The following is a 121,896-nucleotide window of genomic DNA, read 5'->3' on the forward strand; positions in this document are numbered from 1 at the left end:
AGTAAGCAACTTAGTGAGACCCTGTCTCAAAATAAAATATAAGGGCTGGGAATGTTCTCAGTGGTTAGTGTCCTTGGGCTCAATTCGTGGTACCAAAAATAAAAAATAAAAAAATGGAAAAGAAAGCGAAAGGTGCAAGGGACAGTGTGGACTGCCGCTAATCCCAGCTTTTCCAGAGGCTAAGGCAAAGAGGATCACAAGTTCCAGGCCAGCCTGGACAATTTAGCAAGCAAGATCTATATCAAAATAAAGCTTTAAAAAGGTCTGAGAGCCCAACACAAAGGTGTCTCCTGTAATCCCAGTGACTTGGGACGTGGAGGCAGGAGGATTGCAAGTTTGAGGCCAGCCTCAGCAATTTAGCAAGACCCTGTTGCTGAAAGCTCAGTCCCTGTCCCCGATACCAATCCAATAATGAGGACACAGTTTCAAGAAAAAGGAAAGTGAAGGTTTATTGCTTTGCTAGCAAAGGAGAGACAGAGGGGACTCCTGTCTCAGAGGCTGTGATTTTGCCCATCAGTAGGAAAAGGGGGCTTTTAAAGACTTGACTCAAAGGTCACATTCCATTGTGTTCTCTGTCTGGAGGTGTAATTCTCTTGTTAATTTGGGAGACAGTCATTTCTGAGATCTTCTGGTACCCTCCCCAAAGTCTGGATTACTTCATTCCTATGTTGGGTGTGTACTCAAGCAGAAAAATCTGCCTAGGATGGGGAAGAAACTAATCCTGTTTCCCCAGAGATTAGGGGGTGCAGAGAGAGGAAGAGAAAGAAACATGTCCATTTAAAAAATAAGCTGCAATGACAGAGCTGCAAGTGCTATATTCAAAGCACAAAGTAGAGCACTGTTGCAACCCTATCTCAAAATAACAAAATAATTTTTTAAAGGACTGGGAATGTAGCTCAGAGGTAAAGTGCCCCTGGGTAGTTTGATCCCCAGTACAGGAGAAGAAAACTTGTGAAAGGTAAAGATACACCATCTCAAAAGAGATAGCACCTTCTGGCTCTTCTTTTAAAGGAAACTTTCCCAGGGATGGGCATGGAAAGGTATGTGGGAATGACCTCAGCATGAACTCAGTTTGGTGTTTTTGTGTGTGCTATTTTGTATTTTTGTTTTTTTTTTTGTTTTTTTTTTTTTTTTTTTGTATTTTTGTTTTTTGATCACAAATTGTAACATTCTCTTGATGCTTTGACTACATGTTTTTCCCAATCTTCTTTTCCCTAACCTTCTCCCTGATCTTCATTTCCTTAACCTTCTTCTCCCTGATCTTCTTTTCCCTGATCTTCTCCTTCCTGATCTCTCCTCCTTAATCTCATTTTCTCTGAATCACCTCTTTAACTCCGCCCCCCTCCCACCTTCCCCATAATAGACAGAATCACAGCCTTTGGGACGGAAATCCCCTGTGTTTCTCCTTTGCTAGTGTAAGGAATTCCACAAAAACCACGCCGGACACAAGAAATCATATAAGGAAGTTTATTAAGCAAACAGAGTGTCTCCCTGCAGGGTAAGAGAGAAAATGAGAGGAAAAGAAAGGGAAAGAGGGGCTGGGGAGATAGCTCACTCGGTAGAGTGCTTGCCTTGTAAGCACAAGGCCCTGGGTTTGATTCCCCAGCACCAAAAAAAGAAAGAAAGGGAAAGAGAAGGGGCACAAGCAGGAAAGAGTGTGAAACGGGAGGAGGAGAAAGTAAGCAAGTGTGTAGGAGAGAAAAGCAAGAGAAAAGATGGCGGGTAGCTACCGTGAAGCAGTTGAATTCTGCCAGGCTAACAGGGAAGGATACTTGCAAACTGACTGATGAACCAATAGCTAGCTAGTACTAGCTATTAGGACTGACAGTAGTTGGGAGCTGGGGAAAATGGCTGCACCGGAAAGGGTGAGGGGAGCAGCTTTGTATATTACAGCTAGTAAAGCAATAAACCTTCTTTTTCCTTTTTCAAGACCTTGCCTTTGTTATTTGATTGGCATGGAGGACAAGGACTGGGTTTTTGATTACTGGATTACAAAACATCTGTGGGGGGTCTGGTCGACTTCTAGGTTCTTCAGGTTGACATTATCTCCTCTAGATATTGTTTGGAATGTATCCATATTAAACATTTCTTAAAGCTCATCTCCTTTGTTTTACCTTATCTAAAAATACACTGTGTAGGCAAACACTGCATATGAGCTTTAATCAAAATAAAGCAATTTTCATAAATGAGTGTTTTTACATTAACTCTAAGATTTGTAGATTTCTCAGAAATTTGAGAGTGACAGGCATGGAGGAAAAACAGTTCTGGGGAGTGAAAGCACCCGGAAACCACTCTGGACGTGGGAACTCATGCAAGAGAATTTATTAAGTGGACAGGCAGAGTGTCCCCCTGCAGGGTGAGAGAGAGAGAGAGGGAGAGAGAGAGAGAGAGAGAAAGAGAGAGAGAGAGAGAGAGAGAGAGAGAGAGAGAGAAAGCCAGGAGGAGAGAGAGAGAAAATGGCAGGGGAGCTACTAAGTAGTGGAAGCTCATGGGCTAATAACAACGGACCAATGGTTGGTGAGGAGGTTCACTGGCTAACAATCTGGGTTGTAAAGTGGTGTTGGGGAGGCAGAATAATGGCGGCTGCAAAATAGCAGATCTGATGCCAACAGGGAGTAAGTCTAATGGTGGGGCTTCTAGATTTACAGCTATAGTCTCTTTCCCTCCCTTTGTCTCCTTGAATACCTGTCTTCATTTATTCTATCCTACCTGTTACCAATCTCCTATCTTAGGCATTCCCAATTTGCCCGGTATCTGCTTTAAAGATGAAACAGTCAGTACATACTTGATCTCGGCATTTTCATCATTGAGCTAAGATTTCTTTCGTTCCCTTCTAGATTATAAACTCTTTCAGGGCATTGTTGTGTTCATTTTAGCACTTAATGGTACTTTACACAGAGTAGGTACTCAATTCATGTTATTTTAAGAAATATTTCCAGTGATTAATAATGAGAGAGAATCATTTAAAAATAAATTTGAAATGTTATTTTCCTTCCTCCTACAATCCTAAGATCCAACATCTTAAAGTATTGTTGATCTGTACAGCATTTTCTAGCTCAGTTAAATCCATATTAAGCATTAGTCATTCTTATCATCAAACACCAAGAATTCATCCATAACCCTGTAATGGCTTTTTTGATCTCCTGAGGGAAAATGCTGCTAAAATTAGATACCAACCATTTTTATTTTTTGTAAGGAGAAAGTAAGCAATTCAACATCCCTTATCCTAGGAATATTTTGGGGGGCAGGGGTGGGGGTACCAGGGTTTGAACTCAGGGTCACTCAACCACTGAGCCACATCCCCAGCCTTATTTTGTATTTTATTTAGAGACAGGATCTCACTGAGTTGCTTACTGCTTCGCTTTTGCTGAGGCTGGCTTTGAACTCATGATCCTCCTGCCTCAACCTCCCGAGCCACTGGGATTACAAGCAGGAGGCACATTTTTACTTCTGGCTTTTTCATTTCTGGTTTCTAACTTATTATAAAACACAAATGTTTGGCTACAATGTTCATTTAATATAAGTCATATATGCATAAGACAATCTCTGACTGTATTACAGGTGCAAACATGTTCATTATACTTTAATGCAGAAAGAGTAAATGGCTTGCTTGGATATTTACTCTGAAAATATAATAAGCATTGCATCAAGTCACTAGTAATATTTATTGCCTTACTTGTCTCTACAGGGCACTGGTACAGCTTGTTATATCAGTTGAAAAAATTACTCATAAACCCAAAACCTCAAAACAAGACTGCCCTTTATAAGACCTGCATTAAGGAAGGTAGGAGGAGCCAGAGGCTAGGTATCTCCACAATCTAGTTCCTTAGCAACTTGGAAGTGTACACTTTCTTTTATATCTAAGTATATACAGCGTATTCATTTGAATGTCCCTGAAAGCAGAACGCTTTTTTTTTTCTTCAATTCTGGGGATTGAACCCAGGGGTGCTTTACCACTGAGCTATATACCAAACTCTTATTTAATTTTTTTTTGTTTTGAGACAAGGCCTCGCTAAGTTGCTGAGGCTGGCTTCAAACTTGAGATCCTCCTGCCTTGCCTCCCAAGTAGCTGGAACTACAGGTATGTGCCACCATGCCTGGCCTTGGCTCCCACCTTTCAAAGTTTCCATTCACCTGGGCACATTTGGGGTTTTAGGTAATTCTTCAATTCTATCTCATCTTTCTTCCTCTCAATGATTCCATATAGTTTGGGGGTATAAAAAACTCATTTTCTTGTTTTCCACCAATTTTATAGATTTATTTATGGAGCTTTTGTTTTGGAATTTGGGTTTTGTGGGGGGGTTGCCTTTTTTAGGAACTGGACATAGGGAAGGGAACCTTTTTTGTATGCTTGGCCTACTATCAAAAACTGAACTGTTAAATTTTTACTAACCCTGTGATGGTGTACTAGATAAGTACTAAAATATTTTAAGCTCATTATAATTTCTGCTAATTCACTAGTGATGGAGTGGATCCCAGATACAGAAACCTGTTCAGAGCTTGCTTTTCTCCATCAAAACATTGAGAGTACTGATTGTCCTCTATAGGCATCTTCCCTTTCTTCTTGCTAATAGAATTCCTAAGTTTTAGATGAGCATGTGACCACCCAGCTAAAGACTACATATCCTAGCCTCCCTTGCAGCTAGGTATGGACATGGAGTAAATTCTAGCCAAAAAGATAATGGAAGCAATGGTGTGCTGGTAAATGTTTAACAACCAGCTCTCAGTTGTGGAGACATGACTTATAGCATTTCCCCTTTCTATAATGTAAATAATCCCCCACATCTGATTTCAGGCTACAATATCACTAAATGCAGACTTGGGAAAATATTTGCTGTAGCATACCCTTAAATAGTATTCCTACCATGCAGATAACATTGATGCAAATGAACTCAACGATATAGGAAATAGTAAAATAATAGAGAAAATATATTGTGAAGTTTGACCTTATTTTTAATAAAATTTGTGCAGTGATAAGTTTATAGAATTTAATTTTTTAACAATGACTGCATTTAACAACAAGCTTACAAAATTCTTGAAACTTTAGCAGACACCTCTTAAAGTCTGATATGAGCCTACTCTGGTACATCCTTGAATGGAACTGTTGTGTAAAATCTGTGTCACATACTCAAAAAGAAGCTTCTTTCCTTCCACTTTCTTTACCCTGTTTCTGTAGTCCAGAACACAAATAAAATATTGCTGAGCCACTTTTAACCAAACTCATGAGGACAACACTCTAGGGGATTGTAAAGCAACAAAACTGAAGAAAGCTGGATGACTTCTTTGAACAGAGCTTCCCAACTCCTCAGTCTACTTCCCAAGGTCAAACTTTTCTGTGAGGAAGAAATAAGTTGTCTACCTTTGTTAAAAGTACTGTTATGAGCTGGGCGTGGTGGCATGTGCCTGTAATCCCAGTGACTTGAGAAGCTGAGGCAGGAAGACCACAAGTTCAAGGCCAGGCTGGCAACTTAGCAAAAGCACCCCCGGGTTCAATCCCCAGTGTCAGGGGAAAGCACTGTTATGGGAAGGGAGAGTGGAAAAAATATATCCTATTGTTATCTATGCCCTGTTAACACAGCTGAACAGACTAACATTGAATTTACTCTCAGAAGTGAAATTGATTTAACAGAACCTGAAATATTTGCTTAACACTTGGGAAGCAGGCAGTGAGGAATCAGATAATGCAGACAGGATAGATAGTGACCCTTATTATGTCATATCAAACATTTGGTAAGCCTGTTGTCTGTGTATTTGAAGGGAAGTCATTTGCCTGCTGAGTCTGTAGGTAGCTCATAGGCCAGTGGTTCGAAAAGCCACTTTGTTGATGTACCTTGGCTTTCTTCAGCAAAGTACTGCAGTCAAATATTAAACAGAGGCAAGAATAAACCAGTTTGCAAACAAAGATGATAGGGATCAGGTATGGTGGCACATGCCTCTAATCACATCTACTTGGAAACTGAGGCAGGAGGATCACAAGTTCAAGACGAGACTTGACAACTTAGTGAGACCCTGTCTCAAAATAAAATAAAAACAGGGCTGGGGGATGTAGCTCAAAGGTAGAGAGCCTCTGGGCTAAATCCCAAGTACCACGAAAAAAACAAACAGAAAAGATGATAGGGAATACAGTTCTACTAAGGTTATTCTCAGCCTACAGTCTACAACTATGTTGATTAAGATTTTGATGGTGTAAGGGTTTCTGAAAAAGCAGTCTGGAAAAGCCAAATGCTTCCATACTCCCGACACTACAGAGTTAAGATAGTGTTTTCTAAACCCTTCTCAAGAGCATCTGACATAATTGTTCTTGGCCAGGTGATAGAAACCAGACCAGCAGGAAAGTTCAGGTTAAGGTTTTGCTTTTCCTCCCAAACTCACTGCTTCAGGTGCCTTTCAAGGCACCATTACACAGAAGAAGCAGAAAAAAAACAAGGTTTGAATACAGAAGTTAGTAAATAGAGTGTTGGCAAACCAAAGAACTGCTTGTCTTTAGTTACTTTTACACAGAACTAATTGAAAGCGAACGAACTAGAAGCTGATTAAATATTTTGGTGGAATTATGATGCCATAATCAAGTTAAACCTTAAAATGACCCTTAGTCCCTCAACTCTACTTTTTGTTAGAAATATCAAGGTGCTGCAAGAAATCAAACACGTGCTCAGAAATGGGTAGGAAAGGCAAACTTTACTTCTGTCAGAAGGGCACCTAGCAAGAGCACCTGGACAGGCAGTCCCCTGCTTTTATCCCTAATCCAGTGCTCCCCTTTGATAGGAGGAGTGTGGGGTTAAAATCTACGTGATTGGCTAATTTTAAAATTGGACAGACAAAGGGAAGGGCTATAGTTAAAATGGCTACAATTGGCTCTTACCAATTAAGGCTAAATACCACATTCTGAAAATGGACCACCCAACTTTCTATTTCTCACAGTTCCAGCATCCATTTCAAGTATGATCATGCAGAATAAGAGACAAGGATATTATTTCATGGTAGAACCTGGTTGGCACTCCACCATGAGCTTTTCACAGTTGCTATGCAGCAGAAATGAGTAACTGCAATGAACAAGAGTCATGTGTTTCCCAGGCTTCCATTTTCAGAATGGGAGCCTTAAATGTGGATATCCTACTCCTCCTTATTATGGGACATTAGATGGCAGGGAGGCCAATAATTTGTCTTTAAGTTTATAGATTGCAAGACTATGAGAAGCTATATCCAAAATTGTTGGTCTGACAGAACTATGTGTCACCAGAGATGCTGGATTTTGAGTTAGATAAGGAACTGCTGGGTTGTTTTCCTGAGGAAAATGGTACTCAAACAAAATTAAATGTCCAAAGGGTAGACTGTGACATGCACAGCTAAATGTCCCCAGTGTTCACTTTTTCTTCTTTTTAATACAAGAAACTTCCACTTTAAACTGGGTAGCTGTGGAGAGCAATGATTTGGATCATGGTCTCTCTCACTGCCTCATGGCTGCTTTTGCACTGGGAACATCCTGTGCAAAGATACAAGTCAAGTCAGCCCAGTTGCTATGGTGATGCCTGGCCTGAGGAGGCTCTGTGAAAAGGCACAGAGCAATATCAGTCTGGACCTTGAGTCCAGACAGCAACTGATGGGGCTAGAGAATTCTGAGCATAACAAGATAACTCTGATGTCTCACCAGTTCTGTGTTCTTCAGATTGCCTGTTTTCCTGAAACTTTCTCACAAATAAGCTTTTGATGATAAAACCTATATAATAAATGTGCTGAGCTAACGCTTGGTCACTGCTCCTCCATCAGAGGTTAGTGTCCTACCTAGTCTCAGCTTTCTCTCTTTCTGTGTGTTTGTCTTTTCTCAATCCCCCATCATCCCTTGCCAGTTTTTCTGAATTAATAGTCATGGCAGGTATCCAGCCAGCCTTTTAAGGACTACTTTTTCTAGACTCCTTACAGCTAGATGTGACCACAATGTACTGGTCCAAAGCAATGTGAGCCCAGTGTGGTGGCACATGTCTGTAATCCTAGCAACCAGGGAGGATGAGGCAGGTGAATCATAAGTTGAAGGTCAGCCTCAGCAACTTATCAAGACCCTGTCTCAAAATAAAAAAGGTAAAAAGAACTGAGGGTATAGCTCAGTGATAAAATAGGTACAATCCCTAGTAACAAAAACAAAACAAACAAAAAAAGCGATCTGAGCAGAAGTAATTTGTGTAACTCTTGGATCATGTTCCTAAAAGGAAGATGCCTACAGGGGCTGGATGTGTAGCTCAGTGGTAGAGCACTTGCCTAGCACGCAGAAGCCCTGTTACATTCCCAGCACCACCAAAGGGCAAAAAAGGAAGATGCCAAGACTCTACTTCTTTTTCCCATTTTCTCCCATGTGTTAAAACAAATGTGATGGTAATGAATCACTTTTCACTTAGAAGAAGAGGAAAATATCCTAGGGGTGATAAGAGTGACAAAAAGGAACTTGAATCCCTTAATGACTTTTTGGAACAGAGCATAATTATCCTTCTGGGCTATCAGCTTAGACTTTCATATGGAACCAGGCTAGATGCTCTTCAACAGATGAATGGATAAAGAAAATGTGATATATATACACAATGGAATATTACTTAGCCTTAAAGAAGAATGAAATTATGGCATTTGCAGGTAAATGGATGGAGCTGGAATGCTAAGTGAAATAACCTAATCCCAAAAAAGCAAAGGCTGAATGTTCTCTCTGATATATGGAAGAGAAATAAATCTTTATGTTAAAACCATTGTTTAGTCTCTGCTAGAACAGCTTGCCAATATACATAGGTTGCTTCCTTAGTCTCTAACTGGCACCACTGCCAGAAACCTCCTCCTATTTCAGAAGGAATTGATTATAAGCATTTTATGAACCTATACAGTTTTTCTATTGAAAGGCATGACCCCTATGTAACCTCATTTTTTTTCTTGAAATATGTTTTAACGGTTTGCTGAATATGGTTATGGTAAAATTACTATTTTATATGTTGCTGAAGGTTTGTAGACAGTATTCTTTCTCTGCATTTCACTTTGGAAAGTTTCAACTAACCTATTTTCTGTTTTGCTCATTCTTTCCTCAACCCAGTCCAGTTGAAAGGCATGCTTCCTTTTTGTTACAGTTTTGGTTTGCTAGCATTTCCTTTTTATTTTGTCTTAGAATTTCTACCTCTCTAGTTAAATTACCTACCAGTTCTCAAATGTTGTTTGTTTTATCTATTAGATCCTTTAATGCATTAATTGTAGTTTGTTTTTTCAGTACTGGGGATTGAACCCAGGGGTACTCTTCCACTGAGTTACATCTCCAGCCTTTTTAATTATTGTGAGACAGGGTCTCCCTAAATTGTTGTGGCTGGTCTCGAACTTCTGATCCTCCTGCCACGGCTTCCCAAGTAGCTGGGATTACAGGTGTGCACCACCACACCTAGCTAACTAGTTCTTTTAAATCCTCTGCCTGATAATTTTGACATCTGGTTCTGATGTTCTTTGTCTCTTTGTACTATGGTTTTTACTGCCTTTTAGAATGATTTGCAATTTTATTGAAAGCCGGACATAGTATATAATAGGAACACAGACCTCTAGTGTAAGGTTTCAATTTAATCTGACAAGAAGTTGGGCTGTGTATAGTGTTCACTCTAGCTGTAGAGGCCAAAGGTTTTGAATTCTTCTAGTGTCTTTATTTATTTTTGTATTTATTTGGGGTACTGGTGATCATACCTAGGATCTCATGCATGTTAGGCAAGTACTCTACCACCAAGCTGCACTCCCAGCCTTGAATGTCTTTATTTTCTCCCTTGTTGACTCAACAAGAGTTGTGCATCTTGCTACTCTTTCCATTGAAAACCATTGTCTCTATGCTAGATGTTGTTGTGGGGGTAGGTGTTGGAGAGGGGAAACATTTTACAAGCTTACAATGAAAGCTCTGTCTTCTAATGACCTGTGTCTTTGGCTTGTTTTATTGTTCTCCTCCTAAGTGAGAGAGAAGGCTGGAGGGGGAGCCAGGCATGATGGCACATGCCTGTAATCCCAGCAGCTCAGGAGGCTGAGACAGGAGGATTGCAGGTTCAAAGCCAGCCTTGGCAACTTAGTGAAACTGTAAGCAACTTTAGCAAGACTCTGTCTCAAAATAAAAAATAAAAAGGACTGGGGGTGTGGCTCAGTGGTTAAATGTCCCTGGGTTCAATCCGTGGTCCAAAAAAAGAAAAAAAGAAGAAGAAGAAGACTGCAGGGGGATGACTAGGAGAAAGGCCTTCCTCTATTCCGCTGGAGAGTAGGCTTTTGTCATGGAGAATACTCTGGTGTATTTCACAATGGTTACTCCTCCATTTCTTCTGCCAGATCCACCAAGGTATCTTTCTCAGCTCTTTACCATGAGTATGCAGTGAGGTTCCAGAAGGTAAATCCTGAGAAAGTACAAGTATCCACACAAGACTGCATCCCCAGGAGTTGGTACCTCTCATCCTAGCCTACACTCAGCCTCTAGTAATTCCTTAAAATTACCATTTAAGAGTTCCTACCACTTTATGACTCTAGTTGCTTCTTGATCTGAGTAAACAGACCTGAACTGTGACTCTATGGATTTACCCATGTTTCCAGATTTCAGGGTAGTGTTTTGTCCTGCATCTGGTAGATTAAAAAAAAAAAAAAAAATCATTGATTTACCTTTTCTTGTTGAGACCAGGGCAAAAGGACAGTTAGTGCAGATAATGAATGATGAGGTCAGGAAGATGGGGGCTGATTCAAAAGGAAATACAATGCCAATATCTCCAAACTCTTCCTCCTCCTCCCACTCGTTGCCAAGATCACCTGCCTCCAGGGCATTGTTCCTCCCAGAAAGGAGTTGTTAATGAGTGGCCCCTGGGTGGCTCCCTTCCTACCTTTCTGGACAGATATGGAAAATAAGGAGAGGTACTCCCTGGGCAGCTCCTTTCTGGCCCTTGGTCACTCCACCTTTTGATCATCTAGGCAAGATAAGAGGAGAAGGGGACATGAGAAGAAAGGAAATCTAAGATCTATAAAAGGGACAGGACACCCCAACTCCTTGGGGCATCAGCTCTGGACCCCCTCCTCTACCTCTCTCTCTCTCTCTGTTCTATCTTTTTTCTTTTTCTTTTTTTTTTTTTTTTTTTTTTTTTTTTTGTGGTGCTGGGGATTTGAACCCAGGGCCTTATGCTTGCAAGGCAAGCACTCTACCAACTGAGCTATACCCCCAGCCCTCTATTCTATCTTTTAAATAAAAATTTTCCCTCTTGCTTTGGCGTTTCTTGGGTGTTCAGTCTTTAGCACCAAGGGAATAGGACCCAATCCTGGTTTTCCAGATTAGTTTTGTTTTCATAAGGATGGAAATCACAAGTTCAAAGTTCTTTACATGTTGGAGCTAAAACTAGAAGTCCAAAAGCATGCTGTGTTAACTTTTGATATTATGTTTGCATGTTACTTTGAAATTGAATGGAATTCACAAGAGTTTTTTTTTTTTTTTTTTTTAATTGATACTTGGAGCCATCCAAAAGGAATTGTTACTCTAATAGTAGGATGTTTGGATTCTCTGGCAAGTTGTTCACGTAGACATCTGGGTGGTGGGCAGAGTCTACCATCTCATATTATGCTATATACATGGAAACCTGGGCCAGAGAACAGGGCTGACTCTAATACAACCGCCCTGCAGGTTATTGGTCTATTTCTATGGATGCCTGATGAATTCGAATCTTTATTGTTGAGAGTGGTGACCGAGGATGGGAAAGCAGTTACTGAGATCAGGGGTCTCTGATGCCTTCATAACTGTGGCATGCTGGATTCCTGGGAATGTTTCTGTGCAAGGGCACAGGATGCCTAGCTACTGTAGCGATGTCCTGCATGAAGAGGCTCTGTGCAAGAGCCCTTTAAGTTCCTAACCTTGATCTCAGGCACACAGCTCTCGGGAAGAAAGGAATTCTTATGCTAGACAACCACAATGTTTCACTAGTTCCACTTCTCCAGTTCCTGCCTACCTTAGAGTAACTTTAAACAATGGACTTTCTTGAAAGCCACACAAAGCTAACATTGCACTTTGCAACTATGGATTGCAACTGTGGAAAAGCTACATAGGATGTCCTAGTTTCTGTAACTTTCCTGAATATAAAGAATAATGGTTGCATAGTCTTTAACCTGATAATGATACATATATAAATAAAGATTGCTGGTGTAACTCTTTAGACTTGCATCTCCATCAGAGAGTAGGCTCCACCTGATCCCAGCTTAATCTTGAAGATCTGTGTCTGTGAATCTTTATTTTCCAATCCCCCTTCGCCCCTCACCAGCCCCGAGGGTTTGGTCACTCTGGTCACGACACTTTAGGGTAAGCAAATTTCTAGTGCTATCAGGGGAGATTCTGAGCCTCCTGAAAACTTGAATCTATTGGGAGGGGGAAAGAAACAGGAAACAGAATGGATGTCCAGAATTTGGGGTCATAAAAAACAGTAGAATTGAGGAAGAGTGTGTACCATGGAGACCACCCAGATGCCAAGAAGCTGACTAGCCAAGACTTCCACAGAAAGGATACTGATGGCCACGGGGTAATGTCATGGTTTCCAGAACAGTCTCAGACCCCAACAATGCCATCTGAGGTTGCAGCCTTAGCAATGTAACCTTTAGGTGGGAGAAATCTCACTCTAAGACATTTCAGTTCACTTAGGGCAAGCGGCCTGTGTATGACTTCAATCCACTGCTGACTTGTATTACTTCATTGCCTGGGACCCATTCGTTCAATATTCCCTCCACAGTCATATGTCATTAGCCCAGTTGGTTTCCCTCTCCATGTCTAGCAAATGATCCAAATCTATTTCCACCCACCTGTTCCCTCTTGTACTGTGAGAGTGGGATATTTCCACTAAAGGGAACCTGTCAGTGTTAATTAGGGAGGAAAGTCTATGTGGCAATGTGTAGGTTTCAAAGACTAGAAAATCTCCCATGGAGGTTCTGTGGAACACTCTGGCTACACTGACAAGTTAATAAAAACCTTGATTCAGTGACATTTTTTAATACCCTGACATGGGAAGTAGCACTGGAAATAAAGTGAATTTCAAGGGAAAAATTGTTTTATTAAACTGTGTAAAGAGCTATGATGGATCTTAAATCTCCTCTGTTCCGTGACTCCTGAAATGATACATCAAAGAACAACTGGTAAGGGAGTTGTGTTCCCTCTCAGGTCTCACGACTTGATAACAGCTTCTTTGTGGCATTCGGGAGCATCATTGTTGAGAAAGTCACTCATCCAGAGAAAACAGGCTGAGTGTTCTGTTTTCTCTCTTTTCCAGCCTTGTATTCATGTAGAACTAGCTCAGAGGAGGAGAAAGAAGAAAGAAGAGGGGAGAGAATGAGCCCCACTGACATAGATAGATATGTGTATGTTCTGAATGTGGACAATTACAGTCAGAATATTTGGTAGTCACAGCTTTGAGAATACCAGGCTTGATATTATTTATCTCAGATGTACAAAGGATCATTGGAATTACAAAATATTCTCTTCCCTCTCTTCTATCACTCTCATGAAAATAGTAGAAAGCTATTACTGTGTGCCTGAGCTTTAATAGTGTTCTAACAAGTTGCTTGATATATCAGGCATGGTATAACCAAGCAATTCAATGGTGAGTTTGTTCTTTACGGCATGGCTGGGGAACTGAGGGAAAAAAACTATAATTAAATAAGTGGCAGGAGTAGAATATGCATAGTAGCTACTAGGATTAGCAATTCAATCTGAAAAGAATTATATGGAATTCTAAGTGACATAAGTCCATCCATATTTATGACTACCATTCCTTGACAGTTCAAATCATCCAATCGAATTAATCCAAGAGAAGCCATTCAGTCATGCTCTAAGCATTTATACTTGTCTTCATGAAGTAGATATAGTCAGAATTCCCATGGTCATGAATTTCAATAATGACTTAAGTCTGGGGAGATAGCTCAGTTGGTAAAGTACTTGCCTCGCAAGCACAAGGCCCTGGGTTCAATCCCCAGCACTGCCAAAAAAAAAAAAAAAAAAAAAAGTAATGACTTAAGAAAATAAACAATGTGATAATTTGATAACAAAAATAGCTCCAATTCTTCCCCTTCTGTATCTACACACTATACTTCCTTCCCCTCTTTTATCTATTTGCACTGTGATATTTCAGCTTCTCTGAGATTTCTTCTGACTTTTGGATCTGGGCTAGCTTTATAACTTCTTTTGTCCAATACAATGCAGAAGAAATTATATTATTCCAATTCTGAGCCTAAGGACCAAGAAACCTTGCATGCTTCTGCTTTCTCTCTAGGATTAGTAGCAAAGTAAGTCCAGGCTAGCCTGCTGGAAGATGAGCTACCAGGAGGAGCAGAGTCTGGTCAACCCAGCTGAAGCTAGACAAGCCAGCCACCAGCTAACTAGCCAGCTGATCACAGATAAATGGTCAGCAGAGCTCAGGACAAATCAGCAAAACCAAGATTCCCCAGTCAACTAACAACTTTCTGACAAATTATAGATGGTTGTATTTTAATTTATAACATTTTGGATTTGTTTATTATGAAGTAAGAGTTAATATATCTGTGAATATTAACTTTCTCTTGGACTTGCTGTCTGAGTTTCTTTGGAGTCATCCTGATTTCTTTTTAGGGTTTAAGCATATGCAATAGGACTTGTTTTCATTACTGATATATCCATGGAAAAGGATATTGTTTTCTTTACTTAAGTCAACTTTTTTACTTTACTAAAACCCCAAGTCTCTTCATCATAGTAAAAAAATGTTAATATCCATATGGAAAATCCTTTCTAGTCCGATGTTTTCTGGAACTTCTCAACTCCAAAAAACTTCACCCCTGTGACTCCTCTTCAATAATTTCTTATTGCTCAAATGGCTTCATATCAGAATTAGTTACCTCTAATATCCCTTAGCTTCCTCTCATGTCTTACCACATCTGATTTTCAGATTTATGGAAAGTTTCTATCTTTGGTTCCTCTATTTTGTTTTTTTTATTTTTTTGCCATGTGTCAGCTCCCTCTTGGTCTCACACCTGACAGACACTGTGCATTGGCTCACTTAACTCCAGTATCAAACTCCTCTTCCTGGACCTTCCTAGCTGGAAAATTAAAGCTCTGAATCTGTTCTCCTTTGCAATCTGTTCTCCTTTGGTGGGAGTAGGGAAGTGGGGGGAGACCCAGTGGAAGATTTCCCTTCCCCAAGTAAAGCTTCATTAAAAGACTCCTTCCAGTTGGGCGCAGTGACGCATGCCTGTAATCCCAGCGGCTCAGGAGGCTGAGGCAGGAGGATGGAGAGTTCAAAGCCAGCCTCAACAATTTAGTGAGGCTCCAAGTAACTTAGTGAGACCCTGTCTCTAAATAAAATATCTAAAAAGAGCTGGGGATGTGACTCAGTGGTTTAGCATCCCTGGCACCAAAAAAAAAAAAAAAAAAAAAAAAAAAAAAAGTCCTTTGTCTACTTTGTCTAGGTCCTTCCTCTTCTTACCTGCCTGGAACTCAGATGGAAAGATACCCTTGTTAGCAGCTATATTGCAATAACAAAGGAAGTCATATAACAAGGAGGAGGAAGAGAAATGATATATTGATGCTACAGTTTGATACTGTGGAGTCACAGCATGCCCCTAGACCCCTTTTTCAGGATCTTTGCTATGTGAGAACAATCATCCTTTATTTAAACTTATATATGGCAAGGGTTTTTTGCACATGGCTATACTAATGCAGCTCTACTGATACAGCTCCCTTCTTTGTTTAGTTCTTTTGCATTCAATATCTCTTGCCTTCTATCACACTATCCTGAAATATTCCAAAATAGAACCCTTCCAACTGCCCACCTTTTCCAAGCCCTGAATTATAAAGCTCCTCTAGAGAAATCATACAAGCATATATTGTTATCACTCTAAAGTTATAATCCTCAATGTTAACTGTTTCTCAACGAGAGAACAAATCTACCCTCTCTTCACCTCATGGTAGCTCTTCTCACTCATTTCAATGTGACTTTATAGAGTCCTCTGATTAATATCACCTTATACTTTGTATAGAGGCCATAATATGGGAACTCCTTGTTTCACTTATCTTCTTCCTCTCCCCTTTTTCCTAGAAACATTTTTATTTATTCCCATCCAAAATACCTGGAAAGAATAACTTTGAGGAGGAAAATTTATTTTGACTCAGTTTCAGGGGTTCAGACGATGCTCAGTCAACTCCATTGCTCTGGGCCCACGGTGAGACAGAACATCATGGCAGAGGGGTGTGATGGAAGAGTGCTGCTCCATTCATGGTGGCCAGAAAGCAGGATGAGGGGGTCCACAGGGCAGAGGAACCCATCTAATGCACACACCAGTGGCTTGCTTCCTCCAGGCTTGACCCACCTCCCTATAATTACCACTCAGTCCATTCAAACTAGGATGGTCTGATTTGGTTACAACTCTCCAGCTCCTAACCCCATTTTGCCTCTGAACATTCCTGCATTAACACAGGAGCTTTTTAGTGACACCTCATACCCAAAGCATAACAGTAACTTAAAATGACAATCATTTATTATTTTAACACAAGTCTGTGGAGAGATGGGGGTTGGTTGATCTAGTCTGGGCTCAGCTGGGAGTGACATATCCTGCTGTGAGCAACTACCCAAGCTTGTCCTTTTAATGGCAGAGACACAAGAGTACAGGTCCCATTGTGCAAGATGCTTTTCCTCAAACCTCTGCTATTCCACATCTATTAATATTTCTTTGGCTAAAGCATGTCACATGATTGAGTCAAGAATCAGAGTGGAGCCTGGGGCTTACACCTGTAATCCCAGCAGCTTTGGAGACTGAGGCAGGAGGATCACAAGTTCAGAGCCAGCCTCAGAAACTTAGCAAGGCTGTACACAACATAGGAAGAACCTGTCTCTAAATAAAATATTTTTTTAAAATGGGCTGGGGATGTGGCTCAGGGGTTAAGTGCCCTGGGTTCAATCCCTGGTACCAAAAAACAACTCAACAAAAAAACATCAGAGTGGGAGGGCACTAAAAATGTCCATAATAATGGGAGTGGATATAGGAAGGGGTGAAAATTAGTCATGAATGCAGTTTACCTACTCTATTATCTTGTGTTTATGTGTGCCTGTATTATCACTTCCATAACTCTTCTGTGTCTCTTGTGGACTCTGCTACTGTCCATCTCTTGAATCTGAGTGTCTTCTAGTATTTCAATATCTGTGCTCTTTTTTTCTCTGCATCCTTCCCCTGGGCAATCTACCTGCCCCATATATATTGGGGATGCCCACATTTATATTTCCACATGTACACTTTATTTAGTCAAACTGAAGAATCTGTCATTTTGCACACACACTGTGCCTTTTTGTGCCTTGGCACGTGCTATTTGTTCTTCCTAGCACTTCCACCTTCTTTAGCTGCTACCCTTCCTCCAAGAATCAGTCCAGCTCAGCAACACTTTTGCTTCTTCTGCTTTGTCTCAAAGTTCAGGCCAGTGTTAGAACACAGCAGCCATCAACAAACATTTATTGAAATAGCTATTTAAAATTTAAAAATCACATATATTTAACTTTGTTCCAAAATTTTTAAAAAGTCATGGACAAAGACAAAACACTAAAGTTGTTTTAGCTACTGTTATGTATAACTAAAAGGAACAAATAAAAAATAATACATAAAATAAAATTTGTTTGAGGTTACATAGGTGAAAGGTGATACACAACCAGACTTTATGCTGCTTTTTCCTCTTAATCTTCAGTAAAGATCTACAATGTGTTAAGTACTAACTTGGAGTGAATGATTCATTTTATTGAGACCTGAAACATAACCTTTAAATGACAGTCCTTAAATAACTTTTTTTTAATCTTTAGTGGATGACATTGCTTTCTGGAGTTAACCTTTTGTACTTTCACTTTTATTTTATATGTAAATTGTTGAGTGCTTTTTTTTTAGGAAAAGCATTGTATGTTCAATCATGTCATTGGTATCTATTATGCAATACTTTGATAAATGTCATAGAATAGGTCAGCATAATTCTATCAAAACATTTTCATATCCAGCTTCCCCTTCCCAGGTTGAATCTTATCATTTAACTTTCTGATAAATAATTCACTGGGAAATTTATGAATTATTAGTCCCTTGGAAGCAGGGTGTTGTATGAATTCCACAAACTTTACAACCAGTTGAGGACGTAGACTTGGTGTTGAGTTAGAAATAAAGAAGCAGATGCAGATAAGTCATCTAATAGCATCACTGCTTTGTTGATCAAGTACTACTTATCAGGGCTGGGGATGGGCTCAGTGGTAGAGTACTTATCTAGCATGCAGAAGGCCCTGGGTTCAATCCCCAGCACTGCAAAAAATCAACTACTTCCCAGTATAGACTATCATAGAGGACCTGAAAATGACAAAACTATTGAAATTGAACTATAAAATATTCTGGGTTCATAACACCATGCTGCCTCACCACACACCCCTTTTGGCTCTCATTCTTTGATTTAAAAAAATTAACTGCATCAGACATTGATCTTTGCACCAGAAATACATTGATGAAAAGGATAGACCAGTTTTCTGCCTCTCATGAGATTTCACTTGAGAGATACCAGACAAACAGTGTGGCACTTACAATAAACCTTGAGAAAAGTGGATTAAAAACAAAGAAGAAAGAAGAAGGAAAAAGTCTTTCCATGGTCTGAATAAGAAGGAAGGGATAGATGTCAAAGAACCTATAGAGGAATTTCACTTCCATTATAAGAGAAGTGAAGAATAGCTAGGGATGTAAGTGTGTTGATACACTCAATGGGAAGAAGTTCAAGGAAACCTCATTTGATGGATTCAGTTTCTTGGTAAAGTGGAAGTTTATACACTGATAGTGACAGGAATGTTCTGGAGTCGGAGGGTTGGAGAGTGGAAGAATGTCTGAAATGGTCATGGTAGACCACAGCTGAGCAGAGCATGGAGTCATCATCACTTTTTCCTGCTGATTTGAGAATCCCATTGTGACTAGACACCAGTTACAGAAGTCCCAATTATTCACTGAGGGACTTTTTCTATAAGTAGAGGAAAAATGATAGCCTTATTCACTTCGTGATGATTCCAAAATCCAAATGCCAAAATGACTCCAAGAGATGCTCTTTGAGAAAAGTCCCCAGTGAGGGACTCCTTCCCATCTGAACACAAGCCCACTACATTGACCTGCTGTCCTTACTACAATGACTGGCAATTTCTGGGCTCCAAATCCTTTATCCCAGCAAACATTAACCAGGGATAATATAGAGGTGACACTATGTGAACAGAAAACTCTTCCCAAACACCTTGTATTATTCTCTAAGTTCTCATCTATGTCTGGAAGATCATTGGGACTTGGACATTTCAGAGTTGATTCCAAATTTTTGTACCTTGGAATGGTCCCTTAAGGAATGATAAATGTGATGTTAATCATATTGCTTCAGAGCAATGCTCAACATCTGTATCATCCATGTTTTTACCTAAGGAAGATGGAATATAACCATGCTTGTTACAAGGAAAAATCTATGCACAATCCCTTAATGTGGGCATAGGTTTATATTTGATTATGCATTTGAAACCAGGATTGCATCATGTGTTGAATAAACATACATGATTGGTGCTGGTGCTTAGTTAATGCTCTATTATATGGAAACCATGACATAAGTGCTCATTTTGTTCATATTCAGTGTTTTCTCTCCCTCTGGAAAAAAAAAGTCACTTTGTTTTAAAATTAACCACTTTATAAGTCCTCATCTGGCCTATGAATAAATGCTTAAAGTGTGCTTTGACTATGAAAAGGGTTATTAGCATATAGACTTAGACAATAAATGATTTCCTCTTATAAGGCTGCAGATTTTTGATGAGCAAAATGACTAAACTTAATGAAGCCATTTTATGCTTGTAAATACATTACTCTGGCTCTTCAAAAACACCAAGAAATGTCCTTCATGAGGCATGGTTAGAAGAATCACAGAAATTAAGAGCTGGGTGAGACTAAATGGGTCTCTTTGCACCTGTTCTTTCCCTGAAACAGTACAGAACTGATTCATGCAGTACATTTATTTTTCAACTAGTTTATAGTTCCCTTCAGGATAATAAAAAACTATCATAGTCAAACAGGGTCAGATTATATGCTCCAAATCAAAAGGTCAGCATTTCTTTCCACTAAAAGATACTAAATAAGAATTTTTTTTCTCTTCAAGGGAAGGAAATATTCCAAGACTTGATATTTGTTTAAAGTCTATAATGTGTAGATGAAGTATCCACATGGAGTACCCATAGCACAAGTAGAATTTTTTAGTTGAACAAGTGGCTCAAAATTTACACCCTTGGCTAGACATGGCAGAAACAGAATGGACCAACTAAAATGGAGCCCCAAATATTCTTACTTTTGTCATGCCATTATATTGTGTGAACAAGCAAAGCATGCCAAAGACATAAATGTAATTTTACCCTTTTCTACATGAATTAATACTAAATCATAATAAAAATTTATGGCAGAGACAAGGGCAGAAAAAAAAGAGGACAGGATAAAAAAATGTATTATAAAAAATCTCTGAGATTCTAGAAGACTGGGATCCACCTATATGAAAAAGTCATCTTCCCTTTTCTTCTCTGGTGCTGTGTACTTTCTCCTACCCAATATGCCAATCATGGTACTGAATTCTAGACATTTACTCAGCTGTCTCTATTCACTCGTACCAACCTATATACCAAAAAGCCATGGGAAAGCATCAAGTTAAAATCATAGAACCTGATAGAAACATTGTCCCCCAGCTGTGATACTGATACAAAACTTTTTGTCCTCTCCTGGCTACAATGCTCACAGTAAGATGTTAAAAAGAAACAGGAAGAGAGAATTCTTCTTGCTGCTTAGATTGTTGGCCTCAAAAGTATTTCATCTTCAATAATCTGTTTTCTGATCCTAAGTCTCTTTACTTCCATCTCCCTTCTTCTAGAACCTTCTTCTCAGTAATTCTCTGATTCCATTTGGGCCTTGAATCTGATGACCCTGTCATTTTTATGCTGTCCATCACTACTCACATAGCTTAGAATCCACGATATATCCACACAATCCCTCCCCGAAGAATGCTTTCAAAGTCTCATTGAACAATAAAGAAAAATTTTATTTAGTCAAAATCATGTGGAGAAATTCCAACCTTGGTTAATCCTACTTTTCTGCTTCCAAAAGCCAAGGGTAGCTAGAGTCTACAATCTTGATGAATGGTTTCAATTTAAAATTATGACCATAAAGCCCAATTGGGTTGCCTGAAATCTTACCATGTTTTCTTAATTTATTTCCTTCCCCACACTCAGAAAAAAATATTGTCCTTTCACTAATGGACATGGAGAATAAAAATTCCCAAAATAGTGAAAACTGGGGACAAGAAAAGGGAGTAAAAATGAAGGCCATGCATTGACAGCTTTCATCTCCCAAGACAATTGTTTTCCAGATGCTGGCTGCAGGCAAAGAAGATGTTTTAGCATCCTCAAAAGAAAGTAGTCTCTGGGAGGCATTATCTCCTCCAAAGCAAAATCCTTTTTGGCACTGTCCACAGACCTTGACCGAAAGGGCCCACATTCCTGACTGTCTAAACAAAACTGACATATGTTCACTAGATCACTCCTCAAAATAACCCATATAAACCCAGTCCATTTCTTTGTTCAGTGGCTTATTTTCTACCAGGAGAGTGGGTCCATGGGCACCATTTCATCACCCTGAATAAAGAGCTGAGATGATGCGTGAGGTTTGCATCCTGCCCAGTCTTTTTGTGCTAACATCCACCATCTGACTTCCACTCTCTATTCTAACTTCTAATTCTCATCTTATTTCTTTACATTATTCAAACGATTGCTATTATAGTTGGGATCTGGAATGTCCCCCAAAGGCTCATGTGAAAACTTGGTCCTCAGATGCTGGTGATGTTGGGAGATGATGGAGACTTTTGGAGGTGGGACCTAAGTGGAAATAAGTCCCTGTGGGTATGCTCCAGAAGGATATCTTTTGTCCCTGGCTGCTTCCCTGCCCTTTCCTGGATCTTTGCTCCACCACACCCACTATGATGTTCTGCCTGATCACAGAAATGGGGCCAAGCGAAGGTGGTGCAAAACCTCTGAACCTGTGAACCAAAAACAAAAAACAACAACAACAAAAATTTTCCTCCTTTAAGTTGTTTTTCTCAGATATTTTGTCACAGCAATGGAAAGCTGACTAATACAATTGCCTAAACATTTTCTTAGGGACACCTTCCCTCATTACAAAATAGCCTCACCCCAGCACTCTGTGTAGCCTTATTTTGCTTAAGTCATCTTTCTAACACTTATAACTACTTTGCATCATAACACTCATATAGATATATACATTCAGATGTGTATATACCACACACACATGTATAGATTATATATACATATATATAATTACTTTACTTTGTTTTTATGACACCCAGAGTGAGGGAGATTGCACCAACAGTTAGAAAACCTGCATGTTATAATCTGAAAACCTGATGCAGAATCTCAGAGAGTAGAATCTAGCATAGATATTTTTAAAAACCTCCTCTTGTGATTCTGATTTGCTGGCAGGGTTAAACCCTGTTCTTTTCAATACTCCAAAGACTAATTCCATGGCATAGCAATCTTCATCATTAGGACATTTCTCCTCCCACATCTACATTAGAGATCAGTGTTTTTGAAATGAAAGAAAGCGTATCTCAGCATACTAACTTCTATTCCCTGCCCCATTGTTGATCCATGTTCCTACTAAGTAAGGTAATTTAAAAATTAGTGTTCTAGTCTTGATAATTAGTTCTGGTAATTAGAAAAAATTGTATTACTTTGCAATTTTCTTTGTAATAATGGTTTGTGCTATGGGAAAAAAAAAAAAAAACCCTCATTCTGTCATACTGGGACCTGATATTACAAAGGCCTTGAAATAGTACTGTGTGAGTTTTGACTATAGTGGTTAGCATCTTAAAAAACAGAAGGATTATAGAAGCCAAGGCCTGGAACAAAACCTAGGGAAGCAAGGTTAGCATTATAAAATGAAGATGTCCATATATTTACCTAACATATGATGGTCTATTAGTGACCATATTACTAAATGTGATTTTAAGTATCTTGTTCAAATGTACAAAGTTTTGCATTCGCACCTTGTAACATGATAAATGAATTCTAGTTCTAAAGCAAAATAAATGCTTTCAAATTCTAGAAAGGGTTTCTTATGGGAGTATGCACTTCTCAAATAAATTAGCTGATTTAGTACCTTAGCCAGATAATCTACTTCACATAAAGTTTCATTGGTACTTCAAAAAGATGTGTATTCTTCAGTTGTTGTTTTGGGGTTTTATGTTGTTGTTGTTGTTGTTGTTGTTTTGTTTATTTTGGCAAGTGTGCTGAACCAGGGAGGGGGCAATTTATCGCTAAACTATATACTCAGCCTTTTTGATTTTGACACAGGGTCTGCCTAAGTTGCTGAGGCTGGCTTTGAACTTGCCATCCTCCTGCCTCAGCCCCCCAAGTCACTGGGATTTCAGGCATATGCCACCATGCCCAGCTTTTCAGTTGTTGTATTCAGATTTCTACACATATCATTGAGATAAAATGTGTTAGTCATGTTCTTCAAATCTATATCTTTTCTGGTAGCTTTTTTTTTTTATTGTTTACTGTGTCATCTACTGAGTGTCATTAAAATCTCTTATACAACTATAAATTTATATACTTCATTCTTTAATTTTATTTATTTTAATTTCTCATGTTTTGAAGTGAATTAAGTGCATAAAATTTGAGATTATTCTGTGTAGTGAATTGACTCTTTTATCATTATGAAATCTATCTCCTGTCCTCTAGTAATATCTTTTGCCTTAGTGCTTTGGATAAACTGTATGGTATATCTTTTTCCATCCATTTACTTTAAAATTTTCTGCATCCTTGACATTTTTGTGTCTTTTATAAGCAGCATATAGGTGATGTTTTAGTCAGCTTTTTTGCCACTGTGACCAAAAGGCTTGACAGTAACAATTTTAGAGGAGGAAAAGTTTATTTTGGGACTTACAGTTTCAGAGGTCTTTGTTCATAGATGGCCAACTCCATTCTTGGGGGCAAAAGGTGAGGCAAAACATGGCAGAAGAATGTGACAGAGGAAAGCAGCTCAGAACATGGCACCAGGAAGCAGAGAGAGAGAGAAAAAAAACAGACAGACAAAATATATACCCTAAAGGTATGCCCCAATAATCCACCTCCACCAGCCATACCCTACCTGCCTGTAGTTACTACCCAGTTAATCCATTCAAGTGGATTAATGCACTGATTTGGTTAAAGTTCTCATAACCCAATCATTTCACCCTTAAACTTTCTTGCATTGCCTCATACATGCACTATGGGAGTATACTTCATATCTAAACTATAACAGATGGGGAATATTTTGTTCTGACTATAGTCTTTTTAACTTTTTTATTTACTTTAATTATACATGACAGTATACAGTTATACATGACAGTAGAGTGCACTTTGATACATCATGTATAATGGAGTATAATTTCTCATTCTTCTGGTTGTACATGATGTAGAATTCCACTGGTCATATCGTTATATATGTACACAGGATAATAATGCTTGATTCATTCTACTATTCTTCCTATTCCCATACCCCCTCCCCTCCCCTCTACTTACTCTAAAGTAACTCTATTATTCCCTGGTCCCCGCCACCTTATTGTGAATTTGCATCCACATATCAGAGAAAATATTTGGCCTTTGGTTTTGGGGGATTGACTTATTTTGCTTAGCATGAAATTCTCCACCTCCATCCATTTATCAGCAAATGCCATAATTTCATTCTATTTTAAGGCTGAGTAATATTCCATCATATATATGTATATATATGTATATATATATGATATATGTATATCACATTTTTTTATACATTCTTCTGTTGAAGGGCACCTAGGTTGGTTCCATAGTTTAGCTATTGTGAGTTGAGCCGCTATATACAATAATGTGGCTGCATCACTGTAATATGGTGATTTTAAGTCCTTTGGATATAAACCGAGGAGTGAGATAGCTGGGTCAAATGGTAGTTCCATTCCAAGTTTTCCGAGGAATCTCCATACTGCTTTTCATAATGGTTGCACCAGTTTGCATTTCCATCAGCAATGTATAAGTATACCTTTTTCCCCACATCCTTGCCAACAGTTATTGTTGTTTTGTCATAGGGCGCAACTTAAGAACAGACAGATCACCACTGAGAAGTCCAAATTTGAGAGTCTTTATTAAGCTGGCCGGCTGACTGTCTCACATAATGCCCCAAAAAATGGCTATTGGGAGAACAACTCCGAACATAGGGTTGAAGGGGTTCTTATACCAAAAATCACATCAATCATAAGTGTCTGCTGCTATGATTCAAAATTACAAACTAACATCATGAGATCATCAACAGAGGGGGAAGTGGGTCAAAACAACCCTTACCTAGGTACAAACTAAAGAATGGGTACTAACGTCCACTCAATCACTGTTCACATGGTACATTGTTTAGGAGCAATAGGAATCAAAAGAGAGCAGTTTTTCTTTACATAGGAATTGTCATTTTATATTGTTAAACATGTCACACTAAGTAACTGATGATGGGTACAGAAGTGGGGTGTTCCCATGGGAGAAGTTTATTTCCTACATAACGTGGAGTCTCAGAGCAAAATGGAGTCTGTTTATTCATTTCCCTTAGAGTCTGGCCTATAATATTCTCATGGAGACAGATCTGTCAGCCCATCACAGTTTGTATTTTTGGTAATTGACATTCTGATTGGGGGGATATGAAACCTTAAAGTAGTTTTGATTTGCATTTCTCTAATTGTCAGATGATGAAGGTTTTTTTCATATAGTGATTGATTGTATTTCTCCTTCTGTGAAGTGTCTGTTCAGTTCTTTAGCCCATTTATTAATTGGATTATTTGGGGGTTTTTTGTTGTTCTTAAGTTTTTTGAGTTCTTCATATATCCTGGAGATTAATACTCTATCTGAGGTGTACGTGGTAAAGATTTTCTCCCATTCTATAGGCTCTCTCTTCACATTACTGATAGTTTCCTTTGCTGAGAAGAAGCTTTTTAGTTTGAATCCATCCCGTTTATTGATTCTTGATTTTACTTCTTCTACTTTAAGAGTCTTGTTAAGGGAGTCAGATCCTATGCTCACATGGTGAAGATTCTGACTAGAGTATTTTTTTTTTTTTTTTTTTTTGTAGCAGGGATTGAACCCAGGGGTGCTTGACCACTGAGCCTCATCCCCAGCCCATTTCTTCTATTTTATCTAGAGACAGAGTCTCACTGAGTTGTTTAGGGCCTCACTAAGTTGCTGAGTCTGGCTTTGAACTCACAATCCTTCTGTCTCAGTTTCCCCAGCTGTTGGGATTACAGGTGTGTGCCACCATACCTGACCCTGACTATAGTCTTTTAAATGGAATATATGATCTGTTTACATTTATTACAGTTATGGTAAATTTTGGTTTAAATCTATTATCTTAGTTTTACCTGTTCATCCCACCTATGCTATGTTCTTTTTCTCTTCTCCTTCAATTTGGTAATAGAGTATTTTTTAAATTCTGTTTTTTCCTACTCTGCTAGCTTGGAAGTTACACACTTAAATATATTTTCCTTTGATGCTTCTTCTATACAAAATGCATCTTTGACTTATCAAAGCATAATATTATTTTGTGTTTTTATCCACTTCTTGGACAATGAAAGAACCTTTGAACACTTTAACTCAATTTATCCTCCTCTCAATTTATATGTTATAGTTATCCTGTATTTTCATTTGACATATTTTGTAAACCCCATAATATGTTATTGCCATTGTTTCACAGAGATGATAATCATTCATTTACTCACAGATCTATCCCTTTAGTTAATCCTTATTTCTTCCTATATTTTTCCAAATTTCTCTCTAGGACTCTAGGATCCTTTGGTTCTTGCCAAAAGAATAGACGTTCCTTGAAGAGTACTTCTGCTGTTGACTGATTTTCTCCATTTCTATTTGCCCCAAATTTTCATTTTTGAAGAAAAATTTTTGGTAGGTACACATTCTAAGTTCACAGTCATTATTTTGAAGGTATCAAAATACATTGTCTTTGAGTTTTCACTGTTTATGTGGACAGTCAGATGTCAGTCATCTTGTTTCATTTTTGAAGGTAATTTGTCCTTGGGGGGGCGGGGGTGCTACGTTACAACTTTTTTGGGGTTCTAACCATTCTACTGTGATGTACTAAAATGGTTTTTTTTCCAAAATGTTTTTATTTTATTTTATTCATTCCACTTGTGGCTCATAGTGATTTTTGGATCTGTGGCTTATGGTTGCTTTTAGGTACACTCTGTTTGCCTCTCCATATCCACAGTCCACCCTGTTCTCTGCCTTGGGAAGTTGACTTACATGTTTTGATATTATCGTTGTTTGTTTTTGTTTAGTTTTGTTTTTTGTGGGACGGGGGATGGAACCCTGGGCCTCACACTTGCTAAGCAAGAGCTCTACCACTGAGCTACACCCACATCCTGACCTATATGGTTCCTGATGATTCCCATGCCCTGTAGTTTCCAGTTGAGTTCAGCCAATGAGGAATGTGGCTAAAAGATCAGAGGGAGGGAAAAGAGGTTAGGATAAATATTCCCCTGATTCCCTATTTGGGATGTCACCTTGGGCTTGGTATATTCCTTGACAAACAGTTACTGTTCCTTTCAAAATGGTCTTGTCTACATGATTGTTTAAATCTCCTTCCCTTCAAATTTCTATGCTTAACAGTCACAGCAGCTCCACTGTTGCAAAGGCCAGGTTCTTGTGCTATAACTTGCCACACTTCTTTGTAAAAGAGGACTCTTCAATTTATGCCAATTTGAGTATATCATATGCTTCTGTATGGCAACCTGACTGATATAGTAACTTGTACCAGAAGTAGCCTGTGCTGGTTAATTTTACATGTCAACATGACTGGGCCACAGTGCCCAGATAGTCAGTCAAATATTCTGGATGTTTCTGGGAAGATGTTTTTGGTTGAGATTTACATTTAAACTGATGGACTTTTAACAAAGCAGATTATTTGCCTTAATGTGAATGGGCCTCATCTAATCAGCTGAAGGCCTGAATAGAACAAAAGGGAATTCTCCATCAGACAGCCTTTGGACTTCATCTGCAAAACTGGTTCTTCCTGGTTCTAAAGTAGACTGCCTTTGGCTTCTAATTGCAATTCTTTCCTGAGTTACCCAGCTTTGCATACCCCATCAGATTTAGAACTTGCCAAGCCTTCACGATTATGTGAGCCAATTTCTTAAAATAAATCTCTTTACACACACACACACACACACAAACACACACAAGCATGCACACACATACATTCTATTCATCCTATTAGTTCTGTTTCTCTGGAGAACCCTGACTAATATAGGGTATTAGGAAGTAGATCTTTACAGTGAAATTCTGGGAATGGGTTGTACATATAATCAAGGAGCACATGGATAATTTTCTTGCTGAGAATGGGGCATAAGTGATTCATGGCATGATTACTCATCTCACCACCAGAGAAGGTGGAGGACAAGGCACTGCGCGTTGAGTGGCTGTAGCACTTATTCTCTATGGCAACAAGGTTTATAATAAAGATTGTGGAATCACCTGGTCCCTTATTATTACATTATAAAGTACATATGAGGAAAATATAAATTAATAGTTATGAATAAAAAATGAGGAACATGAGTCAAAGAATGAGATGGCCTCCACAGAAGGTTTGAAGGAGTCCCTCTTACCTTATATTGTCCCATTATATTGATGACATTAATTGAACCTGTGATCACAGGGTCCCTAGAAATGTAATAGACATGGAGCCTAAAATGTACTACTTGACATACAGAGGAGGCCCATCTTTTATTGAATTATTTAAATATGGGAATGAGTTGATCATACAACCACCCGGGGGAAAAAAAAAACATTAGCCATGACCAGTGTCCTTCATATAAGATGGCAAAATCAAAAGAAGGAGGATGTTAAGTACCAATGGAATAGCTGCTGTAGTCCCTGCCTCTGGAGCTGGGCAAGAGAATGGATGTTGAGGTGGGGAATGGTAAACTGTATAAGGTTCATGAACTATTTCTTATAAATCTCATATACCTATCATCCCAAAACATACCACTGTAAATAAACGCTTCCTGAATATTATATTTTGGGAGGTTTCCTCTTCCTCAGCTTCCCATAGAGATGATTAATGAAATTCTTTCATCAATTTTAGATCATCAATGATTATTTCACTAAATATTGCTTCTGTCCTATCTCTTTCATCTCTTTCTAGAGATCCAATTATATATGTTAAACTTTCTCATTGTATTCTTTTTGTCTCTGGACTTTCTTCTGCATTTTATATTCATTTATATCTCTCTGCTTCATTTTTAATATTTTATTCCACCCAATTTTTTAAACTTCACTAAGTAAATCTTCAGCTTTGTCTCAACTACTATAGAAACCTTCCTTTAAGGTTTTGTATTTTTTGTTGGTTTTGTTTTGTTGTTACTATTCTACTTTTTCCATCTAGAAATTCCACTTGGATATTTTTATAGTATACAGTTTTTGAATGAAATTCTCAATCTTGACGTTTACCTCCTTGAATCGAGTAAACATGGTTATTTCTCAAGTCCATTTCTGCTAGCTCTACAACCTGGATCCCCAGTTGGGTCTTCCCTGTTGTCTATTGGTTTGTGTCAATGTATTTTTGTCTCTGTATGTGCCTAGATGTTCATTTAATGTATCCAAAAAATTACTTATCACTGGGCGTGGTGGCCCATACTACAATCCCAGCACTCAGGAGGCTGAGGTGCGAGGATTGCAAGTTCAAGGTGAACCTCAGTAACTTAGCTAGACCCTCAGCAACTCAGGGAGACCCAGTCTCAAAATAAAAAAATAAAAGCTGGGGATGTGGCTCAATGACAAAGCATCCTTTGTTTAATCCCCAGTACCAAAACCAAAATTATGTATATATAATTTGAGTGCTAACATAATGTTTTCTTTCTCCAGAAAGAATTTATATTTGCTTCTGGAAGTTGGCCAGAGGCATTAGCAATTCCAGATCACCTTAATGCAATTTCAGGAATTGAGGTGATTTAAAACTGAGCTTCACTCCCTCCAAGATCAAGTTTTGGTGTTTTACTCTCAGGGCTTAACCCTTGAGGTTTCAACTCTAAGTATGATTGTTTACCAGAATTCCCATCCTTGGCGGGCCATGGAATCTGATCATCTCACCCTTTGGCCCATAAGCAAAAGACTTAACATCTTCTCACCCCCAAGTAAAAATTTGTCCCAAATGTCATGCTCAAGCTTCTTGCTTTCATTCTTCTAGGTCTCACTTCCATACTTCTTTCTCATCCTCTTAAAGCTACAATTCCCTTGAGCAATTATCTATTATATTTTGTCCAGTCTTTCTAACTGTCAGTGAAAAGAATGTTTTTTAATTACTTAGTCTACTATTAGAGAGAAACCTTTAAATAAAATTTGAATGGCTTCTAGACTATGTTTAAATGTTTATCAGTTACTTCTATGAGGAAGATTCCTCAACAAGATCTATTAAGATTTATGGGAAATAATTACTAAAAACCACAGAACAGGAATAGCTTATAGCTATTTAAAAATGCAAATTCAGATATAAATTTCTAAATTTATAAAAGCAAAACTGAAAGTCTCATTAAGACATTTGAAAATACTTTATTTGGAAGGTTTTGCAAATTTAATTTTTAGCACCTTTTCTATCTTACAGAACCAAATTCCATAAAGATGTCCACAAAGTTCCTCTAGTTTACCTGAAGGTACCATACAAATATTAACTTCTCTATGGGCCATGACATGAAAAAGGTTGGAAACGACTGACCTGCTAACCCTTTTTTCACATCCAAATTTTCTTCCTAGCAGAACTCAGTTTTCACTTAAGAAGATGAAAACACAAAACAATATGTTTTCTCAGATGTTTTGTCAAACAGGGAATCATATGGCTAAACTGTGGCCAATGGGACCTGAGAAGAAGATTCCTGGGGACCTAAAAGAAACATTTGTCCTCCTAAGAAAAATTGATCGACCCAAGGCAGCATTCATTTTTTTCATTGGTTGTGGTATCTTTATTTCTGTGGTACTAGAACCAATGCAGCCATGTGTGATCATGAGGTCAAATATTGCTGACATTCCATGGATAGTAGTATTGTTATGGTTTGGATGTGAGGTGTACCCCAAAAGCTCATGAGTGAGAATGCAAGAAGGTTTAGAGGAAAAATGATTGGGTTATGAAAGCCTTAACCCAATTGGTGAAGTAGTACCCTGATGGGGATTAACTGAGTGGTAACTGAACGTAGTGTGTGGCTGGAGGAGGTGGGTCATTGGGGGAGTGCCTTTGGGGTATATATTTTGTATTTGGGGACTGGAGTCTCTCTCTCTGTTTTCTGATCATCATGTGAGCTGTTTCCCTCCACCACACTTGTCTGCCAAGATGCTCAGCCTCACCTCAAGCCCTAAGGAATAGAGCTGCTTTTCTATGAACTGAGTCCTCTGATACTGTGAGCCCCCAAATAAACTTTTCCTTCTCTAAAATTGTTCTCATTAGGTCTTTAAGTCACAGCAGGGAAAAGGCTGATGAAAACAAGTATGGAAAGGTAGAAAACACAGAGGCTCCCAAAATTTTTTGAGCAAATAAATTAACCTGGAACATTTTTACTAATGTAATTCTGCATTATTTCCAGAAAATAAATGTCATTATTTCAGTTCTTCCTACTTGGGTCTTTTGTTATTTGCATTAAAGAATGCTACTAATAAACCTGTAGTGATTTTAAAGCACAGCCCCCAAATTATTTGGCACTTCTCCAATTGAAAAGGGGATTCTCTATGCACTCCCTTTGAGTCTGAGAGGGTTGTGACTGCTTCAATGGTTAGAACATGGTAGATATACCAAGACACATGCATCAGAGAGTGAAAGACCCCTTTGAAATCAGTATTACTAATAAAATGGAAAAATAAGTCATATCTTGCTTAAGATCTTTTACAAAAATGTTTTAAAAACTTAATTGTGAGGGCTGGGGTGTGGCTCAGTGATAGAGCACTTTCCTAGCATGTGAGAGGCACTGGGTTCAATTCTCAGCACCACATAAAAATAAATAAAAATAAAGGCTCATTCACAACTAAATGTGTGTGTGTGTGTGTGTGTGTGTGTGTGTGTGTGTGTAAACTTAATTGTGAAAAGTTAAAAAAACAGAATATGGAGGAAGTGACTGCTGTGTGGCTTATGGAACTAGTTCATAGAAGGTGATATAGGTAGGCATGGTGATGCACACCTATAGTCCCAGCTGCTCAGGAAGCTGATGCAGAATGATCACTTGAGCCCAGGAATTTGGAGCCAGCCTGGTTAACATAAAGTGGCCCTGTCTCTTTGGGAAAACAAAAAGGTTGGGGAGGGCATGCAGCTTCTGCCATGCTCAATGGAAACTCATGCTTGGAGTCTTGAGTCATCACATAAAATGTCTGACTACCTTAAAGCTTCCATGATGGTAGGAAGCCAAGTCACTTGATGAGATCATATCTTGGTGTTCCAGGTGGCAGTACCAACACTTGATTCATCCCAGCCCAGATGCCAGATAGGTGAATCAACAAATCTTCAGAGGATTCCGGCCCCCACCCTGCATCATCAAGTTCTCCACAGTCCCTGAGTCTTCTCAGTCCAGACTCCAGATATCATGGAACAGAGAGAAGTTGTATCTGCTGGGCCTTATTCCAATTTCTAACCAACAGAATCCATGAATACAATGCAATAAAATAAATAAATTTTATTGCTCAATTATGGGGTGGTTTATTAGAGATTGTAACTGGAACAACACTTCATCACCTTTTTTTTATATTTATCATGAATTACCACACAGCACAACTTGAGATGTGATAATATGGCTCTTAAAATTTTCAGACGAGCTAACTTCAGGGTTTGACCCATCTAGACATAGAAACAGGTCTTTAGGGAAGTAAATTTGGTGCTCACAAAGCCATCACTAAGACCTCTATTAATCAGAATGTTGACATTGCTCATAGAAAAATAACTTTGGTTTGCAAAAAGTTTTGAAAGAGGATATGATTCCTCTGTGAACTGCAATCACAACTTTTCTGCAGTAACTTTTCACAGCACACAATTTAGAAGAACTAGTAACAAACTGCACATTGTCAAGTAAACAGCCCTATTTGGTTCTGTCTAAGCTCATAAAAGGAGAGCAGGAAAATGGAAGGGCCTGAGATTCAGAAGCCCAGGGATCTAGTTAACATCTATGTGTGCTTTACAAATGACTTTATCTCTTAGCTCCTGGTTTACTTGTAAAATAAGAGAGTTGGACTAGAAGACTAATGAACCTTCCAAATTTAATATTGGAGAGCAAAATAGAAAAACATTTATAGTAGGATAGATGTTGCTTGCCGGCAAAAAAGATATGCACATCTGAATCCCCAGAACCTGTGAATGTGTCACCACACAGGGCAGAAAACAATTTACAGATGTGAATTAGAATCATACAGAGAAGAGAGATGCTTCTGGTTTTGAAGTTGGAGGAAGGAACCATGAGCCAAGGAATACAGGAAGTCTGTAGGAACTATCAACATCAAGGAAATGGGGTGTCCCTTGGAGCCTCCAGAAAGACCACAGCCCTATAGACTCATTTTAGACTTCTGACCTCCAGAACTATGAGATAGTAAGTTTGTACGGTTTGAAGCCACTAGATTTGTGGTCATTTGTCAGAGCAGCCATAGAAAGCTCATTCAGTGGTAAAGAACTTGGTCTGTGCTATCAGACTAAAGTACTTGAGTTTATGCCTCTCTTCTACCATTTGCTGGATACATGACCTTGGACGAGTTATTTAAATTCTCTGTACCTCAGGTTCATCTTGAAAAAAGTAATAACAGAAAAAAAAATCAAAACTTCGGGATTACTGAAGTTTTGAAGAAATCCTTAGGATCATCTGGAACTTAGAAAATCTTAAATAAATGTAGCCGTTGTGCATCTGCTAAGGCTTATAATTTAGGTTATTTGTTCCTTCTCTCTCATAAGTAATATATTTCTTTGTACATAGTCTTGGAGAAAAAAGGGTGTAGAAGCATCTACTTCAGGAGTTTCGCATGTAGCATCTCATTTGATACTTACAACCAGTGGCGAAATAGTTATGATTATGTTTTCATGTAAGAAAACTGAAGGGGGGGTAATTTTTCTAAGTAACAGAGCTAGGAAGTGACCCATCAAAGTTGCTCGGTCGTGATTACATTAACTACATTTACTTGCTGGATAACCGTGAATGAACAAATCATGTGCAAATAACCACAGCACTTGGCACTAAACCAATTGCGCGGGTCGAGACTGGAAGACACTAGGTCACCCATCTGCTCTACAGTGGCACCAATCCTAGCTCCTTTTAATATCCATCCCTTATTTTCAGAAAGGGCAGATGGAGGTAGCAAGGAATAGGTATTCACTGTCCAGGAGGCCCTCTCTCCCAGCCAGACGACTCGCGTCACCCGGAGCCCGCCTAGAGTTCCAGGCACCAGCACGGCACAAAGGCGGGGCCTGCGTGGATAAAGGCCCCAGGCCATAAACGGGGGCGGGGCCTCCCAGGAGGCCAGTGCGCGGCCGCGGAGTTAGACCCACGCGTCGCTCCACCCCCGGGGAGAGTCGGCGCCACCATGGAGGAGTACCACCGCCACTGCGATGAGGTACCGCCCCTCGGGCGCCTCCCTTGGTCCCGCCCGCCTGCATGCGGGGTCCCTGTCGGGTGGTCTTCCATCGCCCAGCGATCGGCAGAGTTAGGATGCAGTGTCCTCCGAACCCGAGCCCTCTCCGCGGGGCCGGGGACTTGCCTCGCCCTTCTCTGTCCCCTTCCCCCCGCCCCCGAGGTCCTGAGGGTGGACCGATTGTCTGGGTGGCGGAGGCGACCGGAAGCGCTAGGGTCAGGCGGCGGGGTCCGGGCGGGAATATAGGAAAGAGGCCTGCGGGGTGGTCATGGGTGGAGGGCGTCGCCCGTCTGCCGGGCGGGCCTTGGAAACCGGTCTTCCGGCTGCTTCCTCCACCCCTATGCGTCCCTAGGAGCAGGTGCTGCAGCCCCGCGGCTGAGGAGCCCTGGTGGTCCTGCAGCTCCGGCTCCTGGAGACTCGCCTGGGTGGGCTGGAAAGACGATGCTTTATGGATTATGAGCCCTTGCTTACTGATTCAGGCTTCCCTAAACCTCACCAGAGATCCCATGATGTCAGTTGTTATCTTCCTTTTGCTGATGGGAATCCTGACTTTTCATGACCACTAAGTGACATGCGGCAAATTAAAACTGCCGGGAATGGCATGGTCGATTTGAACCCAGGCCTCTGACTGTACAGCTCCAGTTCTCACTTCACTGTTAACACTAGGAAGATGAGGCCTGTTGGAGTGCAGCCTAGCTTGTGACAGCTTGCAAGGGCAGAACAGATGAAGACATTTTCTGTCCAGTGGTAGGGAACAGTGCAGGAAAACTCAGATGTTTTGGAAGGGGTTTCTCGTCCAATGGGACTAAGATAGGATATTTTAGGATATGGGCTGCTGCAGAAGTTAAAACCACATTTAAATGGATTACTTTTGTTCCAGGTAACATGCATAATTAGAGGTCAGTGGTAAAATATTCTAACTTTAGGAATAAGGACTTGAGGGCTGGGGATATAGGTCAGTGACAGAGTGCTTGCTCAGCATCCCCCTTGGTTGGGGGAGAGGACTGGGAGGATCTGGAGACACAAGAAAATGACATGGCTGGCATATCCCCCAACAAAGGCAAAGGGTTCTTTCCTGTAGTGCTTTCTAAATACATATATTTTAAAAGAAATAAAATTACATGGGTTGCCATGGTCACTCAGTACATCCAGATTATTATTATTAGGTAACTTTTCAAACTGAAGCAAAATTGGCATCCTTTGATTCATAGGCCAATTTTGACAGTAGATAAGAATGTGATTTTAAATTAAAATGGTCATTTTTAGTGGGGCCAAACTCTTTCAATAATACTCCTAAATGTATAGGGTATTTTATTCCTTTCTCTTTGGGGAATTCTGTAGGATAATGAGTTGAAAAAAATTAAATATATATTCAGTCAATTTCAGAATTTACTTGTTTGAAGTAACTTTAATTTGTATAATGGTTTTTACAAAAATGCTGATATGATAAAGCACCTAAAAAATGCCTCCATAGAAACAATTCTTGTATTACCTGAAGTATCTTGGTTTAGATTTCAGTCTTATCACATAACCTAGTTCTGTACTTGAGGACACTTGAATGTCACTGATCGTTGTCGTTAATTAAGGATTCTTACAAGCTGCTTCCCCCAAAAAGACTAAGTTGTCAGACTAACTTATAGTATTAAAGTGATTATAATTTTGAATGATCAAGTTTTGTTATAATTTTTTTAATTCAGGAAAGCCACATTTTGGCCTAGTGTAAGTTAAAAACAAAATTGAAAATAACCAGTTAAGCATTTTCTTCTCACGGACCACTTTATTCTTTCATCTAGCTGAAACCATTTCTTACATACTGATAACACATTTTTATTTGTGCATTATAGTTGTATATGATATACATTATAGTTGTATATGGTAGTGGGATTTGTTGTTACATGTTAGTGTACACACAAAATAACAATATAATTTGGCCAGTATCCCTCCCCAGCACTTCCCGCCTGCCTCTCCTCCTTCCACCCCCTGGTCCCTTCCCTCTAAGCTACTGGTCTCCTTTCAATTTTCATGTTTCAAATAGTTTTTCCTTTCTTTTTCTTTTTCCTCTCTGGCTTCCACATGAGAAAAAACATATGACCCTTGACCTTCTGGTTTGGCCTATACCGGGTAATATAATGGTCTCTAGTTCCATCCATTTTCCTGCAAATGACATAATTTCATTTTTCTTTATGACTGAATACAATGTCATTATAACACATGTATCTTTATAGCCACCACCTGCTTATTTCCTAAACTTTACAATACAATGATTCTCCACCTACAGTGGTCATTCAGAATTACTAGTACAAAGCACTTTTCAAAAAAATATAGTTGCCCAGGCTCTGCCCTGATCTAAGGACTCAGAATCTCTAGGGAGGAAAGTGGGGAGAACATTCGTATTTTTAAGTGCCATTTATCACTACAGTCTCCTGTCGCTAACCCCTGTCCAGGACAGCCAAGGGATTGTGTGTATTATCGTACCTACAAATAAAAGGAAACCTGTATTGAAAGCAGTATTATCTTGGGTTTTCCCTTTAGGTTGGTTTCAATGCTGATGAAGCCCACAATATCGTCAAAGAGGTGAGTTATACATGTTGTTTGTCTCAAGCCTTGCTGCATTGATGGGAATTTTTTAAATGTATGTTTTGAGGTTCAGTACAAAGTTAGAAACCTTAGTGTTAAACACAAGATTTTGAATTTTTCATCCAATTCTTTAAAGGGGTGCCTCTGTTTTCTCACATGCTGTTAGGCATCTTGGAGCTTCCTCAAAGAGATGCTTAAGAACTGTCTTAGTGCCAGATGTGCTGGTGCACACCTGTAATCCCAGTGGCTCAGGAGGCTGAGGCAGGAGGATCACAAGTTCACAATCAGGCTCAGCAACTTAGTGAGGTCCTAAGCAACTCAGCAAGACGCTGTCTCAAAAATTTTTTAAAAAGCAGGGGGAGGGGACTGGGGATGTTGCTCAGAGGTTAAGCATCCCTGGGTTCAGTCCCTGGTAAAAAAGATTTAAAAAAAAACTCTCTTAGTCTAGAAAAGTGGTTTGCTCTCTACTGAAATTTATACCCTGTCTTTTGAATAAAAGAACTTTTATTCCAGAAGACCAACCATTATTTTAGATGTTCATACTATAAAAATGCTATAAAATATGTGTATATATTTATAATGTAAAGTATATGTAAAATTTATATGTATGTTATATCAAATAGACAAAAAGAACCCTTGGAAATGTCTGCCTTTGACTGTTGTGTGCTTTTTAGCAATATGCTAGGGAAAATAATCACTTAGCATCTTTTAGACACTGATATGATAGTAAAGCAAAATCTTCAGAGAACTATTTGAAACATGAAATCTGGTCCTTTATTAAGCAAATAGAAAGGAAGTTCTCTTTGAGAATCAATTCTGGCAGAGGAACTTTAATTATTCTAGTGGTATCAAAACAGACTACATGGTAGGAAAGGTACTTATGAACACTTTAATCATCCTGAGTCATCTTTAACTCTGCCAAGGCGTACGGAAAAAAAAAAAAAAAAAGATGGCTCAGAAGGCAGGCTTGAATTGTGGGTAGGACTGTTGGAGCCTATTTTCCTAGCAGGCCCTGACTGAGTTAAGTCTGGGCTGGGTTGGCTTTGCCCTCTGGGAGCGCCCTCAGTACGTCCTCAGACAATGCCTTACCTGCCTGAGTGCTCTGGGTGCACCAGCTCCCCTAGAGCTCCTGCAGGTCTGTCCTTGTACAGCAAGGATCAACTCAAGGTCTGAGAGGGCTATACAGGCACCTGAAAATCCTACTATATGCAGTTCAGAATCATGTATTAGAACCATGCCACCCAGGAATGTTTAATCAATAAAAATTAAATGTAAATGTTTTCAGTACCTTGACAATAGAAAAAGAAATGAGAAAAAATTTGGAGGTGGAGATAATGAGGACAGGTGTGATAATAATCTCATTTATCAAAATGGAATGTCAGTTAGTCAATGGAACATGAAAGAAAGGATGTGGGGTCTTTGGCAGGGTCCCTTTAATTAGTGCCTTCTTCCATCCCTAAGTTCTGAACCAGATAAAAAGACAAAAGAGTCATTAGAAGAGAACACAACACCTTCATTATGGATTAAAAACAGGTTGATGATGGAGCTTGTTTATTAACTCTTACTCAGTTCAGACCTTGCTAGAGACATCCAAGGCAAAGTTTGAGTTGGTAGAGAGAAACACTTAAAAGCTGATGCCTTTCATTGGTCTGGGTGGACAGGAAGGAGAAGCAAAACCCCAAGTCCAACATGTTTGGAGGATTGGCTTTCCCAATTGAGAATGGTAGAACAATGGTCATCCCCCACCAAGCAGGTAACTCACTCCATTTCCCGGAGAAAGAATGACTGGTGGGATAAAAGGCCAGGAATGTTAAGAAAAAAAATCCTCTGTGTGCACGGAACTGTCAAGAGTAGAAAAGAAACTTATTCCTAACAGTATACATATATTGAATTATAATAGTAAATTCACTATCTTGAGAGAAGGGCATGGAAGGAAAATGCCAGGTGGTCTGGGGGAACTAAATTTTCACCTATCATGGCAGGGTTTATTGTCAGTAATTCATAAATGAAGAAATAGTGATATGTGCCATGGTACATTCCTGTGATCCTAGTGACTTGGGAGGCTAAGTCAGAAGGGTCACAAGTTTGAGGCCAGCCTCAGCAATTTAATGAGACCCTGTCAAATAAGTAAATAAAGACTGGGGATGTAACTCAGTGGTACAGTGCCCCTGGGTTAATCCCCAGTATCTCCCTGGCAAAGAGTGATACAAATGTTACTTGGAAATAACATAAGTTACTCTTAGAAGAAATAAACACAATTATACACTGAAGGTGTTTTCCCCTGGGGAATGGGAAAAGAGATTGGAAAGGCAAGGGTAGAGAAGACACTCTTTGTGTACGTGTTACTTTAATATTCTATTGAGTCAGAAGAACCATGCTGCTTAAACTGGGATATAGATACTTGGCTCTGGCTAGGTGATACTAGAGACCACTGGATGCATTTTATTTTATTTTTAAAATATTTTTAGTTGTAGATGGATTCAATACCCTTTATTTTGTTTATTAGGTTTTTTTATTGTAAACAAATGGGATACATGTTGTTTCTCTGTACATGGAGTCAAGGCATACCATTTGTGTAATCATAAATTTACATAGGGTAATGTTGTTTGATTCATTCTGTTATTTAGGTTTTTTTAATGTGGTGCTGGGGATCGAACTCAGTGCCTCATGCATGCTAGGCAAGCACTCAACTACTGAGCCACAACCCCAGCCCAACACTGGATGCATTTTAGAGCATGAATTTTACTTAAATACTTGCAAGAAGTTAAGCAATATAAGTAATATAACAAAGCAAGCTTCACTTGAATTTTTTTATATGAAAGATGAGACTTTGAAGAAATCTCAGGTTTACTACACATTCCTTGAAGCTATGTGTCTCCGCTCTTTCCTTATCCTTTCCTCCCATGAGCCAGCTTTCTCCTGCCATTGAAACAATTCCATTGAGGCACTGGAAGAGCATGAGAAGGGAGCACTGTATTAAAACATTTTAGTACTTCTTAGACAATTACGTAATTTCAGCAGTTATTTCTGTTTTCCTTATCTCTTGCGCATCTTATTTTTTCTTCAATTCCTTGCTCTGAGCCCCTATGCTAATATATTTTTTCCTACTGAACTCTAAAAGCCACTCATTTATTGGTAATATGCATACATTTTATTTATTGTTAGAATAGAATCCCCCCAAAAAAAATCCTCAAAGAAAAAGTGAGTTACAAATGAAAGTAAGTTGGAACTTAGTCTAAGGTATATTTGATTTAGAATGTCCAGAGAGTATATCAAAGCCAATATTGCTTCAACTGTTAAGGTGCTATTCCAATATCCCAGATGAAAACTCCAGGTCCCTTTGAATCTAAAAACAAAGGATTTATTCTGGCCAGGGCCAGGGAAGCAGAAACCAAACAGCTCTGCAGTCTCCAACATCTGCATTAAGGGGTCAACTCATTTAAAAGCTGGAAAACCACAAAGAAAGGGAGAGAGAGGGTGGCAGAACCACAAGTTGTATTTCATAAAGTGGAAAGAACATTCTCAGAAACTGTACCTTTTGTATAAACTCAAGAAGGCAAGCTTGTATTAGCTCCATAGTTCAAAGACATTGTGGTCAGGGTGCAAGTGGGTGAGGGTGGAGGTGTCAACGTCTATGTGAGTGGGCTCATGAGGAAAGGGGAGCCGATTTTACAGAGTGTGAGATGTCTGTACAAAATGGGGTCAGCTTGGCTTAATTTTCAAATTAGCCCATAACACAACAACAAACATTTATTGAGTACCTGCTATGTGCCCAAGATTGACCATGGGAATGCAGGTCTGTTTAAGGACCTCATTGTCTGGTGGGCCTCCTGGTAATTAATTAGGCTAAATATTAGTTAATAGTAATTAGCAGGGCTATTAACAATAGAACCCACATCCACATGGTGTTTTCTGTTGTTTAGAGCTAAAATTGGAGTGGTTCTATGAGATAACCCAAAAGAAAAATGAGTGTTCTTACTTTCCCATTAAGGAAAGGCCGTCTAAAGAAAGGAAAAAGTTTGCCCAAAGATCATCAGCTTTGGTCATGGTAAAACCAGAATTAAAACCCTGTCTGCTGACCCTAGGCTACTGTCCCTTCTACTCTGTCATGTGATTGAACTTTACAGGAGAATAATGGGGGCCACATTCCTTTTGTCAGCACCTTTAAATTATTTAATTTCCTTTTTTCCATCTTATTATTAGTAATAAGATTTTTATTGTTGTTGTCATTATTGTTTTTTGATAATGAGGATTGAATCCAGGGACGCTTAACCACTGAGCCACATCCACAGCCCTTTTTATTTTTTATTTTGAGACAGGGTCTCACTAAGTAGCTGAGGCTGACTTTGAACTCACAATCCTTCAAAGATTTTATATTGTACAGCCTAAGATTCTATATTAATTAGCATTCTGTATTAATTAGCAGTTGTAAATGAAGACACAAGCACATGTGTGCGGGTTAAGTTAGATTCTAAAAGTAAATGAATGATTTATGTTCCAGTCTCTTATACTTGAATATAAAACAATGGCAGTGGAGCTGGGCGTAGTAGGTACACGCTTGTAATCCCAGCAACTCTGAAGACTGAGGCAGGAGGATCGCAAGTTTAAAGCCAGCCTCAGCAATTTTGCAAGGCCCTAAGCAGCTTGGTGAGAGACCCTGTCTCAAAATAAAATATAAAAAAAGAATTAGGGATGGGTTCAGTGGTTAAGCACCCCTGGGTTCAATCCCCGATTCCAAAAAACAAAAACGATTACAACAATAATGATAATGATTATAGTAATTGTGATTTATGTGCGTACTCTGTGCCAGGCACTGTGTTTGAGCACTTAATGTTCATTGTCTCATTTCATCCTCTCAGCAACCTGATAAGATGATGCTGTTATCTCTTCTGCAAAGATTAGGAAAATAGGGATTTGGAGATGTCACTTGCTAAAAGTCACAAAATGGGTAGGTACAGAGCTGGCTTTAAAACCTAGAATTGTGATACTAAAGCCAGTGCTCTTAATCAGGTGTCAGAAGTGGATGCAAGTAAGCACTATGGGAAATTATTGGACTTCCTCTTTCTAGAGCACCTTTTATTTATTGTCATTGGCAGGTGTACTAGTGGCTTTATAGCTAAGCAATTAGATAGTATGAATGAGAATATAATTATTATACATGAGAATTATGTTTTTAAATTAGTCCCATCCTTTGTTTCTAGCATCTGGGTCCTAGTTAAGTCGCAGCTGTTTCAAAGCCACTCTTCAACCAATTAATATCACCTTCTTTTAATCCCCTCTCTACCCTGTAATCCTTTTATGACATAACGTATCTTCTATGATTAGTCTTTCTTGTGTTATAGATATTGGATTACTTTTATTAGTGTTTCTGCAAGATTAAATTCTTTACCACAGAGCCTTGGCATATTTATCTTTAATATGACCCATAGTATATCATAGAGTGAGATAATGGTTGTGGAAATGCTTTCAAAACCCTTAAGCAATTAAAGACAGTGCCTAATAAATATTTACAGTTGCATATTTTCTAAGATGCCTTATTGGGTCTTACCTGTATTTTATGCTTTGAATAAATTGTTGCAATTTGTGTGAAACATGTTGGTTTTGGCTAATTTAGCTGCTCTCTGTCCTTCTAGTGTGTGGATGGGGTCTTAGGAGGTGAGGACTATAATCAGAACAACATCAACCAGTGGACTGCAAGCATAGTGGAGCAATCCCTAACACATTTGGTTAAGCTGGGAAAGGCTTATAAATACATTGGTAAGTATTAGTGTCCTTCCTTGCTAGTTCACATACCTTTGTCCTTGGGAATTTCTGTGAATTTTGAGAATGTATAGGAGTGGCAGGCACTAAAGTTGGATGGCTACTAATACAGTATGAAGGGATTCTGACTTATTCCTTTAATGATAGTATATAATAATACCTAGGCAGGCATGGTGATGCACGCCTGTAATCCCATTGACTCAGGAGGCAGAGGTAAGAGGATCGCAAATTTCAGGCCAGCCTTAGCAACTCAGTGAGGTCCCAAGCTATTTAGCAAAACCCTGTCTCAAAATAAAAACTGAAAAGAGCTGGGGATTTAGCTCAGTGGCAAAGTGTGCCTGGGTTCAACCCCCGGTAAATCCCCCCACAATATATATATATATATATATATATATTTTTTTTTTTTTTTTTACACATGTGTGTGTGTGTGTGTGTGTGTGTGTGTGTGTATACCTAAAAGATGGAGCTCTTTAGGCAAAAGCATACTTGCCCTGGATAGCTACCCTTAATATTTGCATCAATTCTCTTTCCACCAAGGCTCCCAGAGTTCGACTGTCTTCCTTTCAGTAATCCCATTCCTCTGTGTAGGACTGTGAAGTTCCATGTATTCACTGCAAAGTGAAATATTTCCTGGGGTTTTTTTGTTTTTGCTTTTTTTTTTTTTTTTTTGGTCCTGGGGATTGAACCTGGAGGTGCTTAACCACTCAGCCACATCCCCAGCCTTTTTTAATATTTTTATTTAAAGACAGGATTTCACTGAGTTTCTTAGGGCCTTGCTAAGTTGCTGAGGCTGGCTTTGAACTCACAATCCTGCCTCAGCCTCCTAAGCTGCTGGGATTACAGGTGTGCACCACCGCACACTACTTCCTGTATTTCTGTGTCCAAATTCTGCCCATGATATAAAGCACACAACTTGACCCAGAATTTCTCTATCGTATAGTTGCTAATTGTTATAGCAATGACCCACAAACTGACTGATTCCAGTGGGGTTAAAATCATGAGAGTAGATAATCAGGATGAGAGACATTTTTTTTTCCAGACTACTGTCTGCATCATTTTCTGTTATTTTTTTTTTCAGTGTTTAGAGCTTTGAAGTCAATCCTTCAATCTTGATTCTTTCCCTTTGTCTGTAAGTGTCCTCATTTTGTGACTTTATTTGTAGTGACCTGTGCAGTGGTCCAGAGGAGTGCATACGGCTTTCACACGGCCAGCTCATGTTTTTGGGATACCACATCTGATGGTAAGAGATCTTAAGCTGATTCATATAGAATCAAAGTGCCAGCAAAGTCAAACAGGGTACTTTTTATCAAATGCTTATTTAGCTCTAATTAAATGCTGAAAAGACCTCATCAACAGAATGGTTTTGTGCCTACTCGCAAGTATGACTTCAGACCAGTATGAAATGTGAAGATATAACAGGTTGAAGGAAATAAATGATATTAAAGTCTATGAAATGTGTGTGCATGCATGCACGTGCGCATGCTCGTGTGTGTGTGTGTGTGTGTGTGTGTGTGTGTGTGTGTGTGTGTGTGTGTGTTCTCCTGCCCCCTGGTAATTTGGACATTTTACTGATATATCAAAGTCCTTTTCTTGTGTGTTTTCAGGAACCTGTACTGTAAGATGGGAGAACCGAACCATGAACTGCATTGTCAATGTTTTTGCCATTGCAATTGTCCTGTAACCAGCTAAAAATGTTGGGCTAAAGCCATTCACTTAAGAATTTGTCAGCCTATCCTTTCTAAACAAGAGTAATAGTTACTTATTCATGTGCTAGATGACAAGTGTGCAGTATGCTTTCAAGCTATCAACAAAAACTGAGTATTATAAGCAAGCAGTCTCATTGTAAGTTGGCAGATTATCTCATACTCCATACAGCATCATTGACATAGGAAAAATTGAATGTTAGCAAAAAGTAAATGCAGAAATATGGCATGACATCAAAAATATAATCTTATACTTACACCAGCTTTTCACTAACATTATTATGTATCTTTCAGCTAGAGTACTTAACAGGGATAAATATTTGAGCAAAAAAGCTACAAGGATGAATGTAGAAAATAAATGAATTAGCTAACACCTCTTAGTTTTTTATTTCTTCCCCTTGCTTAGTTGTACATAATATTTAATGGAAGATAGTTTGGCTCTTTTTTTTCCTATAAACTAATGTTATATTAGCAATTATGATTTACCTGTCTACTTTTTCTGAGAACTGGTGAATCCATTTTTTTAATTTCAATTTCCTGGATTTACACTAAAGGTTGAATTCAATCTGATAACCTGAATTTCCTAGTTAAGCAAAATTAGGAACAGCATATGAGGAACAGCATATGACTCAGACAGTTGCCTTACGATCTACTCTTTCCATGTAGAACAAGCATTTACTGCATGCCTGTTAGTAGCTTATTTCTCTACTGGGCATTACACTTACCAATGTGCTGTTCACATGCAAAGTTTTTTTGGCAGCTGTTCAGTGGGAAAAGTAGCATTTGTTTGGGGATGAAAAAAAAAAAGAGTTGTTTTAAAAGAGGAGAGAAAACCAACGTTGGTTACCCATGTGGAAGTAAGCAAAATGCAAAGCACTTATTGGTGACAGAATTATAGATGTAATTTTAAGAGTTGCTCCTAGCAAATTAAAAATGCTTAGAATATGCAACTCTTTGTTAAAGGCCTTATTAGTAGTCTTAACTATACAAGTAGTAAATTTTATCATTGCTTTAGTTACAAATATCTGTAAATAGTTTTAAATACTTATTATGTGGGATACGAATTGAGAGAAGTAAAGTACAAATTAAAATTATACAATCATTAGCAGGTTATCTAATATCTCAGGGCTTATGATGTATAGTTAAAATGAAAGAAGAATTAGGGTACACAGCTGGCCACCAAATGCGAAGTCAATCTGCTATTTAACCTTGAAAATAAACTCAATTTTCCATATTATCACTTACACTAATACATAGAGACTGGAGTCATGATTCAGTGACTTTTTAGGGAAAAGAAAAGTTTAGCATTAAGGTGGTATTCTTCTAGGAATACTAGGGCAATATTCTTCTGGGAATGCTTTGTGCATGGTTGATATTTTGCTGAATAACTGTTCAATGTTTTAGAAGAAGCTTAAGAAAATACAAAGATAGGGGCTAGGAGTACAGCTCAGTGGTAGAGCACTTACCTAGCATGTGCGAGAACCTGGGTTCCATCCCCAGCACCACAAAAAAGTACAAGGATAGAGTTTAATGCAGTAACCTGTGTTTTTGGCAATCAAAAATCCTCAGTCATTACCTTTGTGTTACATTATGCTGCTGGCTTTTGTGCCCCTGAAGATTATAATAGTGACCAAAATATCTGTGCACTTAAGGATTGTTTTTGATTGTTATTGTTGAAGCCTGGTTTCCAAAAAAAAAAATCAAATTATACCTCGTGATCTTGCTATCTGCTCTATTTCTAGTTAAAGTGTAATAAAGATTATCTTCCTGTGCTATACTTTTGTTTCCGATTGATTATTCAATAGTTAAAGAAATAACATTATGCTAACTCTAAGAAATTCTAAACAGAAGAAATGGGGAAGAAAAATGAATAAGGGGCCATGTAAAATTATTATGCCATTAAAATGGCAACCCAAGGGACTGGGTTGTGGCTCAGTGGTAGAGCACTTGCCTGGCACGTGTGAGGCCCTGGGTTCAATCCTCAGCACCACATAAAAACAAATAAAATAAAAAAGATCCATTGACTATATATATATATATATATATATGTAATATATATGTAATTTTAAAATTAAAAAAATTAAAAATGGCAACCCAAAGCCAATATTCACCATTATGACATCGCTAAGAGCTTCTATTTTATGCCTTTGCTATTTTAAGAAGTTATTGCAAAATTTATTCTGTAACTATTGATTAACTTTTAATGATTATTTTGGCCAAGAATTTTGTCCTATTTCTCAACTTGCAATTGAGTTGTTACTGTTTTTTTTTTTTTTGTTGTTGTTGTTGTCATTGTTGTTTTAATTAAGGACTTTAAGCATGTAAAATTAGGGTATTCAAATGTAAGTACAAACTGGGATTTTTGTAAACCTATAATTTTACATTTGTAAAGTACCAGTATACTGCCTAAATGATGGCAACATTTCATTACATTTTCTGTAGTAAAAAGTACTTTTCTGCTCTTTTCAAGTTGGGTGTAATCTAATTATGAGTCACTGAATATATTTTTACCACCTCCATTAATCATCATATTTCTAAAATCTTAGAATGTTTTAGATTGTATTTTCAAAGTTTGAGTAAAAATAGTTTTCTATTCTTGATAACAGTTATTTAAAAGTGCAAGAAAAACCTATGGCTTATGGTAAAGGAATTAGGTATTTTACTAGGGATTGAACCCAAGGGCACTTAGCCACTGAACCACATCCCCAGCCCTTCTTTTTTTTTTTTTATTGTAAACAAATGGGATACATGTTGTTTCTCTGTTTGTACATGGCGTAAAGGCATACCATTTGTGTAATCATAAATTTACATAGAGTAATGTTGTTTGATTCATTCTGTTATTTTTTCCCTTCCCCCCACCGCTCCCACCCCTCTTTACCCTCTATACAGTACTTCCTTCCTCCATACTTGCCCCCCTCCCTAACTCTAACCCTAACACTAACCCTTCCCTCCCCCCCATTATGTGTCATCCTCCACTTATTAGCGATATCATTCGTCCTTTGGCTTTTTGAGCTTGGCTTATCTCACTTAGCATGATATTCTCCAATTTCATCCATTTGCCTGCAAATGCCATAATTTTATCATTCTTTATGGCTGAGTAATATTCCATCGTATATATATACCACAGTTTCTTTATCCATTCATCAATTGGAGGGCATCTAGGTTGGTTCCACAGTCTGGCTATTGTGAATTGAGCAGCTATGAACATTGATGTGGCTGTATCTCTGTAGTATGCTGATTTTAAGTCCTTTGGGTATAGGCCAAGGAGTGGGATAGCTGGGTCAAATGGAGGGTCTATTCCAAGTTTTCTAAGGAATCTCCACACTGCTTTCCAGAGTGGTTGCACTAATTTGCAGCCCCACCAGCAATGTATGAGTGTACCTTTCTCCCCACATCCTGGCCAACACCTGTTGTTGCTCGTATTCTTGATAATCGCCATTCTAATTGGGGTGAGATGGAACCTTAGGGTGGTTTTGATTTGCATTTCTCTTATTACTAGAGATGTTGAACATTTTTCCATATGTTTGTTGATTGCTTGTAGATCTTCTTCTGTGAAGTGTCTATTCATTTCCTTAGCCCATTTGTCGACTGGATTATTTGAATTCTTGGAGTAGAGTTTTTTGAGTTCTTTATAGATTCTGGAGATTAGTGCTCTATCTGAAGTATGATTGGCAAAGATATTCTCCCACTCTGTAGGCTCTTTCTTCGCATTGCTGATAGTTTCCTTTGCTGAGAGAAAGCTTTTTAGTTTGAATCTATCCCAGGGGTTGATTCTAGCTTTTATTTCTTGTGCTATGGGAGTCCTGTTAAGGAAGTCTGATCCTAGACCAACAAGGTGAAGATTTGGACCTACTTTTTCTTCTATAATCTGCAGGGTCTCTGGTCTGATTCCGAGGTCCTTAATCCATTTGGAGTTTAGTTTCGTGCATGGTGAGAGATATGGGTTTAGTTTCATTCTGTTGCATATGGATTTCCAATTCTCCCAGCACCATTTGTTGAAGAGGCTATCTTTTCTCCATTGCATATTTTTGGCACCTTTGTCTAGTATGAGAAAATTGTATTGATTTGGGTTTGTGTCCGTGTCCTCTATTCTGTACCATTGATCTACCTTTCTATTTTGGTACCAATACCATGCCGTTTTTGTTACTATTGCTTTGTAGTAGAGTTGAAGATCTGGTATTGCAATACCCCCTGTTTCACTCTTCCTGCTAAGGATTCCTTTAGCTATTCTTGGTTTCTTATTCTTCCAGATGAATTTCATAATTGCTTGCTCTATTTCTGTAAGGTACGTCATTGGGATTTTAATTGGAATTGCATTGAATTTGTATAGCACTTTAGGTAGTATGGCCATTTTGACAATATTAATTCTTCCTATCCAAGAACATGGAAGATCTTTCCATCTTCTAAGGTGTTCTTTAATTTCTTTCTTTAGTGTTGTATAGTTCTCATTGTAGAGGTATTTCACCTCTTTTGTGAGATTGATTCCCAAGAATTTTATTTTTTTCGAGGCTATTGTGAATGGGGTAGTTTTCCTAATTTCTCTTTCTGAAGATTCATGACTTATGTATAAAAATGTGTTGGATTTATGGGCATTGATCTTGTAACCTGCTACTTTACTGAATTCACTTATGAGTTCTAAGAGTTTTCTGGTGGAATTTCCAGGTTCCTCTAAATATATAATCATGTCATCAGCGAAAAGGGATAGTTTGAGTTCTTCTTTTCCAATTCGTATCCCTTTAATTTCTTTGGTTTGTCTAATTGCTCTGGCCAGAGTCTCAAGAACCATGTTGAATAGAAGTGGTGAAAGAGGGCATCCCTGCCTTGTTCCAGTTTTTAGGGGGAATGCTTTCAGTTTTTTGCCATTTAGAATGATATTAGCCATGGGCTTAGCATAAATGGCCTTTACAATGTTAAGGAATGTTTCCACTATCCCTATTTTTTCTAGTGTTTTGAGCATGAAGGGGTGCTGTATTTTATCAAATGATTTTTCTGCATCTATTGAAATAATCATATGATTCTTGACTTTAAGTCTATTAATATGGTGAATTACGTTTATTGATTTCCTGATGTTGAACCAACCTTGCATCCCTGGGATGAAACCCACTTGATCATGGTGCACTATCTTTTTAATATGTTTTTGTATGCGATTTGCTAAAATTTTGTTGAGAATTTTTGCGTCAATGTTCATTAAGGATATTGGTCTGAAATTTTCTTTCCTTGATGAGTCTCTGTCTGGTTTAGGTATCAGTGTGATATTGGCTTCATAGAATGAGTTTGGGAGGGTTCCCTCCTCTTCTATTTTATGGAATACTTTGAGAAGTATTGGAATGAGCTCTTCTTTAAAGGTTTTGTAGAACTCAGCTAAGAACCCATCTGGTCCCGGACTTTTCTTTGTTGGTAGGCTTTTGATGACTTCTTCTATTTCAGTACTTGAAATTGGTCTATTTAAATTGTTTATGTCCTCCTCGTTCAGTTTAGGCAATTCATATGTCTCTAGAAACCTGTTGATGTCTTCGAAATTTTCTCTTTTGTTGGAGTATAGATTTTCAAAATAGCTTCTAATTATGTTTTGTATTTCAATCCTGTCTGTTGTGATATTTCCTTGTTCATTCCGAATTCTAGTGATTTGGGTTTTCTCTCGTCTTCTCTTTGTTAGTGTGGCTAAAGGTTTATCAATTTTGTTTATTTTTTTGAAGAACCAACTATTTATTTTGTCAATTTTTTGTGTTGTTTCTTTTGTTTCAATTTCATTGATTTCAGCTCTGATTTTTAACTATTTCCTGTCTTCTACTACTTTTGGTGCTGTTCTGTTCTTCTTTTTCTAGGGCTTTGAGCTGTAGTGTTAGGTCGTTTATTTGTTGAGTTTTACTTCTTTTATTAAATGTGCTCCATGAAATAAATTTCCCTCTAAGTACTGCTTTCATAGTGTCCCAGAGATTTTGATATGATGTTTCTTTGTTCTCATTTACCTCTAAGAATTTTTTTTTTTTTTTTTTTTTTTTTTGTGGTACTGGGGATCGAACTCAGGGCCTTGTGCTTGTGAGCCAAGCACTCTACCAGCTGAGCTATCTCCCCAGCCCCCTCTAAGAATTTTTTAATTTCCTTCCTAATATCTTCTGTTATCCATTCATCATATAATAGCATATTCTTTAATCTCCAGGTGTTGGAATAGTTTCTGTGTTTTACTCTTTCATTTATTTCTAACTTCAATCCATTATGATCTGATAGAATACATGGTAGTGTCTCTATCTTCTTGTATTTGCTAACATTAGCTTTGTGGCATAATATATGGTCTATTTTAGAGAAGGATCCATGTGCTGCTGAGAAGAAAGTGTATTCACTCTTGGTTGGATGGTATATTCTATAAATGTCCGTTAAGTCTAAATTATTGATTGTGTTATTGAGATCTATGGTTTCTTTGTTCAGTTTTTGTCTGGAAGATCTGTCCAGTGGTGAGAGAGGCGTGTTAAAATCACCTAGTATTATTGTGTTATGGTCTATTTGATTTCTGAAATTGAGAAGGATTTGTTTGACATACATGGATGAGCCACTGTTTGGGGCATAGATGTTTATGATTGTTATATCTTGCTGATTTATGCTTCCCTTAAGCAGTATGAAATGACCTTCTTTATCCCTTCTGACTAACTTTGGCTTGAAGTCCACATTATCGGAAATGAGGATGGATACTCCAGCTTTTTTGCTGATTCCATGTGCATGGTATGTTTTTCCCCATCCTTTCACCTTTAGTCTATGGGTATCTTTTTCTATGAGGTGAGTCTCTTGCAGGCAACAAATTGTTGGATCTTTCTTTTTAATCCAATCTGCCAGTCTATGTCTTTTGATTGATGAATTCAGGCCATTAACATTCAGGGTTATTATAGAGATATGATTTGGTTTCCCGGTCATTTGGTTCATTTTTTAAATTTTATTTATTTATTTGTTTGACACAACTTGTTTCCTCCTTTATTTGACAATTCCTTTAGAATAATTCCTCCCTTTGCTGATTTGCTTCTTTGTTTTTCATCTCTTCCTCATGGAATATTTTGCTGAGAATGTTCTGTAATGCTGGCTTTCTTTTTGTAAATTCTTTTAGCTTTTGTTTATCATGGAAGGATGTTATTTCATCGTCAAATTTGAAGGTAAGTTTTGCTGGGTATAAGATTCTTGGTTGGCATCCATTTTCTTTCAGGGCTTGAAAAATGTTATTCCAGGCCCTTCTAGCTTTTAGGGTCTGGATTGAAAAATCTGCTGATATCCGTATTGGTTTCCCCCTGAATGTAATTTGGTTCTTTTCTCTCACAGCCTTTAAAATTCTGTCTTTATTTTGTATGTTAGGTATTTTCATTATAATGTGCCTTGGTGTGGGTCTGTTGTAATTTTGTGTATTTGGAGTCCTATAAGCCTCTTGAACTTGATTTTCCATTTCATTCTTCAGATTTGGGAAATTTTCTGATATTATTTCATTGAATAAATTGTTCATTCCTTTGGCTTATTTCTCTAGGCCTTCCTCAATCCCAATAATTCTTAAATTTGGCCTTTTCATGATATCCCATAGTTCTTGTAGATTCTGTTCATGATTTCTTACCATCTTCTCTGTTTGGTCCACTTTGTTTTCAAGGTTAAATATTTTGTCTTCAATGTCTGAGGTTCTGTCTTCCAGGTGTTCTATCCTATTGGATATGCTTTCTATGGAGTTCTTAATTTGGTTTATTGTTTCCTTCATGTCAAGGATTTCTGTTTGGTTTTTTTTCAATATCTCTAACTCTTTATTGAAATGATCTTTTGCTTCCTGTATTTGCTCTTTTAACTGTCGATTGGTGTGATCATTCAATGCTTGCATTTGCTCTTTCATCTCATCATTCAGTGCATGCATTTGCTCTTTCATCTCATCGTTTGCTTCTCTGATCATTTTAATTATGTACATTCTGAACTCCTTTTCTGTCATTTCTTCTGCCATGCTGTCATTGGGTTTTATTGATGTAACATCTAGATTTGTTTGCAGCATTTTCTTTCCTTGTTTTCTCATATTGTTCAGGTATCAGTGGACCGCTGAGATATTGCAGATTTCCTCTATTGACTTACAATGTCCCTGAAGATTTCTATATATATCCCCCCTTAGCCTTCAGTAGGCTGAAGTCTTGGAGGAAGTTGATAATGCGGTGCTCCACAAGGAAGCTGCCTCTCTAGGAGTGGTGGCCTTCAGGTGGGGTATAATCCCTGCTAGTGGGCAGAGGTGCCTCCACTTGTTGACCAATGGTCATCCAACGGGGATCTAGGCTGCGGGCTGAGGCAAGGCCTGTTTGGGCCTGAGTCTCTGGTTTTACCGTCCTTGTGAGGAAACCTCACCCGGCAGGGAAGACTCACCCGGTGGGGAGGTCTCGCTGGTCAGTTCCCTCCTAGAGGTTCCCCTCAATTTACAGCTACCGCCTGGGCTGGGCTGCCTTCCTCTGCAAAGTTCCCAGGGGCCCGGCCCTACCTCCTGGGCCTGGGAGTCTCACCCTTCGCAGATGAATCTCATTAGGCTGCCCCTCCTCAGAGAATCTGCCCGCAGGCCTGGAACCTTCGCTCCGCCCTAAGCCTGTCTCTGTGTGGCTCTTCCACCAAGAAGCCTCCTAGATCCTGGGACCCTGCTCTGCACCTAATCGCCTGGCTATGCGGCCCCTCCTCTGAGCAGCCACCTGGGGCCCCGTACAATCGCTCTGAGTCCCAGAGACCCAGCACACGCCTCTTCCTCCAGACAGCCGCCCAGTATTCACTAGGAGTCCAAGAAACTCACTGCGTGCTTCCACCTCCCACCAACCACCCGTAGCCCTGGGCAATCAATCACTCTGAGTCTAAGTGACCCTCCCCGTTCCTCCTCCTTCTCCAGATAACCCCCCGGGTGTTCAGGAGCGGTCGCTCTGAGTGGCTCTGAATCCACGTGACCCGCTGCACGGGTCCTCTGGGCAACCGCCCGGAGCTCTGGTGCGGCCACTCAAGACCAAGCGGCCCACCACGCTTTTCCTCCACGCAGCCCCCCTGTGTTCAGGAGCTGTCACTTTAAGTCCAAACAACTCTCCACTCGCCTTCTCTTCTGAGCAGCCGCCTGGAGCTCCAATGCAGTCACTGCGAGTCCAAACGCCCCGCTGTGCTCCTCCTCCTCCTCCTCCTCCTACTCCTCCGGGCAGGCCCCGGTGTTCAGAAGTGGTCTGAGTCCAAACAGCTTGCCACGCAGCCCCTCCTCTGGCAACCGCCTGTAGCTCTGGTGCAGTCTCTCCGAATCCAAGCAGCCGCGCTCCTCTTCCTCCTCCTTGTCCTCAGGGCAGGCCCCGGTGTTCAGAAGCAGTCGTTCTGAGTCCAAACAGCTCGCCACGCAGCCCCTCCTCTGGCAACCGCCTGTAGCTCTGGTGCAGTCACTCCGAATCCAAGCGGCCACGCTCCTCCTCCTCCTCCTCAGGGCAGGCCCCGGTGTTCTGAGTCCACACAGCTCTCCTCGCCACTCCTCCCCTGGGCAGCCTCCGGAGCCCCAGTGGTTGCTCCGAGTCCCAGCGCTGTGCCGAGCGGCCTCCTTTACGGCGCTCCCAGTTGTCCGAGTTCACTGCTCCAGCGGGGGGAGGGGCGTCTCGCCGGCAGCTCTACTTCACAAAGTTTCCTGCGTTCCGGGACCACCGTCCCATCCAGGACGCCTTCCCAACGGGTGAGAGTCACCCGGCTGCTTTGAGTTGGTCCCAAGTGTCTCAATATCTCCTCTTTTGAATCCTGAGTCCTGGAGCAACATGAAATGCAGCCACCCTCTAGGCTGCCATCTTGAAACCTCCACCAGCCCTTCTTTTCATATTTTATTTTGAGACAGGGTCTCGCTAAGTCACTTAGGGTCTTGCTAAGTTGCCAAGGCTGGCTTTGAACTTGTGATCCTCCTGCCTCAGCCTCCTGAGCTGCTGGGATTACAGGTGAGTACCACCATGTCCAGTGGAATTAGGTCATTCTTTTGGTACATACCAAAGCCAAAGTTTGGGAGATTAATTGAAATATTTACCCCATGTGCTCAAAACTATCCAAGGTTAATTTGTTTAAGAAGGTAGAACTATATTTTTAACTGAAGAGGATTATAGGTCCAGTGTCAAGTAATTTTGTAAAGTTGGGTTTACACACTTAAGGAAATTTCTAAGCAAGGATCCTAAGCATTCATTCCTTAGAAGATTTAGATGGCCATCATCAATATGCATTAACCTCAATGATCCAGAAGATTCTAGGTCACCTTGTCCAGTATACACCTTAGTTCTCTCTGTGGTCCCATTTCAAGTCTCTCTGTCATCCGTGGATATGTACAGTATATCAACAATCTAGGCTTAGCTAGAAATGGCCCCTCATTGCTTCATGAAGAATGTCTCTTCCCAAAATCATTTCAAAGGGTTTCAGATAAAGCTGAGACTTTGTACAGACATTTGCAGTACCATAGGTATTGGATGTATGTTCCATGTATGAAGCAAAACATGGGCAACAACCCCAACTCTATGATTCTTAAAAGATCAGAGCATATGGAAAAATTCTTTCAAAGTTCCCCCTGTTCCTGTCAGGGAATTTGACAACTTGGTCAAATTTAGGTCACATACCCAGTAATGTCAATTTCATTATCTGGAAAATTCTATATATTGACTCTCTTAAATTTGAGCTCCTAAATGATTCATCCTAGCAAGGATAGAATTACAATTAGATCAGAGAAGGGTTAGTTTTCCTGAAGGTACATCAGACATATGAGAAGGTTGAATATTTCAACAAAAATCAGGGTACTTTTAATGAAAGGTGAGATGAGTATTGGGTGCTGGGTAAACAACGATGTCTACTACTCATCCACAAATAAATGCCCTCTCACATTATTGAAATATGTAGCCATCTTGATCTACCTTTTCTTCTTGTAATAGAGATATGGGTATAAGACTGTTTGACTTTCTTTGCTTTTGGATTAGTCTCCTTTGCTGTTTAAACTTGGAGCACACAAGTTTATTCGTTTACAGTTCTGGAGGTCTGAAGTCCAGAATGGTTTAGTGAACTAAAATCAAGGTGTGGACAGGGTCACATTCCTTCTGGAAGCTCTAAGAATCCTTTTTCCTGCCTTTTCTCACTTCTAGAAACTACTTGCATTCCTTGGTGGATCATTTGTTCCTACATCTTCAAAGCCAGCTCTATAGCATCTTCAGCTTTCTCTCTTCTCCAACTTCTGATTGCTTATGTGATTCTGTGCCTCCGGCCTCCATCTTTTCCTTATTACTAATCTTGTGATTACGTTGGCCACAACTCAGGGTTTTATTCCACCCCAAAGTCTTTAATACTTATGCAAAATTCCTTTTGAAATGAACATATTCACAGGTTCCAAGAATTAGAATGCAAATATCTTTGGGGAAGGGGATGTTACTCAGTATACTACAACACTCTCACCACATGTTGCTAAATGTCAGTGGACTTTCAGTGGAAGCATCAGAAAAACAAAAGGGAATAGCTAGGGCAGTGATGAGTTGGATAACATGTGCCCCTTCCAGAAGGGAAACTACATCTCAGCTCCAGCCATTATCACTAGTTAGAAACAAAGGCTCAGAGTTGCCCAATCTTCCAGTTTTTTTTTTTTAAAAAAAAAAAGATCAGAAATATTATGGCATGAAAAAAATCTCTCCATTTGGAAACTCAATATTTTTAAAATTATTTTCTGATATATCTTTTTAGTTGTTGATGGACTTTTATTTTTATTCATTTATTTATATGCGGTTCTGAGAATCGAACCCAGTGCCTCACACGTGCTAGGCAAGTGCTCCACGACTGAGCCACAACCCCAGCCCGTGGAATCTCAATCTATTTAAACACTGATGTTTAGGCTTAAGGAGGCCAAATAAATAGTATACTTGTTTCCTACTTTAGTAGGAAAACATAAGGAGAAAAATAGATTAATATTAAATATTACCTCTGTTCTAGAGTGAGACTTGACTTTCCTAAAGGCAACTGATCTTTCTCATTATAAACTCCAGAATTAGAATTTAAGTTGAAGGTAGGAACATGCTTTCTCTAAGGAGCCAGCTACAAAGAAGAAGGGAAGAAGAAGCCCTCTACCTCCCAGGAAAGGTATGAGTCAGAGAGTAAAGAAATACCAAGAATATTATATGAATTGATTATCCTGTACATGGAGAACTACATGAGGGAAAACATCATAAGTGGAGATTTAGCCCTGCTCCCTTAACACTTAGCACTGATTTCAATTTTTAAAACACTGTATACCTAGCATTATGTAGGCAAAAACAAACAAATAAAACCAAAACATGTCTGTGGGTTCCATATAGTCCTAGGGCCTTCAGTTTGTCTCGGTTTCAGTTTCTAAGTTTCTGCAGATCTAGGCTTCTTCCATCACCTCCCTCCCCGTCCCAACCTCCTCTATTGATGGGCTAATCTGGCCAAATGTTGTACTTGTTCCACCAATGGCCAGTAGGCAAGGGTAGGAGATGAAGTCAGCTATGGTCTGGTCTTCAGGCCAAGACAATGTGTCTGGGTGTGGCTGCTATTGTTGCACCCATGATAACCTAGACCAGAGAGTTAGCACAGAAATAATGTTCTATGAATCATTAGTACCTCTTTTGGAAGGCAATTTGGCAGCATCTGTCATTTTTAATTGCTTGTATCAAGTGACCACAGTTCTTTGGATCTATATCACAGAAATAATCACATGAGTGGAAAAAGGATAAAAGCAAACAAGAATTTTCCTTGCAATGTTGTTTGTAATAACAAAAAATGAAAACAACTAAAATATCCACCAAAAGTAGGGATAAATTATGGAGGAGAAAACAGAAGTATCACGTTTTACATTTTATGTCTTATATGGTTTGAAATAGTTAAGCAATTATATATTAATTAACATACAACTAATATATATTAATTAATATATAATTAATATTAATTTTTAAACAATTTAAATTACACAACACCTGAATACAGTTTTTCACGTCCTTTGTCCTCCCATCTTGTCTTCTCTTTGTCTTCCATCTCTCTACCCACTCTCATGAGGTAAAAACTGCTATCATTTTGATGTACATGATTCTAGGCTCTTGTTTTGCATTTATATAAGCATACAAATGTATTTTTATTGTTATATATAACATGATTCTAGATGCTCCTTTTATGCACCAATATTCCTTGGGAATTTTTTTCACATTACTATAAACAGTTATCTTGTTGAGTTCACTGCTCTCTTGTATCCTATGGAATGGATAGGCCATAGTTTATTCATTTTCCTTTAACATTTAGGTAGGTTTCCATGTTCTACTTTCACAAACAATGCCGCGATGAAAACCTTTGCACAAACCTTCTGGTGTCCATGTACCCGATGCTTCTCTAAAACACTTTAGAAGTGGAATTATTGGGTGATAGGATATATACCTTTTATATATTAACCCTGGTGCTCTTAACCACTGATCCATCCCCTGCAATTTTTTTTTCATTTTTAATTTTGAGACCAGGTCTCACTAAGTTGCTTAAGGCCTCTCTATGTTGCTGAGGCTGACTTTGAACTTGCATACTCCTACCTCAGCCTTCCAAGTCACTGGGATTGCAGGCATGTGCCACTGTACCCAGCAAGTTATGTTTTTTAAATAACCATTTCACCTTTCTAAACTGTACTTAATTACTAACCCTTTTTAATTTTAATGCTATGGCATAAAAAATCCAAACCAAGAACCTAACAGATATTTAGGGATCTGTTACAACATATCTAAATCAGCATATCTTTCATACTACAGATATTGATACTAAATTAAATCTTCACATCTGTCCAGGAGCTTCTTTGGTATGTGTTTCCTGATGGTATATGTTATAGGGCAAATGGAAAAATCCAGTGTTTAAGACTGGCACCAAATAAGGAAGCAGGTTCAAACAATAAGTTTGGCTCAAACTGGCCCTGGTCCTGAAATCCAGATTCAGAACAAAAGTAACCAGCAGCTTAGGCCAGAATCCTTTGCAACATTGGGACATATTCTTCTCCACATTAGTATACAGGATATACCTTATAAGAAAGCCAACCTCTGCATATGGCATTAGCAAATTTCCTGACTCTTTGCTTTCCAGAATTCAGGGCAGGGTCAAGAGCAGGACTTGAGAGTCCTCTTCTGTTATGCTGCCACTTTGACCAGTGCTTCCCAAGTGAGGCCCAGGGACCACCGACAGTGGGGAGACCTGTAGTACCAGCTAAATCAAAAATGCCCTAGTTCTGGGCATGGTGGCACACGCCTGTAATCCCAGCAGCTCAGGAGGCTAAGAAAGGAGAATCATGAGTTCAAAGCCAACCTCAGCAAAAGCGAGGCAGTAAGCAACTCAGTGAGACCCTGTCTCTAAATAAAATGTAAAATAGGGCTGGGGATGTGGCTAAGTGGTTGAGTGCCCCTGAGTTCAATCCCTAGTACCAAAAATAAATAAAAGAAAGAAAGAGAGAGAAGAAAAGAAGGAAGGAGAGGAGAGGAGAGGAAAGGAAAGAAAGAGAGAAAGAAAAAGAGAGAGAGAAAGAACGAGGAAGGAAGGAGGGAGGGAAGGAAGAAGGGAGGGAGGAAGGAAGGAAATGCCCAGACTTCATCCTTGACCCTAGTTGGTTGTCTCTGGAACTGTCATGGCAACCAACCTATCCAGAGAGATTTCACCTACAAGCCAATCCTATGTTAAGGTGCATTTTGGGATCAGTGACTAGACATAATTTACCTTAGTGTGCCTGAGCTACTAAATTTTTCTTCCAAAATACATTGAGAAACCTAAGACCATAAATCCTACGAGTCAGTAGACCCTGCCAGGAGTGAGCCCCATTGATCTTTCTTTCTTGAAGTATTGCTTATTGAGTTTCTCAGTTTCTACCTGTTTATTCTCAGGGTTAGTTCACCTGTTGATGTTCTACAAGTTACTTGATTATTCATTAAAGGCAATTCAAAGAAACCCTGTGACTCTGCTGTTACTGGTTCACATTTCACTGCTCATTACTAACTACTACCTAACAAACTGTGACCAGGACACAATTGAAGTGTAAGGTTTCCAGTTACAAATTGAGGAGTAAAAATAGGTGTTGTTAGGCAGAAGCAACAGTGCACAGAGAAGAATCAAGGAGGATGTGGATGTCTCCAGCAAGTGAAAGTCTGGAGGGGGAAAGTTAGGGATGCCAAGGCTTATAGAGTGGAATGAGAAAGGCTCCTCATAAACTGGTAGAAACTAGAGTTGAAAGGGACTTCCTGGTTTCCTACACCACCCTCCCAGACACAACAGAAGTCATTTCTACAAACACACTTGGTAGAGGGCTATGAGAACAGGTTGCCTGGAACCTGGACAAAAGGCTGTTTTACAGCCACACATACCTGCCAGGGTGACTTCCATTCAGCTGGTCCCATTTGATGTTCATCTCAGAAGATTAAAGAAGCATGGTCAGATTTCATGGAAATGAAGTCCTGGGAGTGCTAGGGATTGAACCCAGGGCCTTGTGCTTGCTAGGCAAGGACTCTACCAACTGAGCTATATCCCCAGCCCCCTTGATAGATCTTATCCCAAGAAAACACACACACATTGAACGTACTATGATGGTTGTGTTAGGTAGGAGTTCAGGGATGCCAAGATGGCAGAGGCAGGGCATAAGAAAGATGTCACTAGAGGACAAGACAAGAAGATGAGTCATGTCCCAGTTTATTATAAGTCCTGCCACCTAGCACTTATCACCATGACAACTCCCGCCACAGGTTTGGTATTTTAAATTGACCAATGGGGGTAAAATATTCTAATTTGGTTTTCTCAAGTAACCAATGGGGGCAAAATTGGATACTATTCCAATCAGAGATCATACGGTAACCAATGGGAGCAAATGGGGTAAGGTCTTCAATCAGGTCGGTATGAGGAAGAGCACACCTCTCACAGCTCAGCTTATAAGACTAATTTCCAGACATCCGGGCCTTGATCCTATCTCACTTGACCCACTCTACTCCACCTTACGGAGTGCTACCCTCATCTTCACTTTCAATAAATCTGTACTTTGCCTGTTACTTGTGTGTGTCTTGCTAAATTATTCGTTCAGTACAGTAAGGACCTGGACCCCAACTGGACACCCCAATGATAACAGTTAGAACAGACTTTGAAAGATATTACTTTGAACTTTGGGTTTTGCTTTCTCATCTTCACGGTATTTGTCTCCCCATGCAAGTTAGCTGTGCCACCACCAGGGGTCAGAATGGTGCCATCGATTGTGCACTGAAGAACCTGAAGTTTGTGCCGAGATTCAAAATGCTGGTTCTTTGCCCATTTTGTCCCCTTGCCCAAGAGGAATGCTCATAGATCTCCAGCTTTTCCTATAAAACCTATTCCTTCGTTAATGTGGTCAAAACATGTCAAACCTTAAACTCATCACACTGAAACCACATTTCCCAGGACTCATATAAGAACCAGCAGCAGTTTCTGGTTTGTAGAGATTCTTCTGCAGAGAAAACACCAGAATACTAATGCTTCCTGGTTTGTTTTTGGTTTTTTTTTTTTTTTTAGCCTCTCAGCTGGGTTTCAGTGTGTTCCTCAGTGGCCTTTTCCAAGGCTTCTGCTGCCTAAACTTCCAAGACCCATTCTCCTTCCCTGGTCTTTTTCCACATGCAACATAGAGTTAGGTCAGTAATTGATGCAATGTTATTTACTTCATGTTCACTGTGTGCCAGACACTATTCCAAGCTCTGGGGAAACAAACAAACAAAACTGTTCCCTCATCAAGCTTACATTCTGGTGGAGAATCAGACAATAAACATATGTCCAGATGGTAATGGATACCATACAGAAATAAGAAAAAGCACTGGGGAGGAGGACAGGCAGGGACTGAAGGACAGGATGGTGGCAGGGCTGCTATGTTAGATGGAATTGTCAGAGTTGATCTTTCCAGTAAAGATACTGTTTCAGCTGCAGGAGGTGAGGGAGCAAGCTGCACAGATACATGGGAAAAGAGCATTTCAGTCAGGGAGACCACAAACGTAAAGATCTTGAGATGGAACCAATATCAGTACATTTGAAGGACAGCATGGTGACCAGGATTACTGAAATTCAGAAAGGGAGACAGTGATGGGAAATAGGACCAGTTAGGTAATACAGGACCTGGTCATCTAGGACAATCTCTGTGAGATTATGCAGCACTGATGGCTTTGAGCAGAGTAGTGACATGGTAACGTGGCTACTGGAAGAAGTGGTCAGATTTCTGGCAGTGTTTCGAAAGTAGGGTTGACAGGATTAGATAATTTGCGTGTGGTGTGTGGAAGTCAAGGACATGTTAAGGTTTTGGCCTAAGCAAGTGGAGTTTCCACTTACTGGGACGGAAAAGATTGTAAGACAGGCAGTGAAATAAAAAGGAAACTAGAAGAGTACATGAGGAATCTGAAAGCAGAGTGAAGGAAGTTTTGCAAGAAATAGACAGTGATCAACTAGAACATACCCTAATTGAGGCAGATGATATCCCTTCTGGCCGTAGCTGTGACTACAAATGCCACCTGCCTCACAGTCTCCCTGTCATCAGTAGGCTTTTCTGACACTTGCTGGATTGGGAAAGCGTCCCCCCTCCCCCAAGTGTTAGAGATGCTCTCAAAATGAACTGGTTCTCTACATGCTGCCCCAGTTCCCAATTTCTTAGGGCTCCACCTAGAGGACAGACAACAGAACTATCACCTGCACCAGGAGACCGGAACAAATCACTCAGTGTTACATTCAAAAGGCTCCTCTCCACCACACCCTGTGCAGCTTCCGGAGCAAGTTTGTGAGGAGCCCAGCTTTCTGTAGTGGTTTCCTCCACCTGGAATGCTGCTTGGAGCTGAGCATCTCTCTCAGCTCTGCACAGAGCTCTAACACACCATATCTTAAAGAAAAAGCAGATTTCTCAAAATGTATTTTTTAATCCTCCTACAATTTGCTTTTTTCACTTAATTTTTTGTATTTATCCATGTCGATATTAATATATGTGTTAGAGCTCATTTACTTGTGTTTTTAGGTACAGGAATTGAACCCAGGGCTGCTTAATCACTGAGCCACATCCCCAGCCCTTTTTATTTTTTATTTTGAGACGAGTCTCACTATCCTAAGTTGCTTAGGGTCTTGCTAAGTTGCTTAGGACTTCCCTAAGTTGCCGAGGCTGGATTTGAACTTGTGATCCTCCTGCCTCAGCTTCTCGAACTGCTGGGATTACAGGTGTGCGTCACCACGCCAGGTAAGAGCTCATTTACTTTTTAACCAGGGCACACCATTGACTTGCAGAATACAGCACAATTTATTTATCCATTCTCTGGTTAATGTAGAAGAGATCTTCAAGTTTGGTTATTTTTATTTTGTCCAAGTTTTCAATATTAGGTATGCCTACAATCCCAGCAACTCGGGAGGCTGAGATAGGAGGATCACAAGTTCAAGGTCAGCCTCAGCAACTTAGCAAGTCCCTAAGCAACTTAGACCCTGTCTCAAAATAAAAATAAAGAAATATTGGAATACTTCAAATTTAAAACTCCATGGTTATGGACTGGGAGTGTTGCTCAGAGGTACAGTGCTTATATAGTATGTATGAGGCCCTGGCTTCAGTCCCAGCTCTGGCCCTTGTATACACTGGGGTTTTCAATCCAATCTATTTAGCCACCATGTAATCAAGGAATTTAAAGTCAGAACATCTCATTTCAAGTAGACCATTTAACAAAGCTGAGACCAAAATTTAAATAGGCATCTTCAGTTTCTTCATCTCAGAGGGCCACAGGGAAGTAGGCAACTGAGTTTCTTTGTCTCGAAATGTATTTTTAAATGTATCAAGTGGCAAGTAAAATTTGTTGATTAATTTCTCCAAAGAAAAAAACGCAAAAACTTCATTTTCTTAAAGGCTATCTTACCGCTTACTTCTTTGTGAGTTGGACATGGTCCAACATGCTGTTAACTTTGAAAGCAACAGGCACTTTGGCCCCAGCAGAATGGAGTGCCAGGTAATGAACGCAGTAGGTAGTTGACAACACAGATGTCTGAGTGTGATGGTTTAGCCATGGATGATGCAGAGCTCCCAACTGGAAAACAGGATGATCAGATAGCTCTGAAGACCTTCAATAGCTAGATCTGGATTAACTGCCACGTCAATAAAGTGCCCTTGTGGCTTTCAGCCAATACAAACACATTCACTACCACTGGGTGATCTTTAGACAGCTCGATTTTTTTTTCTCAGCCAACACAAGGGTATCTGAGATTTGCTGTAATATCTCTTGCCCTGACTTGTCTCCATCTGACCCCAAAGAGCAATGTTTAGCTTTTTCCATAAACATGGGTGGGTTAGTGATTTTATTGTTACTTAACTGGAAATTACATAACTAAAAAGAGGAAGCAACATTTAGCAATCAAGTAATCTAACATACTGGTAAACTTGGTGATTACTTACTATTCTAAGGTATTTTTAAGATTTATGAAGAACTTTTGAGCTTGAATTGTTTTTTTGTTTTTTTGTTTTGTTTTGTTTTTTGTATAAATCAAGTTTGCTACCTTCGGAGTGGTCTCCTCGGAAGGATGAAGTTTCTGAATATAATATTTTGGGCTTTTCCCAAAAGACAAATAAGCACAGTCTCCATGTTGTTACTTTTTAGAGTAAGATCCAGAAAATAAACCCAGAGTGACCTCTGCTCAAGGGCTGCCTTTCCTAGTATTTCCTTTTATCTACAAAATGGTGTATTGAGGGATTCAGTTTTTTCTTATATTTTAAAATTCATAATTCCTTGAAAATTGCTAACCTAGTAGCAATAATTATTAACTGGAATATCCAATTGCTTAGACTATTTCATTCCCCAAATACCATGACAAGATAATAAAGACTACAGTTTTAAATGAATCTCAGGCCATCTGGTGGATTATTTTCCCTCATTTTAGAAATCTCTAGTAGTCAGATTTCCTATCCTCTGTCAGCAATTTGTGTTTTGCCCAACACCATTTAGAGCTGAGAAATTCTGTCCTCATATGATTTGACTTCTACCGGATGCAATTTTATTTGTTCATTCTCTCTCTCTCTCTCTCTCTCTCTCTCTCACACACACACACACACACACACACACACACTGAACGATAACTGGCCATTCCCTGAAGGACAGAAATAGTTTACAAATAAAGTAAATATAGCAAGTAAACTTCAAGTGAGTCACTAGAATCTTCTTTTCTCCAAGCAAAATAATTATACTTTTTTGATAGATTGTACTTTATCTGAAGAGCCAAAATTAGTTTGAATCAGGTTATTCAGTGTTTCTAAATAAAATACCAAGACATTTGGTCAGTGCCACCACTGTTATTCAGTGCATAATTTGTACCTAGCACAATAACTTTGAGAATATTCTTGGTTACTTATACCTTGTCTAATCTGCTAGTGGTGTATAAAGAACATGGATGTTGCTGCTAGAAAAGCATGGATTTAATGCTGACAGAGTGACACACTAATCATGGGATCTTTGCTTATCTTTTTAAAAATTTTTTTAGTTGTCAGTGGACCTTTATTTAATTTATTTATTTATTTTATATGCTGTGCTGCGTATCAAACCCAGTACCTCACACATGTTAGGTAAGTGCTCTTCCACTGAGCTACAGCCACATCCCCTTTACTTGTCTTTGATCTCCACCCAGACTCAATTTTCTTATCAACAAAATTGTGACCAAATGGCTACCTGCAGGCATTGTGAGGGAACTGAAGTGTATGTAAAATGTCTAGCACAGTGGGAGGTGTTCACTAAACAATTGCTCTTTCTATTATTGCTATTTGTTTTAGGTAATGTCCTTTCCCTCCATGGCAACATCCACTGACTCCAACTGGAACCTATAGTCACAGGCCTATACATTTCCTAGATAGTGAGGATCATAAGTGGTTGACTTATTTAGAACAGAACCATGAGTTCATATGTCCACAGTTGGACTTGATGACATCCAATTGTAAAACTAGAACATGAAAGATCAGTGGAAATGGAAAAAAGAGGTCATACTGGGGCTTCTGTGTCTTCAAAATTCTATCCATGATGGGAAGCAGCACTCCCTCACACCAGTGCTATGGGGATCATTGGGACATTGACACATAACTTAGTCCTCAGTTTTCCCTTCCCAATCCATAACACGATGCAACGTGTGGTATGTCATCTACTGAAACAGAGAATCTCAACCCTACCCAGCAGAGAAAATCCCTGCTAGCTGCATTCACTCTTTAGTACCAAGATCAATAACACAAACACAGGGAGAGCTCATTATTTTTAATGGTTAACAACAGTTTTAATAGTTTGTCCTAGGAACTATCTCCCAGCTCCTCTCCCCCCAAAAATCTATTCACACGCAATGCCTGCAAGTATTCAAATTTCATAAACACAATATTGCAAAAGCAGGAGAACTAAGAAAAGCCTTCATAACCTTGAGATTAAAAGCAATGCTTCATCCTTCTCTCAGGATCTGTTACTTAATGCTAAATACTAAACACTAAATAAAGCTGTGCTGGCGAGCTTACAGCTGATGGCTGGGGGCTTGGCAGAAGAATAGGGAAGGAAGCTCTTATAATGGCAAGCACTTTTACATTCATTTTTCATTTCACAACCAGAATAACACAGGGCAGATCTATTTTGCTAACTGTGTTAGTGTCAAAGGTAGAAAACCCCAGAGAAGTATTCTCAGAGCAATAAATGGAGCTGGTTTGACCTATGACACCTAGGTTAGAAAGGACCAATATGAGCAGTGTCCTTAAAACTGAGGGTCCTCTTCCTGCTCACACTTTGATGTAAAGTACTGCAATTGTGCACAGAGTGCTGGAGCCATAGCAATAGCACAATAAATATGTGTTGAATGAATGAACTAATACCTAGATTGGATCTAACTTTCTCCAAGGGGAACCCCCCCCCCCCCCGTACATTTCTTGGAGGCAACATTCACTCATCCAGGAGGGCCTTATTTGTCACAACTCACCCTCTGTGCCCTGAAATCCTAGGGGACCAAAGGAACAACTTTCTTACTTCATTCCAGTCTCCTGAGTATGCCCACTTGGCATCAAAATTTGTGACCAGAATTTAAAAGATTCAACATCATATGTAATCAACATAAGATGAATCTATGTATGCCTTCTTCAATTATACTCTTTACATACAAAATTAAGAAATCTGGGGTAGCTGGTTATGGTGGCACAGGCCTGGGAGGCTAAGGAAGGTATGTCTCAAGTTTGTGTGTTTGTTTTTTGTGGTGCTGGGGATTGAACCCAGGGCCTTGTGCTTGTAAGGCAGGCACTCTACCAACTGAGCTATAGCCCCAGTCCCAGAATGTCTCAAGTTTGAGGCCAGCTTCAGCAACTTAGCAAAAGCCTGTCTCATAATAAAAAATAAAAAGAACTGGGAATGTAGCTTAGTGATAGAGCACCCCTGAGTTTAATCCCCAGTACCAAAAGAAAGAAAAGAAAAGAAATCTGGGATAAGAAGTGACCAATGTGAGATCCCCTGCCCCTTTTGGATTTTCTTGTTTGTTTTGGGGGTTTTATTTTTCTCTATCATTCTCCTGTTCTCTTCCTCACCATTAAAGAATTCTTCTTTCCCTTCCCCTGCTTTCTTCTCTTTCATCCTCATTACCAAAGCTAAGGAGTTCTAAATATCTGCAGTGCCAGGGAGTGGGGCAAATAAAGCAGTTTTTAGTTTCCAGAAATGGGAGCAGTTCTTTAAAAAGACTCAGGTGATTTAGATCATGGATATCCAAAACAGTCTAATGGGTGTGAATTCAATATCTACACAGTTAACTGGGGATTTTAGTTTCTAGGATGTACATTTCAGGAAGAAGGAGGAGGAGGAGAAGGAGAGGAAGAGGAAGAAGAGGAGGAAGAAGAGAAGAAAAAGAAGGAGAAGGAAGAAGAGGAGGAGGAGGAGGAAGAAGAGAAGAAAAAGGAGGAGGAAGAGGAGGAGGAGGAGGAAGAAGAAGAAGAAATAAAAATAAACCATTAGCCACACACATAAGATTCACTGGTGTGTGTGTGTGTGTGTGTGTGTGTGTGTGTGTGTGTGTGTGTGTATGTATAAGTAAAACAGGGGGCAGGCTGTATTTAAGATGGATGCACCTTATCAAAAGTACATATTTGTCACAAATTTCAAGTTCAAAATTCACAAAGGTTGACTAGAAGAGACAGTTTCTAGCAGTAAATCAGCGTGCCCTTCTTTCATAGGATAGGAATTGGTACTAGAGGAGCCAGCTTGAGTTAGGGCAAGAAGTCAGTTCTTTGCCTCCATTTCTCATTCCTTGCTTCAAATGAAAGCATAAGGAACTCTCCAGGCTATCCTACTGGTTAGTATCCTTAGCCTGTTCTCTACCCTCAGGAGAATCAGCATCCTTTGCTCCATGAGAGTAACAGAAGTTATTTTCATAGGTAATTCTGTTTAAGTCCTTAAATTAGTTCTACTCTGGCATTGTACAGTTCTAAATGTCTTTACATTTGTTCATTCATTCGACAAACTGTTCTTGAGTATTCACTCCCTGACAAGCACCATGGTAAATGCTAGATACTTTATTAATTTCAATCTCTGCAATATTCATTTGTAGGAAGAATCTCTGACACAATTAAGCTGCTGTGTTGGAAAGCTGTGGTACACCGAGATGTCAAAACTATCACAAGGAAGTGTTAAATCACTCTCAGCATATATTATCCCCTAACTGGAAAATCTTCAATATGTCAATAATGATTTTTTTAAAAGATTTTTTAAAAGGAAAAGGATTGATTTGCTGTTTCTTTGGTGGGGGGGGGGTATAAAAACTGATTTTGGAGGCAGCCTGGTGTTGTGGGAAAATTACCAAACCTGGAGCCAGATGGCCTAGATCTGGTCTCTGCAGATGGATACAGAGAACATACTATTGCCATATTCTCACTGGCTTCTCTGGTTCATAATTCTAAGGAACCTACTGAACACTTTCAAAGCCCCATTGTTTTAGACTAAAAATGAGTCAGGAATCCTTGCCCTACCTTCCTCTGACATTATGGAGGGAAAGAAATGAAATAATGTTTGTAAAAGTGCTCTGAAAACCATAAAGTGACATAAAAATGTAATTTCTCACTCCCAAACAATTATTGACATTCCTTTCATGGAATCCATTACATTATGGTTTCTTCCCCCCCCCCCCCCCTTTTTTTAAGAGGAGGAACTTACATCCAACCAACATTATTTGGGCATTTGATACAGCATAACCTAATTTGTTTCCTTATGGAAGACACCAGTTAGAAGTTTTCCTTGTTGAAAATGAAATGCACTCCCCGAGGGCCGGACTCGGAGTTGGAGATGCTCTGCCTGTTGAGGGTTTCAGCCAAGGCTTCAGGGCCACAGAGGAAGACGCCTATTCTGGTACTTTCAGGGAAGGAAAAAAAAAAAAAAAGACAGTTTCAGACTTTGGAATAAAATGGACTACAGTGCAGGTGGGGGATTTCCTATTGATTTGAGGCCCCAGGGCAGAATCTTCTCTGTTTCTTTGTCTTTTCTACAGATTACTCTGCAGGTCGGGCTCAGCCCTGATTGTGGGGACAGCTGGATCCTTCAAATGGCAGTTGACTTCCCTAGAGAATGAATTCTAAGAAGGGTTTCTGGAAACTTCTACCACAAAGAAAATGGTGGTTAATTTGTGAGTCTGTGAGCTACTTCCCTTCAGGGTTCTGTGCCCCCAAACTCTTTCAAACCTTGAAATCAATAGCAAACCCTCTTTAGGTACCCCAACTTTGACAACAGCTCAGTGTGGCTCCCTCCAAGAGTTTAAGGCCTTGCTCTTTAAGTGGTGGTTCCAGATCAATAGCCTGGCATTGGCTTTGGTTTTTTTTTTGGGGGGGGGGAGGTTAGTATTTTTTTTTTTTTGGTATCAGGGATTGAACCCAGGGGCACTTAACCACTGAGCCACATCCCCAGCCCCTTTTTATATACTTTATCTAGAGATAGGGTCTCGTTGAATTGCTTAGAGCCTCGCTAAGTTGCTGAGGCTGGCTTTAAACTCTTGATCCTCCTGTCTCAGTCCCTTGAGTCGCTGGGATTAAGGCATGTGCCACTGGGCCCTGCTCCATCATTGCCTTTTTAAGAATGCAGATTCTTGAGTCCCACCCTGGAACAAGTAAATCAGAACCTGCATTTAAAAAATACAACCGATTGATTTATATGCTCATTAAAGTATAAGAAGCAATGGTGGAACGTATATGGTGAGCTCTTGAGTTTTTCATGTGTTCAAGCAAGATAGGAGATCTCAAGGCCTCATGATGGATAAAGTTTTAGTGAGGGCAGAAAGAGCCTTGGACAGCTATCAACTTATAATTTTAGACTTAGAAGCTGGAACTAAATAGGGCACAGTAGCACGTGCCTGTAATCCCAGCATTTGGGGAGGCTAAGGCAGGAGGATTGCAAGTTAGAGGCCAGCCTCAGCAACTTAGTGAGGCTGTAAGCCACTTAGGGAGACCCCATCTCAAAAAATTAAAAGGGTTGAGGATATAGCACAGTGGTAGATGGCACCTAGTTCAATCCCCAGGACTAGAAAAAGAAGGAAGAGGAGGAGCAGCAGCACCTATAACTGAAAGTGAGGAGAGTGGTGTCTCCTTAAGTATAAATTATATTGAATATTTAAAAGAAGTGGATACCCTAGTGAAATTTAGGTTTCAAGCAAAACAAAACAAAACAAAACATGACCCTGCTTGGGATAGGCAATTGAGAAAATCCGAGGCAGGAGTCTGAGATTCTTCATTGCTCTTAAGTGGTGGTAACCCCCCTGGTAAGTTTTGCTGTGATTTAAAGTTTCCCTCCTAAAGTCACAGATATTAGGAATCTTCAGCTAGACATGAAATCAACCCCATATAGTAACATGGGTATGTTAGTTTCTAGAATACAGAAGTGTAGCCATGCTTGGGAGCTGCTGCTATAAGTAGAGGAAGAACCTTAAGAACACCCTAATGAGCTGGGTATGGTGGCACATGCCTGTATTCCCAGCTACTGGGGAGGCTGAGGCAGGAGGAACACAAGGTTGAGGCCGGCCTCAGCAGTTTAGCAAGACCCTGTCTCAAAATAAAAAAGAAATGGGGATGTAGGTCACTTGTAAAGCACCTCTGGTACAATCCCCAGTAGCAAAGGAGAAGGAAGGAAGGAAGGAAGGGAGTGAAATGCACACCCTGGTGGGGGACTCCTTACTTAGGATGCTGACTCGCAATTGCCTTGAACTCATTATCCCAGTTGGGTCGTCCATACAAAGTCTTTTGCTTCAGGCCTGTAATCACGTCTTTCTCCTCGTCATGGTGCACAGCAAAGTGATTGGCCTGCAGCAAAAAACATGGATTCAGGAAACAGAAGCATGCTGTAAGACACACACACAGGTACAGTTGCATACTACAAAGCACCATGCTGGAGACTAGAAAAGAAAAACAAAGATAAACAAACTGGATCGCTCTCTAGCAATTTCCTCTCCAGAAAGGGAGACCTTGAAGTATAAATGCAAGTAATATAATTGGTAGAATAGACTATGGTGAGCGCCATGAAGAGGCACAAGCATCCTCATGAGAACAAAGTAGGAAAGTAGAATGGGAGGCTAAGGGGAAGTTTAAGGTCATAGCATGCGAGCCAGGCACTGAAGTGTGGGTACCGTCTCACTGTCTTTCTCTCTGTCTCTGTCTTTTTTTTTTTCTGTGTGTGTGTACCAGGAATTGAACCCAGGGATGCTGAGGCTGGCCTCATACTTTCAATCCTCTTGCCTGAGCCTCCTGCATCACTGGGGTTATAGGCATATGCCACCCCACCCAGCTCACTGTTTTTCTCTCTCCTGTTTGAGTTTCTCTCCTCACCCTAATGTATTCCATGTTTGGGAGAATCACTAAGAACTGACATAATCACAGACTAAAATGTAGTACTATTTTTTGTAACTTAATGGGACATCAAATCAAATCTGAAGCTGTACATGTGTGGACACATGTGTTCTTTTCTTGCTACCATTCTAGCATTTGAACAAAAGGTATTTTCATAGAAGTGGCTAATTAAATGTGTTTTTTAAATAAATCCTATCTTAAATCCACTAGGCAGGGGATGGATGATGGAGATGGAGGGGATTAAGTAAGATAGTCACAGCCACATGTAGTGGTGCATACCCGTAATCCCATCTACTCCAGAAGCTGAGGCCAGAAGATCACAAATGCAAGGCCAGTCTGGAAAACTTAGTGAGACCCCCATCTCAAAATTTAAAAATGAAAAAGGGTTGATGATGTAGTTCATTGGAAGAGCACCCCTGGGTTCAATCCCTAGTACTGCAAAAATAAGCAAATAGTAAAATGGCACAAAAAACTTTTAAAAAGAAAAGATGGTCACTCTTTTCACAATGCTATGGGACCAGTTTTCCAAAGCTAAATAATAATTTTTTTCAACGCAAATAAGTGTCTGACTTTTTAAAATAGTAAAAGTGTTATAGCCAGGTATGGTGGCACATGCCTGTAATCCCAGCTACTCAGGAGGCTGAGGCAGGAGGATCACAAGTTATCTCAGTAAATTAGCAAGGCTCTAGGTAACTTAGCAAGACCCTGTCTCAAAAATAAAAAAACTTCAAAAAAAGGCTAGGGATGTGGCTCAGTGATAAAGCGCCTCTGAGTTCAATTCCTGATACCAAAATAAATAAATAAAATAAAATAGCAAAACTGTAAAGCAATTTATAAATTATAGATTTTCCCCTGGGTTTTATTTTTGTCAAAGGGGTTTTACTGTTTTGTTTTTAAATTGCAGAAGTGGTATCTTGAAACTGCTTTTTCTGAAGCAGCAGTTCTCATGGTCATGTGTCCCTGGATCTACATTTGCTGCAAGACTCTTCTAAGACTTGAAGAATCTATGGTAGACAATAATTTAAAAACCCAAATGAGCTGGACACGATGGTGCTCACCTATAATCCCAATGATTTGGGAGGCCGAGGCAGGAGGATCACATATTTGAAGCCAGCCTCAGCAACTTAGTGAGGCCCTAAGCAACTTAGTGAGACCTAAGTTTCAAAATTTAAAATAAATTTAAATTTATTTTAAATAAATTTAAATTTATTTTAAATAAATTTAAAATAAAAAGGTCTCAAAATTTAAAATAAAAAGGGCTGGGGATGTGGCTCAGTGGTGAAGCATCCCTGGGTTCAATCCCCGGTACCAAAACAAAACAAAACCCAAAGGAAATGCCAATTTTGACAGTGACAGAATTCAAGTGAAAGATGCCCAGGGTTGAGGAGCCAATGTCTAGCTATAGCCAGCTACTGTGCTTCAAATGTACCTCCTTCAAAATTTCAGGTGTTTCTAAACGTGATACCAATAAGAGGTGGGAACTCTAAGAGGTGATGGGGTCAAGAGGGTTCCTCCCTCGTGAATGGGATTAAGAACATTATAAGAGGCTTCATGTACTGTTTGGGGAGCTTGTCAATTGTAAGATATTTACATTGCCAAATGTCCCTGGTGGGGGAAGGGAGAGGGGCAAAATCACCCCGAGTTGAAAACAACTCACTTGTTTTATTATAGTGCCCTCTAAACGGTTTTGAAAGCATACTGTCATTTGAAATACACACACCCATACACATACACTACACACATATGTCTCACCTTCTTTATATATACAGTGATTTATTTACTAATAATAATCATAAACTACAGGTAGTCACTCAGACTGCAGGCTCTGGAACATTCTAACTGTGTGGGTTACTTGTTGGGTGCCTTTAGGCAAATGACCAACTCTATTTTGGGCTTTGGTTCTTCATAAGTAAAATGTGGATAATAATAGTAGTTCTCTCACAGGGTTGTTGAGAGCATAAAAATAGACAATCTGTGTAAACTTTAACAGCAATACCTGGCAAGTAGTTCAGTTCTCCCTCCGTGTCTGCAGGGGATTGGTTCTAAACCCCTCCCCCTTGAATACCCAAATCTATGGTGCTCAAATCTTTTATGTAAAATGGTGTAGTATTTGCATAGGTATTAGTGAATCAGGAGTTTGAGGCAGGAGGATGCAAGTTCAAGGCTAGTCTGGGTAACTTAGTGAGACCCTGTCTCAAAAGTAAATAAAATAGGTTGGGGATGTAACTCAACGGTAGAATGTTCCTGGGTTCAATCTCCAGTACCAGAAGGAAAAAAAAAAATCTATGCACATCCTCCCATATACTTTAAATGATCTCTAGATTACTAATATTACCTAAGACAATTTAAATGCTGTGCACCTGTTGCTACACTGTATTGTTTAGGGAACAATGACCAAAAAATAAATAAATAAATAAATAAAGCCTGTACCTGTTCAAAACAGATGCAAGTTTTTCCAAATATTTATTATCAGTGTTTGGTTGAATCCACAGATGCAGAACCCAAGCATAAGGAGGGCTGACTGTACATACTTAATAACTATAAACATATTAAGTATATTATAAAATATGCATAAATACATGAATTAAAGGCACACACACATTTTTCCCCATTATCCTCTGGCAAATTTTATCCATTTGGTTTTAGACTCCCTGATGGGAATATTGTTTTAATAATGTCAAAGTCATGACCTTATCCCCTTTTAGATTCCTTAGCTTTGGATCTAGTCTCAAGAATCTACCATGTGGCTATGCTGAGTGAAAGTGAATGGGCTAGATCCCTTGAATCCATTGACCTTTCTTGGAAAAAACCCAGTAGACAACACACATCAATAATCAAGGGAAAGTGGGCAAGCCCTGGACACTAAAGGAAGGATTTGAGACCTGGATCTTCATCCTCACCTGAGACTCATCCCAGCCAGTAAGGTAGATGTTGTAGCTGAGAAAATCCGCATTGTTCCTCTCCTGCATCTGGGTCTCCAGCAGCTGCAGCAGGTCTGCAAACCACTCAAAGGCATGTGTGTCCCGGCACAGCCAGTAGAAGTAGATCTGAAAGAGGGATGGACCACAGAGCAGATTGTATTGGCGTGGGCTCTAGCAGCATTAACATATGCATTGCTACCGTTCCCCTTTTTTGCTGATGCTCAGAATGCCTAGCAACATGGGTTTTCAGAAGACTCTGGACATTTCACAGGCTAATTTACATCAGTCTGCTCTGGACTTCATACTGTCAGGGCAATAAAGAACTAACTTGCCTGTTGGGGAGATAGCTCAGTTGGTAAAGTGCTTGCCTTGCAAGCACAGGGCCCTGGGTTCAATCCCCAGCACCGTTAAAAAAAAGAAAAGAACTAACTTGGCCTCAGAAATACATAGTTCAAAGAAAAAGCAAGTCTCTGGCCCACCTACTTTTCCATCTTGGGCTGGTTGCTTCTTCTCTCCCAGAAGCCCTGACATCCCTTATTCCCCCTCTCAGAAAGACATGAGGAATCTACACTAGCAGTGGCTGCTACTGCCAGACACTTATGAGTTCTTAGGAAAAAATAAATAGTTCTACCCATACCTCCTCCACATAGAAAAGAGGTAAAAGGGAGAATAAAAAACAAAACAAAATGAAACAAACAAAAAAAAAACATAACTACATAACATTAAAAAAAAAGTCAAAGTAGGTTCACTGTACCCATGAGAATTTATCTTTACAGTTACTAGAATGATTCAGTGTTTATTGAGGACGTCCTTCATTGGGTAATTTACATGTAACACTCCCCGGGAATTGATCCCGAGGAGATATCCATTAAAAAGTAAAAGTTTCACATCTCCTGCTCCCCCCCTGCCCCCGCCAAGAAAAGTGTTGAAGGCCAGAAAATTGAATCAATGTCAATTTATAATCCAGAATGGTAGAAAACTTAGTCTGCATCTTCCCAATGGTATATGAAGTAATCATTAAAAGTCATCATTTTGAAGTTTGTGATGTCTCTGAAAAACATTTTCTGTTTTAAAAACCAGGATATGAAATTGTACATAGTTGAAATTTACAACCTCCCCAAAATATGTAAGCCTGTGAAAAGAATATTAGAAAAGAAGATATACATCCATGTTGACTATTGCTTTCATTAAAACCTTATTTTAAAAGTTTGCACCCTGTATAACAATAAAACTCTTTAAAAAAACAAATGAAAAAAAGGTTTGCCTCATTGGGCATGGTGGGTCACACTTGTAATCTCAGCAGCTAGGAGGCTGAGAAAGGAGGATCACATATTCAAGGTCAGCCTCAGCAACTTAGGGAGGCCCTAAGCAACTTACTGAGACCCTGTCATTAAATAAGAAAAGGGCTGGGGATGTGGCTCAGTGGTGAAGCGCCCCTGAGTTCAATCCTTGGCACCAAAAATAAAAATATAAAAAAGGGTTTACATTGATATAAATCAATTAATCTTAATCCCACTTTCGTCCTCGAATGTAGGGAATAAATGGAATGATTTTTAATAAACTCTTTTAAGACAAAAGAAAAAGAATATATATAAGAGGATGGAGGTATAGGTCAGTGGTGGAACAGTTGCCTAGCATGCACAGGCCCTAGGTTCAATCCCCAGCAGAAGGAGGAGGAGGAGAAAGAGAAGGGGAAAGAGGATGGTTAGGGCTGTGAATATTTTTTCCCAAGTTTCTTTCTTATAAACTTCTGGTAATGCTATATAAATACTGTATTCAAATTACTTTTACCAATAGGCCTGCTTATATAGAAGCACATATACCTTATCAAATAGGCTAAGTCTGGCTCTCTGAACCACCAAAAACTTTTCTTTACTTTCCATGTTCCCTGCCAACCTTGCCCTGAAGGTGCTTTCACACCTCATTTGGCAATGAATGGCTACTCCAGATCTTCCAAAAAATAAAGGAACTTACCTTTTTGAGCCTCAGATTGGTGGCATTATTGCAATATTTGTACCAGACTGACTTGAGAATGGATGCGAAGGGCGTGACCCCAATCCCTGCTCCCACTAACATCACCACCTCGTAGCTGAACACGTCTTCACTGGCTGTACCAAAGGGTCCATCAACAGCTATCCTGAATGGAAGCAAAGAGGAGGTAGTTACAGTAAGATGCTGTTCACAGTAAGATGAAGCGTTCATTACTACTGGAGCTTAGCAATATGGCAATTTAAACTGGTGTAATGTATCTATGGGGCGCTTTCTTCCATGAAATGATTTACAAGTAAACAACTTAGTGCCAACATAGGGATGGAAAGTAAGAAGAGGAATTTTAGTTAATTGAAAACATACGGTAACTCATCAAGGGTATAGGGTAGTGCATCAAGGGTATAATTTCACTTTCCCATCCTCCTTTCCTTCTTTGTACACACACACACATATGCACAAACATATCTCTGTCTCTTGCCAGACCATCCTACACTTAAAATTACTACTTACATGGCACATTGATGTAAGAATTTTCTACATCATAACATCCTATAGATTTAATATTCCCACTTCTCATTTGTGTATTCATTGAGTTATTCAACAAACTTTTCTGCAGCATCTACTAGATGCCTGACACTGCGTTAGGCATGTGGGGAGAACAATGCAAAGCAAATAATATATGGCATTTACCCTCAAAAGAATGGTGCCAATTAAAATTTAAGAATATTTTTGGCCAGGCACAGTGGCTCATGCTTGTAATCCCAGCAACTCAGGAGGCTAAGGTAAGAGAATTGCAAATTTGAGGCTAGCTTTGGCTATGTAGCAAGACCCTGTCTCAAAATTTAAAAAAAAGAGCTGGGGTTGTCCCTCAGTGGCAAAGTGTCCCAGGATTCAACCCCCAGTACCAAAAAATACCCAAAATATCGTTTTGATATACTACAATTCTGTTCGTTAGAAAAGTTAATGTAACTTGGTATTACCATTACATACTTAAAGGAATTTGAAAGTATTTATTTCTAATATTTGATCCAAATGTTTTAAATTTCACATAAAGACTTATTAAAAATATGCATAAGCATACCACACACATTCAGTGGGAACACAGAAAGTTCTGTATATTGTTAGGATCTCTGTGTTTAGTCAGAGACTCAGGAGATAGTGTAATAAAAATGGGGGAAGAGGAGCTACTGAGTGCCATTTTTCCTGAACTCCTATAGCTTTGTAATATGTGCCTTGTACTCACTTAGGTAGTTTCCAGGCATCTTGAAACTCCTGCTTATCACAGCCACAAGCATTGAATAGTCCCTCTGTCCAGTCCCCAACGATGCGGATATGGATGCTAAAGAAGTCTTCCTCAGGGGCAGAAGTCAGTGTGAAAGGGTGCCACTCCAGCTTGGACACCTTGGGACACTTGACAAAAATGTACTGACCCACCTCCATCTTGAATCCCTTCTTTTTCATCTGTAGCTCGATGGTTTTGAAAGGATGAGTGACCACCTATGGAACAAAACATGTCTCTAGAAATGATACTTTCCCTAAATATTGGCCCTTTCAGTGTTCATATGGATAAAAGGCTGAGCTAAGGTGTCCCATCCAGGTCTCTACTTCAGGCCCAACGTGGAAAGTTCTCTGATTGGTCACTCAGAATTGCCCTTAGCTGTAGCCCATAGCCAATGATGGACTGCTGAAGGAATACAAAGACCTAGTCCTTTCTCCCAAATTTGGCAACTTCAAGGGACAATCTCAACTCCAGCACCCCTTGTAGAATCAACTGAGACCACAGTTACCAGTATGTTGTAGGTCAGGGTCATCATTTCCCTCTCCCATTTCCACCTTTTGTACTTTATGGGTGCAGTTCCTGAGAACACATCCCTATCAACTTTCTGCGTGCAATTCTCTGTCTCAGAGTCTTTACCATGGAATCCAGCCTAAGTCATCAGCTTATTCTGATTGTTTTTCTCTCTCAGAAGTCAAGGAAGGTGCAAAAAAATAGGGGAAGAAAGTGATATTTTCCTGCTCAGCCTTCCTATCTCCCCAGGGGATGAGAGAGGGCCTTGAGAACTGGACAGAATCCTTCTGGAGATCCCAAGTTAACTCTACTATCTGTACTTATCCTGAATCACACCTGGAACCTGTCCTATTCCACGTAATGCATTTCTCCCTACTTGGAGAGTACATGATTCATCTCTCCCCAAGCTAGGGCCGACCTACCCACTGCCATATTCATTCTGCATATATCCAAATGTTCCTAACAGTTTAATTCATAATAGCAAAAATTAAAACAATCCAAATGTTCATCAACTAGTAAGTGGAGAACTACTTTAAAAATAGAACCCAATAAAGAGCTATGCAGAAAGCAATATACTACTTTTTGTCAAAGACCTATCCATGTTCATTGCTCCCATGTTCATTGCAGCACTAATTACAATAGCCAAGATACAGAATCAACCTAAGTGTCCATCAACAGGTGAATGGATAAAGAAAACATGGTACATATATATGATGGAAACCTATTCAACCATAAAAAGGAGAAAATCCTGTCATGGATGAACCTAGAGGAGATTATGTTAAGTGAAATAAGCGGAACACAGGAAGACAAATAGCACATGATTTCATGAATATGCAAAATCTAAAAGAGTTGATCTCGTACAAGTTGAGAGTAGAACGGTGGATACCAGAGGATGGAGTAAGTAGTGGAGAGGGAGAGAAGGGTAAAGGTTGGTTAACACGTGCTAAATCACAGATAGTAGAAATAAGACCAGGTGCAGTGGTGCAACCCTGTAATCCCAGTGACTTGTGAAGCTGAGGCAGGAGGATTGCAAGTTTGAGGCCAGTTTAAGCAGTTTAGCAAGACCCCATCTCAAGATAAAATAAGTGCTGGAGATATAGCTCAGTGGTAGAGCTCCCCTGGGATCAATCCCCAGTACTGCATACAATAAGGAACAATAAGTTCTGATGTTCTGTTGAACAGTAAGGTGACCATGGGTAACAATAATGTCTATTTCAAATTGCTAAAGAGACCATCTTTCTTTTTATTTCTTTATTTAGTGTGTGTGTGTGTGTGTGTGTGTGTGTGTGTGTGTGTGTGCACACTAATAGGGATTAAACCCAGGGACACACTATCACTGAACCACACTCCCAGACACCCAGACATTTTTCTTTTTCATTTTGAGACAGAGTCTCACTAAGTTGCTTAGGACCTGGCTAATTTGCCCAGTCTGGCCTCAAACTTGAGATCCTCCTGCCTCAGTCTCCTGAGTGTCTGGGATTTTAGTCATGTGCCACCATGCCCAGCTAAAAGAGAGGATTTTGAATGTTCTCATGACAATGATATGATAAATGTTGAAGTGAAGGATATTCTAATTACACTGATTTGATTATTACACAAAGTATAATGTATCAAAACACTACATTGTACCTTCTAAATTTGTGCAATTATGTGTCAATTAAAAACAAAATAAGAATAAAAAAAGTAATATACCGTTTCTTTCATGATTCCTAAGATGCCCAGAAGAACTTCATGTGTATAACTAAAGACAAACCCAAGGGCCATCAAAGGAAAATGAAATCAATGGAAACAAAATAGTGGGTTTTTAATGTTGACTGATATTGCTGGGCTTCTCCTTTCATGAGTAGAGAGTTGTAAGAGAGTGGGAAATTCTTTTAATAAAAATTGTTGGTTGACCCAGGTATGGTGGTGCACACCTATAATCCCAGGAACTTAGGAAGATGAGGCAGGAGGATCACAGGTTCAAGGTCAACCTGGGCAACTTAGTGAGACCCTTTCTCAAAATGAACTTTAAAAGCTTTTTTTTAAAGGGTTGGGAATGTGGTTCCGTGGTAGAGTGCCCCTGGGTTTAATCCCCAATACTCCCCGCTCCCTAAAAAAAAGTGTCTGGAGGTGTAGCATGTGTTAAAGTATGTACTTAGCATGGTGAGGCCCTGGATCCTGTCCCCAGTGCCAAACGAAGAGTTGTCACACATTTCCTAAGCTTGTGACTTAAATACATCTTATACGATGTGGTTGTATCCAACTTCCCTTCTGCTTTGAAATACAGAGTTGGAAAGAATCATTTCACATTCAGAAAATTAGGTTGACAATTGTTTGCCATGTCATCATTTTGTGTGGTGAAAAAATTTTTTACCATATCGCAATTTTGCCATCACAGGCACAAATAGGATTTAACTAAATAAGATGTACTAGTGGACAACATTCTCACTGGAATATTCTGAGTTAACACCTTGTTTTTTACATTTGTTGGTCTGAGAAGAAAAGGAATATCTATTTTTTTTACATGAAAACAAGACTTCCTTACAAGTATCTTTAAGAGACATATTTGTCTGGTTCACTCATCTCTTGTCCAATAAGGGGAATTTTGTGGCCACTTATTTTGCTGATCTATGAGCATTTTCTTATAATATAATATAAATAGCATAAAAGGAGAACTGTTTGGCTTCCTATATTAAAGACTTCCAGTTCCAGCAGGACCAGCTTTACTATGACCCTTCATAAATATCAAATGAAAACTGTTAGGACAGAGGACAGAAGGAACTTGTATGTTTTGCAAAAATGACCCATAGCAGGCCTTTGGTAAATACTTGTTGAGTTGAATTCAACTAAATTTTATTTGATAAGAATGGTCTTGCCTGGTGTTTCCAGAAACTGTAACAAGGAGTTTCCATTTATATTTAGTTAGGTGAATGTTTATCTGTGGGGTAAAAAACAGAATATTCATCACTTATGAATAGAAGTGCATTAGATTTATGAGTGTTGATTTCATATCCTGCCGCTTTGCTGAATTCATTTATTAGTTCTAGAAATTTTCTAGTGGAATTTTTTTTGATCCTCTAAATGTAGAATCATGTTGTTGGCAAATGGTGATAGTTTGAGTTCTTCTTTTCCTATGCATATTCCTTTAATTTCTTTGTTCTCTCTGATTGGTCTGGCTAGAGTTTCTAGGACGATGTTGAATCGAAGTGGTGAAAGAGGGCATCCCTGTCTTGTTCCAGTTTTTAGAGGGAATGCTTTCAGTTTTTCTCCATTTAGAATGATGTTGACCATGGGCTTAGCACAGTCTTTACAATGTTGAGTTATGTTCCTACTATCCCTATTTTTTCTAGTGTTTTGAGCATGAAGGGATGCTGTATTTTATCAAATGCTTTTTCTGCATCTATTAAAATAATCATGATTCTTACCTTTAAATCTGTTGATGTGGTGAATTACATTTATTGATTTCCGGATGTTGAACCAACCTTGCATCACTGAGATGAACCCCACTTGATCGTGGTGCAATATCCTTTTAATATGTTTTTATATGCAACTTGCCAGAATTTTTAAAAGAATTTTTGCATCTATGTGTACAATGACTCAAAATGCATTCTGCTGTCATGTATAACTAAATAGAACAAACAATAAAAAAATAGAAGAGTGTGGGAAAAACTCCTCTACACTTGGGGTTAGGAAAGCAAATTTAAGCTGCAGCTTATTAATTACTAACTTGCTTGAGACTTTGGGCACTTTGACTCTGATATTCTATGATTATATATAAAGCACAGAAGAGGCAGAAATGACCTAAGAAATTTTCTCAGCCTCAGTCAGACCTACCCTTGGTTCCTTAGATCTTTTGGCATCTGAAAATTTTAAGACTCACATTTCCTTCTCCACTTTTAACTAACCACATAATGCCTCTATGTCCTTCTGAGAGAGAGAGGAAAAAGAGAGAAAAAGAGGAAGAGAGAGAGAAAAAAAGAGAGATTTTCATGTACACAAAGCACCTGGCTTCATTTACAAAGAGAAAGTGACATCTTCTAGTGTCTCCAATTAAAGGACCAACCATTTGATTAGCGAGCTAAGTACATTGAAATAAACTATAGGTCTCTTCTCTGCTTTAAGTTTAATCAGACAGCTCATAGAGACATAAAGAACTTGGGTAGAATTATCCATGATACAATTAGACACCAATTACTAGTAATTCCTAAGCCAACCAATACCTTGGTGATGACAACCTTCTGTTGAGATCGCCAAAACCGGACCAACCGCTCACAGAGATACAGGAACATGGGACCCACTATCCATTTCCAAGTCTGTAATCGGAGCAAAAATGAAAATGTGATATGTTAAGGGGTAAAACTAATAAAAGATTCAGAGAGTGAAAAAAGTTTTACAAGTCAAGTTAATCTTCATAGGATTGGCTGCATTTGACATAGGATAAATAAATCCCTACACAGAACGTATGAAAAATATCTGAAGTTTTGATAAACTGTTGAACGTGTAAAAATGAATATTCTCACCAAGCATGGTAGTGCACGCCTATAATCTGTCTGTAATCCCAACTATTCAGGAAGCTGAGACAGTAGGATCAAAAATTCAAAGCCAGTCTCAGCAACTTAGTGAGACCCTAAGCAATTTAGCAAGCCCCTGTCTCAAAATAAAAAATAAAAAGGGCTGAGGATGTGGTTCAGTGGTAAAGTGCCTGTGAGTTCAATCCCCAGTACAAAAAAAAAGAAAAATTCTCCTTAGCCACACTGGAGAACTGCTATATCTACAGAATGAAACTTTCCAAGGAGGAACTACCCACAAGAATGAGATTTCCTCTTTCCCTCTCAGTGTCACAATTGCAGTTGCAATAACCCTCCAGTAAAGCAAGGTTGGTTTCAGAATTAACATTTCTCTAAAGGATAGCATTTCAACAACATAATTTTTTAATACAACATTGCAATTGCTTTTTCTCAGCCATGTAGCTTGAAAATGATCTTTTGCAAGATGACAAGTTTCATGCAAGCGTTTAGCTGTTTCTTCAATATCCTGGTAAACTCTAGGAGCTATGCAATGCTCTTGCTGAATAGGAACAAACCCGAAGGTTTTTAGAATTCTCTACATACTCTTTGGCCACAATATGCAGTGTTTCAGTACACTGGAATTACTCCACAGTATTGTTGACTACATAAAAACATTTAGGCCAAACCAATCTACCCTGAGACTCTGACACTTGGATTCCCAGTTTAATAAAGTAGCAAAAAATCTTAGAAGTCAATATCATATGAAATACGACTTTCCAGAACAGATTTCAAGGAGGAAAAAAAAAAATCAGGAATGTACCTCCCCATAGTTTCACATATGATCTTTCATTAAATTATTTTCTTATGACACTTTGTTCCAGGTGAGAGCAGTTGTGTGTTCCCATCTCCAGCCAAAGTTGGACAATATTTGCACCAGAGGTCAGGAATGTTCTGCTGCTAGTCTTCATTTTCAGGGGGCAGGTATTTAAAACAGTCTTGAGTCATCCATCTATTTCCTGAGTGCCACCATAGGGTGCCGTTGAATGGAAACAGGTTTGTGTATTACCTCTAATCTCCCCAGAAAACCAGAAGCTCCTTTGAAGCAGATGTCTGCTAAGATAGAAGTACTCTGACCCTAGCTGTCATCGAGGAAATATGCCTTCCGCAGCCCATAAGACTGGCAATATGGTTCCCTTTTTGTCCTTTCAATTGATGTTTGCAAGCCATGTGGGCAGTTCACTGACATGTCTGTTTGTTTTTATTGATGGACAGAGATGCTCAAAGATAAGACATCACAGCATGCTGCATCTAGGAGAAGGGTATTCCTATGCCAAGAGAGTAGGACAAAAGGAGAAAATGGGATGGGACATATGCCTTTATGTCATACTGTGTATAAGAAAAAAATAATAATCTTATTCAGAATCCCTTGTACAAAAAATAATGATTTTTGTCCAGTTTTATAGCAATGGTGTTTTAGTTAGTTTTTTGTCACTGTGATCATAATGCCTAACAAGAGTAACTCATAAGAGGAAAAGTTTGTTTGGACTCATGGTTCCAGAGGTTTAGTATGTGGTCAGCCAAGTCCATTACTGCAGAACATCATGGTAGAAGGGCATGGCAGAGGGAAGCTGCTCACCTTGCGGTGGCCAGGAAGCAGAGAGACAGAGAAAGGGGTGGGGACCACAGGAGAGAGGCACCATTTCAAACACACCAGTGACCCACCTCCTCCAGTCACATCCCCTCCCCTGACCTACATTACCACCCAGTCAGTCCATTCAAAGTAGGATGGACTGATGAGGTTACAGCTCTCAACATCTAATCATTCCACCTCAATATTCCTGCATTAACACAAGGAGTATTTGGGGGACACCTCATATCCAAACCATAACAAATGGCTAGCACAAGAACCAATAAAGCATACTGTCTGTCAATAAGGGGAAAGATATGAAAATTACAAGTACTGCTTCTCACTTTATGGAGCAGAGATTTTGAGAAAACACAAAAAGGAGCCCTTCAGAACTCCTTATAGGCTAAAGGAAGTATTTTGGCCCTCAGTCACCAGTATCACACCCCTGCTCCATCACATGGTGTCCTTGGGTGTTTGTGTGAACCTGGTTTTCCAGCCTCCTTCAGATCTGATAGACTGGACCTCCTGATCCCTAAAGATATTCCAATGTGCCACATCATCAATTTTCTTCCCGGTTCTGAAAGTCTTATAGAAGGTCTTATTTCCTGGTACCTGAAGATGCCCTTAGCTGCTTACAAGTGATTTATCTGAGCTACTCAACTCAGCTCGGGATGGAATCCTTAAGAGTCCCTGTGAAAATCACTAACGATGTTATTGTGGTCTTTATATCCAAAAGAGAAGAGATGGAATTTTTTGAACCCATAATCTTTTTTTGTTGTTGTTTTGTTTTAGGTACTGGAGATTAAACAGAGGGGAGCTCTACCACTGAGCCACATCCCCAGCCCTTTTTTTAAAATTTTGAGACAGGGTCTTGCTATGTTGCTTAGGGCCTCACTAAGATACTGAGGTGGATCTTGAACTTGGTGATTCTCCTGCCTCCGCCTTCTAAAGTGCTGATATTACAGGTGTGCCCCACCTTGCACACGTCACCAAACAACGATTTTAAAACACTGCTTTGCCAAATTTTCTGTCAGGACATTGATAATAGATTAATGCAAAGAATTTCTTTCAAGAAAGAATTCTAGCCAATAAATAGAGTAGAGAAAAGTAGATTCAACATCCTAGAAGTTCTGTGACATTTGTGATATGATAGACAACTCTATGACATTTGTGCGCATCTTAAACATAGTTTGAAGACTGCCAGTGATAAAACTATGATAGCAACAATGAATTGCACATACCATAGGAGGGTTCCCAGCGAACTCCGGGACTGGGCAGTCTGCTTTTCCCCACTGTGAGAAATTGTCTTTACATAATTGTAGCTTATTGTCATTCAAACTCCTGGCAGTCTGTCCACGTACAATCCGCCTAGGAGAAAAACATGCATCCAGTCCATTTAGTAGCAAGAAATCAAGATGTCTATGTTTTTAAATTCTGAATTTTTAAATTTTGAATTTTTCTCTTTTCTTTATTTCTTTCAGGGCTGAGGATGGAACCCAGGGTCCCACCTGTGCTAGGCAATGAACTATGTCCCTAGTCTGATAGTCTGCATATTTGAAGTACCCTAACATGGGTCCTGTACTTTTCACTTAAAAGCTGTATCTCATCATCACCCCACCCCCTAAATAGATGAGAAGAAAGAAAATATGAGATTTTTCCTTTTGTTTACACTATGGATTGAACATAGGCATGCTCTACTACTGAGTCACATCCCCAGCCCTTTTTATTTTTTATCTTGAGACAGGGTCTTGCTAAGTTGCTTAGGGCCTCATTAAGTTGCTGCGGCTGGCCTTGAACTTGTAACTGTTCTGCCTCAGCCTCCCAAGTCTCTGGGATTAAGGCATGTGCCACCACATGACAGCAAAATATGTGACCCTGAGCAATAGAAAAAAAATGCAAAGGCAGAAAGAATACTTCCATGTACCATAGAGGGTAGATCTTGGATCATCGATATAGTTTTCTTAAGAGGAGAATATGTGCTTCTGCCTTGAGATCATTTTCATTTACAAACAAATAGAAGCCAAAAAACTACAAATCTATAGGGTGGTTACATGTATACAGTGCCTTCATGTATATTAGAAAAGACTCCCCTTCTGGGAGTGCTGTCCTGCAGCAAAGGGTTTATTTAGCCAGCTACCCTTCCTCTCTTTGGTCAGGCACCCTTGCGTAGAGGACAACTCATACAGTCACACATAGTGGCCCTAAAACTTAGCAGAAGTGTTTTATGTGTGGGTTCAAAAATCATCTAACTGCCGGGCAGATGGCACATGCCTATTATCCCAGCAGCTCGGGAGGCTGAGGTAGGAGGACTGCAAGTTTAAGACCAGCTCCAGCCTCTCAGTGAAGCCTTAAGCAGTTTAGTGAGGGCCTAAACAATTTAGTGAGGCCCTGTCTCAAAATACAAAATAAAAAGAACTGGGGACTTGGCCCAGTGGTGAGGGGCCCCTGGGTTCAATCCCCAGTACCAAAATAAATAAATAAATAAATAAAGATATTCAATTGCTTTAGGAGAGTCTAGAGATTTAAAAAAAAATTTTTTTTTTCGTCTATGGTTTTCTCAGTGCTTAGAAAGAGTTTATCAGGGATCAGAGTGAGGAAGTGGGTTAAGAATATATGCAGATGTTGCTCAAGGGTACTTCTCCCCACCCTTCCCCTTTTCACACTTAAGTTTTTACCACAGCCAGACTGACTTGGCTCTGAGCAGACTGTTCAAGTATCTACTTCCCCTACTCCTACTTTCCTGGAACCCTATGCCCAGCAGGGAAGTTCCCTGGGCCTGCCTTGGTGTGCAGGTGGTGTGAAACAGCAGAAAAGGAACCCTGGTAGTAAAGAGGATTCCTCCCAAGCAAACTCTATATCTCCATGAGGGCATTCATCACAGTCCCCTTTAAGCCACCACTACTCTGGGCCATTTACCAGCCAAGGTGGCCTGGCCTACATATCTTTTTTTCTATTTCCACATTTTTTACTGCTGCATTTTAGTTGTACAAAATGATGGGACTTGTAGAACAAATTTTAAAATTTTTTAAAAATGCATGGAAGCAAAGAGCAAGTCACTTTAGGTAAGCGTTTCAAGATAAAGTCTATGAATAACCCAAAGATGCCAGAGGATCTAAGAACCTATGGACAACTCTCCCTAAGAATATGCATTTTAGTGGAGTTTTTCATAACATAACTTGAAGAAATGAATACCACACATTAAGCCAATATAGCATTATCAAATGAGAAAATGCTTCAGAGTCATGATTAGGGAGTGGATTCTTCAATGTTATTTCAATTCCCAATAAAGAGGCAGCTCCCTATTCACTGTATTTATGTGACTGGCTCTGGATGGCCATTCCAGGTTAATGCAACCTGAATTTCATGATCCATTTGTGGAATGCATTCTTCATCTGTTATGGCTAAAAATCAGGTGGGTCTGATGGCTGTTGTGACTCCAAAGCTCTGCTGAGGCAGGATAGCTATGTTCTTAGGTGTGACTTATGGATGGAAGCTCCTCAGGCCACAACTGTAAGAAACCTCGTAGGAAATCTGAAAGGCTGTGCAACATAACTAGTACATTATTCCACAACTAGTGAATGAACAATGTTAATCACAGGACAAAATACAATATTGTTAAAGGTTTAAAATGTGAGTTGAAATCAGCAAGTAGTTAAAATGTTATTTTGAATGTAAACACTTTTGGGAAAAACTTCAAAATATTACAATGGGAATTGGATTCAGCTGTCCAACTTCTAGAAAGGCTTTGAAAATGTACTCCTTGATAAATAATCTTTTCAATATGTAACAATAAAAACCTTGAGTTGATGAACTCCAAATAAAAAAAATGATGGAATTTGTTGTTACACCTTCATCTATACACAGAGTATAACAATATAATTTGGCCCACATCACTCCCCAGCACTTCCCCTCTCTCCCCACTTCCCACCCCCGACCCCTTTCCTCTACTGCTCTCCCTTTGATTTTCATAAGATCCCTGCCCTCTACCTTTGTTTTCCTTTTTCTTCTCTAGTTTCCACATATGAGAGCAGACATATGACCTCGACCTTTTGAGTTTGGCTCATTTTGTTTAATATAATGGTCTCTAGTTACATCCACTTTCCTGCAAATGACATTATTTCATTCTTATTTATGGCTGAATAAAACTCCACTCTGTATATATACCACATTTTCTTTATCCATTCGTCCATCAATGGACACCTGGGCTGGTTCCATAATTTGACTACTGTGAATTGTGCTACTATAAATGTGGGTATGCATGAATCACTGTAGTATGATGACTTCAATTTTTTCAGATAAATACCAAAGAGTGTATAACTGGACCATATGGTGGTTCCATGCCCAGTCTTTCTTCACAATCCTAATTGCTTCCTTTACTATACAGAAGTTTTTTCATTTGATGCCCATTCCATTTGTTAACTCTTGCTGACCTACATATTTTGCCATTTTGATCTTTAGGTTCCTTATCTACAATTACTATTCCCCAGAAATGGGGATAGTGAGAGCAACTATACATTTGGGGGATTAAAAGAAACATTTTATGTCAAATTATTAGCATAGAACCTGTTAGAGAACAAGTGTTCAATATAAGTTAACTGCTACCTTTATTATGTTAGAATGATAGAAGGTGAGACCCACGGATTTTTCTGGCTACTATTACTTGCAATACCTGAGAGAGGTCCTCATATGCAGTAGGCAACCAATAAATAATGGTTGGCTTAAATCAAAACCCATTGAACTAGAGCAAACCCCTTCAACTAACTCATCATTAATCACTCTAGCTTGGGGGCTTGTTTAATTCACTAGTGATTGAGCCACAGGAGACAATGCTATAGACCTTACCAGTGCTCTCAATATGTTTTTGTTTGTTTATTTGTGTGTTTTTGTTGTTACTTTTTTGTTTTTGGTTTTGTTTTGGTACCAGGGATTGAACCCAGGGATGCTTAACCACTGAGCAACACTCCCAGCTCTTTTTATTTTTTATTTTGAGACAGGGTTTAGCTAAGTTGCTTAGAGTCTTGCTAAGTTGCTGAGGCTGGATTTTAAATTGCAATCCTCCTGCCTCAGCCTCCAGAGTCGCTGAGATTACAGGCATATGCCACCACATCCAGCTCAATATGTTTTATTCGCTGGCAAAGACTTCAGACTTTGGTGTACTTTTCAAGCTTGCTATAAATACCTGCACTGTAAGTAGCAATTAGTTGTATGTAAGAAACTAGAAGTGGAGCTGGGGTTGTAGCTCAGTGGTAGACCACTTGCCTAGCATGTGTGAGGCACTGGGTTCAATTCTCAGCACCACATATAAATAAATGAAAAAAATAAAGGTCTATCAATATCTAAAAAAAATTTAAAAAAAAAAAAAAGAAACTAAAAGTGTCGACAACTGGTTTCTATTGGACCAACCCCTGCTGGCTGTCCTCCCACATTCCCTCAGCAGACAGGCTGACCACACATAAGCAAGGAAGTCACCGTGTCTAACAGGGTACTAACCTAGAAACTGAAGGGCATAAAGTCCTTCGCTGCAGAATTAAAACTTACTCAGCTCCGTGGATGGCAAGACCAATGAAGAAGATCACAAAGAGATGGTGTGTGTACCAAAACACTTCAAAGTAAGATCTCCGGATAGTTTTGGTGGAGGAGGTGATAATTAAAATGAGACACAGTGTGATGACAATTCCAGTGATGCCTGCCAAGCGAGTCACAGCCACATACAGGCCTCCTGCAGGGTTCTGTAAAATACACACACACACACACACACATTATCGTAGGCTCCCAGATGCAAGACTGCCCATTCACAAAATGTCCAGTATACTGGACGACAGGAGTTTTCATTCCCCACCCTTTGGATAATACTAATCACCCCTCACAGAGAGATATAGACATGGAGTAGATAACTCCAAATTTTAAAGGAAGCTTACATAGTTGAGGAATCATAGAAAATATGAATTGATATAATTAGACAGTTTTTGTTTGTTTTTTGGTACTAGGACTTGAACACAGGGACATTTAACCATTAAGCAACATCCCAGCCCTCTATATTTTATTTTGAGATAGGGTCTCACTAAGTTCCTTAGGGCCTTGCTGAGGCTGGCTTTGAACTTGTGATCCTCCTGCCTCAGCGTTCTGAGCCACTGGAATTACAGATGCCACTGTGCCCATCTTAGTTTTAAGAGAATATAAAATAAAGGAAATAATTGACTAAAAGATAACCTAGATTTCTGAAGCTCTTTCTCCTTTTGATTTGGAAAGGGCCATAGTCCTTATAGATTTGTAAATACATTTTTGGAATGCCTAACATCTTAGGCCGGGTTCCCCAGAAGTAGATCCTGAGATGAGAATTCATGAACAAGAATTCATTATGGCCGGGCGTAGTGGTGCACACCTGTAATCCCAGTGGCTCTGGGAGGCTGAGGCAGGAGGATCTTAAATTCAAAACCAGCCTCAGCAAATTTGTGAGGCCCTAAGCAACTCAGCCAGACCCTGTCTCTAAATAAAATATATAAAGGGCTGGGGATGTGGCTCAGTGGTTAAGTGCCACTGTGTTCAATCCCCAGTACCAAAAAAAAAAAAAAAAAAAAAAAAAAAGAGTTCATTATGAAGAATGGACTTCAAGAGAAACTGGTAAGGGAACAAGGAATAGGACAAGATAAAGGATAAAGCTAGGCAAGGAGATGATCTCAGACCAAGTTACACAGGGAAAGCTTCAGCCCAGTCCTGCAGGAGAACTCTGGAGGAAGTTACACCTTGGAGTTTATCCTGAAGAAGCTGGACTTTCATGGTCTGCTCTTATCAGTTATTGGCTAAGCGCTGCCCAGGGAGAGGCAACCTTCCAGGCCCTTCCAGATCTCTGAACTTTGGTGCAAAATGGCAGTAGCCCCAGGGAAGTTCTTGTAGGAGGAAACCCAGGTACAGGTCATTGAAATGAAAGCATTCTGAGGAAGCACAGTTACACATACGGGTGACCCAAGGAGATCTGGGCAGAGTGTGGCACTGTTAGCTCACTAGTGTGTACATTTGTGACCCTTATATATTTCTGGGCAAACAATGAACAAGGAAAAGAAAAATTATTCAAGATATCATAGGAAAAGAATTTGTTTTGTTTGGTGCTGTTTAATTCTGTCCCTAAGTATATCAGGCAAGTTTTTCTCTCATGTCACTTCAAGACTATGAATTTGAGCAAAATTAAGGGTCTTCTCTTGTGATCTTTTCTGAACAGAAGGAAACGTGTTTGAAATTTAATGCATAGTTATGAGATTTAGCCATCTTCCCAAGCCATCGGGCATGTGAACATGACTTGGAACTTCTCTAATAAGCTTCAACATCTGCTGGGACGGGAGAAGTCCTTGCCTCTGGATACCCCCGTGGCTGCCCAGGAAAATAGCTGAACTACTCTCAGTGTACCAAGGAATGCAAAACAGTAGACGCAGGCCACCCCTCAGATACTGCAGGTAAGAAAGAACAAAAGATCACTGTCAAAAGTCAGCTGGTGGTTGGCCTGACACTAACACTTAGGCCAGGGTGTTCCTAATTCACAAAAGAACTTTGTAGAACACCAATATCTGGGATAGGGAATAGTAATCTGGGGGAATAGTAATCTGGAGTGGGGGTCTTCAAATTAGTCCAGATAGGCCAGATTTGTCCTCCATCCATTTTTTTTCTTTTTTCTTTTTTCTTTTTTTATTGATTTGTTTTTTTTTTTTTTTTTTTTTTTTTTTTTTTGTTTGGTACCAGGAATTGAGCCCAGGGATGCTTAACCACCGAGCTACATCCCCAGCCCTTTTTATTTACTTATTTTTATTTTGAGATGTTGTTATTGTTCCAGCCCAGCTGAGTTCTTCACTCAGCAAAATCCTGTTTTAACAGCTTAGGGGACATCTGAATCAGGAAAAGAGAGGCTTACCTTGATTTTTTCTCGAGCGAAATTGAGATAACTTTCACCATCTTTATCCCCAATTTTAGAAAGTGCTACTGAATAAGGGTCAGAATTGTTGACTCGGGCATTCACACACCACTCCACGTTGAACAGATGTGCAATGGTATGGATTGCTAAAGAGCAGAGAAGAGAAGCAGAGAGTGAGGCATTTACACAAATGTATTATAATTTGGGTTTCTGGCCACAGCCTCTGACTCTATGATAAGTCACAGAGACACAGGGGTGGCCTGAATCTCCCTAACCCAGGGAGGCAAAGCTATTCTAGGGGTGAAACAGATTCCCCATGAAGTTGGGAGCTCCTTCCTTCAAAGCTGGCTTTGAATGAAACTTATTTTCCTGCCAATTTGACCCTGAATATTTGTGGAGCAACAAGCAAGCAGTAGAGCCTAGCCTCTTTCCCCAGGGTGGTAATAGAACTGCCCATTAACAGGGTGAGCTCCTTTCTGCTTTGTGATTATGAGAAAATCACCTAACATCTCTGATCTTGATTTCCTCGTTTGTAAAAATAAAGGTGTTGAGCTACATACTCCTAAAGGTTCAATCAATTTCTGAGAGTCTACTGAGGTAGGATAGAGGAAATGAGAAATATATAGAAAGGAGCTATAAAGTAAGGACAAGAAAATAGGATTTTAATTCAGAGTTCCACATACTTTTTCAGGCCTGTCACTCAATAAGCCTATCTCTTTTCCTGGTCTGTTACTTCCAAATTCCTGAGAAATCTGTAAATCTACCTGCACACTGCTAATCAACCCCCCAATAATTAGGTTAAGCAAAGAGAGATATACGATATAAGGAATCTATAACTTAGGGCACTTTCCTGAGCTATTTACCTATCAGATAACAAAAACCACGTTAACTGAAGAATATAGAGATTGATCAGACCACAAGAACCCATCCTGAGATCACTGGACTGATATCATTGCTACATACCTTCCCATACCACTCCTCAACTCCAAGTTTCTTTGAAAGAAGAACTGTGAACCCCCCAAATGCATCTCCCTCTTGAGATGGCCCCCATGCTCCCTTGAATGTGCACCTATTTTCTTAAATAAACTTGTCTATGCCTCTGGCTGGCATGTGCTAAAATTCTTTTCCATTATGTATGCCAAGAACCCTACTGGTCCTGAGTTGAGTTCTCCCTTCTCTCTGGAAGCTGCTCAGACGCTTCTTCCCAGACACCTCTTCCCCCATGACACTACGAAATAGCCTCAGTCTCTGAGGGGGTTAATATGCCCTCAATCTCTGTGCTCAAACAAGAGAAATCTAATGTATGCCCAGTGGCTGGCCCATTCACCTGACTCTGTAATTACGTCCAGAGAGAGATGACGGATGTGATTGCATTGATACAAACCAATGGCCACCAGTATGAACCTCTTAAGAAAAAACTAATCGCATTTTTTATTTCATAGTCACATCCACAGCATCTACCAGATGCCAAACACTGTTATAAGTACATTACAATTATCCTTACATTGACCTGGTGATGTAGGGGCACTTAATACCAGCTCCTCTTACAGATGAGGAAACTGGAGCATAAACTGTTATAAAACCTTGCCTGTGGTCACTGAGTCCTCAAAGCCAGCTTTAAATAAAACCAATTTTCCTACCAATTTGATTCCTAACCTTTGTAACAGGATTTTGGCAGGCATTTCTTTTGAATGATTTCATTTTCTATAACTCAAAAAGCTCATATGACCTGGTAGGAGAAGAGGAACCCTGTCCAATGCTTGTAAACGAAGCCTCTTTTGCTCAGGTTAGGGATAAACTTAAGGGCACAGTAAAAGCCTGTTTTGTCAATATTGTGCATGTCTATTGTCTGGCACATGAATTATTTATTAAATGAATTAATGGAGATTGCATAAGGATCCTAGACACATCCTTTCTTGTACCACTACTATGCTGATGATCCCATACATTTACTACAAAAAATTGACAGGTATAGCCAGGCAATTTTGTAGGATGAATAAAAGCTGTTATATGTGGATTAACAGACTTTTTCTTTTTTTGGTACCAGGAATTGAACTCAAGGGTGCTCAAACTCTGAGCCACATTCCCAGGTCCCTCCTTTTTTTGAGACATGGTCTCACCAAGTTGCTTACAGCCTTGCTAAATTGCTGAGGCTGGTTTTCTACCTGTGATCCTCCTGCCTCAGTCTCCTTATTCTCTGTGATTATAGGCATGCACCAGCACTCTCAGGAACAAACATTTTTGAAACTAAAAATTATGTGAAAGGGTGAGGACACCAGGATCAACTTTTCCTATGGCATGTTTTCATTTTACAGGAAGATCCTAAGATGAAAAAGCTTTAAACCTAAAGGAATAAGTTCTAATAGCTGGATACCAGAAAGAGTCGTGAATACTTTTGAGCAGAACTTATTAAAACATACAGTATATCTGACCACAGCCTCATCAACCTGTAAAGGCTGGTCTCATATACGCAGGTATCCAAGAATAGAGGGAACTCTCTGGTTCCGATTTTTCTTCCCAATTTCAAATGTCTTAAGAAACTTACCAGAGTGAAGTGCTATCATCCAAGCCACCATTTTATGAAAGGTGAGGTTTCTGTCCAGTTGTCTTCGAATTCTTGTTGAGCAGCACTTTGGATTAAGGAGAAAAGAGTGGAATAGAAATTATTATCAAGAAGCCTTTGTAGGACAGGCATGGTGACACATGCTTGTAATACCAGTGGCTCTGGAGGCTGAGGCAGGAGGATCACAAGTTCAAAACTAGCCTCAGCAACTTAGTGAGGCCCTAATAAATTTAGTGAGACCCTATCTCTAAATAAAAAATAAATAAAATAAAAAAGGCTGGGGATGTAGCTCAGTGGTTAAGTGCCCCTGGGTTCAATCCTTGATACCAAAAAACAAAAAAAGAAGAAAAAGAAGAAGTCTTTGTATGCACCAGACATTTGAACTGCATCATCTCATTTAATTTTAACTACCACCCTATAAACTATATCTTTCTATTCATTTGATAGATGAGGAAACTAAGGCTCAGAGAGATATAATCATCTTCCCTATCAAGCAGCCAGTAATTGATGTGACTGGCTTAACTAATATGTTTCCTATTCTTATACCAGTGACACAGTCTCACCTGGAATCCATTGCTTAATTGTATAAAAATGTTAATTTGGATATAATACATTTCAAACCATATAGTTTCCAATTCTAATTAGTTTATATGATAAGCAGGGAATATAGAAGTTAATAAAAAGTGGGCCAGCCCTCACAAACCTGACAGTCTAGTAAGGACACAGACAAGTCAAAAGTTCTACAGCAAATGAATAGTTGAAAAACAACACTGGTTCTAGGACATCCACGGTATGGGAGGAGAAAAAGGGGTCCACCTACCCATGTTGGTCAGAGATATCACAAGGAACATCATTGACCTAATAATAATAGCAAAAAATAACAAGAACAGTTGGTCATGGTGGCGCACACCTGTAATCCCAGTGACTGGGAGGCTGAAGCAGGAGGATCACAAGTTGGAGGCCAGCCTTGGCAATTTAGCAAGATCCTGTCTCAGAATAAAAATTAAAAAAGGGTTGGGAATGTGGCTCAGTGGTTAAGCGCTCTGGGTTCCTCAGTACATGAAAAAAAAGTCTCATTAGGGAGATGTCAATATTATCCTACACAATAGATGAGGAAACAGGCATAGAGAGATTTCCTTGCCTTAGGTCACACAGCCAGTAAGTGGCAGAAATGAGATTTAAACTTGGGCCATCTGATAATAGAATTTATATCAATATACCAATATTTCATACCTCACATGGTTACCTTGACATTAAAAATAGCATTCTGGTCCATGATTTAGTTTATTTGTCCTACCTGCATCCTTGAGGATGTGAGTTTGAATCTGGATTCAGACCAATGCTCAAGGCAGAAGAAATGAAAACTTGGTTGATGGTTGAATTAGAGCTTTGCCTCCTGAAAATTGGCCAATTGCTTGTTCTGATTGCTTTGCTCCAGAATCTGAATGTGCTGCCACAGAGATGCAAAGAACTTTGAGAAGAAGAGAGTAGCTAGGTACAGTGGCACATGCCTGTAATCCCAGTGGCTTGCAGAGCTGAGGCAGGAGGATTGCAAGTTCAAAGCCAGCCACAGCAACTTTGTGTGGATCTGAGCAACTTAGTGAGACCTTGTCTCTAAATAAAAGAGGGCGGGGAATGTGGCTCGGTGGTTATGCACCCTTGGGTTCAATCCCCAGAACAACAACAAAAAAAAAAAAAGAGAGAGAGAGAGAAAGGGAGAGTAAAGCACCAAAGTATCTTAGATATTTTAAATATCTGGATCTAAATGTCATATTTGATTGAAATTAGGGAGTGTTGACTATTTGGCTTACTTATTTTTAATAAAATATTCTGATTTTATAGAAAAATAGAATTGCATAGAAAATTATGCTTCCTCTACTATGTCTCAGTGAGCCACACCCAGGGAGGGCAGGCTGCTTAAACCATGAGAGCTGATTCTTAGAACTGAAGAAGTACTGTGAAGGAAGACACCGAGGATTTCAGAAAAAGGAGAAAAAGAATTAGGCCTTATTAAGTGTCTTCTATTACCTCATTTGATGCAATGACATAAGTATTATTGTCTTTTTTTGTGGCACTGGGGATAGGACCCCGGACCTAGTACACACCAGGCAAGCACTCTACCACTGAGATACACCCTCAATCCCTTATTGCCCTATTTTTATAGATAAGAAAATTAAAATTAAAATCTCACTGTGGCTGGGATATAAGTCTATTTGTCTATAAAATAAAAGGTTAATGCCCTTTTCCATCAAATCAAATACAAGGATATAGTCACTATTGTTTTAATTGCCTAAAAACCTGAGACAAGAATTTAAATTTAAGTACTTTATCTGGAAGGTGGTCACAGTAAAAACAGTAGAAGTAAGACCTCAGGAGAAACCAATAAAGGATGTTTTATCATATCAGCTATCACTGTCCCATATGAGTGGGCTCAAACACACCAGGGAACTTGGGGGGACTATAAGCCTTGTCCCAGAGGTTTTTTGGTTTGGGGTTTGTTTGTTGTTTTTTGGTTTTTACCCAGGGAACTGGGAAACTTGGATGTTCATCCAACAAATTTCACCCATCATTGCCTGAGGGATGCTCTCAGGGATCAATTCCCTAGTATTTCAGACCTGCCCCAGGAGCTAAAGGAAAACCCCCAGGCAGAGAATGACTGGTGCTAGCAGAAGGCAGCTGCCCATCTATTGGAACTGCCAGTGCCTAGGGAAAATGGCGGAACACCAACCACATCAGCAGTGACTCAGTGTTCACGGTGGAACCAAGCAGTGACTCAAGCCCTCAGAAGAAGGGTTTCCTATCTGAAATAACTTATTTTCCATTTCTTCTGGTTAAAAAATGAAAACCCCGACCATCTTTGTTGTCTTGTATGGTTTCATAGTCTTTTGGCTTTTTTTTCAAGTGCCGAAAGTTGTTCTACTACTTTGTGTTCTTTGCACTTTTAAGGAAATGCCCTTTCCTGTTTCCCAACTGCCACATTCCTCCCTAGTTTCTAAGAGTCCTTGTACTATTGTGACTTTATATAATCTTTTCCCCATGAGTTTGGATAGAACCTTTGATTATGAAGAGAGATCACTCTCATGCTTTTATTATATTATATGGCAAAAGGGATTTTTGCAGATGTAACTAAAGTCCCAAGCTGACTTTAAGAGGAAGATTATCTGGGTGAGCCTCACCCAATCACACAAACTCTTTAAATCTGGGTCTAGAAGTCTGAGATAAAGGAAGTCAGGGACTTGAAGCCCAAGAAGGATTTGCTGTACTATTACTGGCTCGAAGATGGAAAGGGGCACAGGGCAGGGAATACAGGGGACTCTAAGATCCAAGAGTAGCCCTTGGATAACTGCCATTAAGGAAACAGGGATCTCAGACCTACCAACACAATGAATTGAATTCTGCCAACAAGAATAAGCTTGGAAGGGAATTTTTACCCAGGATTTTCAGATGAGAATTCAGTCCAGCAGCCACTTTGATTTCAGTCTTTGACACCTTGAGCAGAGAAGCCAGTCACAGGGTGTTGGACTTCTGAACGATAGAACTGTATGCTCATAAATGAGGGTTGTTTCAACCCACTGAACTTGTGATTTGTTACACAGCAAGAGATAACTAATGCAGTCCCTACTAGATTAGTGAAACCAGACTGGAATCCTGAGAATAAGAGAATGGGAATTAGTAGAGCTGCAAAGCAGTACTGAATTACATGTCACAGAAACCCTGTCAGGTCCTAGCCCTACCATTTAACCACATGACACTAAATGATGCACTCAGTCTCCAGTTTCCTCACCTGTATAATTATCACCAGTATAATTATATACTGTTGCATAGATTCATTGAGATGTATTTAATAAGCATTTGAGGTTATTTCGTATCATTATTTAACTTTTCAGCTAGTATGGCCTGGCTCCCCAGCTAGAGGGCAAGCTTCCTATATGAGAGCAGTATATCAGATACTTTCAAAACTCCCTTAGTAAGTATTTGGTTGCACAAATGAATTACATATTCACCACCCTAGAACAATAAGATTGTTTGTTCTAAGTCTGCAGAAAGCATTTACTCCCATATCTTCATTTGCCACATTATTTTCTACTACCCAACAAAGTTTCTTGAAAGTTTGTGGGGGAAGGGAGAGCTCACTGGCTCCTGTATGATAAATCTGAAGGAAAAGGAATATGGTTTTGTTATGGTCCCTACACTATGTCTGTATTCCTGTATTTATCATCATCATCAACATAGATGATCCAAAATGTGAAACAATATAGGTTGATGGCCCTTGACAGCCTTCCCAACAAACACAGAGAAAAATAAACTGAACAATAGAATAATGGAGAAGAGTAATGGAAATATAACATCCATTGCACAATATTCTTATCTTTTTTAATTAATGTATTTTTACATAAACACATGCCCAACATACTATCATCTCAACATATAATCCATATAAAATATTATCAATGAGATAGTATGCATTTTTTCACACTTTTTTAATTTTAGGTGGTACCAGGGATTGAACTCAGGGGCACTCAGCCACTGAGCCACATCCCCAACCCTATTTTGTATTTTATTTAGAGACAGGGTCTCATTGAGTTGCTTAGCACCGCTTTTGCTAAGGCTGGCCTTGAACTGGCAATCCTCCTGCCTCAGCCTCCTGAGCGGCTGGGATTACAGGCATGCACCACTGAGCCCAGCATGCTGTCTTTTTTAAATGATTCTTTTTAGTTATACATGACAGTAGAATCCATTTTGATGTAATTATACAAGCATGGAATATATCTTGTTCTAATTCAGACCCCAGGACCTCTCCTTCCCCTTCCCCACCCTTCTCTCTATTGATCTTTCTACCATTTACCCATAGTTATTTTTTATATTAATTTCTTGTGGATGTACACAATGGTGAAATTCACTGTGAAGCTAGTTAAAATAAAACAGATCTAATAGTCACCAGTGAGCCAGTGGAATGGGTTCCATCAGGGCACTAATTTTTAATTCCCCCCAGCTACCCACTTGGGTATGGTTAGGAATGACAAAGCAAACCCAAAGAGATCTGAGTCACTTCTGAACAGCACCAATCAACCAAGCTGCCATCACGTCCCACGACTTTGCCACTGAACCTCTTTGCTTTCTACCATTGGCTTCTAAAGGGAAGTTTCTCTGTTAGTGTTGCTGAGAGTCTTGCCCAATTTCAATGCACTATCGTTCTAATGCAAGGGAGATCATTGAGACACCTTGGCAGATTTCTATGCTCTATTGAAACTGGATTTAAAAAAAAATAAGAAGTGGAACTGAAAAGAAGTGTATGTTTAATGGGGTGTAACATGAGAGTCTGTAGCTCTATTTTTTGTATATTTGCTGTTGCCACATGTGCCATTAATGCATCTGAATTAGACATTTATATACAATGTGAGAGAAGTGGCAAACACCACCCTCACTTCTACAGAACTCAGGCAAAGTAGCCAACAGGAATGTCTGCACCTGGTAGCAGTAGCATATGCAATAAATATAAAGAACACCACTTTGTTTAAATAGCATTATTTATACTTTTGAAATCACATGTTTATTCACTATTTGCTCTATAAGACTTTAAACTCCTTAACCGTGTGGCCTATCCATCCTTGCTCTTTTTTTTTTTTTTAAACCAGGGATTGAACCCAGGAACGCTTAGCCACTGAGCCACATCCCCAGCCCTTTTTTGTATTTTATTTAGAGACAGGGTCTCACTGAGTTGCTTAGGGTCTCACTTTTGCTGAGGCTGGCTTTGAACTCACAATCCTCCTGCTTCAGCTCCAGAGCTGCTGGGATGACAGGTTTGCCCCACCACACCCAGCACCATTCTTACTCTTTATTATCATGTGTCCTCAGTGCTTAACACATAGATGGACCTTAACAAATAGTTATTGGCTGACAATTCATTGATTGACAGGCTTAGTCAGTTAGCATGCTTTTACTAGAATATATTCATTCTTTCTTTATTTTTTCAGTGCTGGGAATTGAACTCATACACACATGCTCTACCACAGAGTATGTCCTCAGCTAGAATGCCATGTTCCTTCTTACATATGCATTATTTGGCTTGTTTTTTGGCTAAGACATTTGTGAGACAGAAAGCATAAAGGACACACTAATGGAGGCCACAAGGCTAGAGATAGAGCCACCCTGAGATCTTCTGATTCACCCTGCAGACTATATAAGGTAACAGATAAGACCTCACCCTCTGACCTTCCTGTTTCTTTCTGATCTTAAGATTAGAACTGTCAACCAGGCCTCTTGGTAGAGCAACAATTCAGGAGGCTGAGGCAGGAGGATGGCAAGTTCGAGACTAGCCTCAACCACTTAGCAAGGTTCTGCTACAAAATCAGAAGGAAGAAGGGTTGTAAATATAGCTCAGTTGTAAAGTGCCCCTGGGTTCAATCCCCAGTGCCAAACACACAAACAACTTAAATTTACAACATCTTGGTCATTTCTAGTCTAGATTATTCTGAATGTTCATTTATATATACATTGCATTTCTAAAACCAAAATACAGCAACAGAGCAGTTTCAAGAAATTTAGGGGGCATAAAAAAAAGTGAATAGGTCAGGTTCAGAGGTGCATGCCTGTAATCCCAGTGACTCAGGAGGCTGAGACAGGAGGATCACAAGTTCAAGCCAACCTCAGCAAAAGCAAGGCCCTAAGCAACTCAGTGAGACCCTGTCTCTAAATAAAATACAAAATAGGACTGGGGATGTGGCTCAGTGGTTTAGTGCCACGGAGTTCAATCCTCAATACCCCTGTCCCCCCCAAAAAAAAGTGATCTGGGGGCACAGTGATCTGGGTTTGAATCCCAAAACTCCCATTTAATTTTGTTCCCACCTTACTCACTTGATGTGCAGATTTACTAAGTGAGTTTTGTGAAGCAGCAATCCCCAATACCAAAAAAAAAAAAAAGAAGTGGGGGGTAAGTATGTTGTGACTAATGTTGGAAATCACAATAGCTATTGAACCCAATGGTGCTTTATCACTGAGCCATAGCCTCAGACTTTTATATTTTTTAATTTTGAGACAGGGTCTCAATAAATTGCTTAGGGCCTCCCTAAATTGCTGAGGCTGGCCTCAAACTTGCAATCCTCCTGCCTCGGCCTCCTGAGTCACTGGGATTACAGGCATGAGCCAATGCACCTGGCTATCCTCACTTATTTTAATCCCAATTTGCAAAGTTTTGTGTGCAAAGTTTGCATAGCAGGTAAGGAATTGTGGAAGGAAGAACAGTCTCTAACAGAATGCTGCTTGATGCTATTTAAAAATATATATTCTTTTATATATTTAGATAAAGATCTTTCTAGTTACAGAGATGACCCTCCCTGAAATTTGAAGAGCAGCTGATTTCACTCCTGTTTTTAGAGTTCTTCACCAAGATCTTCACTGCCAAGCCACAAGAAGCCTAAAAGCTGCCATTACAACACGTGTTGTTCATGGGACATGGGAGCTCAACGGCAGTGCAACTTGGGGTTGTGGGGTAACCAGGATTTCTTAACTGGTCATCCTGGTGAAAACACTGCCTGTTTCTCAGATTTTACTTCCTCTAAATAGAAAGTATTTGAATGGGGGTAGGGAAAATGAAAAAGAATTTTGTCTCTGTAGAAACAAAAAGCTAACATCCATGGACTTGGTTTAGCAAATGCTCACTGGGTATCCACTCTATATCGAACATCTCAGGTGTTGGTAGGTGGCTCACCAGTCACCTTTCCAGCAGTGGAATTTCAACTCTGTGGTTTCTTAGGTTGAAGAGATGGTCTGAAAATCCTTGTAATCAATGACTAATACCAATTGTTATTGTTAATTTGGGGTTTTGTTTGGCAGTTTGCAAGACAGCATGGTGCAACATAGAGTTTATGACTTAAATGAAGGAACTTCTTCACAGTATTTTTCAGAGGAAAAAGTCATGACTCTTTCTGGAGTATCTTCAAATGTTTGCCAACATTCTTCCTTTCTTTTGATCTTTGCTGCTATTGTTCTACTGAAGCAAAGGTGAAGGTGTTAGAGCTGCTTTTGCCACTTATTTATCTATTTATTTATTAGCAATGCTGGGGATGGAACCCAGGGCCTCTCACATGCTAAGCCTGTGCTTTCCCTCTGAGCTGTATTCCCATTCCCCAACTCTTATTTTATTTTATTTTTTGGTACTAGGAATTGAAATCAGGGGTACCTAACCACTGAGCAACATCCCTATCCCTTTTTATTTTTTATTTTGAGACAGGGTCTCACTAGATTGCTTTTGGCCTCACTAAGTTGCTGAGGCTGGCTTTGAACTCACGATCTCCTGCCTCAGCCTCCCAAGCTGCTGCAATTACAGGTGGGCACCACTGCACCCAGCCCAGCTCTTATATTAAATTTAGACATGAGAGAGTTCAATTTTGGCAGTAGGTTTAAGATGATATAGCATTTTTAAAAAATTTCCCATTGAACTTTATTCTTCTTTATATACCCAGAACTTCAAATGATATGGCATTTTGTAAAGAGTTAGGTAAAAGAAATTGTAGCTTCTTAATCTGTCTTAATAAATTAAGTGTTGTATGTTCTTAAAGAAATTGTTTTTTCTTTGGATGAATGTGAATTTAACATAACTAGGGAAAACCCGGCAAAATTGAAGGCAAGTTATACTTGTTATTGACCATTTAGTTCACCTTCCTCCCTCCAAATATTCTGTGATTGCCAAAAGAAGCATTCACTCCTCAGCTGGACATTTAAAGTTCTGCTTTACCAGCAACATCCAGCTTTCCTCTCCAACCTTACCTCCAACACCTGCCCTATGTGATACTACATTCTAATAAAAGTAGCTCGCTTGCTACTGTCCTTCATAAATGATCTCAATTTAAAGAGTAGTGTTTTAAAGCTTGTTAATATAAAGCACAGACATTTTGTTCAAAGGACAAACCAAGGCTACTAGTCACTAATGGGCAGTGGAATGAGTCCCACCAAGGCACTGATCCCAAATTTTTCCCAACTACCTTCTTTGTTATGGTCAGGAATAGCAAATAATCCAAAGCAAAACCACAATTCCTGCTGATACTGGATTGACAAGAATAAGATTTCCTCGCCATTTTCTGCTCTTTTGCTCATGCCATTTTCTCCATGGAGAATGTTTTCATCTCTCATTTACATATTCTAAGTGTTTATTTATCCTCATATGCCCGTTTCTAATGTGACCTTCACTCAGAAGTCTTTCTTCATTCCTTGGCCCACCTGATAGAATTTCTCTGTCTTTTGATCCCCCTTAGGTCTTTTATTTGGAGGGGGATATCAAGGATTGAACCCAGGGGTGCTTAACCACTGAGCCACATCCCCTGCCCTTTCTTTTTTATTTTTAATTTTGAGATAGGGCCTCGCTAAACAGCTGGGACTTTGAACTCACAATCCTCCTGCCTCGGCCTCCAGAATCACTGAGACTACAGGCAGCGTCACAGTGCCTGGCCCCCATAGATATTTTTGCTTGATTTGGTTTGGTATTGGAGATTGAACCCAGGGTGCTCTACCACTGACACATATCCCCAGCCCTTTATACCTTTCATTTTGAGACAGGGTCTCCCTAAATTGCTGAGGGCCTAAGTTGCTGAGACTGACCTTGAAATTGTGATTCTCCTGCCTCAGTCTCCTGAGTCACTGGGATTACAGGCATGTGCCACTGCACCAGACTCCCCATAATTCTTTATTTATAACCAATCATATTATGCTTTGTATCATACTTTTTGAATATATATACAGATGGTAAATTCATTGATTCTTACCCGTAAGAAATTTTATCAGTTACAAATATTCTTCCCACTGAAAAAAAAATTTTTTCCCTTTAATGTAGTACATTTAGAGGTCATGAAAGTGTTGACATGAAGGTGAAAGGAGCCCTGACCTTTAGAAAGATCCGTACTCCCCAGTTCCATCATTTCATGGAATCAATGATTCTTAGTCACATGTTATTGTAATGTGACTCTGCCCATTGACTCCTCTGCTTGGGATTTTACACATAAAATATATTTTCTCTGACTTAAGTTTTTGAAAGTACACTGAAAGATTATTTCCCAAATATCATATGACAGTCTCATAAAGCCCTATTTATATACACATACATTTATATGTGTATATATGCATATATTATATGTATGTGTGTGCATGTGCACATACACACATGTGCTTACTTTACTGCTGTTGTTGAAATACAGTTTGGTTGGTTGATTTTTTTAAAATTTCTTTTCAGTGTGAAAATGGTTGCTCCAGGGAGTTCCATCCACAAACAGTACAGGAAAACAAAACAAATCAAAAAACAAAAAAGTAGCCGAGTGCAGTAGCGCTTGCCTTTAATCTCAGTGGCTCAGGAGGCTGAGGCAGGAGGATCGCAAGTTCAAAGCCAGCCTCAGCAACAGTGAGGCAGTAAGCAACTCAGTGAAACCCTGTCTCTAAATAAAATACCCAATAGGGCTAGGGATGTGGCTAAGTGGTTGAGTGCCCCTGAGTTTAATCCCCAGTACCTGCCCCCACACAAAAAAATGAACATAGATTGGCTCATGAATATTCTGTGGAAGCTGGAAGCCTCACGGACCAGTGGTTTTCTCTTCCTAAGAAAGGGCATTTTGCATGATGGTTTTGAAAATTTGAGGAGCTCAGTAAGATGTTTGCTCTTACCGCACTGGAACCCCGGAGGAAGGAGAGCAGATTTCTGCAGACAGGCAGCAGGATCAGCATGCAGTTGAAATTCAGGCAGGCTGCAGGGGCCCTGGCCAAGGCCAAAGCTGACTGGAAGAGGCAGAATAGGGAGCAGAGTGACTCCTATGAGCACAGAACGCCCTACCCCACTTCCCAGGATTCCCAGTATGAGGTCACACCAGACATTCCAAGAGATCTGGAAAGGAAGGTCCTTCAGACCAGAGGATTTTCTTTTAGGGCCTGCAGGGACCCCTTATTTTAATGTGAAACTAGCCCTTTACTCAACCCAACATTTTATTATGAAAAAGAATAAAGAGAAGTGTAGTGGAAGAAATTTACTTTGCACCTTTTACATTTTATGAAGCTTTTTTTTTTTTTTTTTGGTATCGGGGATTGAACCCAGGGGTGCTTAACCACTGAGCAACAATCCCCAACCCTTTTTATTTTTTATTTTGAGACAGGGCCTTGCTAAATTACCTAGGGACTTGCTAAATTGCTGAGACTGGCTTGGCTTTAACTTGCCATCCCAAGCCTCTGGGATTATAGGTGTGCCTGCGCCACCGCACCTGACCACAATGCTTTCTTTAACGCATATCTATCTTTCCATTCCTCTCTCCCCCTTCATCAACTTTTGTTTTTTCTTGGTACATTTCAAAGTACATAGCAAACATCGGTTCATTTCTACCTAAATACTTAAGCATGTATATCATTAACTAGAGTTCAGTATCAAAGCTGGATCTTTTTTACATATTTATTTGTTTATTTATTGGTACTGGGGATTGAATCCAGGGGAACTTAACCACTGGGCCACATCCCCAGTCGTTTTTATATTTTATTTTAAGACAGGGTCACACTGAATTGCTTAGGGCCTCGCTAAATTGTTGAGACTGGTTTGAACATGCCATCCTCCTGCTTCAGCCTCCCTGGGATTACAGGTGTATGCAACCACACCAGGTATAAAACTGGACCTTTTAAAGATTTTAAACAGGGTTTTTCAGCACTTAGACTTCAACAGTAACTGAAGTTGTGATGACATGATGTTTTGGCATTAAAATTATTAGCTTTGTAATGTTTAAAGAAGTTACACACCGGGCACAGTGGCACAGGTCCATAATCCCAACTACCTGGGAGGTTGAGCAGAAGGATCACAAGTTTTAGGCCAGCCTAGGCAATTTAGTGAGAATCTGTTTCAAAAATAAATAAATAACCAGGCGTGGTGGCGCATGCCTATAATCCCCACAGATCTGGGAAACTGAGGCAGGAGGATCATGAATTCAAAGCCAGCCTCAGCAATTTAGGCCCTAAGTAATTCAGTCAGACCCTGTCTCGAGATAAAAAAAATAAAAAGTGGCTCAGTGGTTAAGCAACCCTGGGTTCAATCTCCAGTATAAATAAATAAATAAATAAATAACTGGGGATGTTGCTCAGTGGTAAAGTGCCCCTAGCTTTAATCCCCAGTACCCCCACCAAAAGAAAAAAAGAAGTTTCATATTTTGGAGGGAGAAATCATCAATGTGAATAAGTTTACAACAATTATAATAATGCAGCAAATTGTGTTTCATAAGTATTTATACATGTGATTTATAATATACCAAATAATAATTAATCAATTCACAGTTTCAGCATTATATAACAAATGGTATGTTCCCAGAGCAGGAACAATTATAATTGTTTTTGTTTTTGATGAAGAAGACTGACAGTTCAAGGAAACTGAGCTTTCCATAGGACCCAAGGAAACTCAAGGGCCTCACTCTGCTGGCTTACTGCACAGATGGGGCACTAAAGCAAGTTCCTCAAAGTTTTCAGGTGTAGAGAGAGGTTGATTTCCTGAAAGTCACTTCATAGCATGTCACCAGGAGCAGGGCTCTCTATACACAAAAGTGGTAGGAAACAGATGACTTGGAAAATATGGAAAATCCCACTTGTCCTACATGTGTCACCCCTAGATGGATGGCTTCAACCTGGCCTCCCCTTCCAGAGTCAGTATTAGATTTCTCCCTTAAGCTAAACAATGTACCATGGTTCTTGGGAGGGGGAGGATACCACTGGGACCCTCTGCCACATCCTCATTTGTCACGCTGACAGTCATTAAGAAACTCTTGCCCAAGAAGTTCCAAGGCAGGGAGTGAGGCGGATGGTGTTGCCTGGATTGGTCCAAATTTATTTTTTTTAATATTAAAGGAAATAAAAATAAGAATGTCTGACTAGAAATGTGAGCCGGTCAATATTGCACATGACAGATATCATACTTACCCCAAGAAGTTTTCGAGTGTAATAATACTTTTCTTCACCATGATAAATCCTGTAGTACCAGACAAAGAGGAAGACGTTCATCCCCAGCCACACCAGCTGCACAAACAGAAAAAGTCATGTGAATTTCTCCTGTCTCAATAGGTAGATTCCCCAAAAGATCAGAGTCAGATGAAGGTCAGGACTTCCCCAAGTCCAGCCTTTGACAAAGGTGGGTCACAAAGCCAGGGAAAACCAGCTTAGAGCCTACAAGAGCGTCACTACACTTTTCTGTAATTAACCTTTGCACACTGCATTGTTCCCCATGATTGCTTTACTACTTGGACAGTATGCCAAATTATCCATCTGTCCTCCCCTCCTTTTTTCCACCTCTTTTCTTCTTTTTTTTTTTTTTTTTTTTTTTGGTAGGGGGGAGACAAGGGATTGAACCCAGGGGTGCTTAACCACTGAGTTACATCTCCAATCCTTTTTTGTATTTTATTTAGAGACAGGGTCTCACTGAGTTGCTTAGGGCCTTGCTAAGTTGCTGAGGCTGGCCTTGAATTTGTGATCCTCCTGCCTCAGCCTCCCAAGCCACTGGGATTACAGGCGTGTGCCATTGCACCTGGCCCATCTCTTTTCTTCTTAAGCTTAGGTAGATAGCAGGGGTTGACTGGCAAAATGAGAATAGAAGGAAATATGTTACTATTGCCATCCCCCTACCAGTAGGACATTGTGTTCTGCTCTCACAGGTGCCAGTCACTTCTCTGCACCACACAGCATCCTACTCCAGCTAGTGGGAATCTCATCAGCTAATATGCCAAGATTTCTATTCTACTCAATAAGTTTTACTTAACTTTCGAAGGAAGAGATAGAGACCATGAGTGAGGGGTAAGAGACATGAGATTTAAAAGCAAAGGAAGCATTCTAGATTATGACCTCTTTTTTCATCCCAAATATTGACTTTATCAATTGGTGACACTACCCAGTCATGTACTTTCAGCTCTATCATGATATTTTCTTAACTATTAAATTAGTAGTTATTAACCAGGTGGCACATGCCTGTAATCCCAGTGACTCGGGAGGCTGAGAAGGGAGGACCTCAAGTTCAAGGCCAGTCTGGGCATTAGTAAGTCCCTGTCTCAAAGTTAAAAAAAAATAAAATAAAAAGGCTGGGGATGTGACTCTGTGGTAGAGCACCCTGGGTTCAGTCACCCATAACAAAAAATAAATTAATTTAATTTTTTTAAAAAAAGGACTGGGGAGATAGCTCAGTGGTAGAACACCCCTGGGTTCAATTCCCTATCAAAGAAAAAAATTACTATTTATTCTTAATATTAACTACTAAATGTCCATAGATGCTTGAGAACAACTTTGCTTTACAAAGAAGAAGGTGCTAAAGCAACTTCTCCATTTCCTCACTTTGTCATTTTTCCTAACTTCAGCTTTCTAAACAGTGTCTTCACTTTCAAGTACATGAGCACATAATTTCAAAGGAGTTCACTTCTTGGGGAAAATTACAGAGAGAGCTGAAAGTACAATTTCAACTTGTTTTCTATAGGAGTACTCACTCTGCTCTTAAAATGGTGATAAGAAGTCAAGTTTATAGTTTCAAATCTGTAGAGTTCTATACTGCATTAAAATGTTGGTTTGGCATAAAATATGATTTCTAAGGCCGTCTTTCTATGTCACAACATGAAAATTGGAGTAATGATATAACTGAGATTTCTCTCACGACCTATGCATTTTTATTATCAACTCTTAGTCTTGGAACCAACCTTAATGTTTATCAGTACCCTCACCACTTTAAGCTGTCTTAGGTTTCATAATATTTCCTCTTATATGTTCCAAAACTCTTTCAAGCATTGAGTTCTGAGTTGCAAAAGATAATTTTTTTTTTTTTTTTTTGGTACCAGGGATTGAACCCAGGGGCGCTTCACCACTGAAGCCACATCCCCAGTCCTTTTTATTTTTTATTTTGAGGCAGGGTCTTGCTAAGTTGCTTAGGGCCTTGCTAAGTTGCTGAGGCTGGCTTTGAATTTGTGATCCTCCTTCCTCAGCCTCCCAAACTGCTAGGATTATAGGCATGCACTGCTGCACCCTACCAAGGATTTATTTTTTGCAGCTGTCTACCAGTCTTTATCCACAAGTTAAACACACACACACACACACACACACACACACACACACACACACAAGTGCTACAAAATATAGTTTTAATAGCAAATATTTGTTGCTTTATTTGATTTGTGCCTCTAACTTCTTTGTATCTCTAAAACTCAGACTCCATAAATTCTGTGATAAATTCTTACAGAAGTTCCATTCATAAGTATTCCTTTTTTAACATCCTGCTTCTATCAGCTATTCAAAAAGGAAATTGAGAAATCACATTTCTTTCTACCCAATTCGTCCATTACTGCTTTGCTGAGACTACCACCTAAGATCATAGTTATATTCTTTATTAAAAAAAAAAAGAAAAACATCAATATCTACTTGGAAATCAGTCATAACTCTACTTACAAAAAATTGTTTCTCCAAAGAGTTTATACAGATTTATATATATATAATTTTATATGTATACACACTCAAGTTTAGACCACAGGAAAAAAAAAAGAAGGTGCTTGTTTTTAAAAAGAAATTTGAGAACTTTTTTCCTAGTGTCATTACTGAAGGAAGGGCCAATTTCTCTTACATAAGCCAGTCTTCTATTTGGAAAATAGTACAAAGTTTCCACTGGTCATTTTTAGGTAGTTGAAACACAGAAAGTAGGGACATTTACCTCTGAGTAATGAATAAACCCTAAGAATGAAGGATCATTAGCATGAAATATCTTTTACCCTCTCTGAAATGCTGGCAAACAGTACACCTAAAACCTCAGAAATAAACTAGGAGAAATGAGCACCCAGATACATTCTTTCTACTAAGGAATTTGGAAAATGAACTTAGTACTATTAAGGATAGATTTTGTTCTAGTTTAGCTTCCAAGAGAATGCAAACATGTCAGAGACTGCATAATTGATCTCTTGTTGGTACTTACAATGACAAAGATGGAGAGCCCCTCGTTGACCGCCCAGTTCCCCATGGTGGCAGAGGTTCCGGTTCAGTATGTGGTGTCTGCCTTTTTTCTATACTGTGCTGCTTCTTCCCAGGAGGAAATGAAAACAGCAGGCTTGGGGCAATATGTTTCCTTTTCTACTATCAGCAATTAGCTAATCATTGGTCAACTGAAAAGCCTGTTTCCATAACAAATTTAAATCTTTAAACCACAAAAAGTACAGAAGAAAGGGCCATAATGATCCAGTCACAACTGAGCATATGAGAAAACGAAACCAATTTCTACAGCTGAGAGACAAATAATGCAATTCATAGGATGTGTTTTACAGCATAAACTCACATTTACTGACCAGTTATCTGCTGGCCGTTTTCAAGTCACTCAGCTAACCATTTCTTGGTGCTGGGCAAAACACATTCAGCAAGTATGATTTTTTTTTTCCTGTACTGGTGATGGAACCCAGAGATACTCTACCACTGAGTTACATTCCCAGCCCCTTTTCTTAAACTTCTGAGATAGGGTCTCACTAAGTCACTGAGGCTGGCCTCAAACTTGCCATCCTCCTGCCTCAGCTTCTTGAGTTGCTGGAATTACACGTGTGTATCACTGCACTGGACATGCTTTTTTTTTTTTAGCTCACTGTTATATTTTTACAAGTGTTGCAACACTCAAAAACACAAATTTTTTTGCCAGCATGTCTAGAGGGGTTAGAAAAAAGTAGAATCTATAGAATCAGATGTCTAAAAATAGGAAAAAGGAAAAAAAAAAAGAACATTTAAAAATTTCTCATTTGGATAGGTCCTGAGTTGAAATCACACTCATCTGTGAAAAGAAATGTTGAGGTTAGAAAGGTGTAATACAGATCCTCACCTTAGATTTCACTGGTGAAAATTTCCAGGCTCTGTATGATGAACAGAATGCATGCCATTTAGTTGGCTAATTCTGGCACATATCATACTTGGCTTGTAAAAATTTTAAGAATAGCTCTTAAACCCAAACCTCCTGGTTCTCTGAAACTGTCTTAATCTGATCCCCAATACTTTTTTAAACAAATTAACATTTTCCCTGCAAGATCACATATTTAAGTATTTGTTGACTGTGGATAGATACAGGGAAACCAAGTATGGACGTGAATTAGCAGTTTGTGATACAGCCATGAATCTGAGTGGCTGTATAAGCTGTATCAAAGTCTCTTGTAAGCTCTGCTGTGACTGGGCTCTGGGGGTGACCATTCGGGCAACATCAACCTGAGGAGGGTGTGAACACCAGCTGCTCCTGGATGGTTTCAACCGCTGCTCATTGGCCTGTAGCTCTTCTACCAAACCAGCTAGTTTTTCCATCAGAGCAACTTGCTGATCAGGTTTCACCTGTTTGAAGGTGGATGCCTCTTAAGAACTGAAAACTGAACTCACAAAGCAGTCTCTGAGAGTCATCTTCTAACACTTCTCCAGCTCCTTTCGAGAAGGTGAAAAGGGCTTTCTGTGGTGGGGTGAGGTCTGAGACAGAGACCTGATGCAGCAACAGAACTTCTACTGACCCACCGACTGAGGAGGAGGATGAAGAGGTTGCCATTTCCTCTAGTAGAATTCTCACTTCACTCAGTGGCTTTAGCACTTTCCCCTTCAGCCCAGAAAGGCTGGGTCCATACAGCTTGATAGGCTCTTATAGGGCATTTACAGCCTCATCAAAAAGTAACAGTAATGATGCTCGATATTTATAACTTTGTGGGGGAGGAAGTAGGGATTGAATCCAGGGGTGCTCTACCATGGAGCTACATTCCCAGCCCCCCCCCCTTTTTTTTGAAAGGTCTTTTTAAATTAATTGCCAAGGCTGGCCTCAAATTTGCAAACCTCCTCTCTCAGTCTCCCAAATTGGTGGGATTACAGATTCGTGCTATAGGACCAGGCTGGTGTCTCATATTTATAGAATGTGCTAGTTTTCTATTACACACACACACACACACACACACACTTACATGTGTCTGTGATTTGAAACATGCATATAAATGTATTTGTACATACACACAGACACACATGCACACACATGTACATCAATTCATTTGATTCTCACAACTCAATCCATATAAAATAGGTTCTATCATTATGACTGCATTTACACATGAGAAAACCAAGAGCAGTTAAGTTACTTGGCCAGGGTTGTCACATAACCAGTAAATAGTGGAAGTTGGGATTTGAAACCTAAACAATGTGACTTCAAAGTCTGTACTTTTAACCATAATACCAGAAAAAAAATATCCTGACTGTGCCAAACCCACCCTAAATCACTCCACACACAAACACAGGAAATGAAAATATAACAAAATGCCAAAATGTTCAGTGGCAATCATGTATCCAGGCAAATATGGCATCCTCTGTGCTAAGTGTATGAACAGTCAGAACAAAAGTATGTCAGATATGGTAGATGCCAAAGCTACATATAACAACCCACTCACAGCTGCTACCCAGTCTTTAAGACAGGAAAGAGACCGGAGGGTAGGATGGCACTGGCACACGCCTATAATCCCAGTGATTTGGGAGGCTGTGGCAGGAGGATCAAAAGTTTGAGGCCAACCTCAGTAGTTTAGATAGACCCTCTGTCAAAAATTAAAAATAAGAAGGACTGGAGAGGGGCGTAGCTCGGTAGTAAAGTGCCCCTGGGTTCAAACTCTAGTACCAAAAAAAAAAAAAAAAAAAAAAAAAAAAAGTAGGATGGTAACCTCCACTACAAGATCAAATTTAACTAATTGCACAAACTAATTAGCACATACAACTAATAGGGGGATTTTAAAAAGAAATTGGAGGCTTGGAGGGAATAAAAGAAGAATAAAAGAAAAGATGTATGAATCTGTTGGTTGCTGTCTACAAACCACTTGGGCCAGCCTCTGGAATTGACAAAAAGCAAAGTAGTATTGTTTTTCACTTTGTAATGTTCAGAAAAAGGCACTCAACTCTGACCTTCTCCCTTGCTTTCGGAGCATGGATAAACCATATAAAGGGAAGTTGTCCTGGTTCCATTCCCAAAGAGATGAATTCAAAGAAATACAGTGTAAACATGTGCCAGTTATTTGCTTCTTTGCTCTGATCTATTCCTGACCTTTCCTTGCCTTGCTGTGTTTCAGAGAGAATTATATTTGACAGCTTCATTGGCCCTCTGACTTCTGGAATGTTTAACTAAACTGGAGGAAAGGGAGCATAGGAGAAGCCAGAGTGTTTCATCTCATAGCTTCTGTTTCAGGTGGCATGCACCAAGTGGCTGCATTTCCACTGAACTTCCAGTTACCACCAGTCAGTCCCTCCCTCTGTGCCAAGAGCTCCTGCTAGCCAATAACCACTCTAGTTCTGGATTTTACTGAGGTCCTGGTGGCTGAGCTGGAGTTCCACCACCTCCTCCCAGTTCCCCTCTACCCCTGAGGGTGGTAACCATTTCCTGTTTTTTTATTTTTATGTTGCCTCTACACGCCCTGTTGGAATTCTCCATTTTTCCATCATACATGCAACCATTTCCTGGCATGAAATTCCCTCTGTTGAAATATGGTGGTTTCTGTTCTTATAACAGACTATGAAACAAAAAAGTGATTTGGATGTGTATTCATTTTCTCATGTAATTCAAGAATTGAGGCATAGATGCCTAAAGAGCAACAAAACCTCTTAAAAACCTGTTCTCCATCCTGCTCTTTCACTGTTTTCAAACTCTTCTATGGGGATGACTGCCATTCCATCCAACTCTTTGAAACTCAACGAAGTCTTCTCTTTTGTACCTCTTCTCGCTTTTCTGTGCCCCTACCTAATGGCTCATCTTCCTTTGTCCTATCTAAATCTTCATATTTTCCCCACAGTTTTTCATTTACCTTCTGAAGCTTCTACTGCCTGGGGAAGACAATGAGAAGAAGACCCTGACTACTTATGTTCTGAAAACGATAATAAGGCACTTGGAAAGTAGGAGAAATAAAACTTTATTTTAAGCCAGCAGGCCCGGAGGAGATCAACATTCCAAAATTCTAAGCCCTGATGCACAGTTTCTCACAATATTTATTGGTTATGTGACATCATTTAGCTCCTTCCTATCATTAGGGCTTTTTCTTTTTTTTTTTTTTTTTTTAAATTCCTAATTCATGCAGCTGAAGGCCTGAGCAGGGTCTCTAACATAAAGCATGCTCACAGAACAGATAAGAAGAAACACCTCTTTTCACAGACATCTATTACATTTCAGGAGGGAGTAGTCAGACTTTTAGGGCAGTTATTGACAATGCAAAAGGTAGGGACCCATAGTTAATTAGGTTTCCTGGAGAAAGACTGAGAGAGGGAAAGGGAACTGACCCTTTCCCCAGGCACTCAACTCTTACCATAATGTTTTTGTAATTTCATTTCACACCCAGGACTGGTTTTGCCATCACACTTACACTAGGAAATAGTGTCCCCTGTTATATATATAAACCTATTTCTTCAGCTCAGGAGGCTGAGGCAGGGGGATCTCAAGTTCAAAGCCAGCCTCAGCAACTTAGAGAGACCCTAAGCAACTCAGTGAGACCCTGTCTCTAAATAAAACACAAAACAGGATTGGAGATGTGACTCAATGGTTAAACGCCCCTGGGCTCAATGCCCAGTACAAAAAAGAAATAGATAAACCAATATCTTAAACATTTTCCCACTCCCTTTCCCTCCCTCTGCAATTTCAGAAGAAAATTTAAAAGAGAAAGGTTCTTTTCCATGGGTAATCAACCTTTCCCTCCTATTGCTTTTTTTCTTTCTTGAAAGTCATCACAGGGCTGTGAGCAGTGATTTCCTGAGAGCCTTAAGAAGCTCAATCAGTTTCACAGCTGGAAGAAGAGAGATAGGTTACAATGAAGAGAAAAATCCTTCTTTGGAAAGTAACTTTCCTTTTGAGAACACTATGTAAGAAAAATGTAGTGTGCACTGCTCTCAGGATGGCAGGAAAGAAGGTTTATAAAGGAGCAACAGGATGGGTTGACTGGCATTGACTAGACAAGGAGATGAAGAAACTTGAACTTCTTTGCAGTAGCTAAGGCTTACCTTCTCCCAGTTACTTTGGCTTCCATTGTCTCCTAAACTGATAGTGTTAAGCTAGACAGTGGTGAACATAAGATACACACACCAAGCTGTGTGCAGTGGTGCACACCTGTAATCCCTGTGACTCAGGAGGCTGAGGCAGGAGGATTGTAAGTTCAAGGCCAGTCTCAGCAATTTAGCGAAACCCTAAGCAACTTAGTGAGACTGTCTCAAAATAAAAAGTGAAAAGAGGTTTGGGATGGCACAGTGGTAAAATGCCTCTGGGTTCCATCCCCAGTATCAGAAAAAGATAACTGTTAACATAAACAGAATCAGCATACTTAAGGAAGGAAAAGGCATGAGGATATTTGGAGACAAATACAATGGCAGTTTGAATTCTTAAGTCCCATCTGCCTGAGACACTTGTTCATCTCATTTATTCTTACAGATCAGGTTTCCTGAGAAGCAGACTCTGAGATGACATTAGTGTGCTGGAGTTCTAGTAGGGAATGTTCTTGGGGAGGTAAAGACCTGTAGAAAGGAAGTAAAATAAGAAAGTAAGAGTTAGCTGAAAGAAAAATTGAATTATCATGTGGTCACACTAAGACCTTGGCAATCCTGGAGGGAAACCTGAAGCTAGGATTACCCTGAGTGAACTTGGGAAATATGGTTTTCTTCACGGAGACAATCCCTATAGATGTGAACAGTAGGGAAATCCTTCATCTCTGAAGTTGAACCTGGTGGCCATGCTTTGGTATTTAACCCAGTTACTTAAGACAGAATTCCCAATACTTACCATTTCCTACATTTTTTAAAAAAAAAATTTTTTGTAGTTGTGTGGAATGACTTTACTTTGTTTGTTTATTTTTAATTGGTGCTAAGGATCAAACCCAGCGCCTCACACATGCAAGGCAAGTGCTCTACTACTGAGCTACAGCCCCAGTCCACCACCTCCTACTTTTAAAAAAACGGTTTGAACTGGATTTCTACTGCTAATTTGAAGGAGTGTTCTTGCTAATGCATACTCTTATGAAACCCACTTTTATTCCATAACCAGAGTCTCAAAGGTTAATGAAAATCCAACAATATTGCTGGAATGGGATCCAGATATTTGGTCTCCTGTTTGAAAGAGAAAATAACAAGGCAAAAAAGGATATATTCAGGGAGGAAGGGAAATTTACTGACTTCAGCAAGTAAAGATAGGAAAAACATGGTTTTAATTGGCATTTCACTTAATAAAAAGTGAAAATATCTCAAGACAGTTATGCTGGTGCACACCTGTAATCACAGTGACTCTGGAGGCTGAGGTAGGAGGATCAAAAGTTCAAGGTCAGCCTTAGCAACTTCAAGAGGTCCTGTCTCAAAACAAACAACAACAACAAAATAAAGGGCCAGGGATGGGGATATAGCTCATTAGTAAAACACTCTTGGGTTCAATCCCCAATACCCCCCCAAAAAAAGAAAGTGAAAATGTCTAGAGATGAAGTTTTTATTTTTAGTTCTTAATGTTAAATATGATTTGCATATATTAATTCATCAGACTGAGGAAGAAAATGGGGAAATAGTGCTAAACATTGATTTGAATTTAAGACTTTTCAGTATGTCTCCTGTGGTAAATTGGCTTACTTCCTTTTTTTTTCTTGAAAACATCTATTTTTATAGCCTTAACTTAGTAACAACAGCTAACATTTATAAAGCATTTTATCCATGTCTTATATGCTTTTCCCATTTATTTTTCACAACAACTCTATAAGGTATATAAAACCATTACATTCTTTTATAGTAAGTAAATGCTAATCCCTGAAAGATGTGTAGGTATTAATTCTTAGAACCTGTGTATGTCACCTTCAGTGGTTACAGAGGCTTTGCAGATGTGATTAAGTTAAGGAACTTGAGATGGGGAGATTATCATGAATTCTCTATATGGGCACAATATAACTAGAAGGTTCCTTTTAGAGGGGGGGCAGAAGGCCCAGCATCAGAGAAAGAGAACATGAGAATGGAAACAGAAGCCATGAGAAATAGAAGATGCTGTGCTGCTGACGTTAAAGAGGGAGGAAGGGACCAGGGGCCAAGGAATGGAGTTGTAGAATCTGTAAAAGACAAGGAAAGGTATTCTCCTCTAGAGTCACCAAAAGGCTTGCAGATCTGCTGACACCTTGATTTTTGTTTAGTGGAACCGATTTTAGTCCTGTGATCTCCAGAAATGGAAGAGAATCAGCTTGTGTTGTTTTAAGTGAGTGGGTTGTAGTGATTTGTTACAGTAGCTGTAGGAAGTTAATACACCATTATACAGATGAGAGATACAATCCAGGGAGATAGAGTAACTTGCCTAGGGTTGCATGAGTACTTGATGCCAACACTGTGATTTGAGTCTCAGTCTGAGGTGTCCCTGTGTGAACTTCAACTGCTCTCCGAAGTCCCCTGGCTTGGACTCTGCCATATTGGTTCTCAGTTTGCAATACGTAATATAAGTCTTCTCCCTAAGCTGATCACAACAGCCCTTGGTTTCCAGTATCCTGGGAGCCCAGATGTTGCTACAGTAACCACATGTCTGCAGATGCCTGCTCAGTCCAAGAAGCCTGAAGATACCTCTTGAACAACAGGTGTTAGGTTCCTAACAACCAGTTTCTGTGTATTTCAGCTGGACCTGACAGAGGAAGAAAGTTCTGTCTCTGTGTCTCTTACATCACCTTGTCCCAGGATGTACCTGAGCTCTCACAGCCCGTCAGGCAGGAGGCAAAGGCTTATCCTTGTGAAGATGTTAACTAGTAACTTAGGTATTATCCAGGTAAGAGCTTCAACTTTCAGCTTTCTTAGGAATGCTGGTACTTTATTAGGAGTCTCTAAGAAAAAGGTTTATGCATATCATTTATCCCTGAGGTCTAACACCCTTGAAACTTCCAGCACGTAATGTCTGGCTGCTCCACATAATGGAGTCTGACTGGCTGCTCTTGAGAAACTGAAGATGCTTCAAGCAAACACATATGTTCACATGCAAAAATATCTGTTAGCATATGTACCCATAGCACTATTGTCAAAATTAGAAAATATAACATGGTTACAATATTATCATCTAATCTAGAGATCACATTCAGACTGCCAATTTTTTTTCATTCTGATTCAGAATCCAATCTAAAGATCATACATGGAATCCAGTTGTCATGTATCTGTGGCCTCCTTTAACCGGGCCCAGTTCTTTGTTTTCTTTCATAACATGGATACATCTGAAGAATTTAGAGTGGTTATTTTGCAGTATGTTTCTCATTTGAGATGAGTCTGATATTTGTTCATGATTAGATTCATGTTATGCATTTTTGACACATTCTAGAAATGGTATTAGTCATTTTCATTGCATCATATCAGAAGGCACATGAGACTGGTTGTCACATTACTGTTGATAGTCTTTCTCTTAGGTAATACACACTGAAGTGTTTAAAAATAAATGTGGGCAACTGATTCTCAAATGAAAGAAATAATATGGAGAAAGACTGCTAATGTAAATCTGATAAAATGTTAATAGCTAATAAATCTGGATCAAGAGTACACTGAGTATTTTTTTAGTATCCTTGTATCTAAATCTTCTGTATGTTGGAAGTTATTTTTAAATAAAACTCGTTTTTAAATCTGACATATCAGAAGCTATCTCCAGTGTGAGCACATTACTCTAGGAATTGGGGAGACGATTAGTTTGGGGATGATGTTGCTCTTTTGTTAGGGAAAACATTTTGATGGGCTTTTGGTAATTAAAAGGTTTGGTAATTTCTTGGTGTTTAGAAGGGGTTCTCACAGAGATGAGAACCAGAATAAGACAGACTGTCTGGCCCAAGAGAAGATATCGTCAATAAAGGGTTTTCCTGTTCATGTGATGATATTAGAGATCAGGGATACACAATCAAGATTTCCCTTTCCTATATTATAATTCCTTTGTGTTTGTGTGTTTTCAGTAAAGCTAATTAACAAGCATAACAGCACCATCCCTGAATGAATGATCATCATGCAGGAAGGCAGAAGTTGGCCATAGGGTAAAGTATTGCACAGGGGACTGAGGCAGCAGGAAAGAGTGATAATGAGCAGGCAAAGGTGACCTAGAGAAATACCAGGAGACAATCAGGAGGATAGCAGCAGTCTGAAAAACCTTGGAAATATTTGGGAAAGACACTGGACTTTATGCATTCTCTGGGCTTTGAACTGTAGTGATTTGTATGTTAAAGGGAGAAAAACTGCAGAACACCAGAGAACTTGATTATATCCAGGAAACCAGAGTTCATTTGCCACATATTGATCACATGCAGTAAAAGTTAAAAGGTATCAGCCAGGCACAGTGGTACACATCTGCAATATCAGCAACTCAAGAGGCTGAGGAAAGAGGATCCCAAGTTCAAGGCCAAACTCAACAACTTGGTGAGGCTCTAAGCAACTTAGCAAGACTCTGACTCAAAATTTAAAAAATAAAACATAAAAAGGGTTGAGGATTTAGCTCAATGCAAAAGTGCTCCTGGGTTCAATCCCCAGTACCAAAAACAAACAAACAAAAAAGTTTCAGTGGTTTATTCAGGTTCAAAGGAGGATTAGTGTGTCCATTTTTTACTCCAACTATTCTTAGAGTAACAATTTAGCAAGGCAAAGTTAGCCACTGCAGATGAAGTAGATAAGAATAAGAATTTTCCTATCTGCATGTTTTCCACTATTATTTATGGTATATGTGTAAAAGCAAAAATTAAACCAGATAATGAATATTTTATTTAAATGCATTGAGATTATTAATTTGTGGTTCTCCATGAGATTTATAGTGTTGCTTTCTGAGATCAAGTAAGCAATTAAAGAATTCCAAGACAATTAGTAGGACTTCAAATGAACCACAAAGTTTTACTTTCTCACAGATATGAGAAGACATCTGCACACACTCAACTTAAAACCAGAGGCATGAAGTGTGAATATTACTGTCAGTTCCAGGAAGTGAGGAAATTCAGACTCAAACCAGACTTTTCTATAATTCAGAGACCACTCATTTTCCTTGCTAAATTTCTCAGGACTCAAAATTTAAAAATTGTGAACAAAGCAAACATTTTGGTGGAAATGAAAACATATTTTATTATTTATTTATTTTGGCACTAGGGAATGAATCCACCAATGAGCCACATCCCCAGTCCTTTTTATATTTTATTTTGAGATAGAGTCTTGCTAAGTTGCTTAGAGCCTCACTAAGTTGCTGAGGCTGACTTTGAACTTGTGATCCTCTTGCCTCAGTTACCCAAGCCACTGGGATAACAGGTATGTGCCTCCACACCAAACTGAAAACATTTTTAAAAATTGATGATTATAATGACATTTAAGATTTGTTTACTTTTGAAATCTAAGTATCTATCTTATACATACATAACTGAACATATATCAGTCCTGTCAGTGTGATTCAATTTTCAAAGTACTGATTGGACTTAAAAATGAAACATGCCCAGTCTGGCATGGCAGTTCACACCCGTCATCCCCAGCAAGTAGGGATACTGAGGCAGGAAGATGGCAAGTCCAAGGTCATCCTCGGCAACGTAGGAAGACCCTCTGCAACGTAGAGAGACCCTGTACCAAAATAAAAAATAAAACAATAAAAAGGACTGGGGATGTAGCTCAATAGTAAAGCTCCTTTGGGTTCAATCCCCAGTACCAAAAAGAAAAGAAGGAAGTATGGAAAGAAGAAAGGAAGGAAGGAAGGAAGGAAGGAAGGAAGGAAGGAAGGAAGGAAGGAAGGAAGGAAGGAAGGAATTATCAAAAATGGCAAAGTGAGCTGGGCATGGTGGTGCACTCCTATAATCCCAGTGGCTTAGAAGGCCTAGGCAGGAGGATCCTGAGTTCCAAGCCAGCCTCAACAACTCAGTGAGATCCTGTCTCAAAATTTAAAAAATTAAAAAAGGCTGGGGATGCAGCTCAGTGGTTAAGCACCCCTGGATTCAATCTCTCGTATAATAATAATAATGTCAAGGATGATGTCAGCAAATATGGTAGTATAATAAAATGAATTGTGTCCCCCTCTATTCATATGTTGAAGCCCTAACCCTCTATCTCTATGTGACTATATTTGGAGATAGGACCTTCAGGAAGTAATTAAAGTTAACTGAGATCAT

General features: G+C 39.5%; 2 protein-coding genes across 2 annotated transcripts; one reads left to right on the plus strand and one right to left on the minus strand.

Moving 5' to 3' along the window:
- Positions 1-34,556: 34,556 nt before the first annotated feature.
- DYNLT3 (dynein light chain Tctex-type 3) lies at positions 34,557-46,505 on the plus strand. The gene is made up of 5 exons (XM_079123562.1): positions 34,557-34,670; positions 37,221-37,262; positions 42,899-43,022; positions 44,188-44,265; positions 44,630-46,505. Exons 1-5 carry the CDS (start codon positions 34,641-34,643, stop codon positions 44,704-44,706), a joined length of 351 nt encoding a protein of 116 aa, XP_078979688.1. The 5' UTR covers positions 34,557-34,640; the 3' UTR covers positions 44,707-46,505.
- Positions 46,506-68,788: 22,283 nt separating this feature from the next.
- On the minus strand, positions 68,789-110,901 carry CYBB (cytochrome b-245 beta chain). The gene is made up of 13 exons (XM_079122918.1): positions 110,757-110,901; positions 107,744-107,839; positions 105,470-105,580; positions 94,805-94,889; positions 92,260-92,405; positions 89,898-90,088; positions 85,601-85,727; positions 82,445-82,537; positions 77,697-77,950; positions 76,439-76,601; positions 74,444-74,590; positions 70,876-71,000; positions 68,789-69,066 (listed from the first exon to the last, which is right to left on the minus strand). Exons 1-13 carry the CDS (start codon positions 110,799-110,801, stop codon positions 68,940-68,942), a joined length of 1,710 nt encoding a protein of 569 aa, XP_078979044.1. The 5' UTR covers positions 110,802-110,901; the 3' UTR covers positions 68,789-68,939.
- Between the last annotated feature and the right edge of the window lie 10,995 nt (positions 110,902-121,896).

Source organism: Sciurus vulgaris (genome assembly GCF_902686455.1).
Source record: "Sciurus vulgaris genome assembly, chromosome: X".
Classification (NCBI taxonomy): domain Eukaryota; kingdom Metazoa; phylum Chordata; class Mammalia; order Rodentia; family Sciuridae; genus Sciurus; species Sciurus vulgaris.

Coding starts and splice junctions, on each gene's coding strand:
- CYBB (XM_079122918.1), bottom strand. CDS start 110,801: ATGGGGAACTGGGCGGTCAACGAGGGGCTCTCCATCTTTGTCATT. Junction 94,890..105,469: donor TCCTCCGGGGTTCCAGTGCG/GTAAGAGCAAAC, acceptor CTTAATCCAAAG/TGCTGCTCAACAAGAATTCG. Junction 74,591..76,438: donor CCAATCTGAGGCTCAAAAAG/GTAAGTTCCTTT, acceptor TCCCTCTTTCAG/ATCTACTTCTACTGGCTGTG.
- DYNLT3 (XM_079123562.1), top strand. CDS start 34,641: ATGGAGGAGTACCACCGCCACTGCGATGAG. Junction 37,263..42,898: donor CCCACAATATCGTCAAAGAG/GTGAGTTATACA, acceptor CTGTCCTTCTAG/TGTGTGGATGGGGTCTTAGG. Junction 43,023..44,187: donor AAAGGCTTATAAATACATTG/GTAAGTATTAGT, acceptor CTTTATTTGTAG/TGACCTGTGCAGTGGTCCAG.